Source organism: Oryctolagus cuniculus, chromosome 2 (assembly GCF_051225735.1).
Source record: "Oryctolagus cuniculus isolate XC-2025 breed Fujian yellow rabbit chromosome 2, ASM5122573v1, whole genome shotgun sequence".
Lineage (NCBI taxonomy): Eukaryota > Metazoa > Chordata > Mammalia > Lagomorpha > Leporidae > Oryctolagus > Oryctolagus cuniculus.
Window position 1 is genome coordinate 113,163,063 of NC_142868.1, and position 142,742 is coordinate 113,305,804.

At 49.7% G+C, this 142,742-nt stretch overlaps 2 long non-coding RNA genes and 1 other non-coding gene across 7 annotated transcripts; 1 reads left to right on the top strand and 2 right to left on the bottom strand.

Annotated features, from left to right (window-relative positions):
- The first annotated feature begins 18,318 nt into the window (after positions 1 to 18,318).
- Positions 18,319 to 79,203, top strand: LOC103346962 (uncharacterized). 5 transcript variants are annotated; one of them, XR_016230226.1, is made up of 10 exons: positions 18,320 to 20,280; positions 24,267 to 24,384; positions 50,739 to 50,817; positions 51,048 to 51,192; positions 52,546 to 52,627; positions 52,836 to 53,681; positions 66,355 to 66,537; positions 66,690 to 66,771; positions 70,202 to 70,508; positions 72,600 to 79,203. It is a non-coding gene; the product is annotated as an uncharacterized LOC103346962 (long non-coding RNA). The 5 variants fall into 5 exon arrangements; XR_016230228.1 differs by lacking the exons at positions 70,202 to 70,508; positions 72,600 to 79,203 and adding an exon at positions 67,845 to 70,176; XR_016230225.1 differs by lacking the exon at positions 72,600 to 79,203 and having other exon boundaries at positions 18,321 to 20,280; positions 70,202 to 72,592.
- LOC127490425 (U6 spliceosomal RNA) lies at positions 37,415 to 37,521 on the bottom strand. The gene has a single exon (XR_007918380.2). It is a non-coding gene; the product is annotated as a U6 spliceosomal RNA (small nuclear RNA).
- LOC149128002 (uncharacterized) lies at positions 55,936 to 120,393 on the bottom strand. The gene is made up of 2 exons (XR_016230231.1): positions 120,350 to 120,393; positions 55,936 to 56,201 (listed from the first exon to the last, which is right to left on the bottom strand). It is a non-coding gene; the product is annotated as an uncharacterized LOC149128002 (long non-coding RNA).
- Between the last annotated feature and the right edge of the window lie 22,349 nt (positions 120,394 to 142,742).

The following is a 142,742-nucleotide window of genomic DNA, read 5'->3' on the forward strand; positions in this document are numbered from 1 at the left end:
GTCGCCACAATTTTGTCTTTGCTGAAAGATTACATAAACAGAGTCACACAGTAGTTATGCTCTTGGGCGTGGCTGCTTTTCCATAGAATGAGGGTACTTCAAGAACTGTACAAAGTTCATGGAAAATAAAATTTTAAAAATCAGTTTATTTTGGTGCAAAAATTTAAAGCCCATACATAAAATTGAAGTCCATACATAGTTTTTTTTTTAATGCAGTTTTCTCAGTACATACTTTCCTTGAACATTTTTGAAGACTTCTCAGATGCTTTAATTTCAAATTTCTTTGCACCAAAATTATCTTCTAATCCCATTTTCCAGACATTTTGAAGTGCCCAGCTGTAGATCTTAAGGTTCACCTGAGTTGTTGCTTGCATCGATACCTACGTCCTTTTTACTGCCGACTGGGATTCCATTCTGTGGAAGTACTGCACTTTATTTATGCGTTCACCCTCCGGTGGATAGTCGGTTTTCCATTGTTTGGTGCTTATGCACAATGCGCCTATAAACACTCACATACATGTCTGTGGGGACATATTTTCCTCTCGTGTAGTTTTGGTACAGAATTACTGGATAATAGGTGGGTATTTTTTTTCCAAGTCACATTAATTTTTCCCCCAAAGAAATCTTTTAAAAAGGGATACAAACTTCGCGTATTTCATAAGTACAACTTCAGGAGTATAGTGATTCTTCCCACTGTACCTGCCCTCCCACTCCCACTCTCACCCCTCCTTCTCCTCCCTCTCCCATTCCCAGTGCCGTTCTCCACTAAGATCCATTTTCAATTAACTTTATACACAGAAGAACAACTCTATACTAAGAGTTCAACAATTTGCATAAAAAAAACAATTAAAAAAAAAAAAACCTGTCCTCAACAGTGGAGAGAAGGGCTGTTCAAAGTCATTGCATCTTGAAGTTAATTTCCCTTTTTTTTTTTTTTAGAAACTTAATTGACTTTAAAGAAGCACCCAAGAATGATACATCTTTTGCAAGCACTTAGACATAATTATAATGCAGCTCTTTGAGGACACAGGTCCTGCATGGGAAGTTAGTGCACAGTGACTCCTGTTGTTAATTTAACAATTAACATTTATGTATGACGTCAGTGATCCCCCAAGGCTCTTGACATGAGCTGCCTAGGCTGTGGAAGCCTTTGGAATCCACAGTCTCTGTCGCTCCCCCTCTTCGTGGAGGAACGACACTAAGCCCTGCCTAGGCTTCATATCCGAGTCACGGCACCATTATGTCGCTCCCCCTCTTCGTGGAGGAACGACACAGGACCCTGCGCTGTTCTTTCGTCTGCTCGGCCCTCCCCGGGTTTGCTGCTGGTTCTTCCCGGGTTGGCTACTATCCCTTCCACCTCCGTGGAAGGGCAGTTCCCCCTGGCCACATTCCCCACTTCCGCAGGGGAGCGGCACACTGCCGGCCGGCTCTTCTCGGGGGCTGCACAGGTGTTCCTTCAGCTAGATGTTCCCCATAGATGTTCCCCATAGATGTTCCTGGTGCATGCCTTCTCTCTCCTCCTTTATAGTCCTCCTCCGCCAATCCTAACTCGGCTGCCCACACGCCGAGTACGCTGCTCTCCTCCAATCAATAGCAAGTCCTACAGTTTATTAGTTGAACTGGAGGCAGCTGTGCGGAAGCTGTTTACTTCTCTCCCAGCGCCATATTGTGGGAGAGCAGATGCATAGAATAAGTCTTAATTCCAGTAACTCAGTCTAGTCCGGTTGCTCCCCACAAGTCTCCGTCAGTATCCAGATAAGGCCATAAGCAAAGTCAAAATTCTCTCCTCCCTTCAGAGAAAAGTACCTCCTTCTTTAATGACCACTTCTTTCCACTGGGGTTCCAGGGTTGGTATTTTTTTTTTTGTATGCTTTAGTGGAAAGAAAAGGCAGTGTTCCTCACCTTGAGGCAAGTTCCTTATTTTTATTTATTTATTTTCATGTTATTTGAATGGCAGGGAGACACGGAGACAAGAGAGAGATCTTCTATCTGCTAGTTCACTTGCCAGACACCTGCAGTAGCCAGGATGGGCCAGGTTAAAGGTAGGAGCTGGGGACTCAGCCTAGGTCTCCCATGTGGGTGGTAGGGACCCAAGTACTTGACCCATCCCTTGCTACTTCCCTCGGTGCACAGTAGCTGGAAGCCAGAATCAGGAGCAGAGCCAGGACTCGAACCCAGGCACTTCAGTATGGGATGCAGGTGTCCCAAGCAAGTCTTAGCCACTGTGCCACATGCCCGTCCTTTGAGGAGGTTCCTAAAAGGCAGAACTGGACCCAGCGTCCATGTTACATATTGAGCGGAAATAAAGAATTAGGCCATTTACACTGAGGAAGTATCTAGAACCTAGAAGGACCATTATAAAAATAGCAGCAGCATTTTTCTTTTCTAGTCTTCAACTAGCAGATAATGATGGCTTGTAGGCTAGGGGCCACCCGGTGGAACCCCATGGTCACCCTCACTCAGGCCAGGAGGGCGGGGCACACCAGGAGATCCAACCTGGAAAGCAGCAGAGTGGCAAACCTCCTCCCTAGCACAGGTGCACGAAAACTTGTGACCACTGCAGTTAATTGCCAGAAGCCACACACGTTCAGCAATCCCATTACTGCTGAATAGGGAAACGCATACCCATCTTACAGCTGGGTAAACCTGCAGCCCGCACAAGCTAAGGGAGTCCGCGGGCCACCTGTTCTGCACTAGCTGTTCTGCCATCTTCCTCTAGGGGGTGCTGTTGCCCACGCTAGCGCTTGCTACTGCCAGGTTCTGTTTGGTCACCTCCCTTTAGGGGAAGCCTGCTAAGGTTTTTCTAGGCGCTGTGGACCCGCGTGCTGAGATCAGGGCCCAGGACCTCCAGGATCGATTTTTCTCTGCGAACGAGCAGGTAAAGAACAGGACAGATCAAGGCTACAGAGAGATTGCCAAAACTCTCTTCTGAGCTGTGGAAATGCAAGGTACAGTGGGAAGAATCACTATCCTCCTAAAGTTGTACTTACAAAATGCATGAAGTTTGTATATTTTTAAAATGTATCTAATCACGAGCTCTAAAAGCAAACAGTGCAAAATTTCCCTTCTCAGAAGGTAATTACCGGGCAAAGGCTGCTGCAGCCCGCAGGGTGGTGGTGGTGGTGACGGTGGCACGTGTTAGATTGGAAGCCCTTGCTTTGGTCATTGTCTGATTTCACTGTGACGGGTAAACCCATGTTGGAGCTGGCCTCTAGGGGTTCTGAGGGCTGTGGTGGCGCTCCCAGAAAAAGCGACCCCTGCAGGTCTGTCCAGAATCCCACGATGGCCAGCACGGGGAAGCCCACCCCATGCACACCGTGCCAGGCTTGGTCCTGTAGCGTTTGTGAGCTGTTTTTCCATTCAGCAGTTGCTCCAAGTTGCAGATCAATTAACTGCTCTGTAGGGAGTTTTTCTTGCTTAACAAGAATCTGGGCCACACAGGAAAATCAAGGCAGGTAGCAAAAGCCTCAGGTGTGCCTACCCATCCGAGGGTACACACATTTTCCATGAACTTTTTTTTTTTTTTTTTTTTTTTTTGACAGGCAGAGTGGACAGTGAGAGAGAGAGACAGAGAGAAAGGTCTTCCTTTGCCGTTGGTTCACCCTCCAATGGCCGCCGCGGCCGGCGCGCTGCGGCCGGCGCACCGCACCGATCCGATGGCAGGAGCCAGGAGCCAGGTGCTTTTCCTGGTCTCCCATGGGGTGCAGGGCCCAAGCACCTGGGCCATCCTCCACTGCACTCCCGGGCCACAGCAGAGGGCTGGCCTGGAAGAGGGGCAACAGGGACAGAATCCGGCACCCCGACAGGGACTAGAACCCGGTGTGCCGGTGCCGCTAGGCGGAGGATTAGCCTAGTGAGCCGCGGCGCCGGCCCATGAACTTTTTGAAGACCCCTCGTATGCATGGATTTCAATTTTTTCACAAAATAAATTTATCTTTAAATTCTTTCCATAAACCTTTTGAAGTGCCCTCATGTATATAATTTAGGTTGATTTTAGAAAGCCCATATATATATATAGCTATATATATCTCATCTCTCAAATAAATAAATGTCTCTCAAATAAATAAATAAATAAATGATCATAATTTCTTTTAAAATTAAAAAAGCTGCCTTCCAAGAGCCAGTATGTAAAGGAAGCAACCAGTGATGTGAATTAGGTGACCCCTTCACACCGTCACCCCCTGGCGATGCCTCCGCTGCCACTCAGCGGTGGTGCTTAGAGAGTCCTCCTCATTTGGGGCTCCGATGTATTTCTGTCACAGCTATATATAGCTATATATATGGGCTTTCTAAAAATATATATTATATATTTATATTAATTATTATTTATAATATTATATATAATATGTTACAATATTATTATACATTAATATTATAATATATTGTTTATTAATATTATTTATTATTTATATTAATTAATAATTTATAAATTATATATATAAATGTTTCCTGGCTGCTCCTCTTCCAATCCAGCTCCCTGCTAATGGCCTGGGGAAAGCAATGGAGGATGACCCAAGTGCTTGGGCTTCTGCCACCCAAATGGGAGACCCAGATGAAGCTCCTGGCTCCTGGCTTCAACCTGGCCCACTGCTGGCCAGTTCAGCCATCTGGGGAGTGAACCAGTGGGTGAAATCAATGCTTCTCTCTCTCTCTCTCTCTCTCTCTCAAATAATAACTAAATCTTTAAAAAAAAAGAAGCCAACTTTGTGCTCTATGCATCGACTGTGTGGTCACACGGACACTTCCCTGCCAGCTTCAGCAGGTGTCACCTGAGATACTTGCTCCTGGGCCGAGGAGCTCCAGCCTCCTGCGGATCCTGCCTTTGTGCTGTCAATGGTCGATGGCTTTTAAAATGCATCTGGGGGTGTCCCTGTGAATACAGCACTGGGCAGTGCCTGGGGTGCAGCTCTTTGATACCATGCAGAAAGGTGCATAGTGAAAGACAAGTCTGAGAAATGGGTGCTAGGTGCAGACAGAGCTGTGAATGTCAAGTAGACATGGGTAGGATTGCTTTACATCTGTGGCTTCCTGGTAGCTTGATTCCTGCTTTTTTGGTTAGATGATTCTGGAGAATGGAATCCAGTATCTGGGAGCTATACTTAAGGGCTATATATTAAGAACTTCTTTGTGCCGGCGTCATGGCTCACTAGGCTAATCTTCCACCTTGCGGCGCCGGCACACCGGGTTCTAGTCCTGGTCGGGGCGCCGGATTCTGTCCCGGTTGCCCCTCTTCCAGGCCAGCTCTCTGCTGTGGCCAGGGAGTGCAGTGGAGGATGGCCCAAGTGCTTGGGCCCTGCACCCCATGGGAGACCAGGAGAAGCACCTGGCTCCTGCCTTCGGATCAGCGCGGTGTGCCGACCACAGCGCGCCAGCCGCGGCAGCCATTGGAGTTAAAAAAGTGAAGAAAACTTGCCAGGACACTGTGGAAAGGCTCTGTTGATATGAGAGACGTTTCCATGGTAACACTATGTGTTGAGGCTCAGACAGTTTCCAAGGCGGGAAAAGGCCACAGAGCCTCATTGCCACTCCAGAGACTCCGCTAGGTCTCAGGACAGCATGTTGCTGCTCCTGGCAAGGCAACAAGTTCTGAGCTGGTGGAATGACTGGTGGTGACTTCACACAGAAATCCACACCTCCTGTGCATCGTGTAGCTGTGCCGCAGGTGCATGGAACGCTTCCCATGGTTTATTACACCCTCAGAGTCCCGCAAAGCCTGTGCCTGGTGTAGAGGTGTCTCGTGACAACCCCAGCTAGGAGGCTCGTGTCCCATACCAGACACCCAGCTCTGGCTCCTGACTCCAGCTTCCGGCCAGGGCACACCTTGGTAGCCAATGGTGATGGCTTCAAGTAGGTGGGCCACTGCCACCCAAGTGGGAGACCTGGAGTGACTTGTGGACTCCTGGCTTTGGTCTGGCCCAGCTCTGGCTGTTGCAGGAATTTGGGGACTGAACCAGCAGATGGAAGATATTCTCCCTCTCTCTCATCTCTCAAATAAATAAATGTCTCTCAAATAAATAAATAAATAAATGATCATAATTTCTTTTAAAATTAAAAAGCTGCCTTCCAAGAGCCAGTATGTAAAGGAAGCAACCAGTGATGTGAATTAGGTGACCCCTTCACACCGTCACCTCCTGGCGATGCCTCCGCTGCCACTCAGCGGTGGTGTTTAGAGAGTCCTCCTCATTTGGGGCTCCGATGCATTTCTGTCACAGCTGTCATAAAGTGCCATTGTGAAAATGGTAAACAAGCACGCTCTGTGCCCACCTAGGAGCTGGCATCAGTACAGAAGTTGCCACATCCAAAATGCCTCATGGTGGTTCTTTCACTATTCTGGCAAATAATTACTTTGCCCTGTGTACTCCTTAGTTGTTGTTTTTTTCATTGGAAATAATAATGTCAGCTCTCATGCTAGAATGCGACACTACAGAAACAAATGACATTTCTTCAAATTTTGGGGCTTAGGAGGTGATACAGGCTGAAAATGTATTTAAGAGAAGGAGACCCCAGAAGCTTTAGCAAATACTAAAACTAAGGAATTAGAAATCTTTTCTGGGGACCAGTGTTGTGGCACAGAGGGTTGAGCCAAGGCCTGTGACACCAGCATTCCATATGAGCACCGGTTCAAGTCCCAGCTGCCCCACTTCCCATGCAGCTCCCTGCTAGGGCACATGGGAAAGCAGCAGCGGATGGCCCAAGTGCTGGAGCCCCTGCCACACCTGTGGGAGACCCAGAGGGAACTCCTGGCTCTTGGCTTCAGCCAGTCCCAGCCCCAGCTGTTGCAGCCATTTGGGGGAGTGGATAGAAGATTGAAATCATATAGTGCATGGTATTTTCTGAGTGGCTTTTGTGACTAAGCATCATTTTTTTAAGATTTGTCCATGGATCAGAAAAGGTGAAATAGAAGTCATGAGAGTCAGCATCCTTTTCCTGTTCACGATTTTAGGATTGCTATTTTAGGATCAAGTCTGATATTAATTATGGGCTTTTCATAGATGCGTTTTATCCGGTTAAGGAAGTTCTATTCCTAGTTTGTTGAATATTTGTCATTATAAGGAGGGTTGTTAGATTTAAGGAAATAATTTCTTTGCATCAATTGAGTTGATCATGTAAATTTTGCCCCTTATCCTATTGATATGGCATATTATATTAGTTGACTTTCAAATACAAACTAACTTTGTATTCCTGGGGAAAACTCCACTTAGTCGTGGAACAAAATTCTTTTTGTATGTTGCTGGATTCAGTTTCCTGGTATTTTAGCAAGGATTTTTATATGCATATTCATGAGAAATAGTGACCTATAGTTCTCCTGTGATGTCTGTATCAGGCCTTTGGTATCTGGGTAACAACTGCCCCATAGAATGAGCTGGGAAAGTATTTTATCCATTTCTGAATTTTGAAAGTTTATTAATAACCTTTGCTTAGCTGAATTTGCGAGTACTATCTTTGTGGATAGTTTCTCATTACTAATTCAATCTCTTGTTGTTGAAGCTCTATTCACATTGTCTATTGGGAGGTTTGGGTGTTTATGGGAATTTATTTCACTTATGTTATCTAAGTCATTCTAGCTAAAGCTTTGTGAATTTTGTTCATACTAAATTCCAGTGAGATACAGATTTACTCCTGTCTAGCTCTGTTTGTTCTCTCACTTTTTGTTGTGTGTTTTTTTCAAGATTTATTTATTTATTTGAAAGTCAGAGTTACACACACAGAGAGAGGGAGAGGCAGAGAGAGAGAAAGAGAGAGAAGTCTTCCATCCACTGGTTCACTCCCCAACTGGCCGCAATGGCCAGAGCTGTGACGATCTGAAAGCAGGAGTCAGGAGTCTCTTCCAGGTCTCCCATGTGAGTGCAGGGGCCCAATCTTCTACTGCTTTCTCAGGGCACAGCAGAGAGCTGGATCGGAAGTGGAGCAGCCGGGACTTGAACCAGTGCCCATATGGGATGCCGGCATTGCAGGCAGCGGCCCCACCCACTACGCCACAGCACCAGCCCCTGTTGTGTGTGTGTGTGTGTGTGTGTGTGTGTTTTAATTATTTACTTGTGAGACAGAGAAAGATGGAGAGAGATAAAGAGGGAACAACTCTCCACTGGCTGACTCCCCACAGCCATCGCCTGTTGCGAAGCTGAAATCAGGTTCTTGCATTACTTGTCTACATGGATGGGAAGCTGAAATCAGAAATTGAGATGGGACTCAAACCCCAGCACTCATATGTGGGAAGGGGATGCCCTAACTACTAAACACCTGATTCCTGTGTAGGTTTATACAAACCATATCTACTAATGTTAAAAACCCAATGCTACATTTTTGTAATTTTTTTTTTTTTGACAGGCAGAGTTAGACAGTGAGAAAGACAGAGAGAAAGGTCTTCCTTTTTCCATTGGTTCACCCCCCTAAGTGGCCGCTACGGCCGGAGTGCTGCGCTGATCCAAAGCCAGGAGCCAGGTGCTTCCTCCTGGTCTCTCATGCGGTACAGGGCCCAAGGACCTGGGCCATCCTCCACTGCACTCTCAGGCCACAGCAGAGAGCTGGACTGGAAGAGGGGCAACCAGGACAGAATCCGGTGCCCCAACCAGGACTAGAACCTGGTGTGCCAGCGCCACAGGCGGAGGATTAGCCTAGTGAGCCATGGCGCTGGCCCTGTAATTATTGTTTTATAACTTTATGTCTTCTAAAGAAGCTGTTATGGGTTGAATTGTGTTTCCGCGAAAGATATGTTCTACGCCTTGGTGCCTCAGAACATTACCTGATTGGAAACAGGCTTGTTGCAGGTGTAATTAGTTAAGATGAGATTGTTTTGAAGTAAAGAAAGCCCTAAACTCAGTGTGGGATCCTTACAAGAAGTGGAGAAAGACATTGGTATGTGCAGGGAGAAGAAAGCCGTAACAGAAGCATAGATTTGAGTGATTTATCTACAAGGTAAGGAATTCCAGGGATTGCCAACCCCTAGAAGCTGAGAGAAAAGCACAGGACAGATGTACCCTCAGACATCCGAAGGGTACCAACCTTGCTAGCACCTTGATTTCAGACTTCTGTCCTCCATAACTTTGACGAAATAAATTTGTGTTGTTTCAAAGTCACCTGTCTTGGCAGCCCTAGGAAGCGAACACAAATGCTATGGAGATAAAGAAGAGCAAGCCTGTATTTATAACTTTGTTATATTGGCTTTCTTGTTATTCATTTCTAGTTCTCCATTTGTTTTTTTGGATTTAAGGTGCTAATCCAAGTCATTCACTCTTATTCTCACCCATACCCTTTGTGCTGTTATTGAAAAATATCTTATGTTTCCTTACATTTTAGATTCAATAATACATCACATACTTGCAGTTCTATGAAATTAACTTTTAAACAGAGAAGAAATATGCATAAATGCTGTATTTTATAATTACATGATCACTTTTCCTGGTGATCTCTGGTTTGTCATGTGGTATTGAGTTACTGCCTGGGAATGCTTTTATTCAATCAAATAAATTCCTTTATTGTTTTCTGTAAGGCAGCTCTGCCAATAACACACACTCTTTCTTTTTTTATTTGTGAATATCTTTATTTTGCCTGCACTTTTGAGAGATAGCTTTGCTGGATATTGGGTTCTTGGTTGACAGGTTGTTTTTTCACCCTTGGAACACTTTGAAAATGTTATTCCATTGACTTCTTGCTTCCATTGCTTTTATTGAAAAGTCCCATTGTTTTCTGGTAAATTGATCCTTTTATCATTACATAATATGTTTCTTTGTATCTAGTAGTTTTCTTTGCTGTAAACCTAATTTGTCAGATATTGCTATAGTCTAATTTCTTTCTTTTATTTATTTGAAAGTCAGAGTTACACAGAGAGAGGAGTGGCAGAGAGAGAGAGAGATCTTCCATCCTGTGGTTCACTCTCCAATTTGCTGCAACGGCCAGAGCTGCGCCAATCCAAAGCCAGGAGCCAGGAGCCCCTTCCGGGTCTCCCACATGGATGCAGGGGTCCAAGGACTTGCGCCAGCTTCTACTGCTTTCCCAGGCCATAGCAGAGAGCTGGATTGGAAGAGGAGCAGCCGGGTCTCAAACCGGTGCCCATATGGGATGCCAGCGCTTCAGGCCAGGGCGTTAACCCGCTGTGCCACAGCGCTGGCCCTGGTATCGTCTAATTTCTAAATCCTGTTTAAATCTTAAAAATTCATTTTAATAATTTGACATTGGGTAAAAAATAAGGTATAGCACTAAAAACATTTTAATAATTTTAAACATTATATTTTTATTTCAAAATGAATATTTGCATGATTCAATTTCTCCATCTTCTTGTTTTCCATCTACCTAACATTATTGAATTCAAAGTGAGGGTTTTTTAAATAGCAGATAGTTGGCCCATTTTAAAATTTATTTAGATAGCTTCGTGGCTTATTTAGACCATTTACATTTAAAGTAATCGAAGTGTTTGTGCCTCTGCCTGCCGTTTTGTGATTTTCTCTTTGTTTCTTATTTCTTACTCTTCTCTTGTTTTCTTATGGATTAATTGACCGTGTTTTTGAAATTCCATCTTGATTTATTTACAGTGTTTTTGAGTATTTCTATCTGTCTAACTCTTACATGGTGATACACATTTCACTGTTTACAAATAGCAGCATGTTATCCCAGCAAGAAAAATACAGAAACCTCTTTCCCTCCCTTTTAAACACAATTGTCTTGAGTTCCAGATGGTTTTATGATTTTATTTCAATCACGAATATGATTTTGAACAAAAAAAACTCAGGTTTCTAAGAACCCGTGAGGACACGGGCAGCCTGCTGCACACCTGGATTTCTGCCCTTTGTCTTGTTGCAGCTCCTTCCCAACTCTGCTGGCCTCTCTCTTCTGTTCGAAGAACATTCTTCAGCCAGTCCTCAGTCATAGGGACACTAGAGACAAATTCCATTAGTTTTCCTTCGTTTGAGAATGATATTATTTCCCCTTTAATCCTTCAGGACAATCTTATCATAGTTAACAGCTCTTTATTTTTTGTACTTGAAAAAGTGCAACTTCCTGCTGAATATTTCTTCAAACGTTCTTCCAACCTCTCTCTGTCTTCTCTTTAGGGAATTCCATAGATACAAATGTTGGCTATTTCATTATTTATTACATTCTGCAAGACTCTGTCCATTTCTTCCCTCAGAGTCTCTTTTCTGCCTGTTGTTCAAATTGGAGAATTCTGTTGATCTGTCCCCAAACCCACTGTCTGTCCTTCATCCTCTATCCTGCTGAGCCTACCTGGAAAGTTTCAAAAACTTGTATTTTTTCAGTTCACTCATGACCATTTGGTTCTTTTTAATATGTTTTATTTCTTGGCTTAGGCTTCTTGTTTTTTCATTTATTTCAAGAGAATTTTTCGTTTATCACTGAAGATCTTTTAGAAGATTACCTTAAGATCTTTGTCAGTTCATTTCAGCTTAAAAATCATTGTGCCAGTTGTTTGAGGTTCAGGTTTGTAGTCTCTTTGTTCTCTCTTTGATAGGCAATATTTTTTTCAACTGTGTCCCTAGCATTTTGTCTGTGAGATTAGGATAACTTAGGTCATCTTAAATCTTTTCAGTTAATGGGACATTGCCCTGTTTAATTAGCATGCAGATTCTGACATGTCTTCTTTGGGTTCCCATATGATGATATAATTTTCAAAAACTTTGTGGTGCTGTTTTTATCCACTCGGACACCCAGGGAGGCAGAGGGGCTCCCCGGGGCCCCCTCTTCCCATCTCTCTGGTGCAGAGGGGGTCTCAAGTCCAGCAGGGAAGCAGAGCATCACTTCCTGGGTGTTGACTCTGGCCGCATCCCCATCAGTCACCTCGCTTTTGTAGGAGGCTCACCCTGTGCTGTCAGATGGACCTCTTCAGAGGCAGCGGAGGCAGCAGCACACCCAGGCTGCTTCCTGTTGCCACCACAGGGCAGTAAACCCCCAGGTTCCAGTTCCAGCCACCTCCTTCTGTTGGGCGAGGGAACATACCACAACCTACTGCCATGCTGGTCTTCCTGTCTCAGGTTCTCAACCCGGTTCGGCCTCTTCCAACCAGGTCCCAACCTCCTTGGTTGTTTCATATTGTTTTCAGGTTTATCACTGCACATGGCGTGTGGGAGCAGGGAGAGAGAAATCTACACTATCCTGTCTGGACTGCAAGGAGATGGTGTATTTTCAGTTACATTCTTCTCCTCCCCTTACAGTGAAACAATAGCTCACGATTGTAGTTTTATTTACTACCTTTCCTCATTTAACAAAGATAAACTGTAAAAAATTTGAGAAGTGGAGAGAGAGAGCTCCCATCCACTTGTTCACTCCCCTAAATGTTGGCAATGGCTGAGAAAAGGCTACAAGTAAACCCAGGAGCTGGGAACGCCATCTGGGGCCCTCACATGGATGGCAGGAACCAGCAGGAAGCAAGAGTCAAGAGCCGGAGCCTGGCATCAAACTCGGGCACTCTGAGGTGGAGTTTCACCTGCTAAGTTAAATCCACTCCCCTCCTCCCCACCTTTTTAAAAATCATTGTTGACATATACTTTAACTAGAGATATATTTTGAATTATACAAAGGATTCTTTTTGTTTTGGTTCCATTATATTATTTTATGTGATATTCTTAGCCAGTAAACCTTTATATCAGAATCACATAACAATTCTTCCTGTTGTTGACTTTTGAATAAGAAGCATTTCCCTAGGCTTTTAGGAACGAATCTTGTGTTCAGGGTAGGGATGGGGGCAGGTAGCTCTTGTAGCTTCATGGTTCAAAAGCTTCTTCCCCCATTGTTTGGGGGGAAATAATGAAGAATGGCCTCTCTCTGGGGGTCAGCATTGTGGCAAAGCCTCAGACTCTAGCAGCCCATACAGGTGCCAGTTCAAGTCCCAGCTATTCCACTCCCAATGCAGCTCCCTGCTAATGGCCTGGGAAAAGCAGCGGAGGGTGAGCCAAGTACTCAGGCCCCTGCACCCACGTGGGAGACCCAGATGAAGCCCCTGGCTGGCTTCCGACTTGCCCTGACCTAGCCATTGCAGTCCCACAGAGAGTGAACCAGCGGATGGAAGATATCTCTCTTTCTTTTCTTTTCTTTTTTTAAAGATTTATTTATTTATTTGAAAGTCAGAGTTACAGAGAGGCAGAGGCAAAGTGAGAGCGAGAATGAAAGTGATAGAGAGAGAGGTCTTCATCCGCTGGTTCACTTGCCAAATGGCTGCAACGGCTGGAGCTGCGCAGATCCAAAGCCAGGAGCCAGGAGCTTCCTCCAGATCTCCCACATGGGTTCAGGGGCCCAAGGTCTTGGCATCTTCCACTGCTTTCCCAGGCTATAGCAGAAAGGGAGATCAGAAGTAGAACAACTGGGACTCAAACCGGCACCCATGTGGGATACTAGCACTGCAGTATTTTGAATCTATGCATAGTTTTTTTCATTATTTGCATTTCCATGAACTTTTTGAAGATATCTCATATATAATAGGATACTACAACCCTTTTATATGAGCAGCTTAGTTGTAAGATAAAATTTAGAGGAAGATATCCAGGCCTCTTTGGGTATGGTGAAAGAAAGGTCTTCATATGAAGCAAAACTGTATAAATCATTAAAGTAGGCCAGTGCCGCGGCTCACTAGGCTAATCCTCCGCCTTGTGGCGCCGGCACACTGGGTTCTAGTCCCGGTTGGGGCACCGGATTCTGTCCCGGTTGCCCCTCTTCCAGGCCAGCTCTCTGCTGTGGCCAGGGAGTGCAGTGGAGGATGGCCCAAGTGCTTGGGCCCTGCACCCCATGGGAGACCAGGGGAAGTACCTGGCTCCTGCCATCGGATCAGCGCGGTGCGCCGGCCACAGCGCACCGGCCACGGCGGCCATTGGAGGGTGAACCAATGGCAAAAGGAAGACCTTTCTCTCTGTCTCTCTCTCTCACTGTCCACTCTGCCTGTCAAAAATAAATAAATAAATAAATAAATAAATCATTAAGTACATGGAGAAAATGTGGCAGTTTCATGTCTTTCAAAACCAACTAGGACAAATTATTTTTTGTCTTGTGTAATTTTGGCCAGAACAAGGGTTGGGATGGGTTCCTAGTCTTGTGCCCATGCACCAGAACTCAACCCCGGAAGAGAGTGCTTGGTTCCAGTAGAGGGGGGCATGTGCTCCAGCCTCCCGTGCCTAGGAGCTGAGTCTGTTACGCCCGGGCGCAGCTGCCCCAGCCCCTGCTGGGCCCGGTGTCATCTTGGGAGCAAGAAGGAAGGTCCAGTCACACACGGTGTACTGGCTCAGGGATAGACGAGGGAGGTGTTTCCAGCCCTCTCGGCTAATGCCTGCAGCACTCCCTTGGAACACATACTACGAGATGCATTTTTATTGAGACTGGAAACCAGTGAAAGCTTTGAAAGGTTTCAAGGTGGAACCAGTTCCAGCCTTAGGCTGTGCATTCGTTATGTCAGGTTCTTCCCATCCTTTCTCACTCATGCTGGGAATAGACTCTTCACCATGTGGTATAAAAGTGGCATTTGTTTGAATTTGCTCTCGTCCTCAGATTGTGGCTGCTGGGTATCTCTGTTTTCATTTCTTGATATAAATCCTTGATATCTTTGGACTTTGTTTACATTGACTTGATTTAGGTGTGTTCAGATGCTTGCCGCTGTTTTGAATTTAGAACCACCCAGAGGCCAGGGGTTCCTGCCTACTGAAGACACTCTCAGAGTTTACTGGGGTTGGGTGGACTTAGCATGCACCCAGCTCACCTTGCCACTGCCTGCTGTTGACGGTGGGGCTTGCCCAGGAGGGAGCCGTATCCCCCAGACTTGAGGAGCAGCAGTTCCTTCCCTTCCCTGTAGGTGTAACTGCATTGGTTCCCCTGCATTCCCGCTGCTTAGTCAATGCTCCTTTGGTTGCCCTATCACACTAGAAGAAACGCTGTCCCTGGCTGGCTGCTCCCACATGCCCCCAACCATGTTGGACGGCTCTCGGGGACTATGCCTTTGTCTAGTATAGTGCTTCTCTACCCCTGGCTCTGGCAAATGCTCCCTCTTCTGAGATGGGACCTGAGATACTTCATCCCATGCACAGGCCAGCAGTGCCAGCGCTGCTGGTGAGCACACCCCCTTAGAGCAGCATGCTCTGGGGTGCCTTACCCTGCACCATGGGCTGACTGTGTGGGAGCCGAGTTACAGTGAACCAAACATCTGGTTCTCCAGGGACAAATTGCCGGGGTTGGCATGTCCACTCCAAAACTCATGTAGAAACTTGACTACCATTTTCAGGATATTAAGAGGTGGGCCTTGAAGAGGTGATGGGACCATGAGGACTCTGGCCTCTCGAATGGATGGATGCCATTAGCACAAGAGAGGATTAGTTACTGCAGGAGCAGGTTCCTGAGCTCAGCCCCTGCCCTTCCACCATGCTGCGATGCAGCGTGGAGGCCCTTACCAGAGGCCGGCACAGTGCTCTTGGAATTCACAGCCTCCAGACCCATGCATCAAATAATTCTTTGTTCTTTATAAAATGCCAGGTCTCAGGTGTTCAGCAATAGCAGCAGAAAATGAACCAAGATGCAAATCAACAGTGGCAGTTATAGCAGGAACCTGGGATGGAGTGGCTCTCCCCAGCAGGTGCCTCTAATTAGGTTGGTGATTAGGCAGCCATTAATTGGAATGGATTTCAACTGTCACAGCAGAGAAGCAGAAAGCCAGCTGGCTGGGAGGGAGGCCTGGTGAATGGTACTTCTCTGGTGGAGGTCGGGATTTGAGGGGGATTGAGGGGGGAGGCTGAGGCCCAGGCAGCCCCAGCTGCTTTGGGAGGGAGTTGGGACTGGCCATGTCACTCAGCACAGCTGAGCTGCAGCAACACTTAGCCCACACCACAGGACCCCAAATAGCACAGGGGCAGTGCCTGAAGGTGGATCAAGGAGAGGTGAGAGAGTTAGGAGCTGTGTTTCCCCACGCCCACACACTCCTACAAAGAATAATTGGCCACATTAGCCAGAGTGGAGAGTCTGCCTGGACCAGAATAGAAACAAACAGAAGGGCCACATGTTAGAAATGGGGCTGGCGGCCGGCGCCATGGCTCAATAGGCTAATCCTCTGCCTAGCGGCACGGGCACACCGGGTTCTAGTCCCTGCCGGGGCACCGGATTCTGTCCCGGTTGCCCCTCTTCCAGGCCAGCTCTCTGCTGTGGCCAGGGAGTGCAGTGGAGGACGGCCCAAGTGCTTGGGCCCTGCACCCCATGGGAGACCAAGAGAAGCACCTGGCTCCTGCCATTGGATCCGTGCGATGCGCCAGCCACAGCGCGCTGTCTGCGGTGGCGATTGGAGGGTGAAAACGGCAAAAAGGAAGACCTTTCTCTCTGTCTCTCTCTCTCTCTCTCACCGTCCACTCTGCCTGTCAAAAAGGAAAAAGGAAAAAAAAAAAGAAAAAGAAATGGGGCTGGCACTGTGGTGTAGCAGGTAAAGCTGCTGCCTGCAGCACCAGCATTTCATATGGATGCCGGTTCAAGTCCCAGCTGCTCCACTTCCAATCCAGCTCTCTCCTTTGGCCTGGGAATGCAGTAGAAGATGGCCCAAGTCCTTGGGCCCCTGCACCCACATGGGAGACCCAGAAGAAGCTCTTGGCTCCTGGCTTTGGATCGGCTCAGCTTCTGCCATTGCGGCCAGTTGGGGAGTGAACCAGCAGATGGAAGACCTCTCTCTCTGCCTCTCCTTCTCTGTGTGGCTCTGACTTTCAAATAAATAAATAAATCTTAAAAAAAAAAAAAAAGAAATGGAGCAATATTATCCATAGAACAAAGGCAAATCTGGATTTGCCCTAGCACAGCTTCTTAAAAAAATTTCAATAAGAACTCAAAGTGCAGGTGCGCTGTAGGTACAGTACAGATGCTTCTTGGGTTGCCTGCATCAGCCCCATTTCCTACTAATGTGCGCCCTAGGAGGCAGCAGGTACTCAAGTACTTGCATCCCCGCCACCCTTGTGGGGACCTCAGACTGAGTTCTGGGCCTTTCAGAAAGAAAGAGGAAAAAAGAAAGAAGGGAGGAAAGATAGATAGATGAACTGAAAATAACATAACATTATACCAGAACAATGCTCTACACTTAAGAAAAAACAGATATTTAAGCACAAAGCCAGACGTTAAAATTAAAGTTGCCAAATTTTACAGCAACTAATGTAATTAACACACATTGTTTGAAAACATTCCAATATAATCTTCCTACAATCTCCAATTTTATTTCGAGCTGGACATGAAATAGCACTCCTCTGTAAAGTGCATTTGATTGGCATCACAGTCTCATTAGCCCACCTGCAATCATGAACCAAGACATCATTTTTCATGTACAGTAATGTTAACCCTGTGGAAACGACTACCAAAGATAAGTGGACTATTTGGCAGATAATTTTAAGATTAGACTGGAGCACCCACATAATGTATAAGAAAAAAGCAACGGTAAAAATCTCTTAGGAGGAACATTTCATGTCAGAGGAGGAAGGTTGGGATTAGAGAACATTCCACCAGGCTGGGGAATTTTTTTCTGCCGAGGGCCATCATTCACAGATCATTCAAAATTATCCATTTAAAAATTAGCTGCTGTAGATTATGGGACACAGACAGCTGCTTAACCTGCTGTGCCACAATGCAGCCCCTTGCATGGTTTCTACACCATGCATTTTGAGTCTCGGCTGCTCCACTTCCAATCCAGCTCTCTGCTATGGTCTTGGGAAAGCAGCAGAAGATGGCCCAAGTGCTTGGGCCCCTGCACCCACGTGGGAGATGCAGAAGCAGTTCCTGGCTCCTGGTTTTGGATCAGCACAGCTCCGGCCGTTGCAGCCATTTGGGGAGGGAACAATCGGATGGAAGACCTCTCTGTCTCTCTGCCTCTGCTTCTCTGTAACTCTGCCTTTCAAATAAATAAATAAATCTTTTTAAAAAATAAATAAATAAATGGAGGGGAAGGGAAAAGTGGAAAATGAGAGGGGTCAGAGCAGGGAGATGGGTACATGGACCTTCATTACTTCTATTCTTTCTAATTTTGCATATGCTTGAGATCTTTAATAAAGGACTTTCTAAAAACAAAAACAAAAATTATCCCTTTAGAAAAAGTGAATGTTCAGTCTTCCTCATTGCTTTGTGACTGCCCAAGTCTCTCCATCCATCTTTTCTCTTTATATAATTTGAAGTTATTTTTATCAGTTGCATACCTGCTTAGAACTGAACTCATCCTCATGGAGAGCTGGACCTTCTTAGCATCAGTTGTGACACTGTCACTAATGATGCTTGTAAATTGAATTCAGTCTCTCTGGCCTTAGGCTTATTAGATTTACCTTTTTTCAGCTTTTAAGATTTTATTTCATAGTTCTTAAAATTTGTGTGTTTCTTTAAAATAACACAGTTGGACTGGATTTTTTTAAAAAATTATGTATTTATTTATTTGAAAGATTCGAGAAAAGAGAGAGCCAGAGAGAGAAAGTGAGTGATAGATAGATCTTGCACCTGCTGTTCACTCCCCAGATGTCTGCAATGGCTGGGACCATAGGCCAGGTCAAAGTCAGGAGCCAAGACCAGGAGCTTCTTCCAGGTCTCCCACGTGGGTGCAGGGGCCCAGACACTTGTGCTTTTCCCAGACTGTTAGCAGGGAGTTGGATAGGAAGTGGAGCAGCTGGCACCCCAACTAGTGCCCATGTGGGATGCCAGCATCAAAGGTGGCAGCTTCCCCCACCACGCCACAATGCCGGCCCTGGACTGGAGTTTTACAGACTGACGTGTCAGTCACTGATCAGCATGTCGAGTCTTACATTTATCATAGTTATTTATGTACTTGCACGGATTGCTGTCATCCTAATAAGTTTCATCTGTCGCCTCACTTTAATCATTTGAGTTGCTATCTATATATTTTTCTTACCAAGATAAGATCTATCCATTAATTTCTTTTCCTTGTCTTCTTATTACTTTTGCAGTTTCTTTGGTTGGTTGATTTCCTAAAGTTTTTGAGTTGGATGCTCAGCACATTGCTGTTTTCAGCTTTTACTCTTTTCTAGTATAAGTATAGAGACATAGATTTAAAAATTGTAATTTTTAGGTACAGTTAACCTTCTTTAACCAGGGGTTCTGGACCCATGGATTCAAACCAACTGTGGATTCAAAGTACTTGAAAAAAACATCTGAACCTGTACAGGCTTTTGTTCCTTGTCATTATTCCTTAACCAGTACAGTATAACAACTATTACATAGCATTTACACTGTAGTAGGTTTACATGTAACCCACACATACTCTCTTTTAAAGTCATTTCCAGGTTACGCATAATACCTAATACAAGGAGGACCCATAGATGTTGGTATCCACAAGGGGGTCCTAAAAGCATTCATGCATGGATTCTGGTGGGACAAGTGTAATTATTCTGAATTTTATCCATGTTGATCCCTGTATCAAAAGTTCATTCTTTATTGTTGAGCGGTATCCCATTGTATAGATATATGACAATTTGCTTATCCATTTGAATTATTGCTAACTTGAGGTTATTACAAATAAAGCTGGTTTGAACTTTCATGTCCAAGTTTTTGAATGAAAATCTGCTTTTATTTCTCTTAAATCTTGACACTAAGAAACAGCCGGTGGTCCCGCGGGGCAGGCGGGGTCGCCGGGGCTCGAGGGCTTGGGGTAGATGCGCTCTCCGGTTCTCACAGCCACCCGGCTTTTACGTCCGCTGAGGAAGGGAGCCGGGCTTTTACGTCCGCTGAGGAAGGGAGCCGGGCGCCCCGCGTGGGCAGGGGGTCGCGGCGCTCGCCCCGCAGCCGCCCACGCAGCGCTGGGTGGGGACGCGTCCGGAGCCTGGCGCCCGCCCCCGCCCAGGGGTCGCCACGGCCTGCTGAACGCAGCCCCTGGACGCAGCCAGGCATCCTCCCTGCCGAGCCGGTGCCCCCTCCCCGCCGCCCAGTGTCCCCGCTGTGCCTGCGGGAAGCCATTCGCCCAGCACACAGAGAAGGGCGCGATGGCAGCCGAGCTGCTCTGCTCCACACTGGCCGGGTTGGCGCAGCCGGACCGCGGCCCGAGGAGCTGGGGCGCCCGGGACGTGGCCGGGCGCGCGCCGTCGGCCTGCGCGAGGGTCTCCAGACTCGGCTGCTCCCGGCTACCTGCTGGGCTGCCGGCGGCTGTTGCACAAGCCCGTGGCGCTGCGGTGCGGGCTCACGGTCTGCGAGCGCTGCGTGGAGCCGGCCGCGGCGCGTCCCCGTGGTGCTGAGCGGCCAGGTGCCGGCTGCGCAGGCTGACGGGCCAGGCGCGGAATCTGCAGCGCCGGCCGCAGCCCGAGGCCGCGCTGCGCAGGTGCGCCCCGGCCCTGGACCTGGGTAAGTGGGCCGCCAGGGCGCACACCTGTCGGCCCGAGCGAGCAGCGGCGTTGGGAGTGGAGGGGTGGCCCAGGATTCTATGGGAGCGGTGTTCAGGCCTAGGGGTCATTTTGCTTTCCGGTGAGTGGTCAGGTGCAGGTGAAAGGTGCTAACAGGGGCGGATTGCAGCCGGGCTGGCCGGTGTCAAGAGGCCAGGCGCACCACTCTGCATGTGTCTCTTCCAGGCCCCTGTGTTGTTTTGCGCTTCCTCCCCCAGCAGCTCCGCCTGGACCTGTAGTTACTTTTCTACCCCCTTCTCAGCTGTTGAGTGGGAGGCTGTCACGGCGTTTTTGCTCATCGGGCAGGAAAACGCAGGAAACTGAGGTCCTGCAGGTGCAGGGCGCAGTGCCTTGTGCTGGGCGCGCGCTTTGCTTCCGGGGTTCAGTCCGGGCGTTTCGGAGAGAGCGCCTTTTCGTACTACGGCCTGCCGGGCTGCCTCCTCTTTTCTGTCCCAAAGGCCGTTTTGTTTCTGTGGCCTATCTAGCTTCCTATGCTGACCACTGGGGGTGGTTATTATTCATTTGTTTGTCTCTCCTCCAACCAGCCACTCCCTGGTAATCATATGCTGTTGTGTTTGAGTGTCAGTTGGGCATTCTCTGTTGGCCATGGTTTGGGACCAGTGTATAGAGGATGGTCTGCTTCCTTCATTCCCACGGGGTTTGCAGGAGAGAGATTTAAATCACTAGCCATGAAGACTTGGTTTGATGTCTGTTACTCAAAGAATCTTCCTGTGTGGTGTAGTCAGTTTGCATTTTATTTTAATATTAAGGTTACCGTTTTCTTTTTTAGAAGGGACACTCTTGAAGCGACTTGAAGTTGGGTTGTCTTGCAGAACTCATTATGAAACAGTAATTACACAAGTGATCCATAACTGTATCTAAATGAGGGGGGTCTCTGCTGGAGGAGAGCTGTTGACTGTAAAAATATTCTGCATGCTTTTTGCAGCCAATATCCATACTTCAACAGGTTGTGTACTTTTGAGTTTTAAGCCATCTTAAAATTATGTATATACAGTGTGGGGCAGTATTGTTCAATGGCATTGTAGGGTAAGCCACCAATATCATTTTAAATTTTGTTACATTTAAAAGGGTGAAAAGCAAGTGAAGTTTATTTTAACAATATTTTAACCCTGCACATCCAAATTATGCTTTCAACATTGTTCAGTATTAAAAAACTGGAGATTTTTTTTACTGTTTTAACTCACTCATTCAAATCCATTGTGTGTTTTGCATCTACTGCACTCCTCAATTTGGACACAAAATTTTCATCTGAAATATTTCATCTATATTTAGATTTTACAGAAGATGTAGAAAAATGAGAGGGAGCATATGCTACTGCTGATAGATTCCTGAAATATTATTTGGGTCCTTTTCTACCAATGATAGAGGCCTTTTTGCCATCTCAAAGAGGTGCATGCATATACACACCTACAGAAGGTAGGAGAATGTCAAGAGTGTACAGCATCATGAGAGATCTCCCCAGAGAGGAGTAACCTAGCGTCTGTTAAGAGCACAGTGAATGCATAGATTATGAGGTCTTCATGGAATACCATATGGAAAGAAAATACCCCAGGTACAGCCACAAAGTACAGTAGGGGTGAATCTCATAAACATAATCTTCAGTGACCCAAAAGAATTTTTAGATTTGATTCTATTTATCTCTTAAGTTCAAAGAAGCAAAATTTTTGAAGTGAAAATAAGCGTCCAGTTGATGGTAAAATATGGGTGGAAGAATAGGGAAGTCATTGATGCTTGACAAAAAGTTTATGGGGACAGTACCCCCAAAGGAATCGGATTACAAACGTAGAACTTGTTTTAGGAAAGGAGGTGATGATGATGATGACGAAGCCCACAGCGGCAGAACATCACATAGGTTTGCGAGGAAAAATTCATCTTGTTTTGTGTCTTGATTGAAGAGGACCGATGATTAAAAGCAAAACCCTAGCCAACACCACAGGTATCGCAATTGACTCAGCTTTCACTATTAAGATTGAAGTCGAGCAAACTTCCTGTTTGCTGGATGCCAAAACTGTTAGACCCGCATCAGCTTCAGACGAGAGCAGAGCTTTCAATGGAAATGTTAAACAAGTGAGTCCAAGATCCTGGAGTGTTCCTTTGAAGAATTTGAACAAGAGATGAAACATGGCTCTACCAGTATGATTCCAAAGACAAAGCGTGATCAACACAGCAGCTACCGAGAAGTGGAAGTGGCCCAGTCAAAGAGGCAGACTGGTCAAGAGGCAAGAGTCTGGCAAAAATTTTGGGGGATGCTCAAGGCATGCTACTTGTTGCCTTTCTGGAGGGCCAGAGAACAGTAACATCTAGAATGTCTTGGGAAATTTAGCCAAAACTTCGGCAGAAAAATGCCTGGGAAATCATCCGAGAGTCTGTCTCTACTGTGACGATGCCCCTGCCCATTCTTCTCATCAACCAAGCACCAACTTTTCAAGAGCTTCCTGGAGAAATCATTAGGTGTCCACCTTACGGTCCTGATGGCTCCATCTGACTTCTTTTTGTTTCCTAGTCCTAAAACAATCTTCAAAGGGCAGCCATTTTCTTCTTTTAATAATGTAAAAAAGACTGCATTGCCATTGTTAAACCTCCAGGAGAGGTTTGGCACTATGACACAGTAGGTTAAGCCTCTGCCTGCAGTGCCAGCATCCCACAGGGGCACTGGTTCGTATCCTGGCTGCTCCTCTTCCGATCCAGCTCTCTGCTGATGGCCTGGGAAAGCAGCAAAAGATGGCCCAAGTGCTTGGGCCCCTGCACGCATGTGGAGGACAGGGAGGAAGCTCCTGGCTCTGGCTTCGAATCAGGCAGTTGCAACATTTTGGGAAGTGAACCAGTGGATGGAAGACCTTCCTCTCTGTCTGTAACTCTGCCTCTTACATGAAAAAATAACTCTTTGAAAAAAGGTGAAACCTCTAGGACCCTTGACTGCTTAGGGGTGGATTAAATGACTGACATCACTTACAGAAATGTATTGAACCTAACCGAGCTTATGCTGAGAAATATAGTTGCTATTTTTTATTTTTATATTATAATTCCATTCTTCCACAAGCCTTTTGAAGTCCCCCAAATGTGTCAGTACATACAACTATTGCAGAACACACCATCTACTCGGGTTCATAGAACCACAGGCAGCGTACTGGTTGGATTGGGCCTGTGGTTGTGTTTGGTGACTCTGGGTTAGGCCATAAAACCAGTTGCCATAAATATTAAAAGACTAAAATCAGACAATATAAGTTATTTAAACACTGTGTGAACTTAAACTAAGTAGCAGATGGGTAGCATATGTTTAGATATTTGGAAATTAAGCAGCGCATTTTATTTTATTTAACTTGTCTTCATCTGTTTTCTGCTGCTGTAACAGAATATCATAGCCAGGACACTTATGCCTGTATCCCATATCAGAATGTCTGGGTTTGAGGGCCACCTGTGGCTCCTGATTCCAGCTTGTTGGAGGCAGCAGGTGAAGGCTTGAGTGACAGGGTCCCCGCCACTCCTGTGGAAGACCTGGGCTGAATTCCTGTATCTGAGTCCAGCCCAGCTGCAGTCATTGGGGGCATTTGGGCAATGAACCAGCAGATGAGAGTTCTGTCTCTCTGTGTGTCTCTCACTGTCTGCATGTCTTCCTCAAAACAAACAAAAGATTCCACAGTCACTTATTTATTGTTGAGATTATATTGTAAGTAGTATATGTGCAAGAATACTCAATACAAAATAGTAGTCTATTTTTCTTGGTGCACTTTGATGACTTGTACATTTTTCTGTTTCCTGAGCAAAGCTTATAAAATATGCTTATCAAACTAAACTCTACTGTGATTGGGTAGGAAAGTTATTTCTTTATGTTTAGGCTTATTTTCTTAATTTATTATTTTTAATGGCTTGAGGATGACTTGTTTTGGAATGCCATCATTATGTGTTTCTGTTTCTCTTGTCTTTCAGCTCCTGATGATTGTTCATTACTGCTACTGTAAGCAGAATTACGCGTAACCATGAAGAGCTATGAGAACACTCTCCAGGATGCCACACAGTTTGTCACAATGAACCTCTCCTGACTGAGGTATTTGTATTTATTAGCTTTGAATGTAAGTTTATGGGATTTTCTTAAGAATAAAGACAATTATGACTAGCTACCTACAGAGAGTGTATCTTTCCCCTAAATTACAGTAGTCTAAGTTTAGCAATACACTTCATACCAAACCACACCAATTTAGAGACCAAGTCTCCAAGTAGATTTAGATAAGAAACACTAACTTAGGTTACTCTTTTTCTTTTTTTAAGATTTATTTATTTATTTGAAAGGCAGAGCTACAGAAAGGCAGAGGCAGAGAGAGAGGTCTTCTATCTGCTGGTTCACTCCCCAGATGGCCACAATGGCTGGAGCTGGGCTGATATGGAGCCAGGAGCCTCCGCAGGGTCTCCCAGGCAGATACAGGGGCCCAAGGACCTGGGCCATCTTCTACGGCTTTCCCATACTGGCACGAACACTTCATGTCTTGCACATAATGCTGCCTTGTGCCTTAGTCACAGGTGTTGAATAGAGGAAGAGAAACACCGTAGTTTCTATTACATTGGAATTGTTGTTCCTGTCCTCGTGTCCTGCTGTCCAGTCATCAGAGCTGTCTCTGGTGCTCCCTAGAGTGCTCTGCTCTCTGAAGGTGTTTTTTTTTTAACATTTATTTATTTGAAAGAATTATAGAGAGGGAGAGACAGAGAGAAAGAGAAAGATCCATCTGCCAGGTTCACTCCCCAGATGGCCATAACAGCCAGGGCTGGGCCAGGCCAAAGCCAGAGGCTTCATCTGAGTTTCCCACATGGGTAGCAGGAGTCCAAACACTTTAGCCATCTGCTGCGCTTTTCCCAGGCCTTTAGCAGGGAGCTGGATCAGGAGTGGAGCAGCCAGGACTAGAACCGGTGTCCACATAGGATGCCACCAGTGCAGGTAGCAGCATTATCTACTGCACCAGAGTGCTAGCCCATGAAGATGGTTCTTTATTTTTTAAATTTTTAAATTTATTTTTTATAATAAATTTCTTAAATTTATTTTTCCCCCAAAGAAACCTTTTCTTTAAGACTTCATGAGGGGCTGGCACTGTAGCCTAGTTGGTGGAGCTGTTGCCTGCAGTGCCAGCATCCCATATGGGCGCCAGTTTGAGTCCCAGCTGCTCCACGTCTGATCCAGCTCTCTGCTATGGCCTGGGAAAGCAGTAGAAGATGGCCCAAGTCTTTGGGCCCCTGCACCTACATGGGAGACCCAAAAGAAGCTCCTGGCTCCTGGCTTCTGATCAGCTCAGCTCCAGAAGTTGTGGCCAATTGGGGAGTGAACCAGTGAATGGAAAAACACACTCTCTCTCTCTCTCTCTCCTCCCCCTCTGCCTCTCTGTAACACTGCCTTTCAAATAATAAATAAATCTTAAAAAAAAAAGAATTAAAAAGGAGACAGCAGAGAGCTGGTTCAGAAGTGGAGCAGCTGGGACTCAAACTGGCACCCATATGGGATGCTAGTGCCACAGGTAGCAGCCTTACCCACTATGCTAAAGTGCCAGCACCCACTTCTTTTTATTCTATCTATTATTACCAGACCCTTAATCCTATCCATATGATCACCTTAACAGTTAAAATGGTATTTTTACCACCCAGCTTAAGGGGATTTGGGGTCCCATGGCAAGTTTTTAAACTGAACTCTTAGAAGTAAGTCCATAGGAATGTATGCAGAACTATAAAACTTTACAATTGAAAACTTCATATACTTCATAATTACAGCTTTAGGAACATGGTGATTCTTCCCACCATGCCCACTCTCCCATGCATACTCCCTATCCCTCTTCCTCCTCCCTCTCTTTTTCCCACTCTTATTTTTTACTGAGATCTATTTTCAATTGACTTTATACACATATGCTTAACCCTGTGTTAAGTAAAGAGTTTGACAAATAGTATTTAAGAAAGCTGTTCCTCAACAGTCACAACAAGGGCTGTTTAAGTCATTGCTTCTCAGAGTGTTAATTTCACTTCTCCAGATTTCCTTTCAGGTGCACTATCATCACAGATCAGGGATAACATGTGGCATTTGTGGTATTTGTCCCTTTGGGACTGGCTTATTTCACTAAGCATGATGTTTTCCAGATTCATCCGTTTTGTTTCAAATGACTGGATTTCATTTTTTTTTTTTTACTGCTGTGTAATATTCTATGGTGTACATATCCCATAATCTCTTTATCCAGTCTTCAGTTGATGGGCATTTGGGTTGATTCCATGTCTTAGCTATTGTGAATTCAGCTGCAATAAACATGGGGCTGCAGATAATTCTTTCATGTGCTGATTTCATCACTCTTGGGTAAATTCCCAGGAGCGGGATGGCTGGGTCATATGGTAGGTCTATATTCAGATTTCTGAGGTATCTCCAAACTGACTTCCATAGTGAATTTACCAGTTTACATTCCCACCAATGGTGGATTAGGGTACCTTTTTCCCCACATCCTTGCCAGCATTTGTTGTTTGTTGGTTTCTGTATGGAAGCCATGTTAACTGGAGTGAGGTGAAACCTCATTGTGGGTTTTGAGTTGCATTTCCCTGATGGCTAGTGATCCTGAGCATTTTTTCATGTGTCAACAGGCCATTTGGATTTGAAGGTGGTTCTTTAAGTAATGAATGGGATGTAGGTTTGTGGAGCATTTCTAAGTACATGTGACCACTCTGCCTGCAATTGGGTGAGAGAGCCATGTATGCATTGGTTTCTATTATTGGGTTTTGTTTTTTAATCCATTCAGCCAGTCTGTGTCTTTTAACTGGCAAATTGAGGCCATTTACATTCAAGGTGACTATTGATAAGAAACATCTTGGCCTTGCCATTTTTCCATAAACATTCCTATTGTATACATTGAATTTCCTTTGTACTTTAATGGGAGATTTTCTGCCTTCAGCCTCTTTCATAGGGATGACTGTGTTTCTGTGTTTCTGTGTGTAGCACATCCTTAAGCGTCTTTTGCAGGGCTGGATGAGTGGTGACAAATTCTTTCAATTTCTCTTTGTTATGGAAGGTCTTTATTTCACCTTCATTCATAAATGAGAGCTTTGCAGGGTACAGTATTCTGGGTTGACAGTTGTTTTCTCTTAAGATTGGAATATATCTTGCCATTGTCTTCCAGCCTGTAGGGTTTCTGGTGAGAAGTCAGCTGTGAGAAATTGAAGAATCAGAGGGGAGGTTTGTTCAACTCCATTGGTATAGTCTCGTGCTCACCTCCTCTCCAAGGAGACCAATGCCTGAGCAGTAGCCCTAGTGGGTACGATATTCATCTATGCTGCCTCAAGAACTACACAGAGGATCCATGGAGTCCTCGGTGTGAGCATAGATCCTGCAGCAATGACCCTCACCAGGGAATTGGAGCCCTGAGCGTGTGGAGTCGCCCACAGTGACTGCCCAAAGACCCAGCCACACCCTGCACCCTCCCATGCAGCCACAGCATTTTCACAGTCCCAATACACAAGGTTCCCACAGACACGAGCACCCAGCCCCCTGTCAGTTCTCCCAGCCAGTCTGAGGCGTCTCCTCTTGGCTGGTTGCTGGGTGCATGGGCACAAGCTGGTGCAGCTGCTACATATGTCCAAAATGGCACCTGCCCACTCTGCTAGTTGTAGGACATGGGTGCAGGGTGGTCGGGAAGAGAGAAGTGTGTCCCCCCTTTTTTCCTCTAGGTTGGCAGGTACTCTGTCCCCCCTCCCCCTGCTCCAGAGCTCCAAACCAGAATCACACTGGGCTCTTCCTGCAGCGTTATCACCAGTGGCTGGGGCTGCTACAGTCTGGTCTCACCTCCTCTCCCACGCTGGTGCTGAGACTCTCGTCTGCTGGGGTCCTACACTGTGCACGGCCACAGCCTCCATGTAGATCCACAGTGTCCCTCTGATTTGCACGGAGTTTCCTCTGCTGTTTTCTCCCTAACTCTTCCCTGAGACTGCGCTCTTTGCACTTTTTTTAACCATCTTCCCCTAGACTAGAGCAGCAGTTCCCTCCCTATTCCGCCATCTTGGTGCTGCTCATAATTGTTGAATTTGGAGAAGTATGTTTCATGATGAAAAATGTTGATGATTTATCGGCCCACAAAGTATCAGGAAGACTTATGATCCTTTTATTAATTTTATATTGTATTCTCCAGTAGCTAAAACTCGGTTTCATCGTAGAAGTTTTTTTTTTTCTTTTTTTTTTGACAGGCAGAGTGGACAGTGAGAGAGAGAGACAGAGAGAAAGGTCTTCCTTTTGCCGTTGGTTCACCCTCCAATGGCCGTCGCGGCCGGCGCACGGCGCTGATCCGATGGCAGGAGCCAGGAACCAGGTGCTTTTCCTGGTCTCCCATGGGGTGCAGGGCCCAAGCACCTGGGCCATCCTCCACTGCACTCCCTGGCCACAGCAGAGGGCTGGCCTGGAAGAGGGGCAACCGGGACAGAATCCGGCGCCCCGACTAGGACTAGAACCCGGTGTGCCGGCGCCGCTAGGCAGAGGATTAGCCTAGTGAGCCGCGGCGCCGGCCATCGTAGAAGTTTGAAAGCACTATAATTGCATAACTTAATAACAAAGAAGAAATTTTCGGATTATTCATTTATTTGAGAGAGAGAAAATGCTCCCCTCTGCTGGTTCACTTTGACCAGGAGGCCGGAGCTAGGGCCCAGGAATGCAGTCCAGGTTCGCGCTGTGGATGGCTGGAACCCAAATGCTTGAGCTGTGATGGCTGCCTTCCAGGGTGCACAGTGACAAGAAAGTGCAGTCAGAAGCTGGAGCTACTGGGCTTCGACCTGGTTCTGCCCTGGCCATGGTGGCCACTTGGGGACTAAAGCAGCAGACAGAAGATCTTTCTGTCTCTCCTTCTATCTGTAACTCTAACTTTCAAATAAGTAAGTAAGTAAGTAAATACATACATCTATCTTTTAAAAAAAAAAAAAAAAACAAGCTGGAGCCAGGGTTTGAACACAGGCCCTCCAAGACAGGATGTGGGCACCCCAACCAGAGTCTGAAGCACTGGGCCAGACAGACATCTACCCCTGAAGAGGGGCGTGTTTCACATGCCTCCTGTGTTTGAATCTCGTACCTCATCTCAAACACAGCTTAATGGCAGTTGGACAAAGTAATTTCTGAAAGAATCTTTTTTCCCCCAAGATTGATTGATTGATTTGAAAGTCAGTTACAGAGAGAGGGAGACCAACCATACATCTGCTGGTTCACTCCCCAGATGGCCGCAACAGCTGGGACTGGGCCAGGCTGAAGTCAGGAGCCAGGAGCTTCATCTGGGTCTCCCGTGTGTGTGGCAGGGCCCCAAGCACTTAAACCATCTTCCACTGCTTTTCTCAGGCCACTAGCAAGGAGCTGGATCAGAAGTGGAACAGCCAGGATTCAAACCGGCACCCACATGGGATGCTGGCGTTGTAGGTAGTGGCTTTACTACATGCCACAATGCCAGCCCCTCTGAGAGAATCTATTAATTCATGCCTTAACATTAGTATTCAGCTTTCTAAGGCATTATAGCCTAATCTGGCCATTTGAAACAAAACTACATCTCCTATGCCAGAGGAGTTTTACTAAAAATGAGTATAAAAGTTGATCAGCGTTGGTTATAAAAGCTGATCAACACTGTCCATTTTCTTGCTGTTTGCTGTTCTGTGCTGTGCCATAACACCACATTGGAAGAGTCGTCATGGCTGGACCTGTCCAAACGCCCACAGTGTGATCACAGTTTCTCCGGCAGCTCTCCTGAAGTGACATTTACTTGCTTAGAGTTTCCTATAACATGTGGAAGCTATAGCTTTCTCATCCTCACTCTTTACATGTCGTAATGCATGTAATTCTTGTGCTAGATGGAACCAACTATTTCTCCCTGAGTCTTCTCATTCTGAATGTTCTCATGTGAAAGGCTGCACATCACTAATAGTGTAGAGGACAGCGACAGGGCTTCTGCTTTTTGATGTGAAATGGGATCAGCTTTGATCACTGCACGCTGTCTGCACAGCATGCCCCCTCCACGTATTGCGAAGTGGGAGCAGACCGGTCCTCTCTCCCTGTGCAGTTAGGTGACATTGTGTACCTGGACGTGGACCAGGGTAATGGGATGGCACCATCGTGTTAGGAAGGAAGCCTCCTTTTAAACTTAGAGACTCAAACTTGGGTTCAGTACAGACCCAGCTGAAGTAGGACAGTGTGCTTTTTCCTCCCCCTCTTTTCCACCAGGGAGATGTCATTGCCCAGGCTTTCTCAGAAAGTGGGGTAATCTCTCATTCTAAGTCAGGGCATTCCAGGTTAATTGGGTGGAAGGTGCTTCCGCATGATGCTCTAGTCTGTTGGAATAAAAGCAGCAAAGAGGACTGCGGTGTGGGGGAGTTGTTTTCCTTCCCGAAGTGCCATGCGCTCTGTTTGGTATTTTTCCATTCGTTCTCCTGAAGCGGCTTGACATAATTTCCCTCTGGCCTGTCTCAGACACAGCTGAGATCCTGAAAGGCAATGTTCTAAAAGCCCGTGACATTTTTAGCAAAGCCGTCATAGCTAAATGTGGATGATTCATTGTGTTGAAAGCATGCAGTTTACTTTTTTTTAAATAAAAAAGATTGATTTTTTTGAAAGAGTTACAGAGAGAGATAGAACCAGAGAGAGAGAGAGAGAGGTCTTCCATCCGCTGGTTCACCCCACAAATGGCTGCAATGGCTGGAGGTGAGCTGATCTGAAGCCAGGAGCTTCTTCCAGGTCTCCCATGCAGGTGCAGGGGCCCAAGGACTTGGGCCATCTTCCACTGCTTTCCCAGGCCACAGCAGAGAGCTGGATCGGAAGTGGAGCAGCCAGGACTGGAACTGGCGCCCATATGGAATGCCGGTACTGCAAGCGGCAGCTTTACCCATTACGCCACAGCACCGGCTCCCTGGACAGGTTTTCTACCTGGCAACTGCTGGGTTATTGATTGCAAAGGTCAGAGTACTGCTGTTGGTGAGCCTACAGGAGCAAAATGCAGTAACATTTAAGATATCAGAGGTGAATTTCCATTCTTCTTTCGGTGCTTCAGAGTGTTTCTTGATGGAAACACAAAGTGTTGGCGTTGCTGGAATCGTCTCCTGCTTTTTTGGCATTATTCCACAAATCCGGCAATCATTCTAGTCTCTTCCTAGATCTCAAGCCTTTGCTAACGTCACCCACTGATTACTGTTGCGTGCATTTCCCTGTGTATAGAGGGAAAGCACTCGAATGGCAGGGAAAAGGAGGAAGAGGAGAAAAGACAAGGCCGACACGGTGACGGAAGTCTTGACCCGCAGTCTCGGGAAAGCTGTCCGTGTCTCGGGACGCCATCTGCTGCTGATGAGGAATTTCTTTGGCCAGCTTTCCCTTGAAGGCTTGGACAGGTGTGCTGTTACTGGAGTCCCGAGGGGTCCTTGGGAGCCGGGCAATACGGGCTCAGGGTTCAAGGCCGTGAGCACTTGCTGTAGTTTAGGCAGTGGGAAGAACGTGAGGGGCTCCTATTCAGTGAGCTTTCTCAGATGTCGTTTCTAAAAGACCCAGTGTCTAGTTCTAGTGAACATACGAGACATATATTCCCTATCCTGAAAGATGTAGGCCCTACACTAGCTGTCACATACAGGCCCGATCTCTGTTTCCCAGTAGGAGTGGATCCTATTGCCGTTAAAGCCAACAGTAATACCGCTGACCAAGGTGATCCAGCTGATTCTGTTAAACTCAGTTCCAATTTCAGCTTTTTCAGGAGACTGAGGGTGACTGGAACAATAGCAGTGCTGTCCTCTTTGCAGCATCTTGTTGAACTTTTCTGTGATCTGTCTGGTAAAATGCATTTCTGCATCACTGGAGATCTCTCCTGGGGCGCTCCATAAAGGAAACATGATTCCTGATAATTTCTCAGTTAATGTTGCAGCTTCAGCTTTCCTGCTTGGGAAAGCATCCATCCGGCCAGAAAACACTCGGACTATCACAGTACACACTGGTACCCCCATGGGCGTGGCAGCTGGATGAAGTCCATATGTAATGTCCAAGGGGTCCACCAAGTGGTGCAAATGCATCATCTGAAGTTGTTTCCTTCCCAGGATTGTGGGCTTGGCAACCCAAGCATTACCTATAAACCATTTTAACCACTTTAAGGACAGTCATCCCACTGATTTTTTTTTTCATATTTCGGATTATCTTGCCTGTTTCATGTCAGTTGTAGAGTGCAAAGCTTTTAGCAGTAGAAGCGTCAAGGATTCAGGGATGGCCAGGAAGCTGTGCAAACGTCTAGGAATCCATACACAACACTCACTTCCATCTTTTCAGATGACAGTTTTATTTATTTTTTTTCTGAATTGGGTTCACTGTATTGTTTATTGAGCAGATCATCCTAGAGAAGTTGACTTAGATCAGTCTTAGGGAGTTCATTCAAATTGCCTAACCATATCAACATTAGTTGACTTGGCATGACAATCTGTCATGACACTTCCTTAGTTATCCAGCATCAGTTTTACAGATATGAGATTCAGTCTTTAGATAGATAGATAGATAGATTTATCTATGTATTTTGAAAGTCAGAGTTAGAGATCTTCCATCTGATGGTTCATTCCCCCCAGTGGTGACAACAGCCAAGCCTGGGACAGGCCAAAGCCAAAAGCCAGGAGCTTTGTCTGGGTCTCCCACATGGGTGTCAGGGGCCCAAAAATTTGGGCCATCTGCTGCTTTTCCCGGGCCATGGGCAGGGCGTTGGGTCAGAAGTGGAGCAGCTGGGATGTGAACCAGCACCCCACTGGGATGCCAGCAGTGCAGGCTGTGGCTTTATCTGGTGTGCCACAGCGACCGCCCTGGGGTTCAGTCTTAACAGCAAGTTGTGATGGAAACCGGTGAGCAGAAAGGACTGCATCTACTTGCAATCTTTTTTGTTGTTGTTGGTGAGTCTTACTAGAAGTGGGAAATTATCTCTGTTTTAATAACATTCTAAAGTCAAAAACAACTCCAAAGTGTGGGGAGCAATCCGGACTAGACTAAGTTACTCGAATTAAGACTTATTCTATGCATCTGCTCTCCCACAATATGGCGCTGGGAGAGAAGTAAACAGCTTCCGCACAGCTGCCTCCAGTTCAACTGATGGACTGTAGGACTTGCTCCTGATTGGAGAGCAGCGTGCTCGGCGTGTGGGCGGCCGAGTTGGGATTGGCAGAGGAGGACTATAAAGGAGGAGAGAAACGGCATGCACCGGGAACATCTATGGGGAACATCTAAGGGAACCCGTGCAGCCCCCGAGAAAGCTGGCCGGCGGTGTGCCGCTCCCCTGCGGAAGTGGGGAATGTGGCCAGGGGGAACTGCCCTTCCACGGAGGTGGAAGGGATAGTAGCCAACCCGGGAAGAACCAGCAGCAAACCCGGGGAGGGCCGAGCAGACGAAAGAACAGCGCAGGGTCCTGTGTTGCTCCTCCACGAAGAGGGGGAGCGACACAAAGCATGTCTGCTATTAGTATAAATATTTTCCAAATTGTCTTTAGCTATATGACAAGCTTGAGTAAGAGCCTAAGGCTCTACAGGTTGAGCTAAGTTAACATGGGGAAAAGTCTCTTTCTCTATTAGTTCATTTGGGTGGTAACAGCCTACTCGGCTTGGTATTTCCCATCTAAGTTTCTGCTGTAATACCCATCAACAAAAATGATCAAGTCAGGCTTATCCAGTGGTGTATCCCCATACATCTGCGTGGGAAGTCACTAAACCTCATACTGCACTTACATAATCATGATCCTCCCACAAATACAGTAAACTGGCAGGGCTGGGTAAGTCGCAGAGATGTTGGTCTGCTTCCTGAAAGATGCTGAGTTTGGCTGGAATTCAGTAGACTCCCCACAGTATAATGGAATGTATGAAAAAGCTTCATTCCCGAAAACTTACACAAAGCACTGCGGATGTGACTGCCGCTGCTACTGCTTTCCAACAATTGGGATGTGCCTTAACTATTGAGTCCATCTTCGGGCCGAGAAATGCAGTAGGCCTATGTTTCCCTCCGCATTCTTGGAGAACCTCTTCTAACGCCTGATTGTTAGGCCCTTGAACAAAGCAAATGAAAGGTCTAGTATAAGTTGGAAGTCCCAGAGAAGCTGTGGTAAGGCCAGTTTCATCTGGTTAGCAGCCTGTTTGTGCTTGTGTTTACAGGGTAATGGCTCTAGTGGTGCTTTTCTAGTGAATGCACACAGTGGTGTGGCTATTAGGAGAAATTTGGCACCCAGGGCCTGCAGTATCCTGCAAGTCCAAGAAAACCTCTGAACTCTCTCTTAGCTATAAGGCAACGGAAAGCTTTGCATGGTTCTTCCGTCAAGTGAGAGGGAAATTACTTCCGCTGTCATGTTATACCCTAAATTTCCACCAAACCCTTGCACAAGTTGTTGTAAGAGGTAAACTGAGTCAGTCACAGAGCACTATTTAGTGGGAAGTAACAGATCACCTATGCACTGAATGCAGGTAGAATTTCATGGAAAGCCCTGGATTGCCAAGTCATAATGCAATGTCTGGGGAAGATAAAAGGGGGCTTCAGTAAACCCTTGTGCATTAAAGTTGATTAATTGTTGATTTTTCTAAGGAAAGGCAAACATTGACTTCTTCTCTCAACTGATTGGCTAAAGGAAGCTGAACGAAGGTCTCTGTGAACTGTTTGGAATCAGTGGGCACAGTAGACCATATGGGTGAGGATCTGGAACGACGGGAAACCTCAGTGTCACAGTTCTGTCAGTTTGCTCGTCAGTCTTGAACATGTGACCTTCACACATTTGATTTCTTTACTGGTAGAATCGTAAAGCCACGTTCAATCATATCTGCTACGGTTGACGGGAGTCCTTGAATTGTTGCAGTGGATCTTGTATGGAATGATCAGTTGGGATTTTTAGTATCTACATTCTTAAGCCTTGCTACAAACAGTAGAAGCAGCAGCCCATAAACATTCAAGTCTTTTAGAAAGATCAGGGAAACTGTAGGTCCGAGCTTCAACCATGTCAATTCTGCCCAAAGGCAGCACTGCAGTGACCCCAAGGGGTTTGTTGATTTTTGAAATTAGGGCTTGTAGATCGGATCAGGCAGCTCCCACATCACCAGGATAGCGCAGGACTGCCCCTTCATCCTGAGTTTTCTTTCTCTCTGTTTACTCCATGAGTGCAGGGAGCATTTTACTGGGATGCCTCTCAGAACTCCTTCAGTGTTGACTGTTTTCTTGAGGGCTCCCCCTGGTGGGCAAACAGCACAACTCCAAAGAAAGACCTTTGTTGGCCCTAAGAGTGAACAACTTCTCCAGGGTCCTGGTTCTTCGCAGAGACCTGGAGGCACCCAGTTCCTCATTCAGCTTTCGTTTCAGACAACCATGGGGAAGTCTGTTGGGTCAGGATCCCTGCAGTTGTAGTTGATGAGATACACCCCTTGAGGTTTTTTTTTTTTTTTTTTCCTGTTCTACTGTCCTACCAAAATGGCCAGCGGCAGCCGCTAATTCAGCTGTCTTTGTACCGCTCCATTCCAGTTTATGTTTCTTAATTAACCTGCTGAGTTTGGGACAAAATCCATTTAAAGCAGTTAATGCCATTTCAGTCTTTCACAAAAGATATTCCTTGATGTATTTTGAGCCTGGAGTGCTTCACAGTTTTTCTGAGTGAGCTCTGTAATCTGAAACTGGCTCATCCCCTTTTGCCTACAGGGTTGTATCATGGACCGATCAGTTTTCTGTGCACGAACTTTAGGCATTGATGTTAAAAGGCGTGTAGCCGTGTTCCCACCTCGCCTCGGTCCCTTCCTCGAAGAGGCCTTGGATAGGCCTTTAATATCCTCCTCAGGTTCCTTCAATTCTGCTGTGTCACCCTCTTCTGATAAGATCAGGTGATCACGCTGATGAAGGTCAGGGAGTTCTGAACTGTAAGCTCCTATGGGATTATAAATCCTTGGGTAAGTTTTTGAGGAGTTGCTTTGGGAATTGGGGAATCTCTTGCAATGGCTCTTAGTTCTCTGCCTTGGACCAGGGAGAAAAGGCAGTCATGGAGAGCTGGTTGGTCAGAAGTTCTCTCTCTATGCATCTAGCTAACTGCTTCTTTAACTTCATCACGGAGAACAGGCAGTTGGCTAAGAGTGGTAGTGGTGTCCAAGTATTCAGGCAAAGGGGCCAGAGAGAAGGAGAGGTTGAGGCTAGTTCAGGCAAAGAACAGTCCTTTTTTGTGTGTCCTTCATCTGTTGTTTAAGCTTTTTACTTGCTTTTAGCAAAGAGTCTTTTTTAAAGATTTATTTATTTATTTGAAAGTCAGAGTTACACAGAGAGAGGAGAGGCAGAGAGAGAGAGAGAGGTCTTCCATCCGCTGGTTCACTCCCCAATTGGCTGCAACAGCTGGAGCTGCACAGATCCGAAGCCAGGAGCCAGGAGCTTCTTCTGGGTCTCCCACGTGGGTGCAGGGGCCCAAGGACTTGGGCCATCTTCTACTGCTTTCCCAGGCCATAGCGGAGAGCTGGATCAGAAGTGGAGCAGCCAGGACTCGAACCAGAGGCCATATGGGATGTTGGCACTGCAGGCAGCGGCTTTACCCACTACCCACAGTGCCAGCCCCTGCAGAGTTTTTTAAGGAGGAAATTTATCATTTATTTAGCCTTTTAGGTGCCTCCACATACGAATTAAAGACCATATTCCAATGTTTATATGGGGTTCATTGACCCTTGTTTTTCTAAAATCTTTCACAAATAATTCTACTCAAGTTAAAGTTTTCTCATGTTTTTCTAAGATGTTTCCAATTAGGTTAACCCAGCCTCTCAACACATATGTACTGGGGTCATAATTCTTTTTTTTTTCTTTAAAGATCTATTTTAAAGGGAGAGAGGGCATGGTCAGGAGAGATCTTCCATTTGCTGGTTCACTCCCTAAATGCCCGCAACAGCCAGGGCTAGGCCGGGGCAGTGCCAGAAGCCAGGAGCTCCATCTAGGTCTCCTGTGAGGGTGGTGAGAACCCAAGTAGTTGGGCCATGATCTGCTGCCTCCCAGGTGCGTTCGCAGGAAACTGGATCGGAAGTGTGGAGTAGCCAGCACCTGAGTACTCCAGCGTGGGGTGCTAGTGTCGCAGGCAGCAGCTTAAATTGCTGCACCCAGGGCCCCACACAGGGAACGCTTCACAGGTCTGTGTGTCATCCTCGCGCAGGGACCGTGCTAGTCTTCTCTGAGCCATTCCAGTTTTGGTATCTGGGCTACTGAAACCGGCACCTGGGGTCGTTACTCTGATACGTGAACTTAGCTGCAGCCCCAGAAAGTGGAGTCCTAAACTCCTTGGATTGTGATGAGCCCATTATCACGAGGCAAAGAATAAAAAGATAAAAGGTTGAAAATAATAATAAAAAACATCCCTACCTGTGGCCCTTCACTGGATCCAGCCCAACCCTGAAGCCATGTCTAACCTGGACACCTGAGGCCTTGTAACTGATTCCAATAAAGTAGGAAAAGGGGGTAAAGGAAGGAGGAAAAGGATTGTTTGATCAATTTTGAGAGCTCAGGACATAAAAGGAGTAGAGCTTGAGTTCTGAGAAGGAAACTTACTCATGCGCTCCAGCTACTTTGAGAGATGGCTGGGCTCAGTGGGCCCCTGGTGCCTCGCTTGGACCACCAGCATGTATGCAGACTGTCACTGATGGAACACCTTTCAGCGTGTGTGGAGCTTGACAGTATTCAGCCTGGGATTGGCTGAGAGTTCAGTGGCTGTGGTTGGCAGTTGTTCAGTTGTTTGGTTACCAGGGTGGACTCCTTGCTGGTAGGATGCTGTTCACCAGGCACAGAGACTGACCTCTGACCTCAGCGCCCAAGTCTGGAAGTCAGTTTAGGCCAAGTTCAATTCAGTTCAGGAAGGGCAGGACTGGGCTCATGGGCATGCCCCATTGTGTGTGTGTGTATGTATGTGTGTGCATGTATATATGTGTATGTGTATGTATCTGTGTATATATGTGTGTATGTGTGTGTCTGTGTATGTGTATGTCTGTGTATGTATGTGTATCCATGTGTATGTGCATCCTTTTGTATATGTGTGTATATGCATGCATGCGTATATGTGTTTATGTGTGTGCATATGTGTATATATGTATCTGCGCATGTGTGTGCATAAGCATGTGTGTATGCATATGTGTATCTGTGTATATGCATGTATATGTGTATGTGTGCATATGCATATGTGTGTATTCATGTTTATGTGTATCTATACGTATGTATGTGTGTATGTGCATGTATGTACATACACATGTGCATGTACATATGTGTACATATATGTGCACATGTGTATGTATGTTTTGTGTGTATATGTGTACATGTGTATATGTATGTTGTGTGTGCATGTGTATGTGTGTATATGCGTATCTGTGTCTGTGTACGTGTATGTATGTGTGTATGTCTATGGTATATGTGTATACACATGCATGTGTGCATGTATATGTGTACCTGTGCACATATGTATATGTGCACGTGTGTATATATGTACATGTCCACACACATGTGCATGTATACACATGTGTGTATGTTCTTGTGTGCATATGTGTATGCATGTTTGTGTGTGCATACGTGCATGTATGTGTGTATATCTGTGTATGAATGTGTATATGTGTATATGTATGTGTGTATATGTGTGCATATGTATATGTGTGTATATGTGTGTGTAGGTGTGTGCGTGCAGACTCTCAGCAGTGGAACCCCTGCCTGTTGTCCTGCAGCAAAGGGCTCTGCTCTCAGTCATCAGAGCAGGTCCCCTGCTCCCTCTGCACTGTGGCAGCTCCCGGGCAGAAAGACGGGACCTGAGTGACAGGTACACCAAGGAGCTTTGCTGCCAGCAACACGTGGCCTCTAAGGATGAAGGTGGGGTATGGGACACGAATCTCTCTGACCTTTGGCTTTTCAGGGATGGCTTTTAAAGGTTGCGGCGGGGCCTTTGCTGCCCTCCACGCTGTGTTACCTTTACCGCTTGTGCCCAGTCCTGTACTGTGTACAGTCTGATCATGAAGACTTTCCCCTCACGCTGTGTACCCCACCCCCACACAGAACTTTCCACTGAAGCCTGGCAAAAACCGTTGATCCATAGGGTGGAATGCTGTGTGTATGCTCCCCATATATTGTTCTTTGCGTGGAGGCTAGTGTCCTTAGCAACTCAGTTTTATGGTTGTGAAATCATTTTACCCATTACAATTAATGTATTTTTCCTGTTTATTTAGAAGAGCAGATTTGAACGAACACACTTATGTATACATTTATTAAGCTGATAGAGATAGGCAGTGTGTTGTCGCATTCACGCTTCATAGATTACTCATGTGGCTTTACTTGTGTCTGTTAAGTCGGGGTTGAAGGTGTAGCAGCAGCGTATTATACTTCCTGTGCCTTCAGTGAGGTCAAACCTGAATGTAGTGTTTATTTCATGTGTTCTTGTACTGTTCATTTTAATTAGTTGGAATTGTATGTTTAATATGTGATGTTTGGCATAAATAAAATTCAGTATTGTAAGTGTTCTTCAATAAATTATTGCACACAAATTATAGGATAGGATGACGAACAATTAGATCAGTTCAGTACTTAGGGTATAGGGTTAGTTTCCTAGGATTACTCTAATAAATACTACAGGTTTGACGACTTATTCTCACAGCCGGAAGTCCATAGTCACAGTGCTGGGGCAGCCATTTTTGCAGAAGCTCCCAGAAGAATTCTCCCGTGCCTTTTCTAGCAAGAGGGCCAGGCTCCCAACCCATAGGACCTTGGGGGATGCGCTAAAACCACATCCAAGTCTCAGGAGGCTGCGCAGCTCCAGTCCCTGTCTTTGTGCGCCTGCGCCCCGAGCTGTCCCTGTCCTTACACACAGACACCGGGTGTTGGAGTTAAGGCCCACCCTACTCCAGGATGAGCTCTGCTTAACTTTGCTACATCTAGAAGACCCCATTTCCAAATGCAGTCTTGTTCACGGGTTCTGGATGGACACGGATTTGAGAGGGACGTTATTCAATACCATGCCCGTGTGGAACTATACCCCCTTAATTCAGTATTCAAAATGTGAGAACAGGCTGTCGGGGATTTTGCCTTAAAGGCCCAGTGATTACTTTCTAAGATCAGATCTATCAAGAGAGTGAAGAATGCTGTATTTGCACAGGTGCTATATCCAGTGTTTAACATTTACATTTTATTTGACACTACTTCACAGTCCATACTTTGCTCTCTTTTAAAAAGATACGTTTTTAGGTTTAAAACAAAAGATCTAAAGGAACTGAACTTTATATATTATTTTTTGGGAGGTAGAGATAGCCACTTCAGGAAAGGACTACAAAACTGCCAATGCGGAGTTAGCTGCGCAAGTGTGTATTTAGATGTTTAAAAGGGATAAAATTAAAAATGTAAAACTGGGCATAGTATACTCATCACAAAATCATAAAAATATTTTTATTAACTTTCTGATACCTTTACAATACTTTTTCCTTCCCTTTTTTTTTAGCTTGCATATCCTTTAGTCACCTTTTTTGTGACAATTTCATATTAGTAAAGTATTAGCATTTGTAAAGAGTATTTAAGTTCCTTCTGGTTTTTGAAAAAAAATTACTCTATTTTCTCAAGTTATTATTGGTAATATGTAAGTTATTAGGATTATTGTCAAATTTGGAAAAATCTATGTTGATTTATTTTATGGGTGAGCTGTATGATTCAAGCATTTTTCTAGGTTCCATGCATGTTGTGTGGTGCAACTTTACGTGATAACAGAAATGTTGTATATTTGGGCTGTCTTTTATTATTATTATTATTATTTGGGCTGTCTTATCTGGTAGCCACTGGCCAGATGTGGCTATTGAGCACTTAAGATGTGGTTAGCGTGGCTGGAGAACCGAATTATTTTATTTATTCCACTGTGATCCAGGCATTTTCACCAAAAGGCCCCCCACTCCCTGTGGCCCAGCTCAGTCCCCTCTGCCAGGCCTCAGTGGGCTATGATAGAAGTCTGGACGTAGTCCACACTGGAGCCCTAGACAGTGAATTTGGTGAAAACTAATCAAGGCTGTAGGTATTTTGTAAAACAATTGGCTACCTCAGTCATCTACCTGTGTGTGCTTGGAAATACGGTTGAGTCAAAATGGTTTTAAATTTATAATTTATTTTTATTTGAGAAGCAGAGAAACACAGAGAGCGTCCATCTTCAGTTTTACACCCCAAAGGCCCATCAAGGCTGGTGCTGGGCTAGGAGCTGGAAAACAATGCAGGTCTCTCACATGGGACCTAATTGTTTGAGCCATCAGCACTGCCTCCCAGGGTCTACACTAGCAGGAAGCTGGAGTCAGGAGCAGGAGGTAGCTGTCAAACCCAGGGACTCTGATACATGACCTTTTTAAAAAAAGATTTATTTATTTATTTGAAAGGCAAGGGGCCAGTGCTGTGGCATCGTGGGTTAAAGCCCCCATCTGCAGCACCAGCATCCCTTATGGGTGGCTGGTTCAAGTCCCAGCTTCTCCACTTCTGATCCAGCTCCTTGCTAATGTGCCTGGGAAAGCAGCAGAGGATGGCCCAAGTCCTTGGGTTCCTGCACCCATATGGGAAACCTGGAAGAAGTTCCTGCCTCCTGGCTTCGGATTGGCTCAGCTCTGGCCATTGTGGCCATTCGGGGAGTGAACCAGCAGATGGAAAATCTGTCTCTGTGTCTACCTCTCTCTATAACTCTGTCATTCAAATAAACAAGATAAATTTAAAAAAGAAAGGGGAGCTACAGAGAGGCAGAGCAGAGAGAGATCGTCCATCTGCTGGTTTACTCCCCATATGGCTGCAACCACCAGAACTGCACTGATTCAAAGCCAGGAGCTTCCTCCGGGTCTCTTACCTGGGTGCAGGGGCCCAAGGACTTGGGCCATCTTCTACTGCTTTCCCAGGCCATAGCAGAGAGCTGGATTGGAAGAGGAGCAGCCGGGACTCGAACTAGTGTCCGTATGGGATGCCGGTGCTGCAGGCAGAGGCTTTACCTACTGTGCTCCGAGACATGGACGTTTTAACCACTAGACCAAATGCCCGCTGTCTGTCAGTGTGTTTCAGAATGATAAGGCCTGTGCTCCTGTCCAGGCTCCACTGTGTTCCGGAGACTTGAGAGTTGTTCCCCTTCTTCCTGTATGAAGTCAGGTAAATTAGTCAGGATGGGCCACCTTGTGCTGCAGTAACAAACATCCCCCTCCCCCCGCCCCGGTCAGTGTTCTCAGTGGCAGTTTTGTTTTTCACTGATGAGACATATTTATCTGCAGTGGGAACTGTGATTCCTGGCCCAGATCCCCATTAGTGAGAGCCTGTGGCCCCAGTGCTAGGCGTACTCTCAGCACACCGGATCCCACATCGTCCCTCCCTGGGCAAGCTCTCATTTAGTGATCGAGCATCATGATGCCATCAGGGCCTGGCGAGCTCAGCTGAGACTCACTGCACCTGCAGCAAAGCTGAGCTTCTCTCTTTCCTCACTCCCACCTCCTTCCCTGGAAACGAATCCCACGGGAGGTATTGCTAAGGGCCCTCCTTACAAAATGCCATACATGCTGAGCCCTTGTCTCGGAAAATGCTTCCTAGAGCCAGCCTGCCATGGTTAGTTCCGGAGCGGGTCCAGTAATGGAGTGATGAGGCAGGCACTGGGAACTGAGCTGCCACCTCCTGGCAAGAAGAGACTGATGGCAGATTCACTGGTGGTCGGTGGAACACAGATAAGAAGCAGCCGTCTGATTTTTTAAAACCTTGGTGTTGCACTGGGAGGGTGTGCTAGCTTGTGCAACGTGGTGAACCTTTGAGAAATAGGGAGTAAAGATAAGGGCAGTGAAACTGGGTGGCTGTGGCTAAGACTGGCGGATGCTCTAGAGAAAGATAACACAAAGGTATGAGCCATTAATCACCCATCCAAACCATTTAAAAGCTGAATCTCCAGATTCCTCGGAACCTGCAGAAGTAGCTCAGAGTGATGGCTCCTCCCTACAGGGAGGCCCGGTGCCTCCTTAGGGCCCACCTCTGGGTCACTAAGGCCCCTAAGTAGGGTGAAATGCCAAACACCAAAATCCCAGCCAGGGATGTTCTGAGCCTGGTAAGGGGGATGGGGGTTCTGTCGCCTCAAGGTCAAGACCAGGCCAACAGGAAGAAGCAGCAGCCGGAGACAGCCTTGACTGGGATTGTTTGTCAAGGGGATTGGAACCCAAAGAGCCGAACCACTTGGGGGCGCTCTCCTGGGATGCCCGACTCAGCACACCGAGGAGGACCCTGGGAGATGGGGGCCTATCCTGGTGCAGAGCTGCCGGTGGGAGAGGCCCTGGAGCACCCTGGCTCACTCCCGGCAGTCAGGATGGGATTCCAAACAACGGAGGCCTCTGGGCGCCATGGTGCTGCCAGAGCCAGGTGGACGCAGTTACCGTAGTGAGTCAGCCTCTGTGGGCTGGAGGGAAGGATGCTGCCGACTTGGTTACAACGTTGGTTATAAAGCAAACAGGTGAGCGGCCAACGAAGGGAGCTACTGAGCCTGCACCACTGAAGGGCGTCCAGGGGCGTGGCCAGGAGGTGCAGGCGAGCTGCCTTGACAAAAGTTGACATTCTCTTGTCTAGTTTCTGTACATGGGCTGATGTGGATCCTGAACCCATTGGCCAAAGACGAGACCAGCTCCACAGGAAGAGAGGCCTGCTGCCTTCCCCAGAGGTTCAGCCACCCTGCACTCCGGCAACTGTAAGCTGGAAGGAGAGGAAGCCCTGTGCATCTCAAGGGTCTTGGAGTCCAAGTCTCCGTTGCTCTCCAGGGATGTGAAGCAGTGTTGTGGCACCCTTGTTAGTGCGGGGTACATGAGGACCAAGTCACAGTGCAGCTGGGTCACGTGGCTCATTTCCGTGGGCCTGACATACATCGCTAGAGTAGACACACTTGGCTTGGGAAGGAAGGGCTATTCTAATGAGGAGGGGCAAGTGGAAGCCCCCAGAACTGTTCGCTGTCCCCCTCAGCTGTGGCAGTAAATTAACACAATGTCCTATCCCCACAGGGGTGGCAGAAATTAGCATCACTGTTACCTATGTGACGGCTGCAGATGGATCAGCCTCATCATTTCTCTATGCAACTTACACGTCTGATTGTTAGAAAATCCTGGCAGTTCCTGGAGAATGCAAGCCAGTACGCCTGACCTCAGCCAAGTACCATTCCTGCTTTCAGTCTGCGGTGTCACTTGCTCATCCTTGTAGAACACACTCCCCTGCACAAACAGAGATTCTCTGTACAAACAGAGATTCTGCCAAGTGCATTTCCTGTCAGGACAGAGGCACTTACAGTCACGTGGCACGGCACTGTATATGTTCATAGTTCTAGTCTGGGGATCTTGTTGACCCCTCTGTCCTAATGAAAGTCTGGAGAGACCCGGAAGTTCTCTGGAACATCACATCACCCCAGTACCACGGATACCTTTCTAATCAAATGGGATGAGCAAGAAGTTGCTGACCTATCAGAGGCCTGGGTGAGACACAGCACTCCAGAGGACAGGGCCTTGAACCCTACAGAGGTTCAGGGGCTTCCCACATGTGTCCCATGATGAGGGGTGTGCAGGACACCCCACCCCCAGTAAAGGACAAACAGTGGCATCTTTCTCCTCCCACAATGCAGAAAGCATAGTATATTGTAAGGCTCATGAGGCTTTGGAAGCAGCAAAGGACGTATCTTTGACCTGTGTACCGGGAGAAACAAAAGCTGCCCGCTATGGGTGGGACCCACAGCAGGAAAGGACGCTGCCCCAGGCCCAGGCTGGGGTGGCCTGACACTGCGCCACGTAACCTGGCAGGCTGTGGTATTAGAGGTGTCATTCATGGCTGTTCTGGGCTGCACTGTGCCCACCCCCATTCTGCTGAATTCATACGTTGGGACCTCAGAATATGACTGTTTGGAGATGCAGTCGCTGTAAAGGTAGCTCCGAGTGAGGTCATTAGACCCAGCCCTAGTCCAGCATGACTGGTGTCCTTATGAGGAGAGGACATTTGAACACACACAGGTGCAGAGGGGAGATCGTGCGAAGACACTGATGGAAGATGGACACCTACAAGCCAAGATGGGACACCCGGAACACCTTCTTCCTGACTGCTCCCAACACCCGAGCTCAGAAAATTCCCCCTCCAGAGCTTTCACCCCGTCTGTGGCGCTTTGCTGTGGCAGTCTTGGCAAGAGGGACTTGTACCAGTGCATCTTACCCATCCACATCCATGGCTACACGGAGGATTCTGTATGACCAGAAGAAGATGGAAGGAACAGTCCACACTTAGCTCCTGGCCAGGTGGACTTGATATGTGCATGTGAGCCGGACAAAGACAATGGCTGCATCCAGTCTTGATCAGAGGTGATCTAGGGAGAGAGTTAGGGAGTGGGGAGACCTCCCAATGGGCAGAGCACCTAGCCATCTGCTTTGTGTAGAAAGAGAAACAGGCCCAATTTAGACTAGATCTAGACTTGTGGGAAGTGCCAGTGACCCACCTGGACTCAGGAGTCCGGAAGGTCAAGGAGGGAAGACCTGGGTCAGAGTGGTCTGGTGCTGAGATGTGTGGGTAAACCTGTAGGAGAGGCAGGCAGGTGTGATGACAACACACGTGAGTTAGTGTTCTCTGGGAAGCGTCCCCCACGGAAAGGGCACCTAACACCCCCGTGGACACAACTGCCTCCACCAGGGAACATCAGCCAGCCATTGTCATTGACCTCCACAGTGGTGGAAAGGACCACATGGGCCCAGTGGCATGGGATTCAACTTACCAAAGATGAAGTGTCAGTACCGCTTCCACTAAATGTCCATTCTGCTATTAACAGAGACAAGTGCTGACCGTGGGAGCAAGCTTGGCACCATGGATTCTTTTCACCCTGGAAGGGCCAGTGATTGGTTCCGTCGCTCGGAGTGTGGGTTTACCCTTCCTGACCGTGGGGTCACCCTTCCTGACCCCCAGAAGCGTGATTGTGGTGGGCATGGCCTGCGGGCTTTATCAGCATTGTGAAAGACCAGCGAAAGCATAGAGGTGGGCCTGTGGCCAGGGATGCGTGGCCCATACAGAAGCACTCATAGGAGGTTGGTGTGGCTCTACAGGGACGTGAGAGACACTTGGGATGAGGCACCGTCACATGGTGCTCTGCTCACGGTGGGGAAGCAAGGGTGGCTACTCTAACTTCCACCAGTGCACCTGGAGCATTTGTTCTTCCCCTCCCCTTAATCCTGAGCTCTGAAGGTTGAGAGGTCTGTGTGCTCAAAGAGTGACTGCTGTCTCAGGACACAGCAGGAGACATGGCGAATGAGAAGTTGCAGTTTCCACATGGGCATGTCAAGCTGACCAGGAGGCAGGGTGGTCACCTTCCTGGTGGCCGCGGTTGGCCCTGAGTGGGAGGAGGAGACAGGGCTGCTGCCACTCGCCCTCCAATCCCAGGAGGCCTGGCTGGGCCAGGCACTGAAGCCCCCTACTCGGGTTCTCACGCCTCTGTTGCCTGGAGCTGAAGAGCTCAGGGCCTGCCCCATGTGTGGGTGCCCCCTGCATGTCCTCGATCCTCCATGAAAGTCAGAATAACGCCCTCTCACTGCAAGCTCTCCATGTCCTCATCCCTGGGACCTGCAAATGGCCATGCATGTACATGTGTTTAAGTCCTGTCCCCCAGGACCTTAGAATGTAGCTGTGCTTGGGGACAGGGCCTTTAAAGAGGTAATTAAGGTCAAATGAGATCATAATGTGACCAGTGGGTGCTGTGTGTGCATAGAGAAAAGGCCATCTGCAAGACAGAGGCCCCAGCAGAAAGCAACCTTGCTGGCACCTTGACCTTGGACTTGTCTCCAGAACTGTAAGAGAGCTCACCACGTCTGGGGTTTAAAGCTGCGTGGGCTGTGCTGTTCTTTTAAGACTCACACAGCTTCTGTGCCAAAGGAGGCTTTATGGAGGCAGTCGAGTTGAGTATCCCCGAGATGGGGAGATGACCCTGGGTTATCCTTAGCTGTGAAAGCAGGAGGTGGGAGACAGGACAGGTGGGAGAAGTGGACATCACAGTGCTGTGACTGCTGGTGTTAAAGATGGAGGAGGGGGGCCCAGAATTGGGATGCAAGCAGCCTCTAGAAGCCAGAGGGGCAAGGCAAACAGTCTCTCCCAGCACCTGCAGAAACAGAGCAGCCCTGCTGACCCCTTGATGGTGCCCAGTGGGGTTCCTGCGGCACCTCTGACACCCACAACTGTGGGATAGTAAACCTGCGTCGTCTTAAGTCTCCAGCTGGTGGTCATTCGTTGCAGCAGCGAACGGGAACTCCAGGTGCAGGACCAGGTCACTCCTTCGCCAGCTCTTGGGCAGGAAGGTGACAGCTCTGTTGAGAAAGAGGAGAGCCACAGGCTACAGAGGTGCATGGGCAGCCTGCTGCTCCAGGGCCCGTTTTGCACCTGAAGACTCAGGAGCCCACTTGCAGGAGCACCAGCCAGGGAGGGGCTCTTGGTTCTGAAAGAAGAGGAAGGGAAGCGCCACGTGGGAAAGACAGGAGAGAGAAAGCAGCAGCCCCTGTGCGCAGCAGTCGCGTCCTCTGTCTCCTGGAGAGCAGCCTACGGCACAGGATTCCTGCCGAGCGCCAGGGCCCAGGCTCCTGGGGATGGCGCACACGGGCAGCCTCCAGGAAAGCGAGCTGGACCTTCATCCCCGACAGCCTCTTCCCCGGTTTCTCCACTGTGTGGCGCCTGTTTCAGAAATGCATCCTGGAGGAGAGATCCTAGTTCCATTAACACCCCGCAAAGCAGAGCCAAACGATTACCATGAAGTGCAGCCCTGCTGGCAAAGAGCCGGCTCCTCAGAAGAGCAGCTCACAACCGAGACCTCCAGGCGGCACCGGGGGTTGCCGTTTTCTGGTGATTGGTTTTGTTTCCAGGAGAGTGCAACCCTGGGACTGGATCTGATGCTGCGGGGCCGGGGGTGGGGCAGGGGCAGGGGGATTCCTTGTGTGCACTCCAGGGCTGCTTGGTATGATGCTTCCTTGCTACCACAGCCACCTCTGGGCAGGGCAAGGGCCCAGCTGCTGTTGGCAAGAGGTGGCACGAGAGGACCAGAGGCCGTGGGGCCCCCTGCTGCAACTGAAATAAACACACAGGTAAAGTTGCATAATGTAGCCCCCACAATCAGGCTGCAGCCATTTGTGTGCACAGCAGTGAGGGGTGAACTGGCGGGTCCCTGCACTAGCAGAGGCAGGTTCCCGTGCTCACCTGAGGCACCACGGAGCCAGGACTCTGATGGGCAAAGCCGGGTAGAAACAGAGCTCCAGATCCACACGTGGCCCAGGCACCTTCATGAGCAGGTTGGCTGATGAAAGCGCCTGGTCTGGGCCTGGGAACAGTGACCTCTGACCTCCAAGCCCCAGCGGGCTGGGCCTGTAGGAGAGGCTCACCTAGCAGAAGCCACTTCTGTGTCCTGCGCATCCCACCTCCACCTGCTATAGCCGGGGGTGGGGGGAGCTGACGCTTTCCCAAGTTCTCATGTTCCCAAGGGTGGCCTTCCGGGAGTGTCCCTGGGTCAAAGGCACAGCCCAGCGGTTCACCATGGGGTGTCGTGACTGGTTCTGGAAATCATGACCCATTTGTAAGCCAGGACAGCAAATCAGTGGGTGGTCTGCCTCTTCCCAAACAGTGAAACACAAGGGGACCTCAAAAAGTTTGTGAAAATGGAATTGTAAGATTCATTCATTATGGAGCAAAACCTTTTGACGTCCATGGATAATTGTTTTCCTACTATGCATTTTTTTTTTGACAGGCAGAGTGGCTTTTTTTTGACAGGCATTTCTTTTTTTTTTAAAGGATTTATTTTATTTATTTGAAAGGCAGAGTTACAGAGGAGAGAGGGAGAGCTAGAGATCGTCTACCTGCTGGTTCACTCCCCAAATGGCCACAACGCCGAAGCCAGGAGCAAGGAGCTCCATCCAGGTCTCCCACATGGGTGCAGGGGCCCAAAGACTTGGGCCGTCTTCCACTGCTTCCTCAGGCCATAGCAGAGAGCTGGATCAGAAGTGGAGCGGCTGGGCCTCGAACCAGTATCCATAGGGGATGCCAGCGCTGCAGATGATGATTTAACCCACTGTGCCACAGCACCCCCCCTCCCACGACTATACACCTCTGTGACGTTTTTGAAGCTCCCTCCTTGTATGCACAGATTTTAAAATTTTTTGCACCAAAATAAACTGATCTGTAAAGTCAGTTCCCCACAAACTGCTGGAAGAGGCCTCATAAAACTGAGTGGAATAGAACACAGTGAAGGCACTGCACGCACAGGGTAGGTTTGGTTTTTCCAACCTCTTGTTCCAGCCCTGAGCAGCCACAGTGAGCACCCCGTGGGCAGTCAGGTAAAATGGTTTTCTTCTTTTTGAAAAAAAAAAAAAAAGATTTATCTATCTGGAAGGTGGAGTGACGCATTTTTCCATCCATTAGTTCATACCCCAAATGGCAACAGCCGAGGCTGAGCCATGCTGAAGCCAGGAGCCAGGGACTCCATCCAGGTCACCCACATGGGTGGCAGGTGTCTAAGTACTTGGGCCATCTTCCAGGGCCTTCCGAGGCATCTCCTCAGGGAGCTGGAACAGCCGGGACTTGACCTGGCGCTCCAGTGAAGGATGCTGGTGTTGGCAAGAGGCGGCTTAACTGGCTGCACCACAGTGCCAGCCCAGTAAAAAATGTATTTTTGAAAGGAGGCCACAACACAACAGGTTTGGAATCCACAGATGTAGCCCAACCCCTCACTTGACCCCCAAATGGTGGAGGGAACTGCCAAGGCCAGAGGCTGACCTGTGTCAGGTCTGATTTGGACCCCAGGCCTCGTGGAGACCCTGCCTCTTAGTTAATCTAACTAAGAAGACTCCAGCCCTGGACCCTTTAGCAGAGAACTTGGCCTCCAATGAGTGAAACCCAGTGGTGCTGTGCAGGAGCGCCCAGGAGGTTCAGGGCAGTGTGAGGGCGTGCACCTACCACTCACTACAGAGGGGGATTGCAGGGAGGAGCGAGGCCACCTGGAGTCTTCCCGGCTTCTGGGCTGGGGGGAAGAGAGGAGGGCAGGAGTGTGTGCTGGGGTAGGGGTCATGTCTTTGAGGTGGGGGCTCTCACTCCCTAACACTATGGGTGTTCTGTCTCTACAGAACCTCCCCAGCCGAGTCAGGAAAGACCATGTACCCTGTCTCACTACCCTCCATGTGCAGGGAGACTGAGGGACCCGATACCCTGAGGACAACCTGAGATAAATTACATGGCCCTGGGGAACCCTTGGTGGCAAACAGCCAGGCCACCAGCTGAGCCGGAAGTGGCCTGTGGCCCTGTGAGGGGCCTATGCAGGGCCTCCTGTGACGAGGACTTCCTCATATGATAGCTGTGTAACACACACCCTTACGATAAACGTGTGCATGCAACAATGAACATGCTATGGGTTGAAAGGAACACTGACTTTTTTTTTTTTTTTTACATAACAGGTGCTTCAGTAAATTAACTCCTCTATGCTGACTTGCTGGAAACTTCCTGGAGAAATCTATGGCGAGGCTGATTTCACAGGTAAGCAAACTGAGGCTTAGAGGGCTGAGGGAGCTTCCAGCAGGTTGCAGTCTGTGTGGAATGGGGACCTGGAGACACACAAGACAGGGCTGTGGGCTGGGAGAACCAGCGCAAGCGCGATGCTGCATCTGGGGCGCATGCATCTCCTGCATGTCAGTGGTTCCTTTTTCTCTTTTATTACACTCTGGGCTCCTCGAAAGCAGAGACCCTGTTCTCATTTATCTCCACAGTAACTTGCAAGGAGGTCAGCTTTTAGGCTTTCACGGATATTTGGTCAATCAGCGAAGAAGAGACGGATCCAGAGAAGGGAAGCGTCAAGGAGGGAGACAAGGAGCTGCCATTTGGGACAAGTGCCCTTCTAAAGGACAGGAGAAGGTGTGATTGGCTCCCTCTACTGGATGTCGTGCAGTACTGCAGAGGGTTGGAGGGCAGAGATGCGAGGCTCTCCTGCCCTGGCTGTCCCAGCCACGCTGCCAATCCTTTGCTGAGACCCTGTGACAAATGGCTCCCTGAGAATAAAGCACAGGCAATTGGTGCGGTGCAGAGTGCGTCCCCAGGCCCACCCTCCGTGTTGCAGCTCGTTGTCAGTGTCCCCGGCAGAACTGGACTTGCCGTGGTGGAAGCGGCCGGTTGTGCCAAAGTCCTGCCTCTCACCGCAGCTCCGTCCCACACCGACCCTCGTCATGAGGATCATAACTTCCAGTTTATCTTCCATTGGCAGTGGTCACATAGCCTCCGTTTCTCTGTCCTTGTGCCTCTTTGCCAAGTAGTTTATATTTTAAAATATTTTCTACTTAAAAAATATTGGGGGGTTTCTAGCCCTTTCCTGGACAGGAATCCTGGCATAAGTCTTTTATGACGTCAAGGACCTTTAATTTACAAAGCCAAGGAATTTATGTTCTAGACATTTAAATTTTTAAAACAATTCTACACAGATGTACAAACTATAAAATATGGACAGATCACCTTGTACTGATCACTGTTAAACCAAAATAACCTAGACTCATGGCCATGTGGATGGTTTCCCTTGAGATTCAAAAAGCAGCAGCCGGCAGAGAAAGGATTCAGGGTGTGGGGAAAGTGAATTGTTGGGCAAACTCTCTTATTGAATTTACACCTCTGCCCGCTCCGTGATGGCAGGAGCACCTCCCACCACAACAAGGATGTTTTAGTGTTTTCTACATTTTCAAAGATTCGGGAAATGCTACTGATAAAATCCAACATTACAACACTACAACCAATGTTATGCACCCTAATTGCCTTTACTTGCAATTCTAGCTCCAGAGTGCCATTGGCCCCAACACATGGTAGGGTCTTTATAGCCAGAGAACAGGTCATGCCACCCAGCAAATGGAAGTGAGGCAGAGAGACAGGCGAGTGGCTACAGCTCATGTCTGTCTGATTTGAACGGGGTTTGACTAGGTGGCTGGTTGTGATTGCCTGAGGATAGAATAGGTTACAGCCTATTTACACATCCAGTTAGGTTGCAGTTCACTACTGTACGGAGACAGGTTGGGGCCAGTTTTATACATTGCTGTGAGCCCCACTTGGGGTAGGAGAATGTGGCCCACGCCTTATGTCTCTGCCCTTTTTGAAGGTGCTTTCATAAAGTTAAGACTGTGGAATTTGGAGTCTCATCTAGGTTCAGATTTTGTCTCCATCCATCAATCACCAGCTGTAATGCAGGTAACATACCCTCACTAACCCATGCTTCCTTACCCATGACAGGAGCTAGCGGGCAAGATCCGCGAGTCCATGTAAACATGGTACGCCTGGAGGAACTAGTGGCTGTTACCGCCACCACTTACAGGTGAGACCTCTGATCCTTCCTAGATTCTCCCCTGTTTGCTCAGGAAGAGGCTTAGCTTACAAAATCTCACTTCCCAGTCTGGCTTGCAGGTGGGGCTGGCCAGCAAGGTGAAAGGGAGATGACTGGGTGAAGCTACGCAGTGCCATTTTAGAGACTATCTCTGGCAAACGACTCTTCCTTTCTCCCTCTTTGTTCTTTTTGTTACCAGGAGCTCAGAGGCAATGGGTGTGCCTCCTGCAAACACATTGTGACCAGGATGCTTGAATCTTGTTGAGAGAAGCCATGTTCTAGGGTTGCTGAAGCAGAAGACAGACTTGGGGTCTCACATGATGTCACGGGGGCTCCCCTAGTACTCCTTGGCCACCTCCCTCTGAGGGACTCTGGGTTATGTGAGGGAAAAACAATTCCTTGCATTCAGGATGCATTAGCAGCCATGTGCATGTCCTCACTGATTCACAGCTGATAGCAAGGGGTAGCTTTAAGGTGGGGGGACCTCACTCATTTATGGGCCTGGCTTAGATCACCCCTACCGACCCTCCAGCCTCTCACAGCGCAGACCCCATCTCCACTTCCTGAGCCTGTGGTTAGGCCAAGGCAGAGCTCCTGTGGGCTCATCTGCCTCTCAACTTTCCTCTAACACGAAGCAGCTGGTGGGGACCGGGCTGGGGGCCCAAAGGAAGAAGTAGACCTTTGAGTCGCCGCACCTCCCACTGTTGCCTGAAGGGGGCGTGCTCAGTCCACTTTGTGCGCTCAAGGGCCCAGCTGCAAACCATCAGGCTGCTTAGCAAAACTTGACAGCCACCTGCTGGTTGCTTATCGAATAGAGCCAGTTAAGCCCCTAGTCAGTGGCTGCACCAGGCCATGGCCACGTGGGGTCGCTACACCCTCAGGAATGAAGAGACAATGGCGTCTCTTCTGCAAAGCTGCCCTGCGGGGAGCCAGCTCAAGCCCCTCCCTGCAGTCAGGAGGGCAGGGTCCTGTGGTCTTTGCTCCGGAAACGAGTCTTCGGAAATGCCCGGGACTTCAGATGTCATAGAATATGGAATTTAAAAAGGTAAGTTTCTTCGGTGCAAAAATTTTTGAAATCCATGCATAGGAGGATTTTTTTTTTTTTTTTTTTTGGACAGGCAGAGTGGACAGTGAGAGAGAAAGGTCTTCCTTTTTGCCATTGATTCACCCTCCAATGGCCGCCGCGGCCGGTGCACCGCGCTGATCCGATGGCAGGAGCCAGGTGCTTCTCCTGGTCTCCCATGGGGTGCAGGGCCCAAGCACTTGGGCCATCCTCCACTGCACTCCCGGGCCACAGCAGAGAGCTGGCCTGGAAGAGGGGCAACCGGGACAGAATCCGGCGCCCCGACTGGGACTAGAACCCGGTGTGCCGGTGCTGCAAGGCGGAGGATTAGCCTAGTGAGCCGCGGCGCCGACCCGCATAGGAGGATCTTAAAAAACTTTGTGGATCGTGGAGTCTCCTTGGACCCTCGAGGTCTGTGTCAGCCCAGAAGCAGAGGGAACAGGGCCTCTCATGTTCCCTGGGCCAGCCCCAGATGGATAAAGTGGGCACACCTCTTGTGCACCACACCAGGTCTGTGAGTGTTGACCATGGCCAGCCTTCAGGAGGGCTTCCTACTGGGACGTGTGTACCTGCCACAGTGGTGCAAAGTAGGCTCACAGACAGAACCAAGAGGTGGCGCAGAGGGGAGGGCACTTGTGCTGCACAGGGCACGCCTTGACGGCCCGGCCATGACCCACGCCGTGGGCAGATACCCCAGGTGCACTCCATCTGCCATTTTATTCTATCCTGCCAGGCAGAGACGGTATGAAAACAGCGGTGTCAGGGCCGGCACTGTGGCATAGCAGGTGAAGCGATTGCTCTCTAATGCCGGCATTCCACATGCGTGTCGCTTGAGTCCCGGCTGCTCCACTTCCCATCCAGCTCCCTGCTAATTCGTCTGGGAAGGCAGCAGAGGATAGCCCAAGTACATGGGCCCCTACCACCCTCGGAGACCTGGATGAAGCTCCTGGCTTCAGCCTGGCCCAGCCCTGGCTGTTGCAGCTGTTGGGGAGTGAGTCAGTAGATGGAAGATCTCTGTGTCTCCCCCACTCTCTCTGTAACTCTTACTTGGAAATGAGAATCTTTAGAAAAAAAATCAATAAGGCAATCAGCTCTGATGTGGTTCCCCTCTCCACACCACCACAGCTGTGACCTGCTAACACAGGGACAGGCATCCAGCCTTGGGCATAGCCAAGGAGCCAGGAACAAACTCCCATCCACGCACGCTGGGTCCTTTCAAGATGCTCTGTCCATCCCAATTCAAGTTGTGCTGCCTTTTTTTTTTTTTTTAAAGATTTGTTTATTTATTTGAAAGGCAGAGTTACAGAGAGGCAGAGAGAGAGAGACAGAGAGAGAGAGATCTTCCATCTGCTGGTTCACTCCCCAGTTGGCCACAACAGCCAGAGCTGAGCCTATCCAGAGCCAGGGGCTTCTTCCTGGTCTCCTTTGTGGGTGCAGGGGCCCAAGGACTTGGGCCATCTTCTACTGCTTTCCCAGGCCATGGCAGAGAGCTGGATTGGGAGTGGAGCAGCCGGGAATCGAACCAGAGGCCATATGGGATGCCGGCACTGCAGGTGGCGGCTTTACCTGCTAAGCTACAGCATGGTCCCCATGTTGTGCGTCTGATGTCCATATTTTGTCCCGTGCTCTTGGAAGTGGAGCACAGCACCACCCCGAGTTAGGTGGTTGACTTTTCATTTCATTGGGGCAGCTGACGAAATGACCCATGATCCACTCCAAAGCAGAGTCCTTGTGTGCACATCACAGGGAAGTGCGGCTGTGTATGCCCAGCGCGCTCTGGTTTATAGGAGTCTGGCCAGATACCCCCTTCAAGATGGCTGGGTGTGCGCAGGTGCAGGTGGGAGTGACCAAGCCTTGCCCGTCGCAGGTGTTCAGGGCGCCTGAGCCCAATCACAGCTTCCACGGGAAGTGTTCCCAGCACAGCTACTCAATGCTGCAGCAGCTTGTGCAAACCATGAATGAAGTGAAAATACGTCCCAGGGCTGCCAAGTGTCCTTGCAACTTTCCCAGATGCCGGGGTGCTTAGTGCAGAGTAAATGGGAAAACATTAACTTAGTTATATTTAATAAATATAAAGTATAGTGTATGTATCACACCAATAGATACTATATATAAAATCATACAGCATTTGATACTCTATATCATAGTATGTTATGTAATATATAAGACAACATATGTGTTTTGTGTCTGTACACCTGGAGGCACTTCAAGAAGTTCTTGGGGCCGGCGCCGTGGCTCAATAGGCTAATCCTCCACCTTGCGGCGCCGGCACACCGGGTTCTAGTCCCGGTTGGGGCGCCGGATTCTGTCCCGGTCGCCCCTCTTCCAGGCCAGCTCTCTGCTATGGCCAGGGAGTGCAGTGGAGGATGGCCCAGGTGCTTGGGCCCTGCACCCCATGGGAGACCAGGAAAAGCACCTGGCTCCTGGCTCCTGCCAGGATCAGCGCGGTGCGCCGGCTGCAGCGGCGGCCATTGGAGGGTGAACCAACGGCAAAAGGAAGACCTTTCTCTCTGTCTCTCTCTCACTGTCCACTCTGCCTGTCAAAAAAAAAAAAAAAAAAAAAAAAAAAAAAAAAAAAAAGAAGTTCTTGGGAAAATGAAGTGAAAGATTAGTTTATTCTGGTACAGATTTTGAAATCCATGCAGTTTTTAATAGCATGTGTTTTCCACAAACTCTTTGAAAACCCATTGTCTGTATGCTTTCCTAAGGAGAGATTTGTTTACTCGTTTTAGGCAAGTCTTGGGAAGTTTTGGGACTGATGATATCATTTCTCTCCCGAAGTATGGCTGACCCTCGTGGTCGCTTTTTTAACACCCTTACTTGGTGAAATAAAGATCTAGCAACCCCTCTAGTCCCGGTTGGGGCGCCGGATTCTGTCCCGGTTGCCCCTCTTCCAGGCCAGCTCTCTGCTATGGCCAGGGAGTGCAGTGGAGGATGGCCCAGGTGCTTGGGCCCTGCACCCCATGGGAGACCAGGAAAAGCACCTGGATCCTGGCTCCTGCCATCGGATCAGCGCGGTGCGCCGGCTGCAGCGGCGGCCATTGGAGGGTGAACCAACGGCAAAGGAAGACCTTTCTCTCTCTGTCTCTCTCTCTCACTGTCCACTCTGCCTGTCAAAAAAAAAAAAAAAAAAAAAAAAGATCTAGCAACCCCATGACTGCCTCCCCAAGTCTTCCCGAAACTTGGCCACTTTGTGAAATCCTCAACCTGGGGGGCCTTGGGGGTGGGGGTGGCTCCTTCTTCCAGCCCCGCCCTCCATTTCTCCCCTGACGGTGCCACACACCTGCACCCTTTGGCGTTAACACCCTCTGCGGCACCAGTGTGTGACTGCCCCTCAGCCTCAGCCCCAGTGGTGGGCACGCCCTGTGCAAACAGGATGAACCCTGAGCAAAGAGACGGAGGTCTCCCGCCCCCATACCCTGTTTACAGTTGGTGCTCAATACATACACAGCGGACCCAAGGCCACTGATGTAGGCAAGGCCGCCATGGCCGTGGTCCCTGCTTTGGTTTTTCTGGCGGTCGGTGACTGTTCTCAGCTTTGGCTCCCTGTGCTGCTGCGCACATCACCTGAAGCGCTCCGCCTGAGAGCTCGGATTAGAGAGCGAGGAGCTGAGCTGGACTCCGCCTTCCTGGGTCAGCACGGGGCTGGGAAGCCCCCCGACACGGGCGGGGCTGCTGGCCTCCTGCGTGTCTGACCCACGCGTGTGTGGGTAGACCCCGAGAAGTACATTTTGTCCCCGGTTCTGCAGTCTGGTCAGCCGCTCGCTTCCAAAGGTCCTAAATCCCAAAGCCAAAATGCAATGAAAGAAAAATAAGCCGCAAAGGCACGGGCGTGATGCAGGGCTTAATCCGGAGCCTTGGGTAAGCCCTGTTTACCTCTCATTCTTTTCCTGTTCTGATTTCTCCTGGCTGCTCTGGTCACGGCCCTAACCACACTACAAGGCTACCAACGCTGGCCCCGTGTACCAGGGACAGCCCTGAGCCCGATGCCTGTGCTCCCCGGGGTGGGGGGTTGCTGTTGCTGCCACAGCCCTCCTGGGGGGAAGAGGACACGGCATGCAGAGGCCAAATGGCCCACGGAGGGATGCAGAGCAAGCTGTGCTGCCCCTAGGGATTGGGGGCCTGCAGATTCGTCCCCTCCACGCCCATCCCTGCAAGGAGCGACGTGTCAGCCTGACCGGGGCCCAGATGTTTAGCCAGCTGTTATTCTGGGTGTGTCTGTGAGGGTATTTCTGGATGCTTAACACAGAAAGCGCTAGATTGCATCAAGCACGTTGTCCTTGCAGTGGGTCCTGTCCAATCAATTGGCTGCCGTGATGCATTGTGGGAAAGGGGTGGCGTTCCTAGAGGTTGGCAGGGCCTGGAGCGTGAGAATTCGCTTCTGTAGACTCAGCTGCCTCGGATGGGTCTGGGGGCCACGCACAGGAACGGGGCGGAGCCTGGCAGGGCCCCACGGCAAAAGTAGGTGCTGAATCCTAGCAGAAGCAAGCAACTTCGCGTTCCAGAGAGTGCCCAGAGCTGGAAGGCCCAGGGGAAAGTGGGAGAGGCCGGGAGAGTTGGCTCACAGGGAGGTTGGGAGGGTGATGGCCACGGGGTCCCGGGGCCCCTGCACAGCCGGGCACACACCTGTGTCTCTGGGGCGACGGGCCTGGAGGAGGAGGGCAGGCGCTTGTGCACCGCGCCTCGTGCGCACACGCACGCACGCACCACACGCACTCCGCCTTGGGCCAGGACTCAGCGCGCACCTGGGGTGGGCGGGGCTGTGGGAGCCATTCACCTGGGCTGGGCGGATGCTTACAGCAGTGCCTTTCTCAGCTCTGTGGTGGTTAAATTCATGCAGCACCGCGCCTCTTACCGCCGGCTCCCAGGGCAGCAGCTGCCACCAGCGCTGGGATATCCATGTACCGAGGCAGTGCGTTCGGTTTGGTGGTTACTTTGGGTGTTTTTGTTTGTTTTAAAACCTTGATTCCTTAATACATACAAGAGTAATTTTAAAAGTTCATGGAAGAATCAACTTATCTTTTAACCTCATTTTCCATGAATTTTTTGTTAATATTTTAATTATTTGAGAGGCAGAGTTATAGAGAGAGAGACAGAGACAGAGGTCTTCCAACCTCTGGTTCACTCCCCAGGTGGCCGCAATGGACGGAGCTGAGCCGATCTCCAGCCAGAAGCCCGGAGCCTCCTCTGGGTCTCCCGTGTGGGTTCAGGGGCTCATGCACTTGGGCTGTCTTCCAGTGCTTTCCCAGGCCATAAGCAGAGAGAGCTGGATGAGAAGAGCAGCAGCCGGCACCCATATGGGATGCTGGTGCCACAGGCAGAGGCTTTGCCCACTACGGCACAGCACTGGCCTCTCCATGAACTTTTTAAAGTACCCTCAGAGAGAGGAGCATTCTCAACACTTGAGCAATGTTAGCCACACATGCTAGTCCCATTATTAGTGCTGGTAGCCCTATTGCTAAAAGTCAAAAAAATACAGGTGAAGGTAATTCTAGCAATAGATTTTATTTAACATCTAAGATGATAGATATTTCAACATGTAAGCCTTATAACCGTTATTATTAAGCTACCTGATTTTTTTTTTTTTTTTTTTGGACAGGCAGAGTGGACAGTGAGAGATAGAGAGAGAGAAAGGTCTTCCTTTTGCCATTGGTTCACCCTCCAATGGCTGCTGCGGCCGCCGCGCTGCGGCCAGTGCACCGCGCTGATCCGATGGCAGGAGCCAGGTACTTCTCCTGGTCTCCCATGCGGGTGCAGGGCCCAAGCACTTGGGCCATCCTCCACTGCACTCCCTGGCCACAGCAGAGAGCTGGCCTGGAAGAGGGGCAACCGGGACAGAATCCTGTGCCCCGACCGGGACTAGAACCCAGTGTGCCGGCGCCACAAAGCGGAGGATTAGCCTAGTGAGCCACGGCGCCAGCCCTGATTTGTTTTAATCTTCGGAATCTGGATTTTAAAGTTAACACCCATTTCACTTCAAACTCTCCACATATCACTGGAACCTAGATCCAGCTGGTTGGCAGTGCAGTGGTCAATTTGGGGTTTTGTTTGCTTATGTTTTTAGGTGTATTTATTTTTATGTATTTGAAATGCAAAGAGAGAGTCTTCCATCTGCTGGTTCAGTTTCTAAATGGCTGCATCAGCCAGGGCTGGGTCAGTCCAAATCCAGCAGCCAGGCGCTGCATCCAGGTTTCCCACGTAGGTAGCAGGAGCCCAACTACTTGAGCCATCATCTGCTGCCTGGCAGGGTGTGCATCAGCCTGAAACTGGAATCCGGAGCAGAGTTGAGACTGGATTCCAGGCACTGGCATGTGGCCTGTGGGAACCCCTAGTGGCGGCTTAACCCACTGCACCCCAACAGCCACCCTTTATTTTTGCTTTTTAGTAAGACCTTTTCCCAGCCAGCAGGCACGTGCCCATTGGCACTAAATGTTAATAACACGCTGATGTCTTCCCCACGGAAGAAATTCTCCCTTGGAAAAGCACAAAACCTGGCCGGCGCCGCGGCTCACTAGGTTAATCCTTGCCTGCGGTGCCGGCACACCGGGTTCTAGTCCCAGTCCAGATTCTGTCCCGGCTGCTCCTCTTCCAGTCCAGCTCTCTGCTGTGGCCCAGGAGTGCAGTGGAGGATGGCCCAAGTGCTTGGGCCCTGCACCCGCATGGGAGACCAGGAGGAGGCACCTGGCTCCCGGCTTCGGATCCGCATGGTGCACCAGCCGCAGCAGCAGCCATTTGGGGGGTGAACCAGTGGAAGGAAGACCTTTTTCTCTGTCTCTCTCTCTCTAACTCTGCCTGTCAAAAAAAAAAGCACAAAACCCAAATGCCAGCCTTCCAAAGGTGAGGAGGAAAGCTGAGGGAAGGGCTTTCCTGTGTTTAGCCCACAATCAAAGGCTCTGTGTAGCTGCCACCAGCCGTGAAAGGAGAGCCCCAGCTTAGGAAAGCGAGGAGTGGCGGAGGCTGGTCAGGTATGGAGTCAGCACTCTGAGCCGCTCACGTGTCCCTTCCCACTTCTGGCTGCTTTGGCTCCATTGTTCACCGTGTACCGTGTTTTCATTTGGGTAAAGGAACAGTTCCCGAGGTGGGCACAGGCAGCAGCCGCGTGGTGGGCCGTCGGGAGTCAGGGCCTGCAGGCTGGAGCCGCGTGTTCCTCCCAAGCCACGGGCAGTGTCCAGCTCGGTCACAAACCCCAGCGCACCTGCAGAAACCCAACAGGGGACCGAGAAAGCACAGCATGCAATGGAGCAAACTCTGCCGTGCTCACGCACAGAGGCCAGGCTGTGCCAGAGAGAGCGAGGAGGGTTCCAGAAGACGGCAATCTTGGGTGACAGGTGCAGTCCCAAGGGCAGTGTCGGCCCAGGGCTGGACAGACAGTAGCTGGGCAGGCGTCCTGGCCACAGTGTCTTCTGGCAGCCCCTGTGCTGGTTCTCATTGTTGGTATGCTGGCGTGGGACGCCCTGCTGGTTGTCTCCAGACTCGAGGTGGTGTTTTAGTTGGCTGATTAGGGTTTGACACAAGTGCCTCTATTTGGATTCTGACGACTCCCGGAGCAGCAGCACCTGTCCATTCTTCTAGCAGTGGAAGTTGACCACATGGCCCTGCAAGGGCTCATATTGTACGGGGCCCAGGGCCTGCCTCGTGCCCTTGGTCCAGCCTCCTCCAACTGGGCTGCAGTGTCTGTTTAGTGACCTGCCCTGGCTCGCACTTCCTCCATCTTGCACCCTGCTTCGCCAGGAGGCGGTGTGGAAAGGGGAGATGGCGTGCGCCCCTGGAGGCGGAGAGCAGAGGCCAGCTGTGGAAGGAAGGAGGGCCCCCCCCCCCCGCCCAGCACGATGGAGCACGCAGGATGCTGCCCTGTGTGTCCACGCCTGTGCTCAGCCCTGGATCCCTCTGCCTCGCCCTGTTCTTCTCTGTGTCTTCCTCCTTCACCCCTGGGAACCTATTCCCCAAGCCTGGCTTTAGAGGTGCGTGTAGGCTCCCAGGTACTCAGCCTCCTTTTCTGACCCCCAAAATGCATACTGGGACTTCAAGAAGTTCATGGGAAGGAAGAATGCGAAGGTCAGCTTACGTGGGCACAACAGGGACGTGGAGATGCCTGGGAGGCTGGCCGGGACGTACGCTTCCCAGGGGCTTTTGAAGACCCCTCGTGCAGAGGGCTCTGCTGCCTGCAGACACTGCGTTACTAACACCTGTGGGGAGAGGCCGGGTCGCAGGGAGCACAGCTGGGGCCTATTTGCAAAGCTTCCAGAATCTGGCAAGTTCTCCTGGTTCCTAATTTCTATCTGGGAAGACAGATGGGAAGTTGACGGGACCTAGGGACAGGTTTTTGGCTTTTTTATTTATTTATTTTTTGATACACAGAGTTAGACAGTGAGAGAGAGACAGAAAGAAAGGTCTTCCTTCCATTGGTTCACCCCCCAAATGGCCGCTATGGCTGGCGCTGCGCCGATCTGAAGCCAGGAGCCAGGTGCTTCCTCCTGGTCTCCCATGCGGGTGCAGGGCCAAGTACTTGGGCCATCCTCTACTGCACTCCCTGGCCACAGCAGAGAGCTGGCCTGGAAGAGGGGCAACCGGGACAGAATCCGGCACCCTAACCAGGACTAGAACCCCGGGGTGCCGGCGCTACAGGCGGAGGATTAGCCTAGTGAGCCATGGTGCCGGCAGGGATAGGTTTTTGAAAATACTGTCTCATAGTACAGGAAAGTACAGAAGTGGTAACTCACTGGCCCTACCATCAACCCTGCCAAACCCTAACATGTTTCCATGTTTGATTCATTTTTTAAAATTTTACAGGTAGAGTCATAGACAGTGAGAGAGAAAGAGACAGAGAAAAGGTCTTCCTTCTGTTGGTTCACCCCCCAAATGGCCGCTATGGCCGACGCTGTGCCCATCTGAAGCCAGGAGCCAGGTGCTTCCTCCTGGTCTCCCATGCAGGTGCAGGGCCCAAGCACTTGGGCCATCCTCCACTGCCTTCCTGGGCCACAGCAGAGAGCTGGACTGGAAGAGGGGCAACCAGGACTAGAACCTAGCACCCATATGGGATGCTGGCGCCGCAGGTGGAGGATTAACCAAGTGAGCCGCAGCACCGGCCCCAATTCGTATGTTTTATAGATTGATTTTTTTTTAACACAAAGGGAAAGGAATGAAGTTGCTAGTATTATCATTATCTTACTTGGAGGAGAGAGACAGAGGCAAAAAGAGGGAGAGGGAGAGAGAGAGAGAGCTCTCGTCTGGTTCACTTGAGCTGGTTTAGGCCAAAGCCGGGAGCTGGAAACTCAATCTACATCTTTTTTTTTTTTTTTTTTAAGATTTAGTTATTTATATGAAAGTCAGAGTTACACAGAGAGAGAAGGAGAGGCAGAGAGAGAGAAGTCTTCCACCCACTGGTTCACTCCCCAATTGGCTGCAACGGCCAGAGCTGCGCTGATCCGAATGCAGGAGCCAGGAGCTTCTTCCAGATCTCCCATGTGGGTTCAGGGGCCCATGCACTTGGGCCATCCTCTACTGCTTTCCCAGGCCACAGCAGAGAGCAGAATTGGAAGTGGAGCAGCCAGGACTTGAACCGGTGCCCATATGGGATGCCGGCACTGCAGGCAGTGGCTTTACCGGCTACGTCACAGTGCCCACCCCTCAATCTACATCTTATGTGTGGGAGGCAAGAACCCAGCTACTTGAACCATCATTGCTATCTCCCAGGGTTTGCATTAGCAGGAAGCTGGCATCGGGAGCCAGGGCTGGGAATCTGATGTAGGACACGGGTATCTTAAGCAGCATCTTAACTGCTGGGCTAAATGCCCACTCCACATTTACTTTTAAGAAATGAAAAATTACAGGGATACACACACACACACACACAGCAATGGGCCCTCAGAACCGGCTTGCTGTAGTCTGGAAGGTTCCCCGTTCTGCGCAAGGTGTTGAGACCCCTGGATGTGGGGCTCCTTAGAACGGAAGATGTAAAAAGATATCACAGGCCGGCGCTGCGGCTCACTAGGCTAATCCTCCGCCTTGCGGCGCTGGCACACCGGGTTCTAGTCCCAGTTGGGGCACAGGATTCTGTCCCGGTTGCCCCTCTTCCAGGCCAGCTCTCTGCTGTGGCCAGGGAGTGCAGTGGAGGATGGCCCAAGTGCTTGGGCCCTGCACCCACATGGGAGACCAGGGGAAGTACCTGGCTCCTGCCATCGGATCAGCGCGGTGCGCCGGCCGCAGCAGCCATTGGAGGGTGAACCAACGGCAAAGGAAGACCTTTCTCTCTGTCTCTCTCTCTCTCACTGTCCACTCTGCCTGTTAAAAAAAAAAAAAAAGGACATCACAGCCACTCACTTTTATTCTTAGACTTGGGTCCATCCTTTGCACTCTTTGCTGCTCCTCAATAAAACACATGAGTGTAACCTTCACCAAGGTGCGCGCTCATCCACATCAGGCTCAGACATACCCAGGTGTCCTGGTGTCCGGTAGGCATCCTCCTCCTGCTATTTCCGGCTGCTCCCAACTTTGTCCTTGCGTTGTGAGACTGCATCTCGGCTTACAGACCCATCCTCTTTCTGTGAACATGTAGCTTCTCTTCATTTCCTGTGCTAAACAAAGCTGCAGTCATTAACAATGTTGCCCAGCGCTGGGCCTGGGGAGACACTTCCTCTCAGTCATTGATCTGATGTGCCTGCAGGGGGCGTGGTTGTGGTTTTAGTTTGCATTCCTCTGCTTGCCCTGGGGGTCTTTCCAGAGGCCATTGATGGTTCTTTGTGCCCATGGTGTGCAGAGGGTCTACCAATCATGTGCCTGTTCCCAGGGGAGCCCTTGAGTAAGAGGGAGAGGCTGAAAAACTGGCTGAAGGTGAAGCAAAGGTCCTGGGGAAGCAGGAGGTGGGACCAGGAAGACAGGAGAAGCACTCCTGGGTGGGAGAGGGGATGCGGGAGGGGAGGGGAGCTTTCACCTGCTGATTCACTCCCCAGAGGCCACAGCAGCCAGGACTGGGCCAGGCCAAAGCAAGGAGCATCATCCAGGTCTCCCACATGGGGGCAAGGACTCAAGCACTTGGGCCATCTGCTGCTGCTTTCCCAGGCCATCAGTAGGGAGCTGGATGGGAAATGGAGCAGCCAGGACACGAACCGCTGTCCATCAGTGATGCCAGTGTTGCAGACAATGATTTAACCCACTCCGTGACAACACTGGGCCCACAGGTGTAAAATTTTTTGCCAAAATAAAACTTCTTTTAATTCCATTTTTCTGCGATTTTTTGGAAGTGGTCCCCTGTGTCCCTGAGCCTGGCTCTATGCTGCCTGTCTCCAAACAGGTGTGCTAAGGGAAGAAAAGCTCAGTGTAGACTTGTGAGGTCGAAGAAGGAGAGGCCCCGGATGGGGACACGCAGAGGTGCTGCAGGATGAAGGGTTAGGTCTTGGCCCAGACAGGGCAGTCAGTTCAGCCCAGGATCGCTCTCGCCTTCTCTGCTTCCTAGCTCTCCCAGAACTGCAGGGAAGTGAGCCTGACCCTTCCCCACAGGGAGGAGGCCAGGGAGTTGGAGTTGCCCCTCAGACATTCTTCTCCAAGTCACGTGACCACTGTTATTGTCCAGACTGAGAATTTGTTGCCATGAAGCCGGGACAAGAGGTGTCATCTGAGATGGCCCCAGCAGTCACCCAGTCACCTTGTCACTGAGTGCCTGGGCAAACGGAGCGGATGCAACCACAGTCTCACACGGCCTCTCCTGAGACAGTGTGTGCACGAGGGATTTGGGGGTGTGGGGGTGGAGCTTGTTGGTAGAAGTGGTCCAAGCAAGCAGGACATTGCTGGTGAGAAAATCTTGAGAGACCCTGGGCTGAGGGCAGCAGGGGGAGCCGATGGCACCTCGCCTGCCCAGACACAGTCCCTGCATACCTGCAGTCTGTTTTTTTGTTTTTGTTTTTGTTTTTGTTTTTGTTTTTGACAGAGTTAGAGAGAGAGAGACAGAGAGAAAGGTCTTCCTTCCGTTGGTTCACTCCCCAAATGGCTGCTATGGCCGGTGCACTGCATGGATCCGAAGCCAGGAGCCAGGTGCTTCCTCCTGGTCTCCCATGCAGGTGCAGGGCCCAAGGACTTGGGCCATCTTCTACTGCACTCGCAGGCCACAGCAGAGAGCTGGACTGGAAGAGGAGCAACCGGGAGAATCTAGCAACCCAACCGGGACTAGAACTTGGAGTACCAGCGCCGCAGGCAGAGGATTAGCCTAGTGAGACACAGCTCCGGCCAACCTCTCGATTTTGCAGTTAGCAAAAGGCCGAAAACAGAGGGCTGAGCAGATCTATGTGTGGGTGGCAGAGAAGGTTATGCCCTTTGTATATTATCAGGGAACTGCAAAGTGAGACAGTGATGAGTTACACCTTTTATCCCCATGTGGCTATCGGGATGGCCAGCGTCAGAACACAGACACCACCAAGTGCTGGCGAGGGTATGGAGCAACAGGCTCGCTCACTTGCTGCGGTGAGAATATAAGCTGTAAAGACCAGTTTGGTGGTTTCTGTTAAAGCTGGACCAACCCCTCCTGTCCAGTCTGGCACTTGCACTCCTTGATAGTTAGCCAAAGGAACTGAAAAAACACGTCCACACAAAACCCTGCACGTAGGTGTTCATAGCAGCTTTGTTCAAAATTGCAAAAACTTGGAAGCAACCAAGGTGTTTTTAGTAGGTGAATGGATTAATAAACTGTGGTACATCCAGACAACGGAGTAGTATTTGGTGCTAAGAAGAAATGAGCTATCAAGTAGTGAAAAGACACGGAGGAATTGTCAATGCATATTGCCAAGTGGAAGAAGCCAATTGGAAGAGGAGAGTGCATGAGTCCAGTGATGGGACCTGCTGTGGAAAGGTAAAACTAGGGAGATGTTATGCATCAGTGGTTGGCCAGTGCTAGGGGCAACCTGGGAGGAGGGGAAGGTTAGGGCAGTGGAACTTCTCTGAGAGGTACTGTAATGGGCGATGCATTCATTCATGGCATTATTGATTTGTCTGAACCCATAGAATGTCTACCAGCATCCTAGTGCCTTTGGCGAGGAGAACGAGTTGGCATAGGTCCATCAGTTGCAATGAATGCACCGGTCTCGTGAGTAATGTTGATCATGGCAGTGGGGTGTTCAGGGGCGGGAGAGAGTGAGAAATCTCTGTACTTTCCCCTCGAGTTTGCTGGAACTTAAGTCTGTGCTGAAAACCAAAGTCTACTTAAAGTGTATACAAAAAAAAAAGGTGGCCTCAGCCCTAAACTTTCCCTTGAGAAGGGACTTTCTCATCGGTAAAATGGATACACACTTGGGGTCACTGTTTGAGTAATGCAGACTAGAAAACCCAAAGACGACCAAAATCACTAGAATAACTCGGACAAAAAATAGCCTGGGGTTGTTTTTCTTCTTTTTGCCAAGGGAGTCTTGGTGGGTTTGTGGTGTGTCCTGTGTCCTGATGCACACCCACAACTCTCAGTTCCCCTTTCTCCTTCTCGCCAGGGGGCCACCTGCTCCAGGTGCCTGAGGAGTACCCTGGGGCCCGAAGCCCTCTCTCCTTGCTCTGTGTCTGCATCAAGTCCCCTCCAAGGGGATGAAAAAGAACCTTGTTGAGAAAGTTCTCTGTGTCCCCGAGGGGCACTCATTCCAAGATGCTAGGGCCGCTGGGCACGTGGGCAGCTGGAGGGGGATGGAGAGGGGGAGTTTGCCCTCTGCACCCCAGGCTGTGTCTGCTATGGGCTCAGTGCCGGCAGCCATGAAGGACAGCAGGGCCAGAGGTTCACCGCCACTTTGCCTGCTGCTAAAGCCAAGGAGGGGCAAAGGCCAGCAGAGGGCAGAACCCTGCAGACACCTCAGTGATGCCCAGGGCCCACCCTCCTGCTCATTTCAGCCCCATGGTCAAGGCCACATGCTCTGGGTACCAAGCCCTGCCCAGGACCACGCTGTGGTGTGACTGACAGGCCACAGGAGTCTGGACTTCTCTCTGGGGCACCTGCATCTGCTTACCTAGGCCATCCCATGAATCTGCTTTGCCTCTGAAGGGAGAATTGACTAGTGTTGGTGTGAGATGAGAAAACAGCCAAGGAAGGTGGTGAGCTAACTCAGCGATTTGCAAGCTTGAGGCGCTACTGCTGGTGATGATGAAAAAAGGAGAGATTTGTCTGTTTTGTGCTGCACCCAGGCTTGCAGGAGGCAGAGAGAGACGAGGCTTGGCCTGGTGCCAAGCGTGGAGCCCCGGTCCCCAAGACTCTGTTCTCTTCATGAGAGCTTAGAATGGAGGCATTGGCTGGCAGGCTCAAGGTAAGGTGAGAAAGAGAAGCAATTCATGGGTCTTGTGTCTAAGGCTGAGGAGGGACTGGAGCTGACCTCTTCCCACCCCAAACTCACATACCCTCCTGTTCACACACACACACACACGCCTACACTCACATTCATTCACACATCCTCACACACTCCAGTTCACACATCACACACACAAACCATTCACACCCTGAGATACACATCAAACCCACAGACACACTCCCTTTTACACATTGACTCACAGACCGCATACATACTCCCACTCCCAAGCTCACACACCACCATCGCCCGCTTCTGTTCACACACAGCGACTCACCTGCACAGTTACATGGACACACACACAGGCACATGCTCAGTCACACCTATTCTCTCTCTCTCTCTCTCTCACACACACACACACATACACACACCACATACTTCAAATTTCCTGGTTGCAGAAAAAAAAAAAAAAGTTACCTCAGTGTCTTGATCTCAGGGGCCTTGGGCTGTATCCCGAGTTGATGCCTTGAGAGAGTCAATTCTCTACCTCCTGTGCTCTCTGGCTATGGAGAGAAGACTAAGCTGTGAGAAGAGTTGGTGCGTGAGTTGAAATTCTGCTAAGACACTGACACTCCAGTCAGCACTGGTAGAAAGAGAGCTTGGAAGTTGCTTCAGAGTCGGCTGAATGTGTGTGAAGATGTGTGTGTGCGTTCTCTTATCTGGTAAATAATTATGATACGCAGTGGTGTGCTGGAAGGGGAAGCCTCATGGAGCCATATATTCCATGACGTGACAAAGCACCTGCCACACTGCGGCTGACACTCAGGGTACTCCTCATGTGCAGTCAGGGCTAAGAGCGCCTGAGTTCCCAAACTTGGCTGCACATTAGAATGAAAAAAATCCCCATAGCCAACCAAGCACTTGACCAAGAGCTTGTCCTCGAATGTTGTCCTCCAGCAGCAGGAGCCAGGCTTCCTTGCACAAATGCTGGACTCTAGGACTGGAGCAGGACAGATACGAGGTAAGCCTGGGGCACCCTGTATTCCCAGAGAAGAAGGATGTATTCCACAAACTCAAGATAGGGGCCAACTGAAAGAGCTCCCACTGGCCCGAACTGGGACAGTCTGAGCAATGGCCAAAGTCCTGGCCTGGAACCCGGTGCATAAAATAAATATCCGTGTGTCCACACTGATGTAAATAAATGATTGGGTAAGCAAATAAATGGGAGAGACTCATAAAAATTTCCTCTATAGAACTGTTATGGTCTGAATGTGTGTCTCCACAACTCAGAGGTTTAGTTTCCAAATGCAGGGGGTAGGGAAGTACTGATCTGCAGGCCCTAAAGTCTTGTGAAATTATTTGGTCTGGCAGCTACGGGTGGGGCTCAAAATTCAATAAGTCTGTAGCAGGCTAGTTTGTTTTTTAAAGATTTATTCTTTGTAAAGTGGAGTTAGTTATTAATTGACTCCATCCTTTGGTTCACTGCCTAAACCATCACAATGGCTGATGCTGGGCCAGGCTGAAGCCAGAAGCCTGGAATAGCACCCTGGTCTCCTGCATGGGTGGCAGGGGCCCAAGCCCTTGGGCCATCGGCTGCTGCCTTCCCAGGTGCATTAGCAGGGAGCTGGACTGGAAGCAAAGCAGCCGGGATGCCAGCCTGTGCTCATATGGGATGCCAGTATAGCAGGCAGCAGCTTAGCCTGTTGGTACCACCATGCTGGCCCCCGAAGGCTAATTCTTAAGTCAATAATTTCCTATGGCTCATGAATGATGTTGTAAATCTCCAAAGGGCCCTTGGCAGAAAAAAAGATTCCCCACCCTGTGTTAATGGTACTGAGACGGGAAGCTTCATCCAATTACGTGTTTAGAGATGGGCCCTTTTGGGTCATGAATAGTTTGGATTGGGTCATTAGGTTGGAGCCCCATGATTGAATCCTGTTGGCTCTGTTAGAGACCACACAAATGAGGAAAAAAAAAAAAAAGCAGTCTCTGTGTCTTGTCACATGGTGCTCTGTGCTGTCAGCAAGAATGACATCGCTAAACACCAAACCAATGGGACCCACCCAGTCTTGGCCTGTGAACCTCCACAACCGTGAGCCTTGAACCTCTTTGTCTTATAGTAGTAGACTGCTTCTGGTAGTTTGCTATAGTAATGAAAAGCTGACTAATAGAGAAAACATTTACGTAGACACTCCTCCCTCAAGGAGGTGGATCACAACTCTCATCCCTCAGGCATGGGCTGTGTTTTGTGACTTTCAGAGGGTCTACTGCGAGAAGGGGAAGAAGGAGCCACTTGACAGTGGGGAAAACTGAGCAGCCAACCGCAGTCAGGTGATCAAGGCCAGCATCAGCAGTGATGTCAAGCGATAGACCTGCCCTTGGGATATCCCCTCCCCCAGTTCCATAGCCTCAGGACAACCATGAGAAAAACATCAATTTTTACCAACCGCAAATGAAGGACAGTCTACAAAACACCTGCCCAGGACTCCTCAAAACCAAGGTCATCAAAAACAAGGAACGTCTGAGAAACTGTTGCAGCCAAGAGGAGCCTCAGAAGCCATGACGGGTAAATGTCATGTGGGATCCCGGGACAGGCCAGGGCTACCAGGCGTGGGACATCTGACTGAGGAGTGAGCCTTTGCCGGTGATGACGCATCAGTGTTGGTTCAGTAGTTGGGAAGAAGCGACCATGGTGATGTAAGATGTAGCGCTGGGGTGAGGAGAATGTGAACACCTGTGACTGTGTCGACTTTCCCATACAGCTACAAATATTTTAAAACCAAAGGCTTAGGGCTGGCGCCATGGTGTACTGGGTTAATCCTCCGCCTGTGGTGCCAGCATCCCATATGGGCGCTGGTTCTAGTCCCGGTTGCCCCTCTTCCAGGCCAGCTCTCTGCTGTGGCTCGGGAGGGCAGTGGAAGATGGCCCAAGTGCTTGGGCCCTGCACCCCATGGGAGACCAGGAGGAAGCACCTGGTTCCTGGCTTCGGATTGGCGCAGCTCTGGCTGTTGTGGCCATTTGGGGAGTGAGCCAACGGAGGGAGGACCTTACTCTCTCTCTCTCTCTCTCTCTCTCTCTCTCACTGTCTGTAATTTTACCTGTCAAATAAATAAATAAAATCTTAAAAGGCTAATTTTTTCAGAATATCATAGTTCCCTGCCCACCCACGCCTGTGATGTTAGAATGGAAGATGGGGTGGAAGCCGGGCACCAGGACTTTGTAAAGCTCCTGGACAACTCGGATGGGCGGCCCCGGTGACTGCCTTCAGACCAGCTCATGCCACTGTCACACGGCTCCGAAGTCCAGAGGCTCAGAACACAGGCTTCCCCGTTCCTCCAGCCACCCAGCTACTCCGGGTTTCAAGGGAGCACTGTCCGTCTAAGGGACTCAGGCTGGTAAGGCAGCGGCTGTCTCTGGTTGTTGCCACTCTGGGCATGAGGACAAAGGTCTCCTAGCAGTAACCAGCCACCTGTTCCCATCGCACGAGAGGCAGGGAGGGTTAGGAAGTGAAATCCTCCCATGCCCTCAGAACATGGAGGACAACGATGCTTGATGGATGGCTCTAATGGCTGTGACGATAAGTGGTGAGAACTCGGAAATTTTCTGTTTAAACTCCTGTCACAGGGCATTGATGGAGACCCGGTTCTGTTGCGTGCCCAGGCACCACCTCACACCTGAGTGTTGGAATACGGGGCTCTGTCTGGTTTCCTGTGCTCACCTCTGCTTTGGCTCTCCATCTTGGGCCATAGAACAAGAGTAGAGATTGAGTCTCCCTCCCAGAGACTGAGGCCTGCAGGCTGTTCCAGTCTCGCCCAGCAGGTGGTGTTCTCTCTTCCTCTCTCTCTCACTCTGCCTTTAAAATAAATACATTAATTAAATAACATAAAAGGAGTCTTAAAACTCTTTAGGAACCAGGAGCTCAAAATCGTGTTCTCCAAGCCACCCGTAATTAGGCTGGGGACTTACAAGTCACAATCTTTGTCTGGGACAGAGTGACATCGTCAAAGGAAGAATCAAGGGCAGTAGTAGAATTTGAGTCGACAAGTGTGGGTTTCCCGTTTGTTCTATGTTGACTTAGTTCAGAAAAATAAACCTTCCCCCCTTGAGTTCTGAGCGTCTGTAAGTTACAAAGTTATCTAGTGAGATGAAATGTGGAGAACAAAACTCGAACACATTGACCTCTCTCTGTGTCCGTTTTGCTATTGGGCCCTGGTGAGTGAAGGGCCCTGGTCCTGCTCACGCCTGTCCAGGGATTGCGGTACAAGACCGGGGCCTCTCAGGCCTCCTTAGAGCAAATGAATGAAATGTGGGGACCCGGGACAGGGCTTTGCCACCAGGCATGTTCTGTCCTTCTGAGTGTTTAGTGCACCTCTGCCTCCAGGTGGCACTGTGGAGCTACAAGTGGATCAGCCTGCCCACCCCCACCCGCCCCCAAGCAGGGGGATCACTGTCTCCCCTAGAGCCCTGGGCTGAGCTTTCCAGAAGTGAGAGGGGACGATGGGAGGCCCAGCCTCCTGCCTTCTCCAGGCTGGGACCTCAACCAAAGCTTGGTGGTTGGGTTTTTCTCTTCTTAAAGTAATTTGCCATTCACACTCTTTCTAGAATGCTTGGATGTGGTTCAGGCCGAGCCAGCGTTTGTTTTTTCTCCTTGCTCCAGGGGAGACGCAGTGACGGCTGCAGGGCTGTTCCCTTCTGATTCCCTTCTGCTCCATCCCACTCTTGCCACCAAGGCAGGCTCACCGGCTGTGGAGTCCGGGCACACAACCACGCCCCATCAGCGCATGGCCCCAGGGAAAAGTAGCTGCACTGGGAAGCTGCAGTGCTGCTGGGAGGAGGTTCTGAGTGGGAGAAGCCGGGGGACAACCTGTGTCTACTCGGAGCAGGTGGGACCCTGTTTCAGTCCACACCCAGTCAGGAAGTGACTTTATCTGCAAAAGGCAGAGAATCGACCTCACTGGGTTTTCGACAGCTCAACGGCAGGTTCAGAGCTCATCAGGATGGCTTAGGCTATAGTGGGAGACGCTTCATGGCATCGCAAACAGAGGAAGGCACTTTCCGGAGAATTCTGGCAGGGACTAAGCCTTCTCAACAGTTGTGCCAACACCTATGTAGGACTGTACCCACGTGGGAGACCTGGAAGAAGCTCCTGGCTCCTGGCTTCGGATCTGCGCAGCTCCAGCCGTTGCAGCCATCTGGGGAGTGAACCAGCGGATGGAAGACCTCTCTCTCTGCTGCTCTCTGTAACTCTGTCTTTCAAATAAAAAATCTTAAAAAAACATTCCTAACGATTGTTTTCACAAAGGTATAAAACAAAGTTTTACAAAACTATGTTTGCAGCAATGTTGATAGACACATTTCTGGATGCAGATCCAGGCCATGAAAGCACAAATAATCTGGGCCAACTCAGAATAGATACGGTCTCTTCTCCCCACACCGTGAGAGATGTCCTCGTGTCTAGCAGCATGAGAAATTGAAAACGCATGTCGAAGTCATTTTTCTTTTTCTTTTTTTCTTTTTTTGACAGGCAGAGTTAGAGAGAGATGGAGAGAAAGGTCTTCCTTCCGTTGGTTCACCCCCCATATGGCCGCTATGGCCAGTGCTGCACCGATCCAAAGCCAGGAGCCAGGTGCTTCTCCTGGTCTCCCATGTGGGTGCAGGGCCCAAGCACTTGGGCCATCCTCCACTGCACTCCGGGGCCACAGCAGAGAGCTGGACTGGAGGAGGAGCAACCGGGACAGAACTGGTGCCCCAACCGGGACTAGAACCCGGGGTGCCAGTGCCACAGGTGGTGGATTAGCCTACTGAGCCGTGGTGCCAGCCGGAGTCATTTTCTGTGACCTTGTGCTAGTTCTGTGTGGTTGTGCTTCTGTTGATGGGGCAAAAACCTGACTTTTGTCTCCTAAATGAGCAAGGAGCAGCTTTTCCTTCACAGTTGGGGACCACCAAGGCTCACTGGGTGCTGGCTCCTGGGGGCTCCCTGGAGAATCTTGCAGAGTTGGTCTCGGGCCCCTCCACCTAGAAGGGGATGCAGGGATGCATTGATACCTCCCAGCCTGTGCTTCTGGAGGGGCTGACTCTCCTGTACTTCCAGGTGACGTACGTGAGATGGTTCTAGCAGGCGTCTCACACTTCAGCATCAGGGAGAGACGTCTTGAGGCAGCTGTGGGGGAATCCGGGGTGTCTGTGTGGAGCTGGCTGCACCCTGCACAGCTTTGTTCCATGACAGTGGTAGGATAGGGAGTGAGGCACGGGCCGTGTGGAGAATGCTGCATGGTCAGACCGCAGCCTTATGAGTATATGGTGGCCAGTGCACCCAGTAGACCTGGCTACAGACACCCTGAGCCCACTCTAGATAAATTGCACATGGAAAAGTAATGGCCATCAGGCTCTTGCGAAGGAAGTCAACAGAAAGAACAATCGCATTGACTAAAGTAGTGTTTTAACAGTTCGTCTGGAATACCGGAGCTTGAGGAAGGCAGGTGTCACTGGAGGATTCAAAGGACGTAGTTACAGCCATCACTGAGATGGAAAGACATTCCGGGAACATCCCAGAGCTGCCGAAAGGGAGCAGAGCGGAGTGTCGTGTGGCCATTGTCCTTAGTGCACGTACGTCACCAGCACCTCCGTTACATGGTGCACCCCTACTTTCCGTGGTTGGTTGGCTCCCAAATGGAAGGGAAAGAGGGTTAGGAAATGAACTGAGATTTTTCTTGCAGAAAATTCCTACGAGTGGCAAGAGAACGAGAGGCAGCAAGAGATGAGTGAGAACTCAGCTGGGAGTGTCCACGGTGGAATCCACTAATTCTGTATACTTATTTCCTGTATTCTTAAAGACAAAGGGGCGGTGGGGAGGAGCACTGGGGACCGGAAGGGCAGCACGTGGAGCACGGAGGATGCAGCCCTCAGTGCTTAGCACCAGGGGGCGCTGTGGACCCGGGAGAGCGCGGTTGCTGCGGGGAGGGCAAGCAGTCCAGCTGGGACCAGCGCAGTCACTGCTCACCGGGATGAAAACTTGTGTCTTACAGCAACAGTGCAGGGCGCGTGAATTCCAGCGGCCAGCTTGCACGTTTAGGGGTGCGATGCTGATCATGTCCCTGCAGTGGAGGGAGCGCTTGGGTTCTTCTGCGGAGTCGGGACTGTCTCTCTGGGAGGGTTCCCGCTGGTCAGGGTTAGAGGAACCGCTCGGAGGCGAGCAGTAATGGAAGCCGATGCACACTCCTTAAGATTTTCTAGCATGCCACTGGATCTCACAGGCGGATTTATGAAACTGCGGTATGTATTGCACACTACCCGTGTTTTAGTAAACCCGATGATATTGCAAGTGAGAGGGAGAGAGGGAGAGAGAGATGGCAGGAGTCTGAAGTGTAAGTTGGGGCTGAGCCCCCTGGGTCACCAGGAGTGGGACCCGGCCATCTCATAAGGGCCTGCAGCTTTGGCAGTGCCTTCACTCCTATACCCACAGGGAGTCCCTCGCCTCTTCTGATGCCAAGAATGGTGCTGGCCCCTCTTCCCGCCTGAGCGGTGTTGATAATGGGCCAGAGACAGAGGCCCCCAATCTTATCAGAGGTGGAAGGCAGCCCAGCTCATTATGCAGTCTGCCACCCTCCCCTTCTCTCAGGAGCCACATGGGCACGAAACGTGGTCTCCAGGCTCGCCCTGCCAGCTCCCAGCAAACCTGGCCTCCTGGGAAACCTGAGAAGGGTGGCTGCAAGCGGAGGCTGGGCCACGCCTCTGATCTCCAGGAGCCTGCGAGCAGGGGGGCCGGCAGCTGGAGTAATTCTACCCCTGCACAGCCCAGGTTGTGTTCTTTTTCCTGGACAAGATTTATAGGGTAGGGCTTAGTCTAACTGCAGACAGACAGTCCTGGGGGGCCCTGCTCGCCGGTGTTCCCAGCCGTTCCGTTCCCCGCGGAGCCGCTTCACATGACTTGATGGATTGTGCTGGCCTTCGTCGGCGACAGAGCGGGGCACGGACACCACCCCAGAGTGTGCACTTTTAGGGGCGCTGTCTGCCCTGGGGCTCTGCAGAACAGTCGGCTTGGGACTTGGATTCAGAACCAAATGGGAGTTGAGTCCTGGCCACCTCCCTTCCTGGCTGTGTGACCGTGGGCAGATTTCTCAACCTCCTTGTGTGTCAGTGTCCCTATCTGTCAAATAAAGACACTCACAGCCTCATCATGTTGTTGTGAGACAGGAGGGGACTTCGAAAGCTCATGGGAAAAGACAAGCAAAAGATACATTTATTTTTTGTGGTACAAGAAATTTGAAATTCATGCATTGCTCTTTTAAAAAAAATATTTATTTGAAAGGCAAAGTTACAGACAGGCAGAGGCAGAGAGAGAGAGAGACAGAGAGAGAGAGAGAGAGAGAGATGTTTTCTATCTGATGGTTCACTACCCAAATGGCCACAATGGCGGGAGCTGGGCTGATCCAAAGCCAGGAGCCAGGAGCTTCTTCCAGGTCTTCCACACGGGTGCAGGGACCCAAGGATTTGGGCCATCTTCTACTGCTTTCCCAGACCATAACAGAGAGCTGGATCGGAAGTAGAGCAGCCGGGACTCGAACCTGCGCTCATGTGGGATGCTGGCACTGCAGGCACGTCTTTACCCGCTACTCCACAGCTCCGGCCCCTGCATAATTTTTTTAGTATGCATTTGTCATGGCCTTTTGGAAGTCCCCTCATAATGAACATTAAGCACAGCCCCTGGCAAAGAGAGAGAATAATAAATGGGAGCCATTAGTGTGAGGTCGTTCAGTGAATTCACCTCCAGCCCAGAGCCAATGGCTCTCTCCTGTTTGATACAGGTCATTAGTGTTAAGTGGACAGTGTCACCAGACAGAGGGCTGTCACCCAAAACCAGTGGGGGATGGAAGAGACGCCACTCAATGCTGGGTCCAAATCGGCCCATGCTGGACAGCTGGGATGGATGCTGGGTACAGAGACATCTCATACAGGCTGCTCACGCGTGCCGTGGGGGTGGCTGTACGCCTTCTCCAAGCAGGGCTGTAAGAACATGCCTGGACTGTACTGGATGCCCTTTGGCTTACCCAGCGGTGTCAGCTCCCAGATGGCTGGGCCTTGCTGCAGATCCGAGTGGTCATCTGCTGCTCCCCCCTGGGAGAAGCCACAGCCCCGACTGTCTGCAACTGGCTTTGCTGAGCCGCAGAGGCCGCAGCCCGGGTATAGAGGATTCTTAAGGTGGCTGAGAGTTTCTGAGAAGACAAAGCAGAATAAACACTCGTCCCCGTGGGCCACGGTGGAGTGACCTTTATAATTTTCAGCTATTTCTCAGGATTGCTTTCTGTAGAGCCTTTGTTTTATTCCATTAGATTTTGAAGTTGCTAGGAGGATGCCTACAGTCTATTGATTCGTAACTTGGTGCCCCAGGATGGAGTGAGAGCAGCCCTGCCCCTGACTCTAGGTCTGCAAGCCGAGTGCACTGTATAGGAGGAGCCCCGTTTCTACACAGATGTCCCGACACAGGGCCTGGGCCGTTGGAAGGATGGTTCCAATGTCCTCGGCGTTGGCTCCAGCCGTTTCTTCAATGAGTGTGTATTTGCTGTGTGCACAGCTGGATCCGGGAGGCTCTGCCCTCAAGGTTCTCATTCAAGTCTAGATTCTGGCTGGCTTCCACTCCCCAGGCGCTGTCTCCCTGCAGCTTGTCCTGGGGGTGCAGCCTAGGGAAGCAGGCCACATGCACTGCGCGCACCTTGGTGGAAGAGGATACGCGACATCTGGCAACCTTCCTCTCTGCTCAGCCTGTCACCCAGCCTCCCGCCTGCGGGGTCCCGGAGAGCTTTGCCTTCCCACAGCTGAATTCACTCCATCGCAGATTCTTCTTTGCCTAAATCTGATTGGGACAGTCAGGATGTCGGAGCAAATGTTGTGATCTGAGTCAACAGCGATAAACCGGAAACGACAGTCTCTCTATTACAGCCTTCCCCTCTGGCCCAAGTGTAAGGTCACCACCAACCTGCACCTTCCAGGGCCTCAGAGAACACGTAAGAAACTGGCTTCTCGAGCTTGCCCCGAGGCACCGGAAATGAGGTGGCGCATGCGCACATACAGCGACCACGTCCCCGGGATAGGGAAGTAGCCTGCTGTACTCTGCGGCTGGCGCCGACTTATTCTGGCCTGTAGGATTCCTCACCATCCAGAGTGGTGGGAAGACCAAGTCAGTTGCATGAATGAATGCATGGCTGAATGACTGAATGACAGGAGCAATGCCCCTGTGTGCCATGTCAGTGCTACACAAAGCAAATTAAGTGCACAGCCTCACCTTTGTGTTCACCTCCTGACTGCCTGTTAGGTGTTGGCTGCCGCGGGGAGAGAAACAAAAAGGAAGCCATGCTTCTACCTTGACCCAGCAAAGCGTGTGTCAGATTACAGAAAAATCAGAATGTCTGGAGATAAGGGTGCGGAGTTTTATCGAGTCATCAGAGTAAACCGAGTTTTGCAGAATTGCCACAAAGCTGTGAATGTCCTCACGGCCCTCGTTCAGAATGCGTTCAGCGAACAAAGAAATCTTGGTTTGATTCCATTTGTTTTAAAGATTGTGCTCTACAGATGCATTTTTTAAGCATAATATAAAAATATAAAAATGGCTAAGTGAATACGTTAAACCTTTTTTTTTCAGATACATAGATTTTTCCCCCAACTGGTAATTTTGCAGAGGTAGAAAGTTACGAGTATGCACCAAATTATTGTCTAATCCTTGGGACCTTCTGTTTAGAGTTCCAGACGTGCGTAGAGTGGGAACTGCTTGGTTTTCTGTGCTTATTTGCAGTCTGTTGGTACACACACACACCTCCTCCAGGACACAAAGGGTCCTCTCCATAGGTGGTTCTTAGAAAGTGTCCCGAGAAGCGAGGGAGAGGTCCCAGGTGCCCCAGGGCCCCGTGGCCCCGTTTTGGGGCAAAAGCACCCAGCTCTGCCCCCTCTGCCTTCTGGGGCACGACTCACACCTGTTGAGAGCGCTCTGGCTCCTCCGTGGAACTTTACAAATGAGCTTTCGCGCTGGTTTCCCAGGGCTCCCAGAACAAAGCAGCATGAACCGGGCAGCTGCCTCCCTCCCACTCGCGGGGGGCTGCGGGCCGAGATGGGGCTGTCCGTAGGTTTGGCTGCTTCCGAGGGCTGGGAGGGAAGGATGTGTTCCAGACTTTCCTCCTTGGCTCGTGGACAGTTGTCTGGATGGTGACACAGTGTTCTCCTATATGTATGTCTTGTCCAAATTCCTCCTTTTTATAAGGACACCGGCTCTATTGGACAGGGGCCCAGCCTGCTCCAGGGGCCTCTCATCTTAACTGACTACAGCTGCAGTGACCCTGTTTCCAAACGCAGTCACACTGTGAGGTCCTGGGGGCTGGGATTGCAACACGCGGATTTGGGGGGAAACATATCACAACCTGTAACAGCTGTGAGGGCGGGAGGAAGGCCCCTCCATCCAGCCACCCCTCCTGCTCCCCGCCCCCTCCCAAGCTGCTCCCCAGCATTCCCCTGTGGGCGACTGAATCCCTTTAGGCACTTGTCCCTTTGCATTTGGAGATGGCGTGGTGACCAGGGATCTCCCCTGTGGAGGGGAAGTCATACGGGGAAGAGGCAGCCATGAGCTGTCCTCAGCCTGCCCTGCAAACTCTGCTCAGCATGTGGGTTTGTGTGTGTGTGTGTGTGTATGTTTGTGTTTTTTGTTTGTTTTTTTTTTTTTTTTTTTTTTTTTTTTTTTTTCCAGAAAACAGCACCTACAAGCCTTACCCTCCAAGCCATCAGAAGAGGCATTGGATGGGCTGGAGCAGGTGGTGTGATGAGAGCCCAGAGCCAGTGTCACCTGTGGTAAATAGGAGTGCAGGGTCAGGAGGTGGGGTGCAGCTGACACCTGGCCCTTCTGTGTGTGTGATGGTCCTGCTTGCACAGTGACGTGGGGCTGAGACCTGGAGAAGCCCGGGTGCTCTCTGAGGCCCTGGAAACCAGTGTGGCATTGAGGGAGTGACTGCTTTGTGATTATTGCTGAGGCTTGTAGTGGATTTCTGAATACCAACCAAGATGAGCTGTTGTTTACAGGGTTTTTTTTAAGTGCATTTGAAAGGCAGAGAGATGAGAGAGAGAGAGTGACACATACGTGTGTGTGTGTGTGTGTGTGTGTGTGTGTGTGTAGGAGAGAGAGAGAGAGAGCTTCCACCCACTGATTTGCTCCCCAAATGCCTGCAACAGCCAGGGCTTGGCTTCCAAAAAGCTGGGAACCAGGAACTCAATCCAGTCCTCTTTTAAGATACAATGAAACGTGGGTGGCAGGAACCCAGTTACTTAAGCCCTTCCTTGCTGCCACCCAGGAAATGAGTTAGGAGCCAAAGCCAGACACTCCAGGTGGGACATGGACATCTCAGCTCGTGTGTGGCTGGAAGGCCACGATGAGCCTTTTGATGCAGTCAAAGGAGTGCCGCAAATAGAGAGGATGGTAAAATCCTGCTTTGGGCAGGTCTAGCTTTCCACTGGGTTGCTCTCAGCATAGAGAGTGTTGTGCAGGGGACAGCACTGAGGCATGGCAGGCAGAGCCACCACTTGCAACACCAGCATCTTATATGGGTGCCGGTTCAAGTCCCGGCCACTCCACTTCTGATCCAGCTCCCTGCTAATATGCTTGGGAAAGCATCAGAAGATGGCCCAAGTGCTTGGGCCCCTGCTGCCCATATGAGAGACCCAGAAGAAGCTTCTGGCTTCAGTCTGTCCCAGCCCTGGCCACTGTGGCCATTTGAAGAGTGAACCAGTGGATGGAAGACCTCCCTTTTTCTCAGTATCTCTCTCTCAAATAACAAATCTTAAAGAGTGTTGTGCTGCCTACCCACATGGATGGAGGAAGCAATGGGAGATACATCTGGAAAGATCCAAAGGCAAAAGTCAAAGGCAGCAATGTCAGAAGGAGAGGACTCTGGCAGACCTGAGTTCGAATCCTGACTGTTTTACTTCCCGCTGGCAGACTCTGGATAACTCATTTACATCACAGTTTGCAGTGCGCTTATCATCGTGGTGCCTACTGGTGGGGTTGTCATGTGGTTACGGCTGGCACAGGGTATCCACAAAGGGGTCTTCAAAAAGTTCATGGAAAATATATATGATGAAGAAATTACACTTGCATTCCCAAAAGTTTTTGCACCAAAAGAAACTTCTTCTTTTGTTTTTTTTTTTTTTTTTTTTTTTTTTTTAGGGAAGGAGGGATGGAGGAAGAGAGAAAGAAAGAACTCCCATTGTTTTATTTATTTACTTTTTTGACAGGCAGAGTGGACAGTGAGAGAGAGAGAGACAGAGAGAAAGGTCTTCCTTTTCTGTTGGTTCACCCTCCAATGGCCGCTGCGGCCGGCGCGCTGCGCCAATCCGAAGCCAGGAGCCAGGTGCTTATCCTGGTCTCCCATGTGGGTGCAGGGCCCAAGCACTTGGGCCATCCTCCACTGCCTTCCCGGGCCACAGCAGAGAGCTGGCCTGGAAGAGGGGCAACCGGGACAGAATCCGGCGCCCCGACCAGGACTAGAACCCGGGGGGCTGGCACCTCAGGCGGAGGATTAGCCTATTTAGCCGCAGCGCCAGCCGAAACTTCTCTTTTAATTCCGTTTTTCCATAAACGTTTTGAAGTCCTGCCGTACCTTGAGCGGACTCTGCTATTGTCGATGACCTCATAATTCGCCATGGACGCAGCTGCCAGCAAAGACCTGAGCCCTGCAGAACAGCCCCCAGAGGACCCGAGGGCTCTGGTCTTGCCTGTCCCACAAAAGCTGCTCTCTCAGCAAGAGTGGGGCCCAGAGCCCCCAGCAGCCCCGGCTCCTGGTCCTCTGCTGCGGCCTGTGTGGTTCAGTGTGGACTGCACGGCTTCCTGAGCAGCAAGGAGCCGTGGGCAGGGAGGGGAAATGGGTTGGCCCTGTGTACACCTGCGCCGGATCAATGGCCCCATTGTAGAGCCGGGCCTCCCAGCAGCCTGCGCCTGCGGCACGCAGCTCTGTGGCCATGCGGTAGTCATCACCTGGGCTTGTTTTTCACACCTGTGTTAGTGTCACTTGTTCCCCCAGTACCTCAGCTTTTTAAAGAAATACGTATTGGAGAGACAGAGCACTCCCGTCTGCTGGTTCGCTTCGCAAATGCTCACAAAGGCTGGGCCAAAGCTGGAAGGCAGGGACATAATGGTGGATTAGAAGATATGAACTGTGGCCATCTCAGTTGATATTGCTAAGTTGCAAGCCCAAGAGGTGCCCTGTCCTTGTTATCTAGGCACCTGCTTATCTCCAGAACCCCTGCCAATGCCAAATTTCATCAACCCACTTTTAGCTTGGCCAGTCTGATAAATGACCTGCTGTGTCCTCATAGTTTAAGCTGTGCGTCCTGATTGTCCCTGGTTTCCTCTTCCTGGTCAGTCTCTAACTTTCTGATCTCTTCTTGCCCCTTACTACACACACACAGTTGTGGGGAAGCACCCGCAGTTTTAGTGGAAGCCTCAGAAACACCTAGGCTGAAAGGTAAATCCAGGCGAGTGGGCACCCGAGCTTTCAGAGAGCCGCCATGACTCATGTCACACAGCCAGACATGCTGTTTAACATCGGCTCAAACTTATAAGGTCACACGTACGTGGCACACACACTTCAGCTATGCTGGCTGGCCACACCTCAGTCTCAAATCCATCCCATCTGTGGCCTGTTGCGCCCCCTCCTGTCCCAGCATGGGCCTTATGCTGGCTGCTCCCCTACGGTTCCCAGGGAGCCACCCTAAGAGGGAAGTTGCTGGGTGGATGGGTTTGAGTCCCCTCTGAAGGGCTGTAGTGTGTGCGCAAGGTTCCACCACGTCCAGGCTCCCCGACAGCTTCCCCCGCCTCCCCCCAGCCCTCTCTGTTTCAACGTTGTCTAATGATGCCTGGAAAGGAGCCAGTTCCAGAACTGGCGAGAAACCTGACTTGTCCAGGTGGCCGCAAGACCACCCCAAAGCCAGCGTGGACCTCTACCCCTGAGTGGGTCTGCTCATAAAACATGATCCATGTTTCTCTTGGGGCACACACACATTTCTCAGATGAGTTTGTCACCACCCACACTGCTGGCCCTGCCCGATGGCAGGCAAAGCTTTAGAGACTTGTGGACCTGGCAACTATATATTTTTTTAAGAATGAAAAAATGCTCATATTTGTAGTGCTACATATTTCTTTAATTTCTGCGGATTAGCTGTTGAGGGCCCTGGTGCTTTGCTAGTATGAAGCCTAAGCATCATTAGACCTACTCAAGCCAGGATTCACACTTGAAAGGTGTGACCAAGGAAGTCATTCGACCCCTTCCTAAAAGGAGGAAATATGCAAAGCGCGGTAGAGTTTCTCGGCGCTGGTTCAGGAATGCCCCGCCAGCACCTTGCCAGCTCTCCCCAGGAGCCATTCCTAAAATCAGGACTTTCCTGCCACTGTTGAGAACATTTACTCTATGACACTTTCTATAAAGGGAAAAATCCTTTTTCTTAAATGTTCAAACCTGCAGAATAGTGTAGACTTAAACATGAAGGGAAACATTTTTTTTTCTTTTGACAGGCAGAGTGGATAGTGAGAGAGACAGAGAGAAAGGTCTTCCTTTGCCGTTGGTTCACCCTCCAATGGCTGCCGCGGCCGGCGTGCTGTGGCTGGCGCATCGCGCTGATCCGAAGGCAGGAGCCAGGTACTTATCCTGGTCTCCCATGGGGTGCAGGGCCCAAGCACTTGGGCCATCCTCCACTGCACTCCTGGGCCACAGCAGAGAGCTGGCCTGGAAGAGGGGCAACCGGGACAGAATCCAGTGCCTCGACCGGTACTAGAACCCGGTGTGCCGGCGCCGCAAGGCGGAGGATTAGCCTAGTGAGCCGCGGCGCCGGCCACATTTTTTTTTCTTAAGACTTATTTATTTAAAGTCAGAGTTACAAAGAGGAAGTAAGAGACACAGAGAGGTCTTCCATTGGCTGGTTCACTCCCCAGATGGCCACAATGGCCACGGCTGAGCCAGGCTGAAGCCAGGAGCTGGGACCTTCTTCTAAGTCTCCCACATGGGTGCAGGGGCCCAAACACTTGGGCTGTCTTCTGCTGCTTTCCCCCAGGTTATTAGTAGAAGCTGTATAGGAAGTGGAGCAGTTGGGACGTGAACTGGTGCCCATATGGGATGCCGAAGTTGCGGGCAGTGGGTTTACCTACTATGCCACAATGCTGGTCCAGAAGGAAAACTTACTGATGGTTGTGTTGGGTGAGAGGTCATATTACAAAGGGCTGGAAGATGATTGAAGAGTAAGGAGGCATGATCCCCAGAGATGCTGGGACAATTCAGCCTGGGGAGTCCCCACGTGTGACTCAAAACTCGGCCGGTGCCGCAGCTCACTAGGCTAATCCTCCGCCTTGCAGTGCCGGCACACCAGGTTCTAGTCCCGGTCGGGGCGCCGGATTCTGTCCCGGTTGCCCCTCTTCCAGGCCAGCTCTCTGCTGTGGCCAGGGAGTGCAGTGGAGGATGGCCCAAGTACTTGGGCCCTGCACCCCATGGGAGACCAGGAGAAGCACCTGGCTCCTGCCATCGGATCAGCGCGGTGCGCCGGCTGCAGCGCGCTGGCTGTGGTGGCCATTGGAGGGTGAACCAATGGCAAAGGAAGACCTTTCTCTCTGTCTCTCTCTCACACTGTCCACTCTGCCTGTCAAAAAAAAAAAAAAAAAAAAAAAAAAAAAAAAAAAAGAAGAGGAAGAGACCCGAGCTACACTTGCTCTGTCTCGCCAAGGGCTGCCCTTTGTGATGTTAGGAACCTTTACTGGATGGCCGTGAGATGTCACCAGCATGCTCTTGGGCTTTGAGTCTCCAGAACTGTGCATTAAATAAACTTCTATTCTTTATAAATCACCCAGTCTGTGGAATTTGGTTGTAGCAACAGAAAACAAACTAAGACACCAGAGGTTTCCAATTGTCTCAAGGAGACCATGAGTTAGACAAAGGTTAGGAACCAACTACAGGGTTAAACATGGCGCCGTGAGCAGGATCCTGACTGCAGCTGACATAGAGAGATGGACTGAAGAGGAAGATAGAGGTAGAGACAGAGGCTACAAACCATCATTTTTAGGACTTTGCCCTCAAGGAGAGCAGAGAAATGAGAGTGTAGTTCAAAGCGGGTAAACTTCATGAGAGTTTTTATTTTACCTTTTCACTGGGAGATGTTTCAGCATATATGCATGCCCTTGTAGAGTGAAGGGAAATTGCTAGGGTGAAGTTCTTGAGGCAAGAGAGAACAGGATCTGATGCCCAAGTGGAAGCGAGAGCTAAGGTAGGGATGTGCCAGTGAAAGGCAAGCCTGTGAACACCCAGAGGGAGTGTGCCCCAGGCAGAAGGAACAGCCAGTGGGAAGGCAGGGGTGTTCCTGGTGCTTACAGAGACGGCTGGAATTGGAGCATATGAGGGGTGCAGCTGTCCTGTAGTCTGGGGGATGAGGATGATCATGTAGGGGCAGGGCCAGGGGCAGAGAGAGTGGTGAAGAGACCCTTTGGGTCACCCCGGCCAGAGAGGATGGTGGCTTGGTCACAAGAGGAAGCCAGGGTGGGTCACACAGGTGTCTGTGCAGCTGCTGTTCTGCCTTTACAGACCCTGTAGGGGAAGGGACCTCCATGACTTTATGTCAAGGAAAGTCCAATTAATTGGGGTAATTTGGCAAGCCCTCCCTCAGGAATAAAATTTGAGAACAAGGGGAAAAAACCCAATAGGGTTGCAGGCAGGCAGGAAGTCAGTATCTATAGTCCAAGAATGTGAGAAGTTGGCTTGATTCCTTGGTCCTTGCCACTTCCCCATATTGGCTAGCTTTGCACCCTCAGTGCATTCCTATGTGGTAATTAGCCAAAACCATGACTGTGCCTCTCAGAGATAGCAAGACAGGAACATGTTGAGGAGACCACAACTTCCTGGCAGCCAGGCCAGAGTGGAGAAAAAAGCCTAAGAGGCTGGAGCCAGGCACCGACTCTGAAAGGCCCTGGTGCAGTGGGGGAGGGGTGGCGGTCATTGCTGATAGTCCTCTGGTGAGTGACTGTCTGAGCAGTCCAAGAAGTCAGACAACAAGAGCCCTCTCGTGTGCTTTTCCTGGGGGCTGGCCATCTCTGAGAAGCATGCAGTGTCACCCAGACTCCCCCAGCTTCTGAGAAGAGCTGCAGGCATCTCCATTGACACCTGCCGTGTTTTGTGTTGGACAGCAAACCGGTGGGGATTTCAGTTCACCACATTTCTGCTCCTTCACAAGCCCATATGTGGATCAAGTGATTCAGGGAGTTAAACTTTGTCGGGAAACGTTCCATATTGTGTGTGGAAGCAGCATCTAGGACGGAGGGGATGAGGATGGGCAGGAGAATGGGCTCAGGGCAGTGAGAGCAAGTTCACCAGGGGAGGCGTGATTGGTCCAACCCTGGCATCCATGCATCATGTGCTTTGGTATCCATGGCTACTGATTTTAAACTTCAAAATAATCTTTTCTGTAACACAAGGGATCTTCAAAAGGCTTAAGAGGGACCGACACTATGGCATAGTGGGTAAAGCTGCTGCTGCCTGCAGTGCCAGCATCCCATATGGGCACTGGTTTGAGTCCTGGCTGCTCCACTTCTGATCCAGCTCTCTGCTATGGCCTGAAAAAACAGTAGAAGATGGCCCAAGTCCTTGAGCCCCTGCACCCATGTGGGAGACCAGAAAGAAGCTCCTGGCTTCAGATCGGCCCAGCTCCAGCAGTTGTGGCCATTTGGGGAGTGAACCAGCAGATGAAAGACCTTTCTCTCTCTCTCTCTCTCTCTCTCTCTCTCTCTCTCTCTCTCTTTCTGCCTCTGTAGCTCTGCCTTTCAAATAAATAAATAAATATTGAAATAAAAGTTCAAAGAAAATCATGCATATATTTTAAATTATTTTTCAACAAAAATGAACTTTTAAAACATTTATTTGAGGCCGGCGCCGCGGCTCACTAGGCTAATCCTTCGCCTTGCGGCGCCGGCACACCGGGTTCTAGTCCCGGTCAGGGCACCGGATTCTGTCCTGGTTGCCCATCTTCCAGGCCAGCTCTCTGCTGTGGCCCGGGAGTGCAGTGGAGGATGGCCCAAGTGCTTGGGCCCTGCACCCCATGGGAGACCAGGAGAAGCACCTGGCTCCTGCCGTCGGATCAGCGCGATGCGCCGGCTGCAGCGGCCATTGGAGGGTGAACCAACGGCAAAGGAAGACCTTTCTCTCTGTCTCTCTCTCTCTCACTGTCCACTCTGCCTGTAAAACAAAAAACAAAAAACAAAAAACATTTATTTGAAGGGCAGAGACCAACAGACAGAAACCTTCCATTCACTGATTCATGCCCCAAGTTTCTGCAATGGCTGAATTTCTACAATGGTTCACACGCACGATACTTGAGAGCCAGGAAGTCAATCCAGAGGTCTCATGTGGGTGTCAGGAACCCAAGTGCTTGAACCATCACCCTTCTTCCAGGATGTGCATGAACAGGAGACTAATTGCTCAGACAAAGGCAGGGACTCAGCTACGAGTGACAACTCGGGGGGGGGGGGTGTCTCTGAGATTTTCTACACTGAGAATTCGTCCACCATCGTTAAGTGTTTCTAGACGTCTATTTATTGGAGAAGCAGAGAGCTCCCATATGCTAGTTCACTCCCTACATTCCCACAACAACCAGAGCTGGGCCCTGCTGAAGCCAGTAGCTGGGAACTCAATCCAGGTCTCCCACATGGTGGCAGGAACCCAATTACTTGTTCTAGTGTAAAAATTTTTGAAATTCATGCCTTTGGAGGGTCTTAAATTCATGAAGATGCCGACTATGAAAAAATAACGCATTGATTTCAAAATACCTTTTAATTCCACTCTTTGAAGGACTCTCGTGAATATATACTCTTATTAGAAAGAATTGGCTCGTGCTACTGTGGAGGGTGAGAAGTCCAAATCTGGGAAGGTCAATGGGATAGTTCCAGTTCAGGTCTGAGCCCCAGAGCTAGAGAAGACAGATGTCCCAACTCGAAGACAGCAAGGAAGCAGAAAGTCAGACTCCTTCCTTACTGAGCTTCTTATTCTACTCAGGTCTTCCTTGGGTTGGATGAGGTCCACCCACACTATAGGGGGAGGGGGTCTGCTTTATTCACTCAACTAAATCAAATGCTAATCTCATCCAGAAACATCCTCACAGGCACACTCAGAAATAATGTTGAGATCAGATATCTGGGCACCCCATCATGGTCCAGTCCAATTGACACATACAATTAGCCATCACATGGAGCATATCCCACATGATTTACTTCTGACACTTAATCAATGGCATACATCATAGTAACACTGTAGGGACCAAAACCACATGGTCGTGTCAGTTGAGGCAGGGAACGCCTTTGCTGATAAAAACACTCAGCAAGTTAGAAATACGGAGGAACTTCCTCAACCTCATAAAGAACATCCTTGAGAAACTCACTGCCAACATCATATTTCATGGTGAAAGACTTAAAGGTCTCCCCTTGAGGTCAAGAACACGGCAAGGCAGTGTGCTCTCACCGCTTCCGTGCAACACATCCTTAGGGAAGTCGGGCAATAGAAAGAAAGGACAGGACCTGGCTGGAACGGAACAAGTCAAACATCTCTGTTTGCAATGGCATGATCTTGTTTACAGAAAAATCCCAACGGATCCACCAATGAACTGGTAGAGCTTCTACAGGAGTTCAGTAAAGTTGCAAGAAAAAGATCACTGTCTAAATGTCGGTTGTTTTTATGCACTTGCAACAAGCAATCTAAAAGTAGAATAGCTTCAGAAAGAAGAGTCCCCTGTGCTGTTTTCCCTGAGTTTGACTGTGGACGGGGCAAGGGGCCTCGGTCAAGGGCTGTGTTAGGGTGGTGCTGTGATTATCCCCAGGAGGTGTGCGGTGGGAAGGGTTCAAAGGTGGTTGAACCGGAGGAAAACCACTTCCAGGTTCTGAGAAAACCCTTCCTATCCGATGACATCCTTCCTACCAGGACTGTTGTTTCCAGAGGTCCGCAAGTAGACAGCCGCCTAGTGGTTGAGTTCAGACTCCAGCATGCAGCCCTGGTCCCACATTAGTCTCCCAGTCCCTCACGGGAGGACCTGCGGCAGCTCAGGGGTAAGTTTTGGTTCCTGTAAGTAAATGTCCCTGCCGGAGACATTTACACTTTGCTGTGGATGAAGTTATAATCTGCATCGTGCTACACAAGGAGATAACAGATGGAAAAACGGTGGGTATCTCTGAGAATTGAAAGACAAGTTGGGAAGCAAAAGAGTGATGAAAACGAAAGCTTGTTCCGATTCTCATTGCCAACCTTGACCTCTCTAGTGGTGAATCAAAAACAAAACACGCTCCCCTGTGCTAGGATCAAGTTTTGTAATTGATAAAGCATGGGTGTGGGCTTACAGCTAACGAGGTAAAGTCAGCATGAATGGGATTTCTGCTCACAGCTTAAGAAAGTACAACATAACGATAAAGATCACCCAAGGCCACCCTGCTCTTACATCCTGGAGTCAGGGCTTAAGCCCAGGTCTCTAAATTCCAAATTGTGTGTTCGTTCAATGCCACTCTTGTGGGAGGAATTTATCTACTTTTTTCTCAGACAGATTTTAAAGCAGCATGAGTACCCTTTGATATCATACAATTCCCTAAAAATACTTTTAAAGAAGTTTCTTCTATCAGCTAAAAATCGAAGGACTGAAGAGTGATGAGCACTTCCTGTTTTTAAATATTCATTTATTTATCTGAAAGTCAGAGATACATAGGCAGGAGAGAGAGAGAGAGAGAGAGAGAGAGAGAGAGAGACCCTCGCTAGAGGGGTCTTTGATTGAATTATTGTGAATCCTGGGATTAATGATAGCACTTCAGCTATTCAAGTTAACAGGAACCTGCCCTACCAAGAGTACTTGTGTTGGTAGCCTGAAAAATAGGTCAGAGATTTCTTTTTAAGATAAATATCCTGGGGCCGGTGCTGTGGCACAGTGGGTTAAAACCCTGGCCTGAAGCGCCGGCATCCCATATGGGCGCCGGTTCTAGTCCCGGCTGCTCCTCTTCCAATACAGCTCTCTTCTATGGCCTGGGAAAGCAGGAGAAGATGGCCCAAGTGCTTTGGCCCCTGCACCCACATGGGAGACCAGGAAGAAGCTCCTGGCTCCTATCTTTGGATCGGCTCAGTCCGGCCGTTACGGCCATCTGGGGAGTGAACCAGCGGATGGAAGACCTCTCTCTGTGTCTCTACCTCTCTTTCTAACTGTCTTTCAAATAAATAAAATAAATCTTTACCAAAAAAGATAAATATCCTTATATTTCCACATGACACATGATGTAGGGCATTGCCTACCTAAGGGCTTGGTTGATGTTGAAGCTAGAAGAATCAGGAATCATATGTCTTTCTGGTACACAGCATTGAGCATGGGTAGCCGAGCAAGTGCACCTGTTGGAAGCACAGGTGACGCTTCAGTGAGTGACCTGGGAAAAGACAAGAAGGAGGAGCAGTTTGGGGCCAGGCACTCGCTTTGATAAGCAGAAGCCCTAGAAGGTCCTAGGGGTGAACCCCAGGGCCCCCAAGGAAGGATGCTTGGATGGAGGAGAGAGCGTCAGGCCTTCCTGTGCAAACACTAACTGTTCCCCTAACCCGGGCGGCCTTGGCCACCCTCCGAGCTTCTCCTCTGTCCGCCAAGGGGTGCGCTCAAGGCCCGGAGCAGGAATGCAAGCGCTCCCTGAGCTGGCAGTGCTGCTGGGGAATGAGTGGATCCTTGTGCTCTGTCAGCCGGAACCCGAGTTTGCATTCAGCCTGCACTGCTGACTGCGTGGCATTGTTCACCAACTTATTTCGTCTCTCCGAGTGTGTCTAAATCTCCTTGGTGGTAAAATGGGAATAATGACTTTGTAGCTTCTATTTGGTGGCTTAGTGGCAAGGATTAACTGGAAGCTTTCTAAGAAGAGGGTCTGGCACACAGACATTTCTGAAGAAAACTTTGGTCTTTGCAGTGATGGCTGAGGGACCTGCAGGGCTGCATGTGGCAGGTCTTGGCCTTGGCCTTGCATGAAGGTCACCACCTTCAAGTATGTATGTGGCCATTAAGAGCAGAGCCACTAGAGTCCATCTGTGTGACTTCAGAGGCAGAAAAGGGTAATGCAGAAGGGCTCTAGACTTCCCCCGCCCTGTGTTTGCTTGGCACGTGGAAGAAGTTCTCGCTGAGGTCAGATGTGCACAGCTCTGGGAGAGGATGAGGGCTGGGTCATCCGGAGGATCCTGGTGGATACTGTCTGGGGCCATCTGGGTCCCCTTGAGGAGTGAGGCGCTTACTCCCTGGTGGTGATGGAGCACACTCCTTAGCCATCAGCCCTCTTCAGGGGCTACTGTGCAGTGCAGGGGTCAAAGGCCCAGGTCTCGCCACTCACCTGGCTTGGGACATCTCTGAGGGCCCATCCTTATGTCCTACGGAGTCAGCTGGGGGCTTCTGCAGGGTTGCAACACAGCCAAGCTTCTCACCCCGCCCAATCCCGCCCCCTCTTCTCGTCTGCCCTCCCCTGCCTTTCTCCTCTCTCCTTTTCCCCTCCCCTTCCCTTTGTGGTTTCTGGGAGCCCAGAGCTGAGCCCATAGGGCCCCCAGTGATGGAGATTGGGAGTGAGAAAGGAGTCGGGGGCCTGAGGCTGTGCTGCTGCCCGGTCTGTTTCATGGACTGTGGTCTGAGCTGCGTGTGATAGGGGCAGATTCCTAAGTGCAGCCATTAGTGGACACGAAGGGGCCATCACTTGGAGTATCACCCAATAATCAGCCTCGAGTGGGAGTGGCTTAGAAGAATGATTTATGGTGACAAGCAAAGGAGATGATAGGAACACACAGCTCCCCTGAGAAGCAGTCTGCCAGAGCTTTTATAGCAAGGGTTAAGGCGTGTCCAGGATGTAGAAAAGGGGGAGCAGGAAGCCCTCCGTGCTCGAGCAACACACCCCTGCATACATCGCATGCTTGGAAGTCTCACTCCAACTGTTGCTGGCAGCTTCTCTGGGTGGTGGTGTTCCGCCCCTCCCTGAGTACAGGGTTGCAAGATAAGCTTTCCTGGAGCACCCCCTAAGAACAGGCTCAAGCAAGTCAAGCGCTCAGATTCTCTGCCCGCGTCCTGTGCTCCCTTCTTGCCTAAATCCTACACTCTTGGTTACAAGACTCCCCCCCCCCCCTACACTCCCCACCCCCCCACCCCGTCAGAAATCTCCCTCCTTGCTCCTGAGGGGTAAGGGGGGGAAGAAAGTCCTTCTGTAACTACTTCCTGCTGAGTAGGGGTGCAGCATCCCCCAGGTTAGAGGAGGGAAACTCACTCTCTCTGCAAGACTGAGGGAAGTCTTGGGTGACTGGGAGCAGCCGCAACAGGCATGGCAAGGCATTGGGATTATTTATTTATTTGAAAGTCAGAGTTACACAGAGAGAGAAGGAGAGGCAGAGAGAGAGAGAGAGAGAGAGAGAGAGAGAGACAGAGAGGTCCTCCATCCACTGGTTCACTCCCCAGTTGGCTGCAACAGCCAGAGCTACGCTGATCCAAAGCCAGGAGCCAGGAGTCCCCTCTGGGTCTCCCACACAGGTGCAGGGGCCCAAGGACTTGGGCCATCTTCCACTGCTTTCCCAGGCCATAGCAGAGAGCTAGATCGGAAGTGGAGCAACCGAGAGTCGAACCAGTGTTCATATGAGATGCTGGCACTGCAGGCGGTGGCTTTACCCGCTATGCCACAGCACCAGCCCCCCATGTTGCTTTTTTTTTTTGAAGAGGTTTGAGATATGACTCCAGTTCACATGAGTATTGGTTAGGAGGGTTCTGGATAGACCCAGGAGCTTTCTTCACTCAGGTCTGGTGAATACAAGGCGTCGCATCTTGTAGTTTAAGCAAAGGATGAGTTGTTAGCAGAACCAAGTAGGGTCCCATCCTGATGGGACTTTGCAGATTCTGGAAGGAGCTCAATTTCCAAGCCTATGTAGATGTAGTCTCCTGGTGCGTATGAATGAAGCTTCCGCTCCCTGTGTGAGGGTAGCTTCACATTTGCATAAGGTTGGGACGGCCACTACCTGCCCCTGTTGTATTATGTGTTTCACTGGCCTCTCAGGTTCCATACCTGTACAGGCCCAGGGGCCAGCCACACAGGGGAAGGCTCTCCCATACAGAACTCAAAGGGGCTAAGGCCTAATTTTCTTTCAGGGACTGTTCCAACACAGGCTAAGGAGATAGGTAAGAACTGTAACCCATTTTCACAAGTTGGCTGGCAAAGCTTAGTTAAGGTTACCTTTGGGGTCCGGTTGTTTCTTTATGTCTTTGCAAATACTTGGGGTCCCCAGGCAGCATGCAATTCCCAACTTACCCCAAAAGAGCCTGGGACATTCCAGCCGACACTCTTGGAAACAAAGGCTGACCCATTATCACTTTGGATAGTCCCAGGCAGACCAAATCTGAGGATCAAGTCTCTTAGCTGGCTTTTACTGACTTCTCCAGCCTTTTCAGTTTGGTAAGGGAGGGTTTCTGCCCACTGGTGGTATCTGTAAACAAGAGAAGGGATTTCAGTGCCTGGGGGCTGTAGGCATTGCTGTGAAGTCAACCTTCCCATCTCTGGGCAGGCGACCCCTCATCTGCTTTGTGTTGTCAGGTGGGGGAATGGGAGGCCTGTTCCGCACCTTACTTTTAAGGCATTGTTTTATTGTTTAATCTGGGGTTCTGACTACCTTAACTAGTCAGTTATACATAGTGGGTGGAACAGTGGGCGTACTTCCCAGCTGCCCATTAGTTGGTTCTGGGGTATCCACCCCTGAGACAGTGGTCCTTTAAAATCCCTCTTCTTGGCTTCCTGTGGCTCTGCCTGGGAGTACTTGGGCTTAAGCTTAGAAAGGGGCAGAGAAGGTTGCAGAGGGAGCCGGAGGCCCCTCTGTCAGGCCTGGCCACTTGGCAGCAGCACCGGCTTCTGTTACCTGCGGTGTTCCTACAGAATCGCCTTTGTGATGTCCTCTGCAGTGCACAACAGACACTGTTGCAGGGTTTTCTGCAGCCTGAAGCAGCCTGGGCTTTTCTTCACCGTATTTAATCTCTCTGTGGTTTGCATTTCAGAGCCCGCTTTCTTCCCATGCCTGAGAGCGGGGGAGCCCCTGGCGTCTCTACAGACTGGTGAAGCCTTTCCAAGTCCCCGTTCCAGTGTCCTCTCCGGGGCTGTTACTTCTGCCTTTTGTGCAGGCATCCCTGGCGCAAGACTCCTGGCATCAACAGTGCCAGGTAAAGACACACTTGCATACCCCACCCTCCATTGACCCCTTACCATAAAACTGTGCCATCTACAAGCCGTAGTGCTTCTGCATTAGGCGGGGGCTCCCTTCTGAGATCTTTGCTGCTTGAGTTCACCAGGTCTGTAATTCACAGCAATCACATGGGAGAGGGGCCTGAGCATCCGGGAGCAGCGTGACAAGTTCCGAGGCTGGTAGGACTTTCGAGTCACGCACACAGTAGCCAGCAACAAGGCTGGATGCTGCAGCATCTGGCCTCAACCTTTGGCGCCCTTTTGTTTCCAGAATATTTGCCACCTGCTATTGGGGAATTGTCCCCTAGTTCATTTTTCCACTTCTCCAATCAGTAGATAGGTGGCTGCAATTGTCCACAGACAAGGTGGCCATCCCCAGGGAACACTGTATCCAGCTGTTTAGGAAAATAAGCCGCCAGTTGTTTGAATGGTCCCAGCATTTGGGGTTAGCACTCCTGCTGGGATTCTCTTTCTTTTGTGTTCATACAGGCCAAAGGGCTGTTCCAGAACAGGCAGTCCTAAAACAGATACCCTGTTTCAGATTCTCTGTTGCCTAAATCCCATGCTCCTGGTTACAGGGCCTTAGTCCACTGACAGCACGTTGAGCAAGCTCCCAGCTCATTATTCTCCCAGCCTCCAGGGGAAAACACACCTGCCTTCCGAGGTAAGCCCCACGGTCTTTTTTTTTTTTTTTTTTTTTGACAGGCAGAGTTAGACAGTGCGAGAGAGACAGAGACAGAGACAGAGACAGAAAGGTCTTCTTTTTCCATTGGTTCACCCCCCAAATGGCCGCCATGGCCTGTGCGCCTGGCCGGTGTGCTGTGGCCAGTGCGCTGTGCCGTTCCAATGGCAGGAGCCAGGTACTTCTCCTGGTCTCCCATGGGGTGCAGGGCCCAAGCACCTGGGCCATCCTCCACTGCCCTCCCGGGCCACAGCAGAGAGCTGGCCTGGAAGAGGGGCAACCGGGACAGAATCTAGTGCCCCGACTGTTACTGGAACTCCGTGTGCTGGCGCGGCAGGCGGAGGATTAGCCTAGTGAGCCGCGGCGCCGGCCTCAATGGTCTTAACTCTAGCAACAGGCACACACAGTAAGTTCTGAGTTATCTGAGGTCAGTGCAAGGTTTGGCTGTTGCTTTTCTGAAGAGGACAGTGTGGAGATTTCTCTTCCATAGATGCAGCTGTCACTTAAGAGAGTATCGGCAGCCGGCGCCTGCCGCTTCTTGGTCCAGTGTGCTGTTCTTGCCCTATCAAAGTGAAGTGTCCCTCAGGTTTCAATGGTTTTGCTGGTCTGCTATCCAAATAGATTATATTTTTGAAGAGACCTCTTCTTAGGTCATACTGAAAAAAATGTAAGGACCAGAGATTATTTGCAACTTTCTTTTTTTTTTTTTTTTAAATATTTATTTGAAAGGCAGAGTTACAGAGAGAGAGAGAGAGGTCTTCCATCCAATGGTTCACTCCCCAATTGGCCGCAATGTTCGGAGCTGTGCCGATACAAAGCCAGAGCCAGAAGCAAGGAGCTTCCTCCGGGTCTCCCCGGACTTGGGCCATCTTCTACTGCTTTCCCAGGCCACAGCAGAGAGCTGGATCGGAAGAGGAGCAGCCGGGACTAGAACCGGTGCCCATATGGGATGCCGGTGCTTTAGGCCACAGCGCCAGCCCCTTATTATTAATTTATTTCAACTGGAACTTTGGAAAGCACCCACATTTTATAGCTGAGTTAGTGATTTGGTTTTAGCCCTGGACGCATAAAATGAACATGAATCACATCAGGAACCTGTGTAGTAGTGTAGTAGGTTCATGAACAGAGACAAGACACCAAGGCCTTTAACAGGAAGCAGGCTTTATTATTATTATTATTATTATTACTATTAATATGCCAGGTGGATTCATATCAAAAAAATCTGAGCCCCAAACAAAGAGGGGCCTTTCTTTATATGTCTTTTTAATTTCTTTGTCTTCCTTAAATGGTTACATGTGTACATTTGATTGGACATTCTAATGTTACCTGGGGGCTATAGGAATTGATACAATACTGCATGCCTACATAGTTATGGGTAATGATTAGCTAGTTTTCTTAATGCACCCAACAGTTCTTCTGCTGCTGGCAAGGGTTAAAACCATCGCCCTGTGCTGGCAAGAAGCAGCTGAAATAGTTAAAATCAGCAGATAATTATCACATTCCATTCCCAGGATAAGTTTTATTTTCTTCTTCTATTTTTATTTAGGGAAAACTTCTAACACACACACACACACACTCACACACTCACACACACACACACACTCACTCACACACACACACTCACACACACACTCACACACACACTCACACACTCACACACTCACACACTCACACACATGCCTTTTGATGCTCAGACCCTCCCAGGGGTCACAGAGCATCATTTTGGTTCAAGGACTTCCATTCCCACGGCATCATGACTGTGTAACTGTTTCTTTCTTTCTTTCTTTCTTTTTTTTTTTTTTTACAGGCAGAGTGGACAGTGAGAGAGAGACAGAGACAGAGAAAGGTCTTCCTTTGCCGTTGGTTCACCCTCCAATGGCCGCCGCGGCTGGCGCACTGCGGCCGGCGCACCACACTGATCCGAAGGCAGGAGCCAGGTGCTTCTCCTGGTCTCCCATGGGGTGCAGGGCCCAAGCACTTGGGCCATCCTCCACTGCACTCCCTGGCCACAGCAGAGAGCTGGCCTGGAAGAGGGGCAACCGGGACAGAATCCGGCGACCCGACTGGGACTAGAACCTGGTGTGCCAGCGCCGCAAGGCGGAGGATTAGCCTAGTGAGCTGCGGCGCCGGCTTGTTTTTTTCTTTCAGCCCGGGCCTCTCTGAGGCTGGAGACAGTTCTCATAAACAGGGGTACCAGGCAAGGTCAAATCAGACAGGCCCCCACAATTACAATCATAGCACCTCTGAGAGATTTGAATCCACCAAAAGTGGAAAACCAAACACGTCTCCGGGTTCCACCCTTTCCAGGTCTAGACTGGAATGTGGGTGACCTCTGTCATTTGATGAGTAATTTTTTTAACCTTGTCCCCATCATCTATTTGTAAATAACAGTTGCTTAGATTAAATCTTCTGCAAACTCCACCTGTAGAAGTAAGTAAGTAATCCAGGATTAGGCGATTTTGGAAGATAGCATTGCACATTGGAGTATGTGGTTTGGCTGATATATTGAGAGTTCTTGCACTTTCATAGGTTTATAATCTCAGCAACAGCCCGTACCCTGATGATGTCATTTAACACATGAATGGGAGTGGATATCCCCAGGACCCATCTCTGCCCAGGTGGCGGGACCCTGCAGACTCCTTGGTTGGCAGAGAGCAGAGGTGGTTTCATTGTGTCTGCAGCGTTCTGAGACCCGTCCCTGGCAGGAGTGATGGGCAGGGTACAGTAGGGTGTGCTGCTACCCTGGCCTGATCAGGTCAAGTGAATACATGAGTCACAGGACGAGGGACTCAGGCCCACGAAAGGGAGCCAGATTGGAAGTAACCAATGACCACGAAGCATCTGGCCCACAGAGGCAGAAGAAGATGGCTGAGAGACACTTTTTACCACAATCCCAGTCAGCCGTAGTGGTTGTCGCCAGTCCCTCTTGCTAAAACTAAGGCTAAAACTGTAACAGAGAGAAATAAGGGATTTCAAAGCATTGCAAGAGAAAACCAGTACGAGGAGGCAAAAAATAAATGGGGCAGCCGATTCTTCAGTCTTCTGCTGTGCGTGTTTGGTATGGCTACTTCGAATCTTTAACAGTGCTATTAGTAACAGCGGGTCCCAGTGTAAGGGAGTGTCTTGGCACAGTTTATTTAATTGTTCTTAGTGACCAGTTCACGTGTTCCACTTTTTCAGAGCTCCATGGCCGATAGGCCGAGCGTAACTTCTGGGTCATTCCTAACCTCTTGGCCACCATCTGTACCACTTCCGTTACAAATGCAGCCATTGTCAGACCCCATGGTAACTGGAATTCCAACATGTGAGATAATTTTATTTTAAGATTTATTTTATTTATTTAAAAGACAGAGTTACAGAGAGAGGTAGAGACAGATAGACACATTCACACACACTGGGCGGGGAGGGTCTTCCAATTGATGGTTCACTCCCCAGATGGCTAGAATTGCTTGAGCTGAGCCAATCTGAAGCCAGGAGCCAGGAGCTTCCTCTGGGTCTCCCACATGGGTGCAGGGGCCAAAGGACTTGGGCCATCTTCTACTGCTTTCCTGGGCCATAGCAGAGAGCTGGATTGGAAGAGGAGCAGCCGGGACTAGAACTAGTGCCCACATGAGATGCCGGTGCTTCAGGCCAGGGCTTTAACCCTCTGTGCCACAGCGCCTGCCCCAGGATCATTTCTTTTAGCAAAACCTGGACCACCTCTTGGACCTTTTCAGCATGGGTTGGGAAAGCCTCTATCCAACCCGAAAAGTACACACAAAGACCACTAAGTATTTGCAACCTCAAACATGGGGAAGTTCAGTGAAGTCCACAATTTAAGTATTTTTTTTTAAAGAGTTATTTATGGGGCCGGTGCTGTGGCGCAGTGCATTAACACCCTGGCCCGAAGCGCCGGCATCCCATATGGGTGCCGGTTTGAGATCCGGCTGCTCCACTTCCGATCCAGCTCTCTCTGCCTCTCCTCTCTCTGTGTAACTCTGACTTTCAAATAAAATAAATAAAATTTTTAAAATGTGAGTGTCTTTATTTATTTATTTGAAAGGCAGAGTTACAGAGAAGCAGAGAGAGAGAGAGAGAGAGAGAGAGAGAGAATATCTTCCATCTGCTGGTTGACTCCCCAGATGGCAGCAACAGCCAGAGCTGTGCTGATCCAAAGCCAGGAGCCAGGAGCTTCCTCTGGGTCTCTCACATGGGTGCAGGGGCCCAAAGCCTTAGGCCATCTTTTTTAGGCCATCTTCTACTGCCTTCCCAGGCCAAGCAGAGAGCTGGATCGGAAGTAGAGCACCCGGGACTCGAATCAATGCCCATATGGGATGCCGGCACTGCAGGCGGTGGCTTTACCTGCTACGCCACACCACTGGCCCCCACAATTAAATTTTTAAACAGAGTATCCTCTTGCTCTGCACCTGTGTGTGTGTGTGGGAGCGGTGGCATTTTAGGTCCTTGGCAGGAGTTGTTTCAGGCATACATTTGACGTTGTCCACATACTGCCCAAGCTGTGCTAGAAAGCCCAGGGACGTAAAAGTGTGGCCCCACGTGGATTCCAGGGCCCTTGGGCCAGCATGAGCTCCTTGACAGAACTGTTTGACAAAAGCTGGGGCTAGCGACTTGGGGACAGCAAGCCGGCCGTCCTCAGATTTTCTCCCTCTCCTGGGGATAAAATTTCATGGTTGATTTTGAACCAGCTTAGCTCATACTTGGAGTAGTTTGGGTCCCATTGCACAAAGAGGGCTGGGAAACAGGGGCAGAGGTCAGGGCCACTGGCTTTATTGTTTTTTATGTTTTCGTATGGCCACGAGCTCAGCTTCTCAGCTGGCCTTTTGGTTTTCCTGAGCTGCAAAAGCTGTTCTCCTTTGATGGCCCCAGCAGTGCGTAGCGGCCACTCTTTCAGGTGCCCACACAGCATGCAAAAGTCCAAGAACTTCTCTCCCCCTGACCTGACGAGTCTCCTGCCTTTATATGAAGCTCCGTGCACCCGGAGAGTGGCAAAGGTGAACTTAGAGTCTGTGTAGATGTTGGTGCTGGCGCCTGCCAACCAGCGGGAGGGCTCAGTCCTCACAGGCAGGGGCTTAGCCTCAGTAGCCGCGTGGAAAGTCACCACGGGCTATTCTGCCGGGCACTTTCCCTCTCTAACAAAACTGCTGCCGTCAGTCAAGTATGCCACCTCAGGGTTCCTATGGGGCTGCTCTGCTAGGTCTAGATGCCTAGAAGACACTGCACCCATGACCTCTGTGCCGTCATGCTCTGGCACGCCTGGCCCGACAGGCAGTGGAGTTGCTGGGTTTAAGGTTTGTACCAGCTCCGGGCGAGTGTGTGGATTTTTACACAGCAGTCTGACACTTGGCCATGTGGGCGTTGGTCAGCTAGAACTGTCCTTCCTGTTCCATCAGAGTTAGGACTGAGGGAGGAACCCGGATTGTTGACTGCTGGCCCATAGTAAGTCTATCCGCCTCTGATACTAGGAAGGCTGTGGCGGTGAGGGCGCGGAGGCAGGGTGGTCAGCCTTGAGACAGTCAAGTTGTTTAGACGGATGTGCCACTAAGTGATGCCAGGACCCCCACGGGTCAGTACCCCTACTGCAGTGCTGGTGTTGTCATGCACATGTAGAAAGAATGGCTTAGTGATGTCCTGGAGCCCCAGAGCTGGGGCATTGGTGAGCACCCTTTGAGTCTCCCTGAAGGTTCTGTTTGTGCCTGTTTTCATAACAGAGGCTTTCACTCTCTCCCCAACTATGTTGCATCATAAAGTGGCTTTGCCAAATTAGAGATTAGGTACCAGATCCCGCAGAACCAGCAGCTCCAAGGAATTCTCCAACCTGTTGCCTGGCCATGGGGATCAGATTGAGCAAGCTGCTTTCTCTCGGGACTGAGCTGATGCTGTCCTTGGGGCAAGTGAACGCCAAAGTATCTTACCTTTTCTTGGCAGATTTGAGCCTTTTTCCTAGAGACCTTGTAGCCAGCCCCGACAGGGAGTGAGGGGAAGTCGTGTCTGCTCAGGGCAGTCTTCCCATGTCTGCTCTGTTAGCAGGAGATTGTCCACATATTGGAGTGGCGTGCAGCCCTAGTGGTTTGCTGGGAAAGCTGTTTAATTTATTTATCTGAAAGGAAGAGTTACAGAGGCAGAGGTGGAGAGCGAGGTCTTCCATCTACTGGTTCGCTCCCCAGATGACAGCCGTGGCCAATCTGGAGCCAGGAGCTTCTTCCAGGTCTCCCATGTGAGTGCAGGGGCCCAAGGACTTGGGCCATCTTCTACTGCTTTCCCTGGCCACATCAAGGAGCTGAACAGGAAGTGGAACAGATAGGACTCAAACCAGCACCCATATGGGATGCTGGCACTGCAGACAGCAGCTTTACTCCCTATGCCCTGTTCCTTGATTTTTAAATTGTTATAAAACCTGCATTTAGGAACATTTGTTAGGCACCAGTGCTGTGGCATAGCGGATAGAATTGCCTCCTGCAGTGCCATCATCCCATATGGGGACCAGTTCAAGTCCCAGCTGCTCTACTTCCAATCAAGCTCTCTGCTGTGGCCTGGGAAAGCAGTAGAAGATGGCCCAAGTCCCTGGATTCCTGCACCTGTGTAGGATTCCTGGCGGAAGCTCCTGGCTCCTGGCCTTGGATTGCTGCAACTCCTGCCGTTGCAGCCAATTGGGGAGTGAACCAGTGGATGGAAGACCTGTCTCTGCCTTTCCTCTCTCTCTGCGTAACTCTGACTTTCAAATAAAATAAAAAAAGAACATTTGTTAGTCTTTTTTTTTCATAAATCTGATTGGCTTTTAGAGAATACAAAACTGTGGATGACGAAAGACTTTAAATAGCCATGATTGAAATTATGAAATTCATTGATTCACAAGAAGAGACACTTGCTTACTCCACACAGTAGTTTAGAAAACACATGTAGGATTTTATAACCATTTATCCCTTTTAGGCCTCTGGGTCTTTTTTTTTTATTTAGATAACTATCATGGCATAACAAGATTATTAGACTTTTGCAACTTCAGACATTTGTATCAGTATATTTTATATTAGTATAACTTAAAGTTTAGCATCATTTTATATCTTGACAGTACCTTTAATATAATCCAGATGTTGGGTAGGAAGTTAAAAATTAGCTTATGTGTGTGTGAGAAGAGCCTGAAAAAACTAGCATTCGCTTTGGAAGCCCCAGAAGCCCAGCATTTTGCACTTCAAAGTCCTACCTAGACCCTGATAACCTTCCAGGTGGTCCCATTCCTTCTGCCAATGGAAGCTCCCAGAGAATTCTGTCTCCTCAGGACCAGATGGGTTACCTGACCTGACAACATGGGGCAACAAAACCTTCACAGAAACCCCAAGGGAGGCTCCTCTGCTCTGCCCAGGGCCAGCAAATTTGGGGATGAATTGATCAATTTTCTCCTAACCAACCCTTTCATCAGGGTTCCCCATCCTACATCCCGGAGGAGAAGGAGGAGGGAGTAAAGAGACTCCCTTAAAAACCAGGAGTGCAAGCAAAGACCGCACGCTCAGCCCTCTGCTCTCTGCTGAGCCGCCCAGCTGGCCTGCCCAGGTGTGTTCTCTCCATTCAACCATGTAACCTTGCTCTCCCCCAGTCTGAGTGACTGGGTGCTCTCTCTCTCTGTCCCTTCTGTTCTGACGGCTGCCCTATCCCCAATAAAACCTTATTACTTTCCTCTCTGTCTCACGCCTGGATTCTTTCTTGCATGAAGACAAGATCCCCACGGCTTCCACGGCTCTTTGCTCCGGTGACAGAGATAGCCTAATTAGTCGCTGTCTTTATCTGGTCAGAGATCTATCCTTTGACATTTCTAGAGGCCCAGATGGAAATATCAAAGTCCAAATAATTTGGAACTTTGAGTTTTTGAATACCTGCCTAGGATGTCAAGAAGACTTAAAATATCTGGCTGCAACAAGATCCCTTAACCTCATGATATAATATAGACCAGATTTAATCATTGTTATAAAGTGATCACTCGAATACTTTAAAATAAGAATATATTGAAGCAGACCATAACTCTTTTAAAATGTAGCTATTTTAAACAATCAGTACTTTGACAGGAGACATAGAACACAAAAGATTACCTCAGTAGATACATAGATATCAGATCTAGATTTTGGTCTGACACCAAAATAGGAAATAAAAACCCTGACTATAAGAGTCAGCACATGGAGTCATCCCATAACTTGGAACGATTTAGCAGAGTCAGAACCAGAGCTTACTGGAGCTGGTTAGAAAATTGACAGAGGGGCCAGCGCCGTGGCTCACTAGGCTAATCCTCTGCCTGCGGTGCCGGCAGCGCGGGTTCTAGTCCCGGTCGGGGCGCCAGGTTCTGTCCCGGTTGCCCCTCTTCCAGGCCAGCTCTCTGCTCTGGCCAGGGAGTGCAGTGGAGGATGGCCCGAGTGTTTGGGCCCTGCACCCGCATGGGAGACCAGGAGAAGCACCTGGCTCCTGCCTTTGGATCAGCGTGGTGCGCCGGCCGCGGCGGCCATTGGAGGGTGAACCAATGGCAAAGGAAGACCTTTCTCTCTGTCTCTCTCTCTCTCACTGTCCACTCTGCCTGTCAAAAAAAGAAAAAAAAAAAAAAAGAAAGAAAGAAAGAAAATTGACAGAGGGCACACTGTAACCAATATTTTAAAAGTAAACTTTTCTCACACACAAATTTTATAAGGTTTATTCCTTTCAAATCTTTTGTGACTTTCTCACACCTTTTGCAACTTACCTAAACCTTTAGGTGTTTTGCCCTCTCCTTTTCTTTCTAGTAGCCATTTTCCTGAAGGACAAAAAAAATTTTTACAAGCAATATCCTTTTTCTACCTTAAAAAAAAATCTTTCTTTCATAACCCTTCTCACCAAGAACACATTTTTTATGCTTGAGAGCTTTTACCACCTGCTTATTTTTTCAATTTATTTTGAAATAATACTTTAAAAATCTTCAAATTAAGACAACATTTTAAAATAGAGGAACATATCAAGTTTTAACCTTAATTACTTTTAAGCAGTCATGAATTATTTTTCATATATGGACAATTTATGAAAACATATTTGTTAACAAACCCAAATAGGTTTTTTTTCTAGAATTTAAGATGCTAAGAGTATCTAAGTTTACATTTAGAAACATTTATCTCTTTTACATTTATCCAATTTATTCTTAGTAATTACACCTAGGTAACTTAAGACATCGAGATATTATATCATACCTTTATCTGAATTAAGGTCAAAATTACAATTATAGGAAATTTTACCCCTTTTATGAAACAACTATAGCTGGAAATCAGTGACATAAACCAGAGATTGCAAAATCCACCCTGAGGGGCTATAATAAGAGCTGATTACCCATTTTTATTTCTGCTGGATCTGCTAAACCGCATTGCAAAACAAGTTTAGCAAGTTACAAAGCAATTTTTTAAATTAATTTATTTTTTATTTATTTGACAGATAGAGTTAGGCAGTGAGAGAGAGAGAGACAGAGGGAAAGGTCTTCCTTCTGTTGGTTCACTCCCCTGATGGCCGCTATGGCCGGCGCTGTGCCAATCTGAAGGCAGGAGCCAGGTGCTTCCTCCTGGTCTCCCATGCGGGTGTAGGTGCCCAAGGACTTGGGCCATCCTCCACTGCACTCCTGGGCCACAGCAGAGAGCTGGACTGGAAGAGGAGCAACCGGCACTGGAACCCGGCACCCATATGGGATGCCGGTGCAACAGGTGGAGAATTAACCAAGTGAGCCAAGGCACCAGCCCTGCAATTTTTTTTAAAGACAGTAACTTTTTAGGTTTAAAAGGGAGAAATCCCTTTAAACCCAATATCCAGTTACAGAGGAACCAAATTAGCACAAGAGCCATTACCCTGGCATTTTCATGCATGAGTTTTTTTTAAATCAAATACAGCTATAACCTGCTGCTGAGTGCCTTAGAGTTGCTGTTTCATCTCTACACTATCTTTTTTTTTTTTTTTTAAAGATTTATGTATTTATTTGAAAGAGTTACAGAGAGAGAGAAGGAGAGGCAGAGAGAGAGAGGTCTTTCATTCACAGGTTCACACTGCAACTGGAAGCAATGGCCAGAGCTGCGCTGATCTGAAGCCAGGAGCCAGGAGTCTCCTCTTAGTCTCACACACGGGTACAGAGGCTCCAGGACCTGGGCCATCTTCCTACTGCCTTCCCAGGCCATAGCAGAGAGCTGGAGCAGAAGTGGAGCAGCCTGGGCTCGAACCGGCGCCCATTTGGGATGGCGGCACTGCAGGTGGAGGCCCCACCTGCCACGCCACAGCGCTATCATCTTACAGGTCTCCTCAGGCAGCTCTGGGAGGTGCTCCAGCTCCCCTTCAGCCACTCAGGGCAGGTCTGCCAAATCCTGAACCCAGGTTGCTACCAGTTCCGATGGGTGGTGCTCACTGGGTTCCTTTGTGCTTCCAGGGTCCGAGTCCCAGTATATCAGGGGAGGACCACCCCCTACAACTTCACTCCTCTCCTGACTCTCCAGGGACCCCATGTCCTGGTCCACAAGGGAGGTGAAAAATAAAACATCATCCCAAAAGGGAGGTGAAAAAGAAAAAATCACAATCCTGCATGAGTCCCCAGAAAAACGTAGCAGGACTCATGAACATATAGACACCAGGGCCTCTAACAGGAAGCAGTCTTGATGCTACGGATGACACCATGGGCGTAAGGCTCAGTTGAGTTCATACCCAAATAGACCCAGCCCTGAACAAAGAAGGGCCTTTCCTTATGTATCTTTTCAGTTTCTGGGTCCCCCACATACGGTTACACACATACATTGGATCCGATATTGTAATGTTACAGTGCAACTGTAGGAATTGATATAGTACAGAGCCTGGGTACATAGTTACTGATCAACTAGTTTTTCTTAATACACCCACACACATACTGAGCTGTCTGGCAAGGGTTAACACTATTGCTCTGTGCTAGCAAATAGAAACTGAAACAGTTAATGGCCACATTCCTTTCCCAGGATAAGTGTTTTTTCTTCTTCTTCTGTTTTTATTTCGGGAAGGCTTCCTCCACGGTAAACCAAGTCTCAACTTATCTATCAGCCACCATGGCTGGCACACTGCGGCCAGTGTACCACGCTGATCTGAAGGCAGGAGGCAGGTACTTCTGGTCTCCCATGGGGTGCAGGGCCCAAGCACTTGGGCCATCCTCCACTGCACTCCCTGGCCACAGCAGAGAGCTGGCCTGGAAGAGGGGCAACCGGGAAAGAATCTGGCGCCCCGACCGGGACTAGAACCCGGTGTGCCGGCGCCGCAAGGCGGAAGATTAGCCTAGTGAGCCGCGGCGCCAGCCAAGGCCTTGGTGTTTTTCAAAATGACTCATTTTATGCCAGCATTAGCCAGGTGAGGATCCACTGTGCCACAGGAGCAAAACCTGAAAACAGGACTGCCTCACATTTGAACAGCGTGTAGCTCTGTCCAGGCACTTCCATCTACAGGGTTTCATGAGATCAGACAGGTGGGGGAGGGGAGGGACTTGAGCCAAAGCCAGGAATGTGGATTGTTATGGACAACCAGTGCTCCGGCTGAGCTTATTTCAGGTTCTATTGTAGCAGGATGCTTGAATGGAGAACTAGACACCAAGGCTTTCAGCAGGAAGCGTCTTTTATCCATGCCGGAACTGGCTCAGCGGACTGGCATCCAAAGGCGGAGCCCGGACCATAACAGGGTGATGCCTTATATACCCTTCAGCAACTTTACTTCCCCTTTACGGATGTCTTCCGTACATTCTGATGGGATACTTCCGAGCTGTAGGATTGCTTGAATTGTTAGACATGGGCACATAGATGCTGATGAAGCCATGCACTCTTGTTTGTTCCCTTCCAAGAAAGTCCCTTACCACATCTACCCTTAGCCAGTTCCCCTTGATAGCTTGACTTCCTCTTTTCTTTGCTATGAGAGGGGCTCTGCCACACTATCCCTCCACATGTGAAAGGATTCAAGGTAGACACGTGAAGAAGTATGGAAAAGCAGGATATTTTGAAAAGCACAGGGGTAGTGCACGATCAAGAACTAAGTGCAGGCAGGGGAGCAAGTGAGCGAGCAAGACAGAATACTCCCTTCAGCAAGAGTCAGGCTTTTGTGCACTATTGGGAGTCATAGGGAGTGGTATCTAGGGGTGGTGCTTACTTGAATATTCATGAGAGGGTGGAGTTTGGGCCAGGGCTTGAGTACCACGAATTTCCATGTGCTTTTTTGGGAAATTGTAGAAGCATCATGGTGTCAGGGTGTGTGATGGGAAGCGGGAGTGCTCCCCATGGTAATTTTATAATGAAGGCATTGTGATGACCTAAAGGTGATCTTGGAAACATCCTATGGCCCTGTTGGATATTTCTTGGTTCTAATTTCTCAACAGTGCATAACTTGTGGTTTCTGTACGGAGGCAGGAGGGCATGGCGGCAGAGGGAAGGGGTTTTGGGTGGTGCAGATCAGGCTGTTGTGAGCTGGGCAGCTGCAGCTGCTGCACCAGCCAGCCAGATCTTCTGCTCAGGCTGGCTGGAGCTGCCCTGCAGTGGGTTATACCACCACAACCATCATGCAACAGAACAGGTCTCACCACTCCACGTGTCTCCTGGGGCTGTCAAGTTTCAGCTCCTCTTGCCAACACTACCTGCCTGCCTATGGCATTCCCCGCTCAGAGGTTTTCATCCCTTAATCTTAATGGGAGGTTGAAGGGGGAAGGTCTGCCTTCTTTAACTTCTTCATGCTGTGTCAGGGCACCAACCCTGCCTAACCAGGGAACACCAGTCTCATACTAACTGATCCACAGATGCTGTTTGAGGAGCTAGAGGCCTGCCACCAGTCTTTAGCAATGGCTGGAATACCTGTAGGTCCATCATTTTCACATGGAACTGTTAGATTCTGAAGAGACAAATTTGACAGAGGAAGAGTACAATCGGGCAGAGAAGGAACAAGGGTAGGAACCATGTCAGAGAAGGGAGAGAGTTTCTTACTGCTTCCCAGATGGGGGAAGCCGACAGGATTCTCCTACCAAATCATAAAATCACTTGGCTTGTGTATATGTCTTTTTGCACACTGTTGTTAACGTAGCAGGTTTCATTAATCACTACACACATTCCTCCTTGTTCTGCCAGTCAGTATTCTAGGGATAGTTGATGTCCATGACCACTTTAGCTATGGAATCCCTAGAGCTTTGATCTTGCTGTAGAGTCTGGCAGGGATCCCGGTTGAGTTCCCCAGGGCAACAGACAGGTTCCTCAAAGCAGTTTCATGAGATGTAGTAAGATTCCCTCCTATTATGATGGAAAAGCTTACCAGGGGCTTTTCCTGCCAATAGCAGATTCCTGAGACAGGAGGAGTAGGGAAAGCATTTCAGCCAAAGGTGCGATAGCTTTAATGTCTGTCTATCTGTCTGTCTCTCTCTCTAAGGAACAGTTTATGGTAAAGCAGAAATTCTACTTACGTTTTCGCTTTTTGAAGAAAAACTTGGCATCCTCAGTTGGCTCGCAAAAGTAGTCAGGATTATCCTCTGGGTATACATGGGAAGACTCAAGGGGTTGAATTCAATTCTTGACAGATGTACCCAGCCAGAGATTCCCTGTAACTTAATAGCAGTAGGAGAGCCAGGGAGCACCTGCTAGGGGCCCTTCTCTTTAGACTGTAACTGATGGAGTGGGATCCCTGTCTTCATGTTTTTAACGAGACTACATGTCCTGGGGAGATCGATTGGTCATGACTCTTGGACTCTGATGCCAGGAGGATCTTGATGCCGTGTTCTTTCAGTGCCTATAATGATATTGTGCTTTATCTGATCTTGGGTGCCTGAATCAAAGAGGATGTCCGAGGTGAGAAAGAATCTCACATAAATAACATCTGCCCATCGTTAAGCTGTGAGGTGACCTTGGGTGCTGTCTTCATGCTAAGAAGAACAGTAGGCAATAGCTTGAGCCATGATTCTGTGGACTATTGGCAACGCTTGGTCAGAGTCTTTTTTTTTTTTTTTTTTTTTTTTTTGACAGGCGGAGTGGACAGTGAGAAAGAGAGAGAGAGAAAAGTCTTCCTTTACTGTTGGTTCACCCTCCAATGGCCGCTGTGGCCAGCGCGCTGCAGCCGGTGCACCACGCTGATCCAAAGCCAGGAGCCAGGTGCTTCTCCTGGTCTCCCATGGGGTGCAGGGCCCAAGCACTTGGGCCATCTTCCACTGCACTCCCCGGGCCACAGCAGAGAGCTGGACTGGAAGAGGAGTGACCGGGACAGAATCCGGCGCCCCGACCGGGACTAGAAACCGGGGTGCCGGCGCCGAAGGCAGAGGATTAGCCTATTGAGCCACAGCGCCGGCCAGTCAGAGTCATTTTAAAATTATGGTTAACCCTTTCTATCTCACCTGAAGATTGGAGTCTCTAAGAGGCAGGGAGATGGTAGAAGATTTGGAAAGCACTGGTTATCTGCTCAGTTACTTTAGAGACAAAGGAGGGGCCAATTATCGCTTTAGAGAGAGCTTGGGAGCCTCTGAATGTGGGATTATTTCTGTTAGCAGGAATTTGGATACTGCTTGTGCGTTTTCTGTCCAGGTTGGAAAGTCCTCTGTCCACCCCATGAAGATACTGTGAAGACTAGCATATATCTGGGCCTATTTGCTAGGGCCATGTGAGTGAAGTCTATCTGCCAATCATAGAGGAAGTTCCTTTGTACAGAGTTAGTGGGGGAGGGATTGGCTGTGGCCACCTGGGTTATTTTGTAGACAGAGAGTACAAGTTGGGGTGACCTCCCTTAACACAATTTGTGGCCCTTTCTCTCTAAGGATGTGAGACTATCTGCATCAAGACCTCTGTCCCCAGATGGGTAGAGTCAGGTGGTTCTTTGATAATTCCAGTTGGGGGTTATTAGTGGGACTGCCATAGCTCTTGCAGGGTGCTGGTTGGACAGTTTAACTGCCAGGGAGTCAGCGAGAGCCTGGGCCTTGTCCCAAATATGATGTTTCTTCTCTGGGGTGCAAAAGTGCACAAGACAATGTGTAGGTCACCATAGGTTGGGTTAAAGACCAGAGTTAGGACTTGAAAGGTTTCAGTAAATTTAGGAGGATCTTCTGAAAACCTCACTAGCTTTTGTTCATGTTGTCCTAAGTCAGTTGTAGAAAAGGGAGCGTGTACTCTAATGGTCCCTGCATCTCCGTTTGTCATCTCCCTCGGGCCAATGCTGACTTGCATCTGACTGGTAGCAAACCCCATTGTGAGTGACTCCAGTTGGGGGATGCTGTGGTAAAGGGTGAATTGTAGTGGGGAGGCTGTTGGCCAGTAGGAGGCAGAGGAGAATCGAGGCCTGAGGGAGAGAGGTTCTGGCACTGGGCCGTGCTGAGCTCAGGGTGGCCGAGCCCTGGGTGGTAGAGGACCGCCAAATCCCCTCCCTGTGCCCTGTCTCTTGGAGGACAAGGGTGTGAGACAGCCTGCAGTTCCTCCTGAGGACCGGGCCTGGAAAGAGTTCCAGGAAGGTCTGGGTGCAGGAATTTCTGATCATTTCTGCAGCCTCTTAGAGAAAAGGTCAAGTTGGAAGATAGGCACTAAAGCAGAGAGTCTCGTTTGGTGGCTAGGTCTCTCCAGGCTCACACTTTTGTTGTGGCAACAAAGTGTTGCAAAAGGAAATAAGCTGTTTCTTGCTTATAACAAGATGTGGATGGGGATTGGATGTGGTCCAAGAGTTTCTCCATGTCTCAGTAGGCAACCTAGGGGTGAGTCCATGGAAACGGATGGAGAGTTACCCACAGGTGAAACAGCCTCTTTGTGACCTAGGGGGAGAAAAGGAAGGCAGAGCTCCCTAAGAACCCCCTGCCATGCCCACGTGTTTGTCTCGAACCTCGGGCTCCGTCGTACGTAGGCATCCTTGGGCCCTAGACCTTTAGCGAGAGTTGGTCACGGGAAATTTTCCGCCTTAGTGGTAATGTTTCAACAAGGCAGTCATCTGCTTGGTGCTTCAGGTCCAGCCAATAACACATTTATATGGCTGTTAAAATAAGCCTACAAGTTATCATTTGAAGGGAGGGTAGAGGCTCCTTGTGTCGAAGAACATGGAGGAACTTCTGAATGGAATATTCCTTAGTAATCCCATCGGTTGTATCCCAGGACTCCCTCAAGACCCTTGTTCTGTGCTTCCCATAGAGGGTGGCGACACTGTAACAGTGGTGAAGAAGGCAGAACCCCAAAGTAAATGGGAGGGGTCAGAGTTGTTTGGTGGTAAAGCCAGGAAGAGACAGTAAGGGTGCTCCCGGCTCGAAGGATGGCGATCTGTTTGCCATACGTAAGCTTGGGGACCAAGCATCTCATTGGCTATGACAAAATATATATAATGGGGCATTCATCCCCAAAAAGCAAAACCACAAGAGGTGTATGTGTGGGTGTAGGCAAAAGAGAAGTTAGACAAGGCGGCAGGTCCCTAGCCAGATCATGCTGGGTAGAAAGAAGACTATCCAGGTATTGCATGGCTTGGGAGCCAGTCCTCTTGAAGACCTTCGCAGAGGACCCAAAGTGTCCTGTGTGCACAGTGTTGGCTCTCGACCTTCCCACTGCCAACAGCCACGGGAGGGGCCAGATGTGGTTAGGTAACGGTGGTGGGTGTCAGTCTGTAGTGGGCCAGAACAGAAGAGAAAGGGAAGCGAGTGTCAGGCAAAACTCACCAGTCAATGTCTGCTCCAAGCTCCTGGCTGGCGCACCTCTTATGTTGTGAGTGGTGGGGCCCAGCTGGACTTATTCTAGGTTCTTCCCCGAACACACAACAGAATCCAAGGTATGCATCAAGCAGGATTTATTGAAAGGCAAAGAGATGGTACACACTCAAGAACTAAGTGAGGCAGGGCCATCATTGTGGTGTAGTGGGTAAAGCCGTGCCACCTGCAACACAGGCGTCCAATGTGGGCACAGGTTCAAGTCCCGGCTACTCCACGTCTGATCCATCAGCTCCCTGATAATGCGCTTGGGATAGACACAAAGGATGGACCAAATGCTTGGGCTCTGCCCCTGCCACCCATGTGCAAGACATGGAAGAAGCTCCTGGCTTCAGCCTGACCCAGCCCTGGCTATTGTGGCCATCTGGGGAGTGAACCAGTGGATGGAAGATCCCTCTGTCTCTGTCTGTAACTGTGTCTTTCAAATAAAAGAAAAAAAAATCTTTAAAAAAAAAACCTAAGTGTGTGAGAAAGAGAGAACCAAAAGAAAAATATAAGACATACAAAAAAAAAACCCTCAATGAGGTTTGAGCTGTCCTTTATACTGTCAGGAGACATAGTGGGTAGTGACTGCGGTGGGGCTTAATTGAATATTCAGAAGGGGGTGGGTTTTAGACAAAGCTCGAGTACTACCCATTTCTTTGGAAATACCAAAGTGTCACCATGTCTGGTGCATGATGGGAGTGGAAGTTCCCCCATGGTAATTTCATTGTAATGACATTATAATGACCTAATGTCATTGTGAGGACACATCTTACAGCTGTACTGGATATTTCCACCTGATACTGGTTCTAAATTTACAGCATTGTGGAACCTGGGGTTTCCTCTACGCAGAATCGGCAGGGTGGGGGAGGGCCTTGCTTGATGGTGCACCCAAAGGTTCAGGTGATGCATGGAACAGAAAGGCGGTTTAGGTAGTGCAGGTAGGGCTGTCACGTGGGCTGGGCTTTCATGCAGGGGCTGGGCCACAGCTGTCACTGTGGGTCAGCTGGGGCTGTCAAACCTCAGCTCCTCTTGCTAACACCACCTGTATCAGTATGACAAGGCCATCTCCCAGAGAACTCTGGCCTCCACTTTGGGCTCCCTGGTCAGCAGAGCTAGCAATTCCACCATGACCCTTCTTCCTGAGGGAGAAACAACAGTGGAGACTTTTTTAAAAATATTTATTTATTAGAAAGAGTTATATAGAGAGGGAGAGACAAAGAGAAGAGAGGTCTCCCATCTGCTGGTTCACTTCCCAGAAGGCTGCAATGACCAGGGCTGGGCCAGAGCGAAGCCAGGAGCCAGGAGCTTCTTCCAGGTCTCCCATGTGGGTAGCTGGGGCCTAAGCACTTGCACTGTCTTCCACTAGTTTCCCAGGCTGTTAGGGAGCTGGATTGGAAGTGGAGCAGCCAGGACACAAACAGGCACTCATATGGGGTGCTGGGTTGCAGGTCGTGGCTTTACCTGCTACGCCACAGTGCCAGCCCTTGCAATGGGAACTTTAAACAGGTAAATTGCCCACAGAAATGGGAAAACATGAATCTGAGTCTTTGGAGGATATATCATTTGGAAAGACTTCTCAAACCAATGATACAAAACAGCAAACGAAACCTTATAGAATATTAATAGGGTATTACTCGTTGTATACTCATCATATTAAGCTATTTTTATGTAACAGTACGTGATACTCATTCTCTTCAGCCTATATCAGATTAATCCTTTCAGATTAAGGATACAAAATTCCAAACCCCAAAGTCTTCAGTGCTATGATTTGGATGCGGTTTATCTCCCAGAAAGCTTGGTCCTCAGTGGCGATGTTGAGAGCTGGTGCAGGACATGTGAGAACTGGCCTAGGGGATGTCTGCTGGCCAGTAGCAGGTGTGGCCTTGGAAGGGAGTAAGGTCATTTCTTGCAATCTTTGGTGGTTCTCCTGAGAGGGTGTTATGAACCTTGAGCCTGGCCCCATCCAGCCCTCTGGCTTCCTGAACCAAGATGTGATCATTGGCTTCTGCCGTTGCCATCTGCTGTGAAGAGATGCAGCTGAGAGGGTCCCACCAGAGCTGAGCTGTAGCCGACACCATGCCCCCCCACCCTGAACCTATGACACCGGGCTCTAAGTTACCCTCTTTTCTGCATAAGCAGCCTGCCTCAGGAATTTTGTTACAGCAGTGTCAAGTTGACTGATATAATTAGCTCCAGGACAGACCAGTCCCTGGAGGGTGTGGCAAATATTTAGGCCCATATCAAGTTATATAACATTCCCAAGGTCCTATGGCTGCTAAGGGGTAGAAAAGGTATTGAAACCATGTCTAATTCTGTAGCTTCATTCTTTAAAATATTTTATTTATTTATTTAAGAGGTGGAGTTACAGAGAGAGGGAGAGACAGAGAGAAAGGTTTTCCATCCACTGGTTCACTCCCCAAGTGGCTGCAATGGGCAGAGCTGAGCCAATCCAAAGCCAGGAGCCAGGAGCTTCTTCCGGGTCTCCCATGTGGGTGCAGGGTCCCAAGCACTTGGGCCATCTTCTACTCTTTCCCAGGCCATAGCAGAGAGCTGCATTGGAAGAGGAGCAGCCAGGACATGAACCAGCACCTATATGGATGCCAGCACTGCAGGTGGAGGCTTAGCCCACTACACCACAGCACCAGCCCCAAATTCTGTAACCTCTTAATTGTTGCTGGAAACGCCCAGTGTCAGTTCTATTTGGGGTCACTAAAACGCTCTTATTTGAATGTTGGTCCCTCAGTAGAAACCAAACATCCCAAGTCTTTAGGAGAAGTACTTCCTGTTTCCGTCCCTAGGTGCAGCCCTGTAAGTGTCTCCCAGGGAAGACACCAGGAGGAGCCGCCCATAGCTCAAGGCTCACATCCGGGCATCTGGACACCTTAGAAGGTGCTCCCGGGCAAATTCCGAACGCAAGGGGAAAACTCAAGGTGGCTCATGTCTGCCTCCAGCCAAGCTAAGCACTTTTATGGGCTGGCCCTGCTGGTAAATGTTCTGGGATTTAAAACCTCAAGGGCTGTAACTGAATCCTTTTAGGAAGGCAGGAAACCTGTGGGCAGTGGGGAGCCCAGGCTCTGCCTGAAGAGCCTTCCCTGAGGGCTGGTGCATGGGGAGGGAGCAGGGGGAGGGATTGCGGGGAGATCTGGGCCAATCCAGGTGCTGGGCAGCAGGTGAATGAGTGCCTGGTCCCTCAACTCAGCCTTTCAGCTTGTTCACGCCCTTTGCATCCTTGCCTGGAGGAGGTCCCTGCTCGGAGTCCCTGGATCAGGGTGCAGCTGCCAGCTCCCTCGCTTCCACACCGTGGTCAGCCTTTAGACCAGACTGCTTACCTCTTTGGTCCCAGATTTTTCTGTAAAAGTTGGTTATGGTAACTAGAGAGGGCGTATACAAGAGATCGGGCATAGATGGAGGCCTCAGTGATGCACAGCAACACTCACAACTGGCTTTTTAGAAAATGTCATTTATGGCCGGCGCCGCGGCTCACTAGGCTAATCCTCCACCTTGCGGCGCCGGCACACCAGGTTCTAGTCCCGGTTGGGGCGCCGGATTCTGTCCCGGTTGCCCCTCTTCCAGGCCAGCCCTCTGCTGTGGCTAGGGAGTGCAGTGGAGGATGGCCCAGGTGCTTGGGCCCTGCACCCCATGGGAGACCAGGAAAAGCACCTGGCTCCTGGCTCCTGCCATCGGATCAGCGCGGTGCGCCGGCCGCAGTGCGCTCGCCGCGGTGGCCATTGGAGGGTGAACCAACGGCAAAAGGAAGACCTTTCTCTCTTGTCTCTCTCTCTCACTGTCCACTTTGCCTGTCAAAAAAAAAAAAAAAAAAAGAAAGAAAATGTCATTTATTTTTGAATGAGTGAGGAGTAATGCTGCTTGCTATCACTGTGCCACACTGGGTGCATCACAGGGAGGCCTTAGATTTTTTTTCTGTGAAAACGAATGGATTCTTTTTGGCACCTTGTACCAAGTTGAACTGATGAGAGATGCAGCAGGCGCAAGCCAGCAGGGCTGGCACCCGCATCCAGACCTGGCTCTGCCGTTTGCCAAGTGTGTGACCTGGAGATGGCATTTCCCTCACTGAGGTCCAAGAACTCTCATTAGTGAAGTGCAGGAGTGGGCTGGGTGACCTCTAGCAGCTCACACACTTTATTGTACTATTGCAATAGTCCATGAAAATGTATCAATAAACTAACTTTGGCTCCATTATTGAGCAGTATAGTGAGTGAATGGACTAATCGATCAACCAGATACTCACAGTGAAGTATGAGAGATTTAGTGTAACTCTAAACAGATCAGGGCATTTAAGAAAAATGTTGTCCACACTTTAACTCTTAACCTCTCAGGTACCTACAGCCCCACTCATATCCAAGGTGCCCACCATCACCACTGCAGTGGCCTCTCCCATCTATTACCCATGTCTATGTTTTCTTTTTTTAGTTAATTAATTAGTTCATTTGAGAGAGAGAAAGAGACAGGTAGATAGAGATAGATGGAGTGCTGCCAACTGCGGGTTCACTCCCCAAGTGCCCATGATGGCCTGGGCTAGGCCAGGTCAAAATAGGGATAAAGGAACTGAAACCAGGTCTCCCATGGGGGTGGCAAAACCCTGCTGCTTCCCAAGGTTTTGCATTGGTAAGAAGCTGGAGTCAGGAGCCAGAACTGGAAATTGAACCCAGGCCCTCGGATGTGGGATGTGGGTATCGTAGTTAGCATCTTACCTGCTAGGCCAAACACCTGCCCCAGTTGCCCATGTCTTTGTTTGAAACCCTCTCGTCCACACTGATCTCTGTCTTGAAATGCCATTCTGCAGTGCAAGGAACCAAGGCTCTTTGGAGAAATGTCTGATCCCAGGACCGGGCAGGAAGGTCAAGATGGACCTGGATGACTGTATAGTGCCACAATTTTAAGGAAGCTTTCAAACAATGAGGGGAATATGTTAAAAAGGGCTCAGGAGGCAGAAGCCAGCTTGAAAAGGTTTCCATTGACCAAATCTGGGACAATCTGAGCATCAGAATAAATGATGATAGCGATAGCATGTATCTCAACCCATTAAAATAATAACAGTCCATGGGTCCCTACCCGTGTAAGTCCACACAGACTATTGGGAAAGGCAGTGGTTTGTGGTCTGTCCATCATATTTACTGCAGAATGGGCCCTGGGCCCGGAACATTTCTTTATTGGGAGATAAAGAGCCCTCATGCCCTGTTTGGGCTTATCTCCTCTAAGATGATGGCCCGCGCTGTTTCAGACTCATGCATACTCCTCTGCTCTGCCTAAGTGCGGGTGTCAGGGGCTCACAGGTGCACTCCCAGCCTCCTGTATTTCAGACCCCCTGGGAGAGCAGTTAGGGTGCAGGTCACTGCCCTGCAGCACAAAGTGAGGTGCATGACGCAGTCACCCTGCCCAAGTCCCATGACTAGGTTGGCTGGCCGTGGGGATCAGTGCAAGGTGAGAAGCTTGGCCTTGTGGCCCGCACCGCGGCTCACTAGGCTAATCCTCCACCTTGCGGCGCCGGCACACGGGGTTCTAGTCCCAGTCGGGGCGCCGGATTCTGTCCCCGTTGTCCCTCTTCCAGGCCAGCTCTCTGCTGTGGCCCCGGAAGGCAGTGGAGGATGGCCCAAGTGCTTGGGCCCTGCACCCCATGGGAGACCAGGAAAAGCACCTGGCTCCTGCCATCTGATCAGCGCGGTGCGCCGGCCGCAGCGCGCTGGCCACGCCGGCCATTGGAGGGTGAACCAACGGCAAAAGGAAGACCTTTCTCTCTCTCTCTCTCTCACTGTCCACTCTGCCTGTCAAAAAGAAGAAGAAGAAGAAGAAGAAGAAGAAGAAGAAGAAGAAGCAGCAGCAGCTAGGCCTTGTGTGCACACCCTCTGTCTCTTGCTCTAAGTGACACTGCACCACGGGAGCCCCATCTGCATGGTGACTCTTCCCAGGGACCTTGAATCCTGTGCTGGTTTCTTCCCGTGGGGGCCCTTTGAACACTGGCCGGGCTCACGTTGCATCCAGCTTGCAGCTCAGCCTGACCGCCCAGCAAACAATGAAAGCCCACAGACACCTGGGAGGAAGGAAAGCTGTGTCACGGCAGAATACCAGCTTGCAATGCTGAAGCTAAAAAAAAAAGAATGAGGGGTTCAAAAATCACCATTTTGCAACCATCATGGTAATAGTTGATACAGGCAGAGAATCATCCTTTTGAAGAACAGGCTGTGACTTCAAAATTACAATGGGAAAATGGGGAGATTTAACAGATGAGAAACCTGGTAGACACCACCTGCCTTCCCCAAACAATTTAGAGTTAATACAAACTAAGCTGGGACAAGCTGACATCAAGTACTGAAGTACTGAGGACAGCATCCGTATTACCGCCTGGGCTTGGTCATTTTATGTGGGTGACTCCTAAGGAGTTCCCAGCCATCCCCACCTCCTGCTGTTCTTGCTTTGTATAAGGCTCTTTCCTTGCAGGTAGGCAGCACCTAGGACTTTCTGGTACCCAACACAATATGGCAAAAATGACCCAAGGCCAGTGGTCGCATGTACATTGTGGCAGGAGCGTCTTTTACAAGATTTAGGCCCCATGTAGCTGAAGTCTCTCATTCTCTTGCTGGCTTTGAAGAGGCAAGCCGCTATGTTGCAAACTGCCGGTGCTGGGAGGGACTGAGGGTGACCCCAGGAAGTGAAGGGAGCCTCTAGCAGATAGCCCACAGGAAACCAAAGCCCTCAGTCCCACAGCCGTCAGGGACTGCAGGCAGCCCAGAAAGGCAGATTGTTCGCCAGTCCAGCCTTAGAGGAGACCATGCCTGGCCGACGCCTTGAGGAAAGCCTCATGCAGCCCTATGCAGAGAATTCAGCAGAGCCGTGGCCAGACTCCCGACCCTTGGGAACTATGGGATAGTAAATAGGCATTGCTTTGAGCTGCTGGCTTTGTGGCAGTATGTTATACAGTAACAGGAAATGAGTGTAAATGTCTTCTGAACGAATCTTATCCAGGGGGCATCATACCTACAACCTACCCTGAGAAACCTCAGCAAAAATAAACTATAATGTGTTTTCTAGAGAGAGATGGGAGAGCCCTTCCAAAAGTTCATGGAAAAATGGTTTTCTCATAATAGGCATTTCCATTAACTTTTTGAAGAGTGCTTCTAAAGCCTGTGTAGGAAAATAGGGTCATTTTGTGACTCCAGAAAAAGGACAAATAGGATTGATTCATCCCTCTTATTGCTCCCCCTCTTCGTGGAGGAACGACGCAGGACCCTGCGCTGTTCTTTTGTCTGCTCGGCCCTCCCCGGGTTTGCTGCTGGTTCTTCCCGGGTTGGCTACTGTCCCTTCCACCTCCGTGGAAGGGCGGTTCCCCCTGGCCACATTCCCCACTTCCGCAGGGGAGCGGCACACCGCCGGCCGGCTCTCTCAGGGGCTGCTCAGGTGTTATCCGGATGTTCCCCTTAGATGTTCCTGGTGCATGTTGTCTCTCTCCTCCTTTATAGTCCTCTTCCACCAATCCCAACTCTGCTACCCACACGCCGAGTACGCTGCTCTCCTCCAATCAGGAGCAGGATCAGCTCCTGCAGGTCATCACTCAAGTTGGCGAGAGGCAGCTGCGTAGAAGTTGTTTACTCCCTTCTCAGCGCCATATTGTGGGAGAGCAGATGCATAGAATAAGTCTTAATTCCAGTAACTTAGTCTAGTCCGAGTTGCTCCCCACACCCTCTAAATTTTCTGAGTTTGAAATCTTAAGCAACAAGGTATTTTTGAAAAGAAAAGCTCTCTGTCAGCCACGTGACCGGTTACCGTCCCGAGTACCAACACATTCTCTGACTTGTGGGTATTCCATCACGTGGGTGGTGAGAAGACAGAGGGGAATGAGAGCTCCTGCCGTGGGGTGTCTCCCCATCCGCGCTCTTCCCCAGCCTGACTTGAATCACTGACACACCCACAATTCAGATTGCTAACATCTTGTGTGTGTCGTTGTTCCTCTTGGTTTTAGAGGAGGAGAAAAAAAGATGCCCTTAATTTGATCATTTCCTAACCGTTCTTGCCATTTACAGGTCAGTTCATCTGATTCTGCAACTCCTATTTTTTTTTGACATTTTGAACTTGAGTTTGCCCTTCACTGTCTGTGCTGCCATTCACGTATGTTCAAGGGTTGGGGCTGAAAACTTCATCTGGGGCGTTTGGGTGGAACGGGATCCCATCATTGTTGGCAATGTTCCCCAGAGAAGGCGACATGCATTTGTCATGTTAAAACGGGTGCTTCCTGTGAGAGTCTGCTGGGGTTTGGAGGATTTGGGCTTCTTGATGTGGCAGCCTGTAACTGTAGTGACATTTCAGCCACCTATTAGCTCAGGTCCCCCTGGGGAAAGCCAACTGGCAGGTGTGCTCAGCGTGGCCCCCAAACCCTCCTCAGTATGTGATGCCAATTTTGCTCTTGAAGGAATCTCTAAGCCATTATCACGTGAAGCCACGTTAACACGGTGATGATGACGCCAGCAGAGGTCACTTGAAACAGGTAGGAAGCCAAAGTCTAAAGCAGAATCCCCTTGTGGGCCGGCGCTGCAGCTCACTAGGCTAATCCTCCGCCTTGTGGCGCTGGCACACCGGGTTCTAGTCCCGGTCGGGGCGCCGGATTCTGTCCCGGTTGCCCCTCTTCCAGGTCAGCTCTCTGCTGTGGCCAGGGAGTGCAGTGGAGGATGGCCCAAGTGCTTGGGCCCTGCACCCCATGGGAGACCAGGATAAGTACCTGGCTCCTGCCTTCAGATAGGCGCGGTGCGCCAGCTGCAGCACGCCGGCCGCGGTGGCCATTGGAGGGTGAACCAACGGCAAAAGGAAGACCTTTCTCTCTGTCTCTCTCTCTCACTGTCCACTCTGCCTGTCAAAAAAAAAAAAAAAAAAAAAAGAATCCCCTTGTGGATGGTATCCAGGCATGGGGGCTGGAGCCCAGATATGGAGTCTCCTGACTGTGGGGAAAAGTACAGGGGCACAGAGCTTTCTCTCAAAACAAACCACCATCCGATAACCTAAGCAGAGGAGGTGGTTAGTCCAAGAGGGGACTCCAGGCAGCCAGAGGGGTTAGGATTTTATGGGATATGAGGCTTTCCAAGATTCTCTGTGCCTTTCTGTGTTCATCTGTGAATGGGCCTCTTTCCTAGAAAGAGAACGAGGTGGTTGTGCCATGCTACGTGGTACAGAGCAGAGCTGGGCAGGGCGGCACAGCCACTCACACGTTGCTCTTGGATCGGCACCAGGCCACCCCAGCTGTAGCCCTGGGCCCAGGACCTGGAGCTGGGCAGGGCAGGGGGTTTGGCCCTGAGGTGCAGGTGTTCGCCTTTTAGCCCATTGTGAGCCAATGGCAGATCCTGCTTTGCTCATGGAAACAATTCCTTTCTTCTCCATGCTCCTGTTTTCTGATAGCTTTTCAGCACGTGGAAGAGCTTTCCTTTCTTTCCCTGGACAGATGATGGCATCGTAGCACTTCTGCAGGAGACAGCGCCTGCAGCCCTTCCCTGGCTAGATGGAATTGGACACGCTGGAAGAGCCTGAGCTCCGGGGTTTGGCTTGTCGTGTCCTGGGTGAGACAGATGCATGCTGTCATCTCTCTGCTTCCTAGAAGGGAGACGTGAAATTCTTGCTTTTATACCAAAAACCATGCCTACCTCACTGATAGGGAGGCTTGAACTCTGTACCCTGAACATGTCCGGAAGCCCTTTGTCTAATTCTGGAAGCAGCCATCTCAGGAGAGAAGTTTTCCATCTGTCTCCTTTGGATGCTAAATTGTTAGTACAGTTCATTATTTATTACATCTCTCGCTTTATGTTAAGCCATGATTTTCTTTTATGTCGGGCATTAAGAATTCAGTCGGGTTGGTATAAAAATAGGGCTGGCATCCGCTCCTGCAGGCTGACTTTTGGAGCAGCATATTTTGGGGGAGGTTTATCGTCATTCCCGAACTGCTTTCATTCTCAGCCAGTACTTGCTATTGACGCTGGCTGTTCACACTTACTGCTGCCTCTTATCAGACACGTGCACCTGATGCGAATGCCAAAGTCCACAGCAGAGAGCCCTGTCTTCCGAGGCCCTTGCGTGTGTGTGGTGCCCTGGGCATGTTTTCTCCCAAAGACAGGGCGATGACGTGGGAGCCTGTCCACATGGCAATGCACAACTCAGATTCCAAATGTCTCCTGGTCCTCCAGGGCAGATGGTGCCACGGCAATGATGTGTTAATCAGAGCGAAACTGCCCAGGCCCACGTGGGCAAGGGAGCTGGGCCTCGGATCGCAATCTCCCCTTCTCCATCAGAGCTGGGCTTTGCATTCTCCAGCCTGGGGCCTCCTACTGGCTGGTGCTCCAGAGTGAATCCTGCCCTACCCGCCTGGCGAGGGCACAGCGGAGAGAGCACAGCAGCAGGAGGGCAGCCCTGCAAAGGACAACCACACCCACAGACGGCTGGGGTCTGGCGGACAGCCCTGGCACCGTCTTTGCCACAGTTAAGCCGTTATTATTCACTCTCACGAGCAGAGGACCAGGTCCCTCCTGGGCTATCCCTGGCTGCCTGTGATCTGGTGTCTGGCTAACAGAGACCCAAGGACAGTAACAAAGGGCAGTTATTTTATCGCAATAGAGTCAGATTATTTCCTACCCTGCATCACGTTTATAAAAAAAAAAATCCCGTCAGATACAGAAAGGGAAGGAGCAGTATTGTTTGCATCGAAATTCAAATATCACTTTTCTCAATGAAACATTAGCTAGATCATCTCACAAATGAAGCATTGCTTACAACACCGACTACAAATGTAATGTCACCAGTTAGAATAGCATGGAACGTGTTAGTTTCCAAGTCATCCCCCACAGTTGTTCATTTGATGGTTTAGTTCGGAATAAACAGACTTATCTTTCCTGTCTTACAACATTGTCCTTAATTTAATGGAGATGTTATTAAGATAAAATCTTTATTCAATCCCATATTGTGTGATATTAACACACACAATTAGTAATGCTTTATCAGTTATGAAGAGAGATGATGACTGCTTTTAAGCCAAATTACCTTTATCGTGGTAGCACACGAAGGAGGCTGCAAATATTTACCCGTGTGTGTTCATTCTTCTTTAATTTTAACATTGCTTTTATCAACCAAATTAGCCAATGAATTCTGTTACAGGGAATGTTAGTATCCAAGAGAACATCCAATACTGCATCCCATCTGCTTTTATTTATATAATTTTGATGGTTTCTTTTCCTCTTTCATTTCATTTTTAATTAAGAGGAAACACGTGGAAAATTGAGCATTTGGGCTTAATTGTAGCAGAATTTGGGATAATTAGAAGTGTGTTGTCATTCATCTAAGGACTGTCAGCACTGAGACTGAGGGCCGGGCTGTGTGTTGGGATCGTCCTCCACCATGGCACCTTGCAAAGGTTGTTCAGTAAATCGGACGCAGTGACAATGGGGTCATTGTCATGACCTTTCAGCTCTCAATGAGAAATCATGTGGTAGGGGGAAGCCGTGGTGATTTCATACTTAGGGAAGCCAAGCGATCATTTTTTGTGGTTTAAACATGCACCTTACAGTGTCAAGAGCAGAATGTGAATGCAGAGAGTGCTGAGAATTCAGGCTGGGGACACAAAACTTGCTTCCCTGGGCTCTGGCATGGTCTGGGAATTTATGGTGGGCGGTTCCCGTTGTGAGGCGTCTGTCCAGATGGGAGAGACTGGAATAAAAACACACTCTTGTGTTGAGGGGTTTCTGGACCTTCCTGATCTAAACTTCCTTCACTTTTCTTCCCCAGATAAAAATGATCAGGTGTAGTAGCATCATCATTGGGTATTAACACATCCTGGTGTCACCGTCGGCAATCAGAAAGACAGGCTTATAACCTAGGGTGAATTAGAAACAGGGCTGGGGCAGGCTGAAGCCGGAGCAGGAGCTTCATCCAGGTCTCCCTCGTGGGTGTAGGGGCCAGAGGACGTGGGCCATCCTCCGTTGCTTTGGCATCGCAAGCTGAAGCCAGGAGTCAGGGAGTCCATTGTGGTTTCCCGCATGGACGGCAGGGGCTCAGGTACTTGGCCACCATGCACTGCCTTCCCAGGCACATTAGCAGGAAGCTAGGTCATAAGTGAAGTAGCCAGGACTTGAACTGGTGCTCAGATGTGGGATGCAGGTGTCACGAGCAGCTGTGCCCCTCTCCTTGGTCTTTGGGAACCTACAGGAAGACAGAACTTAGGCCCACCTGTCAGTATGTTTAGGAAGGAACCCAGAGTAATGGAGCTGATTGAGAGGTGCTTGCAGGGACAGGCAGTGAACAGAGGGCCCTCAAGGCCCTCAGAAGCAGGGGTAGCACAGCTAGTGCCCCAGCAGCCACTTCAAGTGTGCCCACTTGCCAACCATAGGGCAGGCTGTGTTGACTGTCTTGGACACCTCTCTGGTTCAACCGACAATACTCATGCAAAGTTGAACGACACCAGGCAAGGAGACAGGCAGGCTCCCTACATGGGCCTAACCTGGCCCAGGCTAGCACCAAAAGTCACATCCTCATGTGGGGGGAAATGATAGCCAAGGTATGCTATGATTTACTTAACAGTGAACAGAGAAGTTTGCGTTTCCTGTCCTAGGCGTCTCATGTCCTGTGGTTGACAAGCTGTGCACTGGGCATGGGCACTTGGGTCCTTCTCATCTTCATCCTGACATTCACTTGATCTGTTGCCTTGAACAAGTCATGTGGCCTTCCTAAGCCTCAATTCTTTACATGTAACATGGACAAATACTTGTTTAAATGTATAAAGAGGCGGGGCCAATCTTGTGGCTTAGTGGGTTTGAGTCCTGGCTGCTCCACTTCTGATGCAGCTCCCTGCTAATGCATCTGGGAAAACAATGGAAGATGGCCCAAGTGCTTGGGCTCCTGCACCTACTGGGAGACCTGGATGAAGCTTCTGGCTTTGGCCTGGCTCAGCCCTAGTGTTGCTGCCCTTTGGAGAGTAAACCAGCAGGTGGAAAATCTCTCTCTCTGACTCTGCCTTTCAAATAAATAAAATAAAATCTAAAAAAAAAAAAGTAAAAAGGGTAACAAATGTTCTCCTAATGCTCAGGATTTTTAAAGAGAGAGTGAGAAAATAATATAAAAGTATTTTTAAATGCAGGAGTCCCAACTTTGCCTGAAGGGGACATGTTCCTACCCCTGGGTGGATGCCTAAAACTGGATACTACTGACCCCATATACATATCAAGTTTTTCCCTATTATTTATTTATTTATTTTTAAGATTTATTTATTTATTTGAAAATCAGAGTTACACAGAGAGTGAATGAGAGGCAGAGAGAGAAAGAGAGAGAGAGAGAGAAAGAGGTCTTCTATTTGCTGGTTCATTCCTCCCCAGTTGGCTACAGCGGCTGGTGCTAGGCTGATCTGCAGCCAGGAGCCAGGAGCCAGGAGCTTCTTCCAGGTCTCCCACATGGGTGTAGGGGCCCAAGGACTTGGGTCCTCTTCTGCTTTCCCAGGCTGTAGTAGAGAGCTGGATTGGAAGTGGAGCAGCCAGGACTTGAACCAGTGCCCACATGGGACGCTGGTACTGCAGGTAGCGGCTTTATCCACTACACCACAGTGCAGGCCCCAGTTTTTCCCTATTTATAAAATAAGGGCTACTTCACTACCAGCACTGGTGCTACTGCAACTGTGGGTCCAATACCCAGGGCAACCCGTAAGAGCCTAATGGGCACACAGTGAACAGTGTATGGCTATGCTAGACCAAGAGGTGGCCCATCCAGGCCAGGATGGAGTGGGATGCAGTGGGGTCGTGCCACATTTCTTCACACTACTCCAAAGAACGCACAGCTTAAAACTTACGAATTTGTTTATTTCTGGAATTTTCCATTGAATGTTTTGGACCACAGTTGACACTGGGGGACAGAAACCACAAGAAGCAAAGCCGTGGGTAGCCTACTGTAGTTGAAAACACAACACAGCCCAGACTATCATTATAATTTTTTAAAATTGAACTCTGAGGGCTTTTTTATTCCTTCTAAGCCAAAAAGATCTGAACATACTACTGAAAAATAGATTAGAAAATGCCTGTGGCTGGAAGGAAACCATTTCCAGTTCCAGAAATACCAGAGAGGCCATCTCTGAAAATCCAGCTCTGGCTTGGATAACACAGAGCACTTATCGTCTTACAAACTTGCAAACAGCCACGGGATGTTTTATCCAATTGGAAACAAATCATTTGAATCCAGTGCATTTAAGCCAGGGGTCAGGTGGCACCTTGCTACCTGTGGTGGCGGTGTCGCTGTTCCCGCTGAGTGATGGCAGTCACTTGAATGCTGGGGTGAGAATGGGTGGCTTTGTGAAATCAAGTGACAGCAGGATGCACCCGAAGCTTTGCAGCTCTCACTTAAACCAGCACCAAACAGCTGTGGAAGACTCGAAACCCAGAGGCTGGCGATTTGCTCTTGGTGTCTATAAAGACTGTGTGATCCGGGGAGATGCTCTCTCTCTCTCTCTCTCTCTGAGACAGTGTTTGAGCACAATCTCTTTGGCTATGCAGCAGGCCTTATCAGTAGCAAACATATTAATTTGACCCCAAGGGAGAGAAGGTGGGAGCAAATCAGCTAGAGTGAGCCATTTGCATTCTTTATTTCTGAAGGAGAATTCTCCATTGATTTTCATCTTGTAATCAGGAACTTGCCAAATACACAGAAATTGCATTTTCTATCTCTGCAGCATATGTGTCGCTTGACTTGGGTATGTCTTGTTTTTTTTAGGAAGTAGAGATGTTTTAGAATTACATTTTAAAGAAGGGGAAAAATCAGCCTCCATATAATTAGTGAGTATAACCAGATTATTTGCAATCAACATACACTTAATGCCTTATTACCCTAATGGAAGTTATTGTAAGTGATGATAAAATTGGCAGAGAGAAGTTATGCTAAGGGATGATAAAATTGACATTATTAAGTCATGAAAACCTTTACCTTCCGCTCGGTTCTTTTTTTTCCATGTCTAATCTCTTCAAATTCATCCTTAATGAGAGAATATAGAGGAACCATTTATGACTTGGGCCAATGAGAAAATATTCACAGCTAGGGCAGAAGAGCCGGCCCCCAAGCTCACAGGGTAGATCCCAGGCGGACGGTAGGCAACGCCCTCCTCCTGTCGTGGATGTGTTTGGTTTGCCCATTGAGCATTTCTCTTGATTCCTAAGCAGAGGGCTTGCTGTTGACCTGTGGCTCCCGGGCTTTGGATCAGAGAAGCAACCAGAAGTGAAGCGGTTTCTCTGTAGGCAGGAGGAAAATAAAGCCCAACGTGTGCTACAGATACAGGAAGGGGGTGCTTCTTGGCCTCAGTGCAGGAGCAGTGACTTCTGGGAAGTCCCTCTCCTCACACACGCACTCACGCTGCTCCAGAATTCACGTGGACCCCCCTCGGCTCTTTTCATGGGTACTTGGTTACCTGGAGGGAAAAATAAATAAATAAACAAACAAATAAGGATTTCTAAGTTGGGTGCGACCAACTCTGGCCTGTCCACTAACAGCTCTGATGACCTCCTCGTGTCCAGATGAGTGAGGTTGATGTGGCAGGTGCTGACATGTTTGGATGGCTGAAACGGAAAGCAAGTCACTGGAAAAGGGTGTGTGTATGACAGTGTTTTGCTTTTAAGTCCGAATCCTAATGCTCTCTGAAGAAAAAAGCAATGCATCCGTCAGCATTTTCCCTGGAGCTTAAGCTGTGTGCAGATGGGCAATTTTGTCTGTTCCTTACCTTGGCACCCAGGACAGGGCCTTGGGAGCCAGGCCTGTGCTTGCTGAATGAGGATGCACCTGTTGGTACCTATCACTCAGGCTTGAAAAGAGGAAATGGAGAGGTCCCTTACCCATACTCCCTCTCATCGCACCAATGGGCTTCTTGCTGCCCTGGTTCCCTCTGTCTTTCACGGGGCTGGTGGACGGGAGCTCTGGGCCACGATGGCTCAGCCTCCACAGCTCACCATGTTCCATTAGTTAGCAAATCTTCTCCTTTCTGGTCTACAGTGTCCCTTTAATTCTCTCCACCATGGCCTGGCCCTGGCCCTGTTGCCTCCCCACTGGTCTCCCTGCCTCCTCACTGCATCCTACAGTCTAGCATCTGATCCACTTCGTTCAAGTACACCTGAAGTCATTTCCCATTTGCCCAGGAGCCTGCAGAAGCTCTCCACGGACTGTGAAGTCAATTACGCACGGAGGCCCTGAACCATGGAGCCCAAAGTCACCTTCTGAGCCTTGTCTTTCCCGAGTACGCAGCGTTTTTTAAAAAATTTTTTTGTTTTCATTTATTTGAAAGTCAGAGAGAGAGAGAGATCTTCCCTCCACTAGTTCACTCCCCAAAAGGCCACAACAGCCGGGGCTAGGCCAGGCCAAAGCCAGGAACCTAGAACTCAATCCAGGTCTCCCAGGTGGGTGTCAAGGACCTTAGTACTTGAGCTATCATCTGCTGCCTCCCACGGTACATATTTGTAGGAAGCTGGATTGGAATTAGAGCTAAGACTCAAACTCAGGCCCTCTGATATGGGATGTGGGTGTCCCTGGTGGTGACTGAACACCCATCCGGATGGGACTTCTTCAATAGCCAGGACAATTTCATATGGCTGTTTCTTTTTTTATATTATTTATTTTTTTATTTTTTTGACAAGCAGAGTGGACAGTGAGAGAGAGAGAGACAGAGAGAAAGGTCTTCCTTTTGCCGTTGGTTCACCCTCCAATGGCCGCCGTGGCCAGCGCACCGCGCTGATCATATGGCTGTTTCTATATGAAGCTTTTATTGTCATTCAGATACGGCGAGGCCAGAAGCGCAGGAGCTGTCAGCCATTGAAGTGACTGTTACAGGGGCAGGCCAGACCACGTGGGGCCCATCAGGAGGTAGACAGTGAACGGAAAACACAGGCAAAGGACCTTACTGTGGAAGGAATGGGTGAGGCAGGGCAGGCAGGCATGGGGTTGCTGGGTTTTGGTCATTGCAGCAGGATCCGGGGTGTAGGGGCTGTCTCTAGCTGTCTGGTACTTGGACCTGGGGAGACTGGGGCAGGTGCAGCCTGGCCCAGAGTGTAAGAGTATGGTGAAGGAAGCTGATGGGGGTACAGACGAGAGGCACGTGGCAGGCCAGGCATTTGCTATCTCCAAGAATTGGCATCCCTGGACAGGGCAGCCTCTCCAGGGTCACCACCGTCCCAAGATGTCAACTACCAGGAAGTACAGAAAATAAAATCATGGCTAACACAGTGGTCTAAAAAAAGCCCCTCAAATAGCTAAATGCTTAAATCACGTCTAAGCTATCGCACCGTGTCGCTGCTTGGGCCCCCCTGTCCTGAGACCACTGCGAGGCAGACCGGCCCCCAGCTCACTAGCAAGTGCCCAGCCCTGATGGGAAATTAGACGCGGGCTTCTTATGCCTGCTCCCTGGGGCACTGCTGATCCCGACATTTAGATGTGGCCCACGCCCCCCGTCTCAGCGCTGACAGCCGCTTCTGAGACGGAAAGCCTGTTGTGGTCCATTTCCTTTAAATTGGCTATTAGGCATCAAAGGCAAGTCGTCTGTTTGGCGAGGTATTTGCCACTTGCCAATTCATGACGCTGAAAATAGTGATCGCAAACTATTTTGTTAATTTTTAATAGGCTCTGTCTGGGAGAGTGGACGCTGGTTCCTGAGAGAGCTGAGGCTCAGCCTCCTGATTAAGAACTTGGCCAAGCTCCCAAAGGCTTTTTTTCTTTTTTTCCATCTCATAGACTTTTATTCCAGGTCCAGGATAACATAAATTCCACCTGATTACTCACTTTCCTATTTTGTTCACGCTTGGTCATTAATCAATTTTATTAAATATGGTGGCTGACCCAACTTGCCATTGCATATAAAGGCGGTTACTTTCAGTGTTTCTTTGAGGAGGACTCTCTTTGGAAAATCGTTTTATTTCCTTTTTTTTCCCCCAGAAAACGTATGGATAAGGAAAAAAAAAGATGTGAGGGAGACATTATTATTTCTTAAACATTCCTCAATATTTTTCCTTAAAAATAAATGTTTTATTTTACCTTCTATAAGATAGTTCTTAAATCATGCATTTTTCTATCTACTGTTTTATTCAAATGTCACATATATGTGTGTATTACATGTATGTACTCATGTATATTTATATATGTATCAGGGTCAGCTGTATGTATTTTATATGCATATGTAAACATTCATAAACATGCATGCATTCTATACATATCAGAAACATATGCATGCCATACATATAGCCATGCACATATGTACATGTATGGGTATAGGTACACATGATATTTAAATGAAACAGTAGATTAAAAATGTTTTTATAATTAAAAATTTTCCTAAATTTCTATTTTTAAAAAGATTTATTTATTTATTTATTTGACAGGCAGAGTTGCAGAGATAGGAAGAGAGAGAGAGATGTTCCATATGCTAGTTCACTCCCCGAATAACTGTGATGGCCAGGACTGGGCCAGGCCAAAGCCAGAAGCCTGGAACTCCATCAGTGTCTCCCGTGTGGATGGCAGGGACCCACACACGTGGGCCATCTTCCACTGCTTTCCCAGGCGCATTGTCAGGGAGCTGAATTTGAAGCCAAACAGCTGGGACTCGAACCGGCACTCATATGGGATGCCGGCACTGCAGGCAGTGGCTTAACCCGCCCACTGTGCCACCAGTCCCAAATTTTTTCTGTGCCTGAGATTTGGGAAAAAAAAAAAGAACCAACTCTTGAAAGTATAAACTTGGCATCTTCCATTCATTATGGTGGTGTTTTTAGTGCTCTGTAGATGTCTGATATGTGCCTAGGAGCATGCGTGTACAAGAATAAGGTACGACCAAATTCATTGCACTGGAAGCAGCTCACCCCTTAGGATACAATCACTGCACACAACTCATAGGGCCGACTTGTTACTAAACACAGTCAACGGGGAACAGAGCTCACGTGAGTGGGTGATAACCATTTCAAACACTGTGCTAAATGTTTCACATGGATTCTTCTCATTTAATGCTTAGATTAAGCTTATGAAGTAAGAGTCTGATGACCTCCACTTGACAGATAAGAGAACTGAGCTGAGGCTTAGAGAGCCTGGCCACTTGCCCAGGTCACCCAGCGGCAGGGCCTGGTCTCCCGACTGTGCCCAGGAACCAGGCCATGGCTCCTGGGCCACCTGTCTCACGGGGCTGGACTGCCACACGGCAGGATTTTGGCCATCCCCTTGGAGACTGTGAGCTCCCCTTTCAGGGGTTACACGTGGACCTTTCTTTGATTAGTGGCACCAGTGCTGGGCTCGTGGCAGCACTCAGCTGAGGAGGATCCTGGCTTGGTGGCCACAGCTCTGGCCTGCGAAGTCACCTGGTTTTAACTTCCAGTTCTAACTCTTTGCCGTGTGGTGTTAGCCAACTCGCCCAACCTCTTTTTTTTTTTTTTTTTTTTTTTTTTTGACAGGCAGAGTGGACAGAGAGAGAGAGACAGAGAGACAGGTCTTCCTTTTTGCCGTTGGTTCACCCTCCAATGGCTGCCGCGGTCGGTGCGCTGCGCTGATCCGAAGGCAGGAGCCAGGTGCTTCTCCTGGTCTCCCATGGGGTGCAGGGCCCAAGCACTTGGGCCATCCTCCACTGCATTCCCTGGCCACAGCAGAGAGCTGGCCTGGAAGAGGGGCAACCGGGACAGAATCCGGCGCCCCGACCGGGACTAGAACCCGGTGTGCCGGCGCCGCTAGGCGGAAGATTAGCTTAGTGAGCCACAGCGCCGGCTGCCCAACCTCTTTGAGACCCAGGTTTTCATCTCTAAAGATGGGGATGAAATCTGCTTCCTGGGACAGTTGTGAAAACAAGTGAGAAAATTATCCTGGAGCTGTTTTGTAAACTGTAATTCATGCAAATAGAAGCAAATGAGCAAGGTCCAATTCAACCGGAACTTATGCTTAGGTCCGGGGACCTCATCTTGCCCAATCCAGACATCCTTGCTGTCCCAGGAAAACCCCAATGTTTGATTCATGTTGGGAAGGTTCCCTGGAAATGTTGAGGTTAAAAGGGGACACACTTTGAAATATTGTAGAAAATACAAGTCAACACTCCAAGCGCTGGAGTAATTCTGCCAGTCCTGTTCTCTGAGCCCCTAACGTTAACCATCTCCGGCTTCATGCTGGCCTCCTCTCGTGACCTAGCACTTCCCATGGCCACACGAAGTGAGCAGTGTTACGATCCCATCACAGGAGAGGGGAATGAAGTGCACAGAGACTGGGGTAAGTGGAGAGGAGCACAGAACTCCAGCACTGACCGCTGGACTGCAGGTTACCAAGCTGTATGGCTGAGAGAGCTGTATGTTCACCCGCGGATGCCCAGTCATGCAGGGGATGGAATGCCCAAAGCACAGGCGTTTGGCCTGGTGGTTAAGATGCCCAACTCCACTCCTGATTCCAGCTTCCTGCCCATGATGACCCTGGGAGGCAGCAGTTGGGTGGCCCTAGCAATTGGGTTCCTGCACCCACATCAGAGACCCCGTTTGAATACCTGGTTCCTGGCTTTGGCCCCAGCTGGGGACTGTGTTGGCCATTTAGAGAGAGAACTGGTGGATGGGAGCTCTGTCTCTCTCTCTCTCTCAAAAAAAAAGGGGAGGGGGAGGCACAGCTAGACCTTCTTCTGTGCCCCAATCTACTCCTCACACCCCTTGTTTAAGCCAGCGGGGCGGACAGAAATGTCACTGTTTGCCTCTGACTGCCCCTTCTCGAAGGTCAGTTACATCCATGGCCAGGCCATGTAAAGTTTATGCTCTTGACTGCCGGCGCTGCGGCTCACTAGGCTAATCCTCTGCCTGTGGCACTGGCACTCCAGGTTCTGGTCCCAGTTGGGGTGCCGGATTCTGTCCTGGTTGCTCCTCTTCCAGTCCAGCTCTCTGCTGTGGCCCGGGAAGGCAGTGGAGAATGGCCCAAGTCCTTGGGCCCTGCACCCGCATGGGAGACCAGGAGGAAGCACCTGGCTCCTGGCTTTGGATTGGCGCAGCGCACCGGCCGTAGCGGCCATCTGGGGGGTGAACCAATCGAAGGAAGACCTTTCTCTCTGTCTCTCTCTGTCTCTCACTGTCTAATTCTGCCTGTCAAAAAAAAAGTGTATGCTCTTGAGCTGTTTGTGAGGGCAAATGTGGGGGTCCCAGGCAGGGGCACCTGTCTGAAGGAGTTGAGGGCCTGGCTCTGGGATGAGCTTGAGGTGTCTTAATTTTTGTGTTTTTGGGGTGAGATTCACGTGACCTAAGAATGACCATTGCAATGCGTGCAACTCTGTGGCATTCAGCACATTGTCAAGTTGTGCAGCCATCACCTCTGTTTCCAAAACATTCTTGTTACCACCAAAAGGGACCCCATGAGGGGAAGTGGTGAAGGTGTGAGGTGTACAACAGGAGGCCGCCCTGTGCCGTCCTAGACTCCACCACGGCTTCCGGGCAGGTCCTCGTAGAGGATCCTGTAACTCTGTGGCTCTGCCGAGAGATTCTGGGGTGGGGCACCACATCTGACCCCACCTGGGGGCAGAGGACGTGGGAGCCCCAGGTGGGTGGGGTCCTTCTGCACAGTACATCTGAGGGTAGTGGGGAGATGTGGGGGTGAATGGGATGCCAGCTGCCCCAGCTGACTCCTGCCCGATATAAGCAATGTGTGAGTCTAAAAAAGGAAGCTTCCCAAGCCCCACACAGAAACTTCTAGAACAGCAAATGCCATCCTTAGAGCTGTACCCAGAGGACCTTGCAATACAGAAGCTACTGTGTTGCTGGCGGCCGCTGTAAATCGTGCATGAAGCAAAGACCACTTTCCTGCTGCTTCTGTGATGGTCTCCGTGCGGCATCTGTTCCCATCTCTCGTGGTTTCTGTCTGGGGCTGATAATGGTGCAAAGCAGGCGAGGAGGGGAGGTGGAGGGGAAGAGGAGCCCAGAGCCCGGGGCCTTGCTTAGCTGTGACCTCCCTGGGGCGGGCAGGGCCTCCAGCTTCCTGGAGCCACAGCCAGGCCCAGGCACCAGCTGGGCTCCTGCCCTCACTGCCCCCCCCCCCCACTCTCTCTTCCCCTCTCTGAAGTCAGAGGCACAGGAAAAAAAAATTTCCAGAAATGTCAGGCATTTCTGAGTTGCTTTACCGAGAAGTCACTGAAGACCATCTCGATCTGTGAGAGCAAGGTGTACCTGGGCACTCCTGGGCCAAGATGGCATTTTACTGAGAATTCCCTTAGGTTGTGATTGTCTAATGGATAATGAGAATGGCAGCAAATATAATTATTGACAGGAAAAAAAAAGAGATGCGCTTTCTGAGACACATTTGGCAAAGTAAATCTAGCTTCTTACAAGAAATGAATGTAATGAATTTTTCTCTATTTTTAGTCACGCATAAATCCCCTTAATGGGTTTGAGCTCCAAACTCCATATTTGTCTTGGCCTGAAGCTGAGCCTGCAGGAAAAGTTGGGAGGACCGCATAGTTGCCCAACACTCTGTATTCAGGCTTCCCACGTGGGGACAGGGTTTTGTAGGGCCCTGAGGTGTCCTGGCCGTCCCCAGACCAGGACCCTCGAACATTCAGGAATAGGAAGGGGACGCTGGCTCTCTGTTGTTCTGGGAGCAGGCCAGATGGGGACAGAATGCCCACAGAGGGCCTGGCAACGGCAGGTGTGTGTGTTTCATCAGGGTAGATAGGAGGGGACGGTTGTGAGTTTGGCTTTTAGGGCGTTTGAATAAAGGCACAAGTGTGGCAGGTGTGGGGCTTGGGGCTATGTTGAAGTGAAAGGTGTGGAAGAGAATAGCTGTAGCTCCCCTGTCACTGACACACTAGGCTCATGACTTGAGGATTTGATTCTTTTAAGGTCTTCACACAGGTGGACAGAGAGCCCTTGGGATCTTGTAGGATGAGAGGTGGATCAAGCATTCGCCATCAGAGCGGTAAGTGGGTGGATGACACTGACAAGGCGGGTCAAGGCCACAGTCAGACTAAAGCCCCAGGGGAGGGCCGGGGCAGGGGAGCCTGGAAACAGTGACGGGGAAAGGGGAGTGCTCTTGACTGCAGAGGTGAAGGCCCTCCGAGGACACCTGTGAGCACTGCAGAGGCATGCCAGGACCTGCAAAGGATTTGTGGGTGTGTTTTGGGGGAGACCCTTCTCCCCTTGACTCCACTCTCAAAGTGACTGTGTTTCAGGAGCCCCACCTGTATATTCTTCTTCTTCTTTTCTTCTTCTTCTTTCTTTCTTTCTTTCTTTTTTTTTTTTTATAGACAGAGTTAGACAGTGAGAGAGAGAGAGAGACAGAGAAAGGTCTTCCTTCCGTTGGTTCACTCCCCAAATGGCCGCCACGGCTGGCGCTGCGCCGATCCAAATCCAGGAGCCAGGTGCTTCTCCTGGTCTCCCATGCGGGTGCAGGGGCCCAAGCACTTGGGCCATCCTCCACTGCCTTCCCGGGCCACAGCAGAGAGCTGGCCTGGAAGAGGAGCAACCGGGACTAGAACCCGGCGCCCATATGGGATGCCGGCGCTGCAGGTGGAGGATTAACCAAGTGAGCCACAGCGCCCGCCCCCACCTGTATATTCTTACATCAGTGTGGCAGTGAAGCTCTGGTTGTCAGTTGCACCGAGGTCTCCCCCGTTCTTGCCATGTGCTGTCTTTAGTGAATAAGCGAGTTCTGAGTGTCTTGAACCCTGGAGGTGCTGGCTCACTAGCTAGAGAGTGTACCCACCACCCAGCACCTCCACCCAGCCAGTGACTGCTCCCTGTGATGCTGGTGAACAGCCCAGGACAGCCCAACTCCTCCTCCCTGGGAGCTGAATCAGCTCCTACGCCTGCGTCCCCAGTGAGCTGCGGAAAGTCACAAGGGGGACACTGTGCCTTCATTTGCTGTTCGGTGCTTCTTAGAGCACCTGACACCATCCCCTCCCCACCGGCCCTCAGTGAGCGACTGAGGCAGGGATGTTCGTGCAGAACATCGGATGTGTCTGCTGGTCCAGCCTTGACTGGGAAACTGCACAGTACCGGACCTGTGGGTGTTTACTGGGGAGGCATCAAAACGCACAAGTCTTGCCTTGGTCCCGTTTCTCAGCCAGATGTTTTAGTCCACGTAGAGTAAACACAGGCTTTGAGATTTTCCAAATGTCGTAAATCACAGTCGGAAATCGGCTCCAACTTTTGCTCCCCAAACCTGCACCGTTTGAGTGATAACATCTGAGTCCCTCTCAATCTGTCAGTGTGCTCATTCCCTGAAGGGCAGAAATCGATCCTTTAGTGTTCTTCCTGGGGCGGGGCGGAGAAACCGAATCTTTACAAATGTCCCTTCTTCAATATGAGTTGAACAGAAGGACTCGGCCCATCCAAATCTCACTTTAAGAGATGTCAGTTTTCCATTGAAGTCAGAGCTACAGGGAAATCTAGTTTGGTCACAAAAGTACCTCCCCATCTTCCCCGTAGTACTGCAAACAGCGAGTGCTACCCGCACTGTTGTCCATGCATGAGTGCCACTGATTGCACTTGCTAATTGAGAAAGCAAAACAAAACCCCCAAACTCCTGAGGACTCTGGATTCTTATTCCCAAGGCCAGTTGTGAAGTGGAGATCCTCTGCCTAGTGAGTGAGCATTTGTCTGTGATTTGCAAAGAGGAGCTGGCTCAGCAGACGCATTTACATGGGATAATAACTGCACGCAAGCAGCAGTTTCCACATATATAAAAAGCAATTGCAGCCGAGTGGTTAAGTTGCCCATGTGCCCCGTTAGAGTGCTCCCAGTTCCAGCTTCCTGCTCATGTGCACCCTGAGAGGCAGCAGGGGATGGCTCACGTAGTTGGGTCCCTACCACCCATGGGGAGAACCTGGATTGAGTTTCTGGCTCCTGGCTCCGACCTAGCCCAGCCCTGGTTAATATGAGCATTTGAGAAGCAAGTCAGTGCAAGGGAGCATTTCTGTCTGTTGCTCTCTTTATCTGTATCTGTCTCCAAATACATAATTCTTTAAAAACATGTTTTTGAACAACTGAGAGGTAAACCAAGGAAAGCTCCAGAAATAAACAAATCGTAAGTTTTAAGTGACGCACTGTTCGGAGTTGCTTAATGACATCTCATGCTGTCCCACTCTATCCTGCTTGGGGCCTGAGCACCCTTTGGTCCAGTGTTTCCACACTGTGTGTGCTACCCTACTGTTAGTCATTTAGTAGCAATCTGGTTTATCAGTCACTGTCAAGATACTGTAGTGCATGTGTTCAACAGACTTTTATTCCACTTTATAGAGGCCACAGAGCACAAGACCTGGATGCCGGTGGTTTGGATATGCTGAAGAGAAGCCATAAATGCTTCCTTTTGATGAAAAGGTGGCTGTGGCTGGTGCCACGGCTCAACAGGCTAATCCTCCGCCTGCGGCACTGGCACACCAGGTTCTAGTCCCGGTCGCGGCGCTGCATTCTGTCCCGGTTGCCCCTCTTCCAGGCCAGCTCTCTTCTGTGGCCCGGGAGTGCAGTGGAGGATGGCCCAAGTGCTCGGGCCCTGCACCCACTTGGGAGACCAGGAGAAGCACCTGGCTCCTGCCTTCGGATCAGCGTGGTACGCCGGCCACGGTGGCCATTGGAGGGTGAACCAACGGCAAAGGAAGGCCTTTCTCTCTGTCTCTCTCTCTCTCACTGTCCACTCTGCCTGTAAAAAAAAAAAAAAAAAAAAAAAAGGTGGCTGTGACACGAGCTGGAATTACACTGTCGGGGCCGGTGCTGTGGTGCAGTGGGTTAATGCCTTGGCCTGAAATGCCGGCATCCCATATGGGCTCCAGTTCAAGACCCAGCTGCTCCACTTCTGATCCAGCTCTCTGCTATGGCCTGGGAAAGCAGCAGAAGATGGCCCAAGTCCTTGGACCCCTGCACCCACGTGGGAGACCTGGAAGAAGCTCTTGGCTCCTGGCTTCGGATTGGCGCAGCTCCGGCTGTGAACCATCTAGGGAGTGAACCATCAAATGGAAGACCTCTCTCTCTCTCTCTCTCTCTCTGCGTCTCCTCTCTCTGTGTAACTCTGACTTTCAAATAAATAAATCTTAAAAAAAAAAGAAATACATTGTCATCGCTTAAAATCACTCCGATTTTGTTTTTGTCGGTAATTAGCCTAACCTGATTAAAACAAGCAAAGACAGCAACAAAATTGAATTCGTCAGATACAGTAAAGGTCAGCGGGAAGTCACTGACATGGGTCCTCCTTGCATGAACCCTGAGGGAACAAGAGACATGCCAATCCTGGAAGTAGCCCCTGAATTTGGGGATCTGGCTTTGGTTGGTTCTGACGGCTTGAGATGAATATTTGATGTTCCAATTCACCTCGATGCCCCAGTCCCCATGAACCACCTGCTCCACACGCAAGCGCATCTAGAGACCTTGCACAGTCCCAGAGTACCACCAGAAAATCCGCACACAGCTCTGGATGGATCCAGAAACACGGAAGTGAAATACACATCCCCATAAAGAAGCCAAAGCCACGTGGGACTCCGGGGTGTTGACCGTTAGCACTGACCTGGGAGCTGTCTTCAATCACACAAACCATCACACCAGACCCAGACAGGGAGGTGAAGCAGGGACTACATGGGGTGGATGAAATCCCAGGGCTTCTCCCAGGAAGGAGGCAAGAACGAGCTCTTCAGACAGGGAGCACTGGCATGGGCAAGAGTAAGCAGGGGACGAATAATCCCACAAAACCATGAACTCATTGTCAGGTTGAAGAAGCATCTAATCCTGCCAACCCCTGAGCATCCTTGCTTAGCCGGGCCTGCCTCACTCAGAACACACACCGGCCGGAAGTTGGGCAACGTCATCTGACACAAAGCCTATTTTCCAACCAGGTGCTGACACCTCCCTTGTCATTTATTGACTACTTGTATTCGAAAACTGCTGGCAAGACGCAGTGTGTCAGGGGTTCCCCTCCTGGCCACCCATCCGGCTGATTGGGACCCGTGGCTGCCCCGCACCACAGGAGAGCGTCATGCTATATGTCACCAGCCAGGGAAAAGATGAGAACACAGAACTTAAATGTGTGGTTTGGCTTCGAGTGAATGTATATTGCTTTTGTATCAGGAGGAAGCTGAGAAGTCACAGCTCAAAGCGCTGCCCGTGAGGCCTCATGGGGTGTGTCACCCACTGTTTCCTCCCAACAGTCCCTGCATTTAGATCCATGGCACAGCTCCCCCTGGTCCCTTAGGCAAAACTGGACAGAGAAAAAGAGCTCCCTCCCCTTTTTTAGATTGGGGTGTCCACCAGCCAGGCCAGACCAGGCCATGCCAGGGTCTTTTAGTTGTGTTTTAATCATGAGTTAATTGCGAATTCTTCAGCGATTGTCTTCGGTGCCATGCCAGGACCCCACACAATAGCGCTGGCTTCTTACGCAGAGCTGCCTTCCAACTTTCTCCCTCCCTCCCTTCCTCCTTCTCTCTCTCCTTCCCTTCCTCTCTTCCTCTCTCTCCCTTTCTCTTTCCCCCAAAGCAAATAAATGAACATCACTGAGCATCTTGGATCTGTAATTTCTGGGATAGAACACAGAATTGATGGGCACATCTTTATTTCTCCCTACAATATGTATTCTCGTGTAATAATCTCCCTCCCGTCTCCTAGCGTGTCTTCCAGCCAAATGATGACAAACATAACATAAACACCACTTGCAGAAGAGATGGTCTTTTATTAGTTCTTAGAAAGGGCCTAATTTCCTTCCAGGCTCATCTTTGTAACGGGGAACCAGCTGATGGTCGGGAGGGAAACAAATAGATCAGAACAGTAAACACCAGGCTTCAGAAATATGATTATGCTTAGAATGGCAAAATAACTACACGCAGCATCCTTCAAGCGGACTGTGGCTCACCCCCAGGAAGAATGGGGCTGTTACGGTTTTATGGTAGATTCAGGTGGGGATTTTAAATGATTTAATTGTACCTCTTTTGAAGTGGTACCACTCCATCTGGAGAGTTGGGGAGAAAATAAAACTTAGTTTCCTATTTATAATACTTTTTCTTTTTTTTTTCCCCTGAGAAGCTGTTTGGGTTTTCAGAACTGATTTCTCATGCAGAGGAGATATGGAAATGTCAGGAAATTATGCAGAGTTCCATTTTAGTGCTCACCGCTCACGATGATTTAGTCTGCTACAGCAACCAGAGTTTCTGGTTCTGGTCCAGGAGCCCTCTTTATGCAAATAGAATCCTAACACTAGTGATTCTGAATCCCAGGTTATTCATTCCTCGACTGTTTGTCACACACTTTGAAGCAGGCGCTGGGTTCCCACACATCCCAGGTCCAGGCTGGACTCCTGCATGCTTGCTTTCTGACCCAGTGACTTTATCGATGCCACTTGCAATGAGCAGCCATTCAAGTTTATGTCTGCAGCCTACAAGGCCTCAGCCCAGATACTGCGGGTCATTAGCGGGCACGACTGCAGGCTTCAGCGACAAGCACCCTCCAGTGCTTGTCACTGCACTTTGTCGCCTGGGCTGAGGAAATGGTAGGAGCCTGCGAGCGAGGGCTTTGCTGCGACAAAGGAGAGGATGCATGGGGCAAACAGCAGGATGATCCCACAGGGGACACTGGTTTTAACGTGTGCGTGTCTCCCAAGCCGCTTGAGTGAAAGCAAAGATCAGCAGATGGCAGGAAGCCACGAGACTAAGAAAGCCAAAGGCACAATGCACAGGAGCCTCTGAGGCCATGCAGCGAAGAAGTGAGAGAGGCACAGATCATGGCCCACTTACCAGGGGGACATCAGAGGTGCCGCCGGCGCACCAGGCCTCGCAGAATGGAAGGGCTCACCCCGCACACGTCTGATGGATCCAGGGTGGTGTGTGCTGGCATCTGTGCCTTTATGACACACCCACACCAGACGAGGGCCTCCGCCAGTGCCCAGCGAGAGCCACGCTGTCTACAGAGTTCCTCCTCCAAGGTCACAGAGGTTGCACCTTCTGGGAGAAAGAGTCCCAGCGTCCCAGAAGCTTCCCAGCCCTTCCCCCACACCCAGCCCTGCCTTCCACAGAGGAACTCCCTTCTACCCAGCTCTGCCTGCAGTCCCTGACCTGCGGTGGGTTAAAGAGCCTGGGGGTCCCCTTGCCCACTCCTTCCCCGAAACCACAGAGCAAAATCACCCCAGGATGCCTGGGAAGAAAGCCACTGCTTAATGAAAAACAAATGAGGGAATGAGGCCATTATACTTAAACTACGGTGCTAGCCGATGCCAGAGACAACATGTAGAAACTGCCCTGGTGATACTTTTGTTGCCAAAACAAAGTAAACTTGAGAGGCCATGGGGGTACGTTGGTTCCCGTGGAGCAGTGGTCTCTTTAGGATGACCACCATCGTGGTTTGCCTGGGGTATTCCCAAGGTCGGTGTTAAAATCCCAAGTCCTTAGAAACCTTCAGTCCTGGGCAAGCTGGGACAGTTGGCCACCCTGTGTTTAGCTAATGCCAGGGTAGGCAGTTTGGAAGTTTGTGTAGGATAAAGCATTTAGTTTTTTTTCAGCGTTGGATAACAACAATCAAACAGATGATTCTCTCCCTCGGCTTTATCTACAAAAATGGAAGTGGTAAGAAAATGGCATGTGAATCAGTTTTGCAGGTAGACCCCGAAGACTCTGGAATGAACCTGTGTGGTTTGAATCCCAGGCTCCACCCCGACTGCTGTGTAAACTTTGGCAACGTACCACCCAGACCCAGTGATCCCCAGCTTCTTTATCTGTGAAGTGGGGGAACTAGAAGAATGTATCTTAGGGGGTTGTTAGCAGTACTAAGTGAGCTAATGCATGTTAAGGATTTAGAGCCAGACCTGGGGGCTGGCACTGTGGTGCAACAGGTTAAGTCACTGCCAGCGAGATGGGCATCCCATGTCAGTTCGAGTTCCAGCTCCTCTGCTTCTGATCCAGCTCTCTGCTAATGCATCTGGGAAAGCAGAGGAAATAGCCCAAATACTTGGATCCTTGCCACCCACGTGACCTGCTTGGAGTTCCTGGCTCCTGGCTTTGGCCTGGCCATTCCCCCCATCCTTGGCTATTGTGGCCATTTGGGGAATGAACCAATGGATGGAAGATTTTCTCTCTCCTTCTCCCTTCCTCTCCTGTCTCTCTCTGTCACCCTGCCTTCTGGATAAATAAGATGTCTTTTAGAAAAGAGAACCACATCTGGCATGTAGTAAATGCTTAGTACATCTTAGTTGCCATTGTCATTATTGTTATTATGTCTCATTATAAAACTCTGCATTACTGCCAGGTATAGCAAGGGTTAAAACAAATATAATTCCTCAGTACAAATTAAACTTCGTGTCATCACTTCAGTGTTGCAATCTCAATGTCTCTTCTTTAAGACCCAAGAACACAAGTTTTTTTGTGTTTTTGACTCAACATTGGCCTGGAAACTTTCCATGTTCCCTGGCCACATCTGCTTCACTCTGCTCAGGGAAAGGCATCCATTTGCTTCCTAACAGTCCCTCTGCCAAGTTTTTCTTCTTAACATATAGTTAAGAAATCTTTAGCCTCTGCTGTTTCTTTCTCTGCCATGGAACTGTTACTGCCCCCAACACACACACACCCGCACACACACACAATCACACACACCCATGCACTCATGCAGGCAGACTTCACAATCCTAGTGAGCTGTGGCCTCCAGCTCACGCTCAGAGTGCAATACCGTGTTTCCACCATTTCTCTGTGGATTCAGACGTGAGCTTTTTCCTAACCAACCTCTAGGAGAGAAAAAAATGACACTTCTGAAAGATAAATCTGTGTGGTTGTGTTCACTGTCACATTACAGATATCAACTATGTGAAAGACTGCCCCAAGTAGCAAAACTCTTGCACCCGTGTTGGCTCTTCGGATGGTCAACAGATAAGTCAACAATGGATCCTTCATCTCCAGGGCAATAGGGTTTCAATGGTGCTTCCTGACACGTCATGGCCTTTATTAGGGGAACTGCTAGGTGCATAAACACTGCTTTAGGTGCTATGCAACTGTCTGGCTTGAGCTATATGTGTGCCTGTTTGAAGGAAGTTTGAATCAAAACTAAGTAAGGGCTTAACTCAGAGGTCAAGAATATTGATTGGAAGGAACAGGAACTGCCCTGGCTCACAAAGGGCAGTTGGTGGCCAGGCCTTGTGGTAAACTGGCAACAATGGCTCTGATTTTAGAAATGATGGGTTCTCAGTGACCAGGAGACAGTCTAGGACAAAGCAGATGAGTTCTGGCTCCCAGAGATCCCTTTACTGCATCTGGAAGAGATTTGGGGAGGGCGGG